This window comes from Halichoeres trimaculatus, unplaced genomic scaffold (assembly GCF_033239565.1).
Source record: "Halichoeres trimaculatus isolate MK-OKI-2021-1 unplaced genomic scaffold, fHalTri1.1 fHalTri1_scaffold_19, whole genome shotgun sequence".
Taxonomy (NCBI): domain Eukaryota; kingdom Metazoa; phylum Chordata; class Actinopteri; order Labriformes; family Labridae; genus Halichoeres; species Halichoeres trimaculatus.
The window spans coordinates 4,738,544-4,860,439 of NW_027437197.1; the positions used below are offsets into that span (position 1 = coordinate 4,738,544).

Consider the following 121,896-nt stretch of genomic DNA (forward strand, 5'->3'; position numbering starts at 1 on the left):
GCGGCGTGCGGCGGCGATGTGATGATAGCTGCAGAGACAGATGATGTGAGGGAACCTAAGGTGAGTGTTAATCTGTGGCTCTGACTGAAGGTGTTTTTGTTTTGAGGTGCAGTCCAGGCTATTACAGGACACAGGCAGACTTCAGACTGTCAAAGCCTCCTTCAGAGTGTGACATGACGTCCTCCTGCAGCTGAGGTCGTAGCAGAAAGGAAATAACACAGATTAGAGTACGGTGTGAATTTGACTACATAAACTTATTTGTATAAATACTGCACTGACACAAGGATGAGACTTTTTCTATCTCTTAAGGAAGATCTAATTGATTGTTGTCTTATATTTAATATTAAGTATTTTCTTCATTGTGTTAATTGTCACAACAAATGATACCATTTGTCTGAAAAGATTAAACTGGGCCAGAGAAGTGAGAGATGGTGACAGAGAATACCTGAAGATAAATCCCAAAAAGATCTTTTTTTTTTTTTTTTAACAAATCTAAGTGTTACTGAGAAATACAACTGACCACTTGAAGCTTCTTGTCATTTTTGCATCACTATGAAAACACAAGTCTCCCATTTATTGATCTCATTTTATTCTCTCCAAATGTGGATATTTAATTTTCAAATGCTATGAATCTGTTTCTCTCATTAGTAGTACAGTTTTTTGTTTTTTTTTTTTAATAACACAATCTGGTCTTGAACTAGTCTCTAAAGGAAGGGGGTTGTCCTATCTTTGGGCCAACATGGTGCTCCAAAATTCTAAAACAATTCTGGCCTTCATCTCAAGTCCTTTGCACACGAGACGCATATTTTTCGTGCAAGTATTTTGCATGTTATTCCAAACCTACTGTTTTCAATGCAAGCTTTCACACCAGCAATGTTCTTTAGCTGAGAAATTTCAGCTTTCATTTTTTCAGACCGAGGTCAATTTTGCCAAAGTTTCACTTGCGACGCTTGTTGTTGACAAGTCACATACCAAAACATTCAACATTGATTGTGTTCATGTCCGAGCACCCAGTTCTTAACGACAAAAGACACAAACACTACAAAGACAGCAATTACAAAGATACCGTTTGGAGGAAAATAGCTGCAGAGATTGAATACAAAGCCTCCAAATTTTTTGCAAATTTGTGCCATTTAACCACGTCACCATTGGTGTAAGAGGCACAGTCTAGAGACTGTGTCCTATAACTTCAATAAAACCCCAGAGGGGGGAATAAATTGAGCAAGAGCCACTTCTGTTTTTTTTTTAACCTTAAAAACTTAATGGCGTGGAACACATAAGAAGGAAACGGAAAGGAAAAAGGAAATGTGTAAAAGTGAGCTACTAGGGTCTCTGAAGATAAATAGTGGCACTTTGACTTGCAAGTGTCTCAACTAACAAGTTTTCCAAGATTCGAGTCATCTCCCACACTGTCATTTTGATTAGGGATGCACCAATCACATTTCTTTAAAAAGCCCGACCTGCCGATACTGATTTTTATTCCTTTTTTTTAATAACTGACAGCATATACCTTCAATGTTCCAATCTTATTTTATTGAAAATCATTGAACAATACCTGTGAAACAGTAAAATCTTTATGTTTTAACTTAAAGAACCAATAAAGTGTTCTGAGTTTTAGGTCTCAGAGCAAAAAGCAACAATAGCTGGCTGTCAGACCTTCCTGGAGGTTTACAAGATTAGTTTCATATGTAAGGATGGGCCGATCACCAATCACCCAAAATTAAGGAAATCTGCACCAATTGATCGATGCAAGACTTATTGTTATTATTTTTTTGTTGTTGTTGCTTTGAGAGCTAAAATTCAAGTTAGGAGCCAACTTAAGACACCCAGTGAGATGTATGTTTTCACTTTAAGTGGTTAGCTTAGAAACATCCTAAAGGAAGGATGAAACAGACCTCTTTGGATGAACTGTTATGGAAAACAACTGCAGATGAAAGTGAGGAGAAAGAGGCAAAAATCTGTGAACAAGATCCAGTTTTTCAGTTCTTTCTTTCACCTTCTTCTGGTCTGCTGATCTCCGAGGTAATTTCTGAGTATTATCCTGAATACAACCAGTTGATTGCAGAGCATTCTATTGTTTATTTTGTTTTTATACATTATTTGTTATTTATTAGTATATTTTTCTTTTTTAAAAATATCTAACAAAATTTTATTAGTGTTTTTTGGGGGAACCGGAGAGGATTGGCATTTCAATTCATTTCAATGGGGAAAATTGACAAATGAGTGACTCGAGTTATGAGCTCCATTACAGAACAAATTAAACTGGTCAGTCAAAGCACCATTATGTAACATTTTTTCATGTCTTTTTATAACCCAAGGGTGGTTTGTGAATGAACGAGTCAATATCCAAAAAGTAATTATTCTAAGAAATAAAAGTTTGAGTCAGAGTGATGCTAACACTGGATGGAGTTGAGCTCTGCACTTCTGGTTTTTACAATTCAGCACTGCACTTTTATTGATAAATACCGCAAATACACTTCAAATAAACTCTTAGTGCATTCTTTTAAAGTTTTCTCCTCATTATCCTGCATCAAACTGAGCATTGCTTGTGTATCAGAGAGTCATAGCAGTGCCTTTTACATCTTACAAATGTTATAAATCAGAAGCTTTGGTGAAAATAATCAAAAATAGTGCTTGTGTTTAAGACATGTAAAGGTTAACCTTTAATTACTAACAATACAGCTGAACTTAATCCAACATTCCTGTCTTAAAGCGCAATGACATACGAGCTGACACAGACACAGAAAAGTACACTTTCTATCTGCTTGAATAGGTTTTGTGTACGACCCCCATTCAAACACACTCACACCACACCCCTCCCCCTCACACATGTCCCTGTGTTAATTGAAAGATCATCTGGTTCATACTCCTCTCTGACATTTCCTCCTCTGCCGCCTGGCTGCTGCTGCTTCGCCACTATAGCTGCTGACCTGGTTCACACCATATAATATATCAGGCTGTAAAGCGAGCTGCTGAAGGAGTCCACTCTCAATTGTTATGCTAAGGAAATGAAAAGTCACCAATGAGAAGTGTTAATGCGCACAGGTACGGCATGCTGGATATTTATCAGGCAGATATTCTGGAAACTTTATTATTTGGAAAAGATGCATGAAATAAAACAAGAAACGAGTCATCAGGTGACAGTTAGGGGTGAAGCTTGGTGATGAGCCCACAGTGACCTCTGCACAAGAAAACCAATCAGAGTAGTTACACTACTTCAAGAAAAATTCAACTTTCTTTTTCGACATCGGGGTGTGTCAGTGTTAATAAAGTTGTGCAGTGAGGTCAGAAACTGACACCGCGACCTTCTGCAGCTTCTGTGTTCAATGCATCCAATGAATGAGGTCAAGACGGCAGCGACAAAACACACGACTTTCCTTCATGGTAATTTGAGATTTCACAAACCGCTGTGCTGAAACCAGAACTCCTTTCACCACAATCAGCTGACAGCAGGGGCGGCGTTATGGGTGGGCCCAGAGGTCCCAGGCCCACCCACTTTTCAACAAACCAACTCCAAAGTTTTCCTTAGATTTTTGTTTTTTTTAATCGGTTTTAAAGAAGCATTGTCAAGTTTTGTCACTTCATGTTCGTTTCTTCAGTGATAAATGCTCTGTCTTTGTGAAATGAGCCGAGTTTGGGGATGTCTTTTTTAAGCCTGTTGGGGGAAAAACGAAATAGACTAGAATAGAATAGAAGATACTTTATTTATCTCTGAGGGGAAAATCAGGAGGAGTCACAGCAGCAATCAAGAAAACACAAGTAAGAAAGTGTATAGAAAGTGCAAAAAGCTCCATAAGAAAATAGATGCTAACAGCTTGTCCATCATTGTCCAGTCAGCCAGCCTCCACCCCCACAGGGTCCAGGACTGAGCTTCTCCGTTAGCCATGTCTGTGAATAGCATGATGCTACTCTGCCTTCTGGTATTCCCTCTGTTGCTGGGTTAGCACGGCTAGCTTGTCCGTCTTATTGGCGATAGATCTTACGTTCCCAATAACGATGGATGGAAGGACAGGTCGATGTCGTCACTTCTTAGCTCACACCTGAGAACCAGCATGTCATCCTCACCTCCTTCTCCTCACCTTGTGGGGAAACATCCGGCCTTGCACCAGTTAGCATTGATATGCTACAGGCTGCCAACAGCTGATTTTACATGTAAACAATGCAGCCATGGTTACATGTAGGATCTCCAGACAAACACAGGAGAAAAAAGTAGTAAAAATATCACAGAAGACAAAACCAGTTTGGTGTCCATGACCAACAAATGAGCCATACAAAGTAATGACCCACTCCAAATACAAAAATGATGAAAATGAGATGAAAAAATTACAAGAAACAGACAAAGAAGACAGAGCTGCTATAACAGGCGCCTATCCCCCTAGAAGACAGCCTAGATAAAGTTTTTGGGAAAGACAGTAGATTGAAACTTTCATAAATACAGCTGAATACATAATTTTCTCTCGAAACATGAAATAAAAAATATATACATATATAATATATAATATATATAATACTAAACAAAAGTTTTAAAAAACTTCATACAGAAAATCAAAATAAACCTTATTTATCTGTTAACTCTGGCCTCTCCCACTCATGACGTACACGATGAACTAACATCCTCACACTCCATCACAGCAGCTCAGACATAGATCTGTATGAATCAGACTTTCCCACACTCTCACTCTCAACACACACTCATGCCGCCGTGCACCAAACTGATTTACGAGGCACTGAATGTTTCTTAGAGATGCCTGTTGCTGCCTTTGTCTTTCATGTCTTACAAACACACACACATACACACACACACACACACGTATGTACACACACTGTGACTGTTGCCCTTTCATGTGTGGAAAAGGGCAACTGCAGGGACCAGCTGTTGAGAACTGAAGCAGATATGTCGCTCCACTCTGAGCAGTTGCTTTTCTTCAGCTAGGTCTCACACACACACACACACACATAAATGTTTACACATACACACACACATTCCTGCAGCTATATAAAACGTCATTGGATTTGACGTAGTGTTGACTGCCACTTACCTTTGGGAGCCTCTGGTTGGGTGGGAAGGAGGCTCAGTGTGTCTACGGTTTCATGAAGAGTGATATCTGAAAATAAATCTGAGTATAATTCACATCAGCAGATCGCTTTGTCTCCTGCGCTCACATCCCATTTCCTCCGACTCTAACTGCTCCTAACTTATCCAACTTTAGCTGTTTCAGCTCCACACCGGGTTCACGTCTCTGAAAGTTTAACTCTCCTTCTGAACATTTGTCTCCTTCCTTCTTTCATTAATGTTTTTCTCCGATATCACCTTTTCCTCCATCTTTCTTCTCAAAGTTTATTTGCCCTTTTCCTCTTTTCTGCTTCTAAATCTGCTTTTACACTTCAAGACTTTCCACACCTTATGAAAACTTCGCTTCCTCACTCTTTTTTTTCCTCTCTTATCTTCCTGCAACACATATCTTTTGTTTCTTTTTTGTTTCCATTATTTTTTTTCCAATCCTCTCCTCCCCTCGTCTTTATTTGCATCCTATTCCTCTTCTAACCTTTCCTTTCCTATGCTTCCTATTCATATCCTCTCCTTTCCTATTGTTTATCTGCTTTCCTTCCATATGCATCCCATCCCTCTCCTTTCCTTTTCTTGCCTTTCCTTTCCTTTCCTTTCCTGTCTTATGCTTCCTATTCATATCCTGTCCTCTCCTGTTGTTTCCTTTCCTACGCTTCTGTTTCCTCTCCATTCAACTGCTTCCCTTTCCTATGGATCCATTCCCCTCCTTTTCTTTTCTTTCCTTTCCTTTCCTCTTCTCTCATTTCCTTTCCTTTCCTTTCCTTTCCCTTCTTATTCTTCCTATTCTTACCTTTCCTTTCCTGTTGTGTCCTTTCCTTTGCTTCTGTCATACCATTCAACTGCTTTCCTTCCGTATGCATCCCATCCCATTCCTTTCCTTTCCTTTCCTTTCCTCTTCTTTTCTATGTTTACCATTCATTTTCTCGTTTTTCCTCTAATTACATTTCCTTTGCTTCCTGTCCTTCTTCTTTCCTTGCCTCTCCTTTACTTTGTTTCTCCTCAGCTTCCTACCCCTCTCATTCCTTCTTCTTTCCTTTCTCATGTATCCCATTTCTTTCCTCTAGTTTCTTTCCCTATGCCGCTTCCTTTTCCAGTCCATCTTCCTATTAATGCTTCCTTATAATCTCCTTTATCATGCTTCCTAGTCCTCTCCTTCACTTTCCTCTCCTTTTCTTTCCTGTGATTCATATTCTTTTCATTTCTTCTTCTCCAACCCAGTGTTTCCCTTTCTTTACATCCTCTTGTCTCCTCTTTTTCCTTTCCTTTCCTTTCCTTTCCCATGTCTCCTCTCCTTCCTTCTCCCCCTGAGTTACACTCTTTAGTGAAGTCTGCTGCCATCACCTGCTGAATCACCTCTCCTCCTCGTCCCTCAGGTTTTGAGTTACTCCAGATGTGGACCCTGGCTGTTTGGAGAACTGATTGATTTTAAGCCCCACAGCGATCCAGCTGCTGTGTTTGTGAGCAGCAGGTAAATGAACCTTTCTGACTCAACTTTGCAGCAACTTCAGAACAGATTGTCCTAATGTTTACAAGGTGGTTCTAAAATTCTCTTAATGTGCAACTTTTCTGTGAATCTTAAAAAATTTATCAACACAGAATTTGTTCAGACAGTGACAGAAACACAGGGAGCTCTTTTCTTTATCAACTTGCGCCCTTCACTCAGTTTCTTTTTTAAAAGGAGGCTCTGAGTGGACTCTAGCCATAAGTATGACAGATCACCCCCCTGTGTGTGTGTGTGTCAGTGAGTGTGTGTGTGTGTGTGTTTGCATGTCTTCTATGTATGTATCTCCTGGGTACTGGATGTCAGAGTACTTATGTTTCTGTTTGTTAAATTTGTGCACAAGTTTCATGCTGAGTGTGTGTGTGAAGGTCAGACGTACATACTTTGCTCAAGCACACAAACATGTGCAGAGTGTTTCAGTGCACTTAGGTGAGTGCATAAGAGCAGGTGTGTATGTGTGTGCACTGCAGAACTCCAACAAGTGTGTTTTCATGACCGTGTATGAGCCAGTGCATGTGTGTGTCAGTTTTTCTGACAATGCAGGGACCAGCTGACATTAATGACACACAAGGACATTTTTGCAAAGTGAGGACATTTTGTGTTTTCGTTTTCCAAATATGTGTTAAACGGTTTAGACTTGAGTGTGAGGACTTAAAAAAAGGAAAGGTGTGAGAGTTGGATGTGTTTTGGGGGCTGGAGGCCAAGAAATCTCCACGAATCAACTTTGGGTCCTCGTAAGGATAGAAAAACAAAACGTGTGTGAAGTAAATGTGCAGGAATTCTTGTCAATGTGTGTTTCTACGACTGTGTGTTAAAACAAATGTGCACACAGCCTTACAGTCCCTCAGTGTGTGTGTGTGTGTACGCATGGCGGTCTCCCGGGCCGGGCCATAACAGTGATGGATGGGCCGTGTGTGGAGGCCGTTATTATTTGTTATGTGAGCGGGTGTGTGTGACTGGGCCGAGGGGGCCATACACCTGCTGCGCGGCCAGAGAGCCCCGGCGAGCTCAGAGAACAGCTGGACGCATTGATTTAGCGAGTCGCTCTGCAGGCTGCAGGAACAAATCAAGCAACAGCTAATAAAACCGGCCTTTATGATGGCTGCTCCATTTGCCCTCCAAAACAACTGGCTACATCATGTGTTTTTCTAACGCCCGCCGCCGCACAAAATTAAATCCAGGGCTAAGGTGTCGCTTCTGGATGCCGTGGAGCTGGAGGTTTTAATGTCTGGTTTTAATGCAGCGGGTAATCAATGCTGCATGGTGTATGTGTGTATCTGTGTGTGTTAGCATGCACGACCCTGTGCATCATTTGGATACATGTGTCTGCAAGGCAAGGGTGTGAGTGTTTTAATGCATGTTTGTCTTTACACCTGGGATTGATACCTTTCATTTTCCAGGTGATAGAAGCAGCAAGGCCAACCAGGTATGATGTGTGTGTTAAAGAAAGAGCTAGTGTGTATCCTGCAGAGCGATGGCTGCAGCTGTGCAGTGTGTCTCCGTGCTGGCAGATGCTACAGGGGCTCTACTGTGAGTCTATTGTGAAGCTTTTTATCACGCCCTGTGAGCCAGTGGATACAGAGGGACAGATTAAGTGAGCTTTTGCACTTTGTTTTGGAGATATTCTGCAACCAGAGACGTGTGTGTGTCGGACAGATGCGCTAGCAGGAAAAGGCAAATCTGATACTGGAATAATGTTTCTCTGAAGATGCACATAAACATCGCGGTATGTCGAGGAGCAGTGCTCAAGGAAATGTTGGCTGTAGGGAAAGAAGACGACATAAAACCTTACAGATTTTAAATTTATATCACGTTAGGTTGCAGTTAGCAAGACAACAAGTTGGTCCACCTTCTGGTGGGGGAATCCTCTCTAAGGGTCTTAAGTGTTTCATTCTGTTTTCAATATTTCTCAGTTTTTTCATTTCTTTAAACCAGTTTTCTGACTATTAAAGTCAACTAGCTTGTGAAATTTCTGTCATTTTTAAGTTAATGCAAGAGTTTCCATTGCAAAGACCAAAGAGCTCAGAGAGGACACACGTTAGCCTTGTTTCCACCAGGGGGTTCAGTTCTGTTCATCTCTGCATGGCATTTTACGGTGTTTCCACTAACTAATCCCAGGACAGATCCCCAAATAGCCAAGACTTTTTGGGACCCTTCCGTAACTAAGCGGATTGGATCCCAGAGGGCACAGTTGGTGGTGGAAATGCAAAAAGGACCAGGCCCAACCGAGCCAACCTGTACCAAACTGTACTGATCTGTAGTAAACACCAAAAAGAAAAGGGTACGGAGAAAAGGAAGTGATCCAAAGCCAATAGTGTTACCTCGGATTGCCAGAAAGATCGAGCGAAATGTTGACAACAATTCAAGGACTAGAACCAAGGCTCGGATGAAGAAACTAAGTGATGGGACTCTAGGAAATGGTCTCTATGGACGTTTACCAAGAAAAGCACCTCTGCTTCAAACAAAACGTGTTCAGAGAAAGACGAAGGCTTCTGGTCATCTGTTCTGTGGTCAGGTAAACAAAATTTGAGCATTTTGGGCACAAAGATGTAAAATCCATCAAGAAACCCGTGGATGGAGCTCAAGAAACAGGTGACAGCACGGACCCTTCAACCCTTCAAACTCAAGGATCTTGAAATATATGCAAAGGAGGGATGGTCCAAAACTCCTGCAGATGCTCGCTAGGCCGTGGTAAAAAAAAAAATGTTAGAGGTTTGCACTGGAAAAAAATGAAATCTTATCAAGTGTTTTTGTCTTATATTCAGTAATAAAAAATGTCTTTTTACACTTTATATGAGCCACATTTAACCTGACCAGTCCAGAAAAATGACTTCTTTTAAGTTATTTTAATACTAAATGAGGTCTAAGTTGTTTGAATCAAGTAAAAAATAAAAGCCAATGGAACAAGAAAAAAGTCGCTTGTTTTAAGACATTGTTCTAGTTTCAAGCAAATTTCTCTTGTTCCATTGGCCTTTTTTTTTTTTTTTTTACTTATTACAGCAATTCAGACCTATTTTTTGTCTTTGAATAACTTGAAACAAGACATTTTTCTGGACTGATTGAAAAACACTTGATAAAGATTTCAGTTTTTTGTAGTGTGCAATTGATTACTGAGACAGGGTATGAATAATTTTGGGCTGTGTCATTTTTAGTTTCACCCTATTAAAGACTTGTTTCACACTTTATATCTTAAATAAATCAGTTATGGCTTCAGACTTGCTCGTACGTCCCATTTATATCAAATCTGAGGTGAAAGACTGATGTGCAACCAAAAAAAAAAGAAAGAAATTTCTCATAGTAGACAGGGGTTTGAATAATTTTGGGCATAAGTATGTATCACATGTTGAAAACTTGTCATACAGTCCAGTATAGTCCAAGGCTACGATGCTGCATTAGCAAAGGCCAAGTTTAGGCCATAGATTTTCTTTCTGACTGAGACATTAAAGTGTTTCCTATACTTTGTTGCCTGCATGAGAGTATGATCCCAAAGCTGAACCAGCCATAGACTGTTTATAGAGTGGACAGCGTGGCTCCGCCATTTATATAATAATAATAATACATTTTATTTATCATTGTACGGTTTTGAAGCCAAAATACCCCCGTCACAGGCGCAGCCATTGGCATCAATTGCAGCCAGAGTCTGTGCAGTAGAGACCATGAGGGATTCTGGGAGAATCTGAGTGGAGCTGGGCGACAAAAATATATATATTTTTTTTCTTTCGAGAGTCTGAACACTTCTTGACTCTACGTCCTGACATATTTTACAATCCCCGAAAAAAAATACACAAGAAAAAGGGGACTTGGATACAAGACAGCCGAATGATATCTTCAAATCACCACAACAATCAGACGTGAGAAACATTTCCACCAGGTGAATTAATTTTTTTAAGTTTGACCACAGACCATCTGGAATGACTGGAAAGCAGAGTTTTTTAACCTATACTGCAAACAGCCACCAGGGGGAGCAGTTTTTGAGGAGACCTCACTTTAAGACGAGCAAGATGACATCCATTTTTTTTACAGTCAGTGGAACCAGGACATGCATCAAAAAGTAGAAGCGGCGTCAGAAAGTGTGCACCAACCTGACCTTCATGAGCTGTGAAAGCTAAACTGTACCATGTTGCTCTGAACCCTGAGTTATGACACTCACATAAAGTCACTGCTGAAAAACTTCAGATACTTATGAGTCGATCCAGTCATTGCCTAATCCATGATTTAAGAAAATCTTCAGAAGAGGAACGCTGTCAGCACAGGAAGGAGGAGTCGACCCTGACACACACACAGACAAACACACAAAGAGGTGACACGGTGTCACCTCAGCAGCTGTATTACATGGCTGAAGTGTGATGCTGTGGCCGATGCTGTGACATTGTTACACGGCGCGGCGGCTGGTGAGTGACACCACTTAGTGTCACCCTGGGAGGCTGATGAAAACTGACGGGCTTTATTGTGCAGCGAGCTGAGCCCGTCAGCTTGTTGTTGATGTGTGAGTCTTACTTACTCTGTTCCTCCTATAAATACATCCCAATAATAGATTTACAGGTCAACAAGCAGCAATCAGGGATCAGAGGGGGGAGGAGGAGGAACCAGGACCCTGATCTGTCACTTAACTACATTTGGGTCCGATGAGGAATATTTACAGTATTTTACACCAACATTTGTCGGCCTCAGTAATAAAATCTGATTCAATAACTGAAACAGAAAAGAAAACCTGAAAGATTACCTTTGACATTGTCGTCTTACCCACTTCGGAGCTCTGCGATATCTATTTCAGGAATCCTGCCGGCCAAGCCAAGACCGTAAAACCCAGAGCTGGACTTCAGATGTTAAAACCATCAGCTGCGTGTGTGTGTGTGTGGACATACTGTAGATGAGGTTACGTCCCTCTTTGTACCAGATGCCTGAAGTACTCGCAGTCCATAGCTAAACCGTGGAGCTTCACCCTTCCATCATCTTTATTCACCCGTGTGATAAAATCCCTGGCCAGTGTCAGAGACCGTGTGGAAAAAGATGTGATGAGCCTCTCGTCCTTCATGAGGATCTGATCTCCCAATAAAACACTCCAACTCTTACAGGGGGGAGCCTGGGACTAGTACGGGATCGGTAGGAAACTGCAGAAACATCAGCGTTGTCTGTAAAAAGAAAAAAAAGCCTCTCACTGGTGGTCTAATGTGAGATTAGATTGCAAAGGAGGTAAATTAAAAGCTCCTGTGAGGAAATTTTGGGATGTGTAGATTTTGCACACCCTGTGGACGGTTTATCTCTGCGCTAATTTCTCCCTGCACATGTGTAAAAAAGCTTGCTGAGAAAATTATCTCAGCTTTTTCAGCTTTTGGATGCTTCAGCATCAGTGTCTCAGGATGAATCCTTTCCTGCACTTTCAAATACGTGATTGGGATGTCGCACATTTCTCAATCCATTCTGAACTTGTCAAGTAACTGAATTAGTAACTGAATTACTCCTTCATAACTGTAACTAGTTATCAGGGAAAGTAGTTACTACCTTTAATTTTGCTAAAGAATTCAGTGTTTAAGCAGGTTTTGCTCTGGGACATGATGTTCACATTTATGTTTTTGCCTATTCCATCGATGACGTTGCAGTAGTGTCCGCTCAGCATTGCCAACATTCCTTATTTAGGAGTAATTCTCCCACTTTTTAACCCTGTCTCTGGCTCCACTCCCAACTTGTCATTTCTCCAGATCAGTGGCGGACTGGGACTGAAAAACAGCCCGGGACGTTGACCCTGCCCGGCCCACAACAACAATCGGCCGTCAACAGACCCGGGCCTAACCCTAACCAACATCCCCCCTCCCCTGGCAGCACCAACCGTTCTGGTATTCTCCTCGTCAAGATGACCAGTCCGCCCCTGACATGCTCTGACCACCGGCCGGTTAGGGTCTGAAATAGACCGGCGGTTCGGGAAAAGTCATGACTTTCCTGATGGCCAGCCCGCCCCTGTCCATCAGTGCAGAATACAGATCACACAATCTTCAAATCCTCCAAAAACGCTGTCTGGCCCTGCCCCCCCGTTCGAGCAGCGTGATTGACAGGCGACTCTGCCAAAGCCTGATCCTCTCACTCATGTTGCGGCAGCGACCCACCGGAAAAATCCCCGGTATCCCCATACGTCAGTCCGCTCTTGCTCCGAAATAATCCCTTATTTTTTGGTCTGGTCCTGTCATCTCTATACTTTTTCAAGTCAGCTACTCGTGCCTTACATTCAACCCTGGAAAAGCATCCACCCCTCTCCCTGGAGTTGGTTTGAACCAAAGACGCTGCATGAGATCCTCTCTGACTGAGGTTACACAGACGCACACAGGTAGCTGTGTGGTATTTGTTGATGAAAAGTTTATTTTAGCATCAGCTCTGTGTTAAAGACGTGTCAACATGATTGTTCTCATCATTACTCGCAGCTCCTCAAAGTAACACGCCTCATTTCACTGATGGCAAGGTCAAAGGTCAGAGATGTAACGTGTGGTTTTAACACCATTATCCCGACACTGTCAAATACAGCTCAGTCCCCCTGTAACAACACGAACCTTCCCGAGTCGGCGTTAAAAACACCCAAGGGGGAAACTTACAGGAAACTTCTAAACCCTGTCAACAAAGTAGAGAAAAATAATGTTAAACGAATGAAACCAATAGACTCCTGGGGTACAGTATTTAAATAACAAAAAGTTTATCATTTAATCAAAACAAATACAATAGTCTCCTGCACTCCCAGCGCGTAATGACAATCTTACATAAAAATCTGCCCAAATAATGCCCCCAAACACAGTCTTTTCTACTCATAAATAATGTAAAAATCTAAACCTAACGAAAATAAACCCGCTTGTCCCTTTTGAGTCAGTTTAAACTGTCTTTGGCACAGTTTTTGTCCATGTTGCCCACAATGGAAAACGCCGAAATCCTCCCTTTTTAATTTCGTCCTTATTTTCATTTTTTACTCCGACACAAACTCAGACATAATGACAATAGGTACCCTATCATATCTTTACATTTTTCTTACAAGGACCTTCATTTAAAAAAATAAAAATAAAAATAAAGTATGACTTATCTTATCTTATCTTATTTCATTGATTCGTTAAATTTATTCACTGTAATATTTCTCTCATTTAGTAAAATTTTCTTTTTTTGGTCACACTGTCACACCACTCATGTTTAAAATCGTCTGAAGCCTCCTCTGCTCCTCAGTAAACACGTTCCTCAGGCTCTCTGCTCGCAGCAGGTCAGGTCACTTTGTCCTCCACTGTTGCCGACCTCAGGTCAAAGTCAGACATAGCTCCTCTGATATCCACACTTTACATCTCTGACCTTTGACCCCTGGAGCTCTGAGGTCAGGCGGACCACACACCTCGAGCAGCAGGTGAGAATGAAGTGTGGAATCTTGTGACTTTTACAGGTTTGAGGCAGGTGGCGCTGAAGAGGCTGATCATCATGATGCTATTTTAACAGCAGGATTATTTAAAGCTTTGTATTAGATCAGAAACTCAGATTTAAGAACGTGAATACAGTTTCTCTAAAACTTTCTGTCCACCCAGGAGTGGAAACAGAAGGAGCCATCCAGTTAACCGTGTTTCCATGAGGACACAGAAGTTACAAAACTGCTGTTTACACACACAGCGAGACGTCGCTGATAGTTAGACTTTTATGCTCTTGAGCAAGGCTTCAGCCGGCGGTGGATGATTCATACCCAGTGCCCACTGCTCCCAAGGAACAAGCCCTAAATTATCTGAAAGGGGAAAGGGCTGCCAGACTGAAAATTAAGGAGGAAAAAACTTTTCAACGTGAATTATTCACTGGTCACGACTCGAGGGCCTCAGACGTCCCTTTACGGCCTCAGAATCCGTCTCTTTCCCCGTTCTGTTTTCCCCCTGCATCTCAGAGCCGTCTACCCTCGCTCTGCCGCTCAATCCACTCGCCTAACTTGTTTTATTATCACTCCTGAGATGTCAGCACAGACCGCTCTTTGTCACCTCCCAAAGCTGCTCTGAATTCTCGCTGCGGCTGTTTCTGTGCAGGCGTATACAAGCCCCGGATGGTGGAAATGACATTTGCTCCTTGGAGAAGTCTGGCAGAGACGGCGAGAGCTGCCATTTGGCAAAGCCATCAGGAGCACTTTACGCGTCTGACCTTCACGTGTCTACATGCAGTAAATATACCCCCCCCGGCTTTGGTGGATGAGTCCGGAGCAGCTCGGGGGAGAGGAGCGTGAGAGACGGAGGAGCTGGGAAACATTTTTGTGTAAAAGAACGAAGTCATCTTAGCATGAAGCACACAGCGGGGCTGCTCGGTGCCGTCCACGGCCGCTGAAATTAACAATATTTTCCAAATTTAAACTCTGGTGAAGCTCTCATCACTTCTGTCTCGTCTGGAAATTAATGACTTTCAGCTGACAGCTTGTGAGGCTTCTTCTGGCCTGAATTTGAAGTGAAAAAATATATTTTGGGCTCAAATGGTTCAAACATTAACTCTACACTGTAACATACAACACTGACTTTAATAAAAAGTATTAAGTGAACCCAACTTACTTTTCATCAAAATGTTATAAGCACTCATTTTAAACAAGAAATGGTAACTAAAAGTTAAAAAAGTTGACAAACTTAGTTTTTCTGAGTTGGGTCATCAAAGAAAAATAAGTTATCTGCAAGATGTTTTTATTTGATCACTTCACACATACACAAATAAGCCCTGATCTACTTGGTACTATTAAAAAAAAAATCTTGGTCCAACTTAAATAGTTTCAAATAATTGTTTTAAGCAGCACTAACAAAACTACTAGAGTAATAAAAGTCTTGTGTGACAAGTTATTTAATTCATTTCAAATCATCACCGTGTATAAATCCAACTGAAAATAGTAAAACTAGCCTAAAGTTTCTAAAACTTTTAATAAAATGTTTTCTGTAACCAAACTAAAAAAACTGCTCCTTTATATTTTGAAAAAATAATTTTAACAAAGCATTTTTTGTCTGTGACTGTGCTTTGTAACCCTGTTTGTGCTCCACATGGCGTGGACTGTTACCCTGTGCATCACTGGACTGGCTGTCTATGCACCTCGTGGTACGGCATGGCTTTCTGTGCTCCTCATGTCACAGACTGGCTGTCTATGCTCAACATTGCACATGCTGACTGTCTATGCTCCTTATGGCTTGGACCGACTGTCTATGCTCCTCATGGCATGCACTGGCTGTCTATGCTCCACATGGTATGGACTGGCTTTCTGTGCTCAACATGGTATGGGCGGCTTTCTATGCTCCTCATGGCATACACTGACTGTCTATGCTCCTCATGGCATGGACTGACTGCCTATGCTTCTCATGGCATGGACTGGCTTTCTGTGCTCCTCATGGCATGGACCGGCTGTCTTTGCTCCACACGGAATGGATGGCTTTCTGTGCTCCTCATGGCATGCACTGACTGTCTATGCTCCTCATGGCATAGACAGACTGTCTATGCTCAACATGGTATGGACTGGCTTTCTGTGCTTCTCATGGCACGGACTGACTGTTTATGCTCCTTTTGGCATAGGCTGACTGTCTATGCTCCACACGGACTGGCTGTCTCTGATTAAAATATTATGGTTTAAAGTTGACTACCAAAATACATATTCCTTTTTCACCTTATTTCTAAATTGGCCAAAACAGCAGAGTCCAGTCAAATATTTATTTTACTAATATATAAATCACTAAGCACAGACAACCAGCGCTGCCTGATGAACAATATTGATTACTGACTTTTGTTGTGATGGCGTATTGTAACCATGATTGAGGAGGGAACGCTGTGGATATGAGACCCAGTTGTACTTTAACCTTTAACATAGTCAATTAAGTTGCTAAGATCTGCTTCGTTTTTTTGTTTGTTTTTTATCTCATTTACTTAAACGTTTTTAGATTTACTCAATATTATTAAATGTAAAATGTAACACAGATTTTAGTGAGTTGAGCATATAACACAAGAAAACTGAGTTACCACGAAGCATTTCCTAAATTGTATTATTTAAAAAAATGTAAGGAAGGTTTTGCGTACTCAAACTAATCTAGTTGTATGAACTCATTTTATTAAGTAAGTAAGGTTAACCTATTAGGTTTTTCAGTGTATGTAGCGGTCAGGATCACAGCTGAAAATCATGTGATCATAATTTTTTAAAGTTTTATCAGAAAGAAAATATCAACAGTTAACAAAAGAAGCTCATTTCTTAGAGCTATACTGCACACACACACCATACCTGTCAGTCTGTACATTGCACATGCTGTGTGAGTGTGTGTTCAGAACAACGCTCAGTCTGTGCGACCCTCTTTGCCTGCAGGTTTTTAGTTTTGCTGTAGTCTGAGTTTAAGTGTCACTCGTGCCGTTGAAAAGCTCTCATCACCGTCTAAAGTTTGAGTCAGGTGTTCAGCGCGAGTGAGTTGTTCTGGAAATGAATCGATAACTTCTTTCGTACTTAAAGCTACGATGTGATGGTTTTATGTTTTTGTTGAAAATCATGAATAGCAGCGTTTTCTGTGCAGCCTCTCCCCTCCTCCTCTGCCTCCTCCTCCTCCACCTCCTCCTCCTCTTCCTGTCCCCAGGTGCCGTCGAGCTTTCACCAGCTTCAAATGATTTACATTTTCATTGACACCAGCGTTTGTTTTCTGTCAGTCTGTGTGTTTTAACGTCCATCGACACCAAGACATGCTTCCTGGGGCAAAGGTCGAAAAGTTTGAAAGCTGTTAGAGGCTGAAGCTCTGGGCCCCGAGTCCGACATGTGGGAATATTAAAAAGGAAAAACTTTTAATGACTGATATTTCCACAACTTAAACCCCTCTGGGTTTGCAGTGAAATCAAGTCAGCAAGGTTTAAAAAAAAATCCAACTCAATTATTGTGTTTTGGTGAACTTATCGTATTGTTAAAAGTTTAAGAAGTCATCACTCGACTTCTTTTATTACAGACTTAGAAGAACAGGGTTTCTGTTTCCTTTGTGTCAAACAGTGTTCAGTAGCTTCTAAATCTTCCATTTAGAGTCAGAGGTGTGTGTTTGCAGAGTGTGTGTGTGTGTGTGTGTGTGTGGTTTCGGAGCGGACAGATAGAGTTACACAGTGAATCAGTGAGTGAAGAGCTGGTGGACAGATTGCTATAAATTGACCTGCCATGCTGACATGCTCGCTCCCTCTTTGAGGTCTCCTTCTTACGGCGCAGACTCTCCATCAGTCAGCACAGACCGTTCACCCTCGATGGAGCGGATCTGCTTAATCTCTCCCCAGGCTCAGCGCCAGTTACTTCAGATCCAGTGAAAGTGGAAGTGCTCCTGTAGTTTTGGGTGAAGGTTGAGGAAGGTCATGGTTTCTGTGTTCGCTGAGTGCTGATTGTTTGACTCATTTCCTCTGCAAAGATTTCTGAAACAAACCGACAGAGAAGGAGCTAAACTTTGTTTTTTATTTATAAATCTAATGTTTTTTCACACAAATTAAACAATTAAATCTCTTAATTAGCATAAATAACTCCCTCTGTTGATGTTCCCTGTGTTGTTGATCCTTTTTCCTCTTCTGTAATCAGGCGAGGTTACTGATTGAAATCTGGATTATCTGATCAATGGTCTTTAAAAACTTTATGACTCCTCACAGTTGGAGGGCGTATCAACTCTGTGGTATCGATATTAATTAATAAATGCAACCCTGGCTGTAATTGAACTAGACCATTCGTGTCATGTAACCAGAAGTGCAGCAACTAAACTTAGCCACTTTTAGCCTGCTAGCAACAGTTCAGTCTGCAACAGCTCTTGCCCTCACTAAAGCAACACGAGCAATCGTTATGTGTTTTACTTTAAAATGTTCCTATTTATTTAATATTTAAATTCATTATCATTTGTATTATTTTTATATTTCAGTCAATATTTATGTTAATTGTTTTTTATATATGAATTTTTCTACATTTATGTCATACTTTTTTTAAAGGTCATCAAAGGTTACGCGGATGAAAGCTGTTATTAATAAACAATATTTATCATGTGAGTTATCTTTTATGCGAAATGTCTGAATTTAAAAGAAAACAAAATCCTGCTTTCACTAGATCACTTTCTCCTAAAAACAGGAAATTATTTAGTTTTGATTTTCTTAAAAATGCAGGGAAAAAAATCTGTGTTCATGCATAAACTGAGGGACTGAAAACGCCTGTAGGTGGTGCTATAACTGTCTTGTCCAGAAGCAGCTTTAGAAAAACAGTAGGTTTAAAAAAACAAAACAAAAACATGCAAAATGTTCACAACTTTTCATCTGAAAATGCTCGAATGCAGCGAATAACAGAAACGCTAAGGGACTGAAAAGGCTGTAGTAAGCATGCCAGGCCTGTAGTTGGCGATATAACTGTCTTGTTCAGAAGCAGCTTTTGGTAGATCTCCACTGAAGCAGAGTTGGGCTGATCATCTGGCGTATCGGGGGAATACTTAGTTAAAAAGTGGAGCAACAGACGCTCATTTTGTTAAAGACAGTCACAGATTCAGCAGACTGAGCAGCACAAGCTCAACACGGTAAACCACGACGATCATAACAACGGTACTGTTGGATGTGCTTGCACGAAACTCCAACTTACTGTGAATACGACAACAGTGTTGGCAGCAACAAAACTCCACTCTGAAGGCCATTTTCAAAAGTTTCCATGTAAAGAGGCTAAAATGCAGCAATACTTTTGTATTTCATCCCAAAACTGTTGTCATGTGTAAATGGCCCCTAAGTGTGGTATTGCTCAGCACTAATGCAATAGATTCTGAAGGTGACCTATTCAACAACTTGTTGAGCTAGGCCGTACGCAGCGAGAGTCTGCGATCACAGCAAGAAGTCGACCAACGGAAATTTATCCTGACTAGGGGTGGGTAAAAATATTGGTGCATCGAAATATTGCCTCACCCAATTCAATATCAACAAATTCTCTGAATCGATCCATCTCCTAGCAAATCGGGGGAGTGTGCGTGTTATTCCTGTTGTGTGCACGAGGGCCACGAGAGACCAAATAACAAAAAATGTCAGCCAAAGCAGCAGAAGAAGCATAAAGCTAGATCCCTAAGCTTTAAAGTCTGACATTTGGGTTGTTTCATTCCTCCAAAAGGTGAGGTAACATACCACATATGTTCACATGTGGCATGAAAATCGATAATTAAAGCTTTTAAATCAATATCAAATCGAATCAATATCAAATTGTAACCTTAAGAATCAAAATTGAAACAGATCGTGATGTTTTTGGCAATACCCAGCCCTAATCCTGACTGATTTTGATAATTTAAGACAAATAAGACTGACAATTTTCAGGAAAACTTTAAAAGTCTAACTCACAGATCTCCAGTTGTTTTAAAAATGTCAAAATGACAAACATCTGAGAGTGAGAGCAACACGAGCAGAGATCTATACAGGAGGGAAACACTGTGAGCTTCAAATGTGACATCTGTGAAGCTGGGATCAGATAGGAAAGCAACAAACGAAGTTTTCCTTAAGTTTAATTCAACAGAAACCACATCTTCAAGGCTCAAAACTGATCCAAACTGAAACCATTATTGGAGATAATCATGTTCAGTTTGCTTCTCCGGCTCAAATATTTGGATGTGAGGTTGTACTGACTGCCACAGTGAAGGATCTTATTATAGGAGCAGCTCCTTATGTTGTATTAGAGGTCAGGAGCAGATGACCCATGCCGTCATAAAGGATGGAAAACATGTTGCAAATCTCACATCACATGTAGACAACATTCATCTGCAAAAGATTTTCTCTCTGCTGGCACAAGAAGAGATCAGGTGGAGAGATAAAGCCCAGGGCTCGAGCAGCTTACACGCCAAAAATCTCCCAGTGACCCTTTCACCCCCACCCTTTTGTCCCCCAGCTCATTTCATCCGCACCCGGTGTCCCCCTAAATTTAGTTTGGGTATTTGGGGCAACCACTCCTCTCCATTCTTCAGCCCTCCTGACCTCCCTCTCCGCAGGCTCAATCCGTCTTTGTCAGGGATGGAGTGGTGATCTGTGCTGGCGCGGACATCTCATGGTGAGACGTAAATGTTCTGATAAGCTGTGAACAATGTCGTTACACGTTAATGATCCCGCCTGGAAACATGATGTATAAACCTGGCAAACATGTCCGCCAGCAAACGCACGGATGCAGCGACACACGTAACAAATGCTGTGGCTGCCCTGATCCCTGCGCGGAAACTGTTACAGATAACATGTGTGTGCTAAACATGATTCAGCAGCTGTGCTTCAGGTTTTTAATTATTTTATTCAACAGGATGAAATCGATCATTTAAAAAGCATCAAATCATGGGAAAATGGGGCATTGATTGCTAAGTTAGACACACTACAAATAACTTTCTCCACATTTAGCTGTAAAACATCACTTTCTATGCAGATTTTGAGAAATCTTGCAAAATATTTTTGTCAGATATTACATATAAATGTTGAATGTTTTATCTAAATGTTAAATGTTATAAATAAATGTCCTGATTTAAATATTTAGCGTCGATTTCAAGCTCTACTTCTCCCATGTCGGCCACAGAATCTTTACGAGTGCCATCACAGCACTTGGTACGTTTATTTTCTAACGGCTGATTCAGCCGACTGTGTTTGACTTTCTCAAAATTCTGCTTGGCTGGATCGCTTCCTCAAACTTTTATTTTGGTGCTTCTGGTGGGCGGGAGTCTGAATTAGCATATAAGCCAAATATTTAGAAATAGTACCTCAAAATGTAGATATCTTGACTCCAATAGTAATGCTGGGGCAATATGCTTGTCGCAGGATTCATTCTATTACAATTTTTGAGGTTCAAATTCAATTTAAATTGCGATTCTTCGATATTTACGATTTTTAGTTTGCTTTTTTTTAACACCAGACCATGTAAAAAAGTTAAATGATGATGATAGTGTCTACAGACTATATCAGGAGCCATATTTTCCCATAAAGTGTACATCACGTGTGTCAGAGAGAAAGATTTCGCCCTCTGCTGGAGGAAAAGTGGTAATGTTTTTCCAATTTAGTTTAGTTTAGTTTAGTTTAGTTTACTTTAGTTTAGTTTGTTTTGGTCACTTTGAACATAAAAACTATTCTTATTAGTTTATTATTTAGTTTATAAACAAAGACTAAAATAAGAATTTCAATTTGTTTAAAAAAAAAAAGAAAAAAAAAAGATTTTTTGACAAAAAATTCTGATTTTGATACCACCAAACAAAAAAATCCTAATACATCAATTTTTGATTTTTTTCTCCCACCCGTAAGCTTTCAAAATCTTCGCAAGTATTTATAACTCTTTGCTATTTAGAAATCATTGTAAAATATTGATATATCAAAGCTAAATATTAAGAATGAAAACTAAATGTTTATAAATGTAGCTAAATATTTAGAATCAGGACATTTATTATATATAACATTTAACACTTAGATGTAACATTCAGCGGGGGCTGCACGGTGGTGCAACAGTTAGTGCTGCAGCCTCACAGCAAGAAGGTCACTGCTTCGATTCCCAGCTTGGCCGATGGACCTTTCTGTGTGGAGTTCACATGTTCTCCCTGTGCGTGCGTGGGTTCTCTCTGGGTTCTCCAGCTTCCTCCCACAGTCCAAAAACATGCTCACCAGGTTAAATGAACACTCTAAATTGTCTGTAGGTGTGAGGGTGTGTGTGTGAATGGTTGTCTGTCTCTGTGTCAGCCCTGTGATTGACTGGCGACCAGTACTGGGTGTATCCCGCCTCTTGCCAAATGACGGCTGGGATAGGCTCCAGCCACCCGCGACCCTGAACAGGGTAGGTGGTTTGGAAAATGGATGGATGGATATAAAATTCAGCATTTATCTATAATATGTGACAAATATATTTCACAACTATTTCTCTACATCTGCATAGGCTGTGATGTTTTAGACCAATGTTTTAGACTGTGATGTTTTAGGCAAATGAAAAAAACACTCAGATTCTGGTTTACTTATATGAAAAATGCAGCAGGTGTCACATGTTCAACTCTTCCTCAACCTTAAGGCCAAAAAGTATCATTGCAATCGTGTTGAATGGATTGAGATAGGACTCACAGGGTTGAAAACAGACAAAACTTCAGATTCAGACGAATATTTGCAGAAGCAACAACTTAATCTGAGGAAAAAGGGAAAATATGCGACCATAAATGAACTTTTGTAAGCTGAAAATGCAGAAATGCATGAGCGGTGACTTTCCTTTCTGCACCTTAAAGGTTACCTCATGAGAGGTTGAAGAATGATGAATGCCCATTTATCATTTTCACTCCTCCTGGAAACTTTTCACACTCTGTGAGTCGTACTAACACCGTCTGCAGAGGCATGAGCGTACACTCTTTGCACACTTGTGTTTGGGTGCAATATGTGCGGATGAGCATGTGTGTGTATGTGTGTGTCTGGTCCAGGCTGGGTTTGTTTGGCCAGCTGTTTGGAGGGAAAGCCTGATCCCCGGTGACCTTGTGTTTCTCCAGCTGCTCCGGGATCAGAAGAGCCAGCTCTCTCTGCCAGGGGATCCACGGGACCGCCCGAACCCTGTTTACTCTGCTTCCCTGGGTCCGTTTTTAGGGACTATTATTGTGGGTGATGACAGTAATAGGTCTGGTGTAGATTATTAGCGCTTTGGAGATGAATCTGGCAACTTTACGGATGGATTTTAAATGTTAAATCACATACTGAGTGACCGTTCAGTTTGAATCCATCATTACTCATTGATCCTACGAATATTCAGAGTCCGGCTCAGATAAAAACCTCACAGAGCTGACCTCTGCAGGCCGTCCAAGAGTCTCTGTCGTCTCACTTTTAACTTGTTTCAGCTCATCACAAAGACCGCCGAGTGTTGAGCATCCTCGGTGTTGTTTATCATCGTCTTCGAGGCGACAGACTCACAGGAACTGAAGACCAGAACCCGGATTCTCCAGAGGAGAGAATCAAGCCGAGACCGTGCATCAGCGAGGTGCTGAAACCTGTCGGCTTCACACTCACCCCGTCACACACACACACACAGGGATGAACAGATACACACAAATCCCACTAAAAACCTTTCTGTAACATACACACTCACACACACACACAACACATTTCCATTCCACACACAAACACACACATTCTTGAACACACACAGACACACAGAGCCTGTTGTAATGAGGACATTATCATACATCAGCCACGTCGGCTGCTATTCACAGCAGGTATTTATAGCCTTGTTCACCACCAGTAAAGACTTTGATCCATGTGTGTACATGTGTGTGTGGAAGTGAGTGTGTGTGCATCAATTAAAATGGCAGCAGACCAATGACTGTCAACAGCCAGGTGTTGGACGTTAGGTGGAATTTGGCGCATGACCGTGACGAAGCTGAACGCTCGTCTTACAAGGTGGACGACAGAGAGCCAGAAGATTCTCCAAACGCTCGGTTTGAGCTGAAAAGAGGGTCAGAGGTCTCAAGAGGGTCACAAAGACCGAGAGAAAGACCAGTTCTCCAACTTTAACATCCTATTAAAATGACTGTTTTTTTTTTTTTTAAATTCCTAAAGTGTAAAAAAGTTTTTAACTTAAAATAAAAAACAAGATAAAATTTAAAGAATTATATTTGAATTAAAAAAATTGAAATAAAAAAATATATTTTAAAACTTTCGAACTTAAAAAAAATGAAATAAAAACTTCCTATATTTTTAGCTGATGATTTTTTTTATCTTTAATTTATTTTTAAAGTTGAAAAAATTCAACTTTAAAAATAAAAAAGAAAAAATATTTAACATTTTAAAAATTTAAAACAAAGTATTTAAATTAAACAAAAAAGTTTCAACAAATTACTTTAAAAAAATAAAACTTAAAAAAAAAATAAAACCAATCATTCATTTAAAAAAAAAATGTTAAAACAAATTATTTATAATTATTTTTAAAAAGTTGCAACAAATTATTTTAAAAATTTTAAATTTTAGAAAAATTAAAACCAATTTTAATTTTTTTTTAAAAAAATTGAAACAAATTATTTTTTATTTAAGTTCAAACAAATTATTTTAAAAATTTGATATTTTAGAAAAATTAAAACAAATTATTTTTAAAAAATGTTAAAAAGTGAAAACAAATTATATAAAAAAAAATAATTTTAAGAATTATTCAACAAATAATTAAAAAAAAATAAAAAATAAAATATGTTTTTTTATTTTTTAAAGCTTTTTTGTTTTAAAAGTCTGTTATTTAACATATTGCCTAGTTTTAGCCCATTGTTGTGCATTTTTTATAAATTTTGAAGATTTAAATATGTTTATCTAGCATTGATCATACACATATCACAGCTGTGCTCTAAGTCTCCAGTGCTCTTTTAAATTCTCTATAAATGTGTTTTATTTTACAGAAAAGTTTTGAAACCTTAAACTTATAGATGAAAATATTTAAAAGTGTTATTAAGTTGATATTTATTTCTTAAAATAAGGTGGCTAATTTCTAAGAGGAAACCAAACAAAAAAACTCAAACTTATAAAAGTGTGGTACAAGATTAAGTTGAAAATATTTAGAATTTTTTGGAATAATTAAGGATTAAGGTCTCAAAGGATTTACATATTTATTTACATTTGTGTGTGTTATATGTTAGATTTATTTAAAGATGAGCTTTAGCGTGAACTTTTTTTGCTTTTTCTGAATAATACCACAGTGTCTGTATAAATAAAGGTAATATTGGCCCAGATTGTTTGTGTGTTGTAATTGTTGTTACATGTGAGGTTAATAAACAGGTCATTTGTCAGTCAGATATTCAGCCAGTCCTCGACATTTGCTCTAATCCCTCGTCTGTTCCCGGCTCTTGTTTACAGATGTCTCTCTCTGCTGCTTCGACGCGCTGATGTTTAAAAGTGTCCGGACGGCCTTTCAGAGCTTTCAACCACCGCGCAGGCTTCAGACTCAGCTGGTCACACATGTCTGTCAGCGCCGCTATTACCATCCTGTGTATGAGTGTGTGTGTGTGTGTGTGTGTGTGTGTGTGTGGAGCAGGGAAGGTGGGTGGTGGTGGTGGTGGGATACCCGGGCCTGTGTGACCTTGAAACTAACGCTGAACATTACACTCGACACCTTCGCACATACACACAGGCACAAAAGTTGGCGGACTTATATTCTCAGCCAGAGGCTATTGACCCTTTTTCTGCCTCTACATTACCAACACATGTTCAAACCTTCACACTGGAGCTGATTTATGCAACTTTTGAATCAGATCTAGATTATATAATCTGGAAAAGGCCAGGGTTAGCTCAGCCAGGTTTCTGTTTTTTAAGACCTCAGCTTATTGGGAAGGAGTCAGGAGTTTGTCGAGGAAGTCTGAGAGGAAATCAGAGCTTCTGTCTCTTAGAATATGAAATTTTGCTTGCAGAGGCATCAACCAGCTCCACCAGTGATCCTACGCTGTGATGGATCAGGCTGACACTTTACTGTACTTAACGGCAGCATTAGTGCATTTCAAGACCCTAGTTAACGACGCACCAGTAGCTAGTAAAATAAACTAGTTAACACAAGGATATCAGGTCTCAGGTGTTCTGCACTTTCCAGAGAAGCCAAACAAACAGTTAAGGTGTCACATCCTCTCCTCTGGCTCTTCTCCTGATGTGTTTCCATCGCTGACTCTCCCAGAGAGCAGGACGCTAACCGTGTTGTGTTCAAAACCTGAGAAATATCCTTGGAAAATTCACACTTCATACTCAGAGCAGTGAAAGGTTTGAGATATGTAGATGTGTTTCCGCCCACGGGGACAAATGTTTAAGCAGAAGTGCCGCGGCGCTAAAGTGAAGAGGCTCAGCGGCCATGACAATGTGCTAATGCTACAATGGGTCTCTAACGAGTGAGAGCCAGCGCTAATTTCCCCGTTTGACAAAAGGAGTCTGTGATCCTTGGCAGTTAGCGGTTTGCTGTGCGAGCAGGTGTGTGTGGGACTGTGATTGTCACAGTGTGTGTGTGTGTGTGTGTGGGTTGAATCTGAATCAGAAGGATTAGGATTAGAGTTTAACTGAGCAAAGGTTTCCGTGTGTTGATGTTGCAGGTTATCGATTGCCGAGGTCAGAGGGTCGGCGGCAGCCTGCTGGGGGTGATTGGGCGCAGGTCACAGAGCAGACAGGTTGAGACATAGATCATTTACATTTCCCAGCATGCTCGGTGTGTTCTTGGCACAGGAAGGGACGCTGTTGCTGCCTGCTCGCGGCGAAATCTGCTGATGAAGACGAGCTGTCAGCGGACGCCCACAGCAGCAAACACTCACTGGGTTTACCAAACAAATGACCCAATCAGACAGAAAACTACTCATGTAAACACTCTGATCAGAACAAAACAAGTTTTTGGAGTTTTTATCAGAGAAAAAGTGGCATATTCCTTTAATTTTAAATTTTTGTTTCTCCATAAATACTCTCCTTCCACATGTTGTCTCTTGGCAAATGTGTCGCATCTACTCGTTCCTCATTTCTCATGACTTGAGAAGAAATAGGAAAATTTTAAAGGAATATAGAGCAGCAAAAGTTATATTTTGGATGATTTAGAAGAATTATAAATTGGGTGACAACAAAGAAACAACATGGTCAGATTCCCATCTCTTTTTTTAGCTCGTGAAACGAGACAATGAAAGCTACCGATCCACACAACAGACACCTTACCTCTTGCGCATAAAGGCAAGATCCGCTCCTCGAGCATTTATGGACCACATTAGAGCAGGTCCAACTCCAGGAAACAGACGACAAAGTTTTCAATCAGAAAGATTTTAACCAGAAAAGCAAAAAGTGGTCAAGTGCAAAACAACCTGCTGATTGAAATAAATAAAAGATCCAGCTTCAAAATCAGTTTAAATCCCTCCAAGAGTTGAAGTAGTTGAAGTAAAGTGAACGCAGGCCTCTTATGTCCTTATCAGTGAGTAACACTCTTCATCTGTTTCTCAAGACAGGTTTTTGTGTCGAACAACCTTAACTGACTTTCCATAAGGAGAAATTTACTGGTCAGGAGGATGATTCTTGAAGAAATCTCAGCTAGAGATGCTAATGACCTCGCTACAGCAGCCTGATCTGTGGCACAAAGCTTGAAATTATAAAAATGTAGCGTTTTGCAAGTTAAACTTAAACCCTTTAAACCCTCTGGTTCCCCAAATATGGGACTCTGACACATCTGAAGACACAAGTGTTCCCTTTATCACGACACCAGAATGGTTCAGATAGACCTGGAAGACACAGATTTCCTCTTTTAATTTGGGTGTTGTTTTTCCAACAGAGACCCAGAACAAGAGGCCCAGGAATGAGAGTTTAAGGGGCCAGTTTTAGGATGAAATGCAAAATAATTTTTGTGTTTAAGCCTCGAGTTTACACAAAAACAGGGTTTTAGCCGATCTTAAACCCAAAGTTTTGAAAATGGCCTCCAAAGTGGAATTTTTCCAAAACGCTGCTACCACCATTCCTGTTTAAACAGGAAGGCGGCATTTTCAGCGTAAATGCTGATGTCACGCTCTGTTTCGCAAATGCACATACAACAGTGCAACAGCAGCATTGTTACGATCATCATGGACTACCATGCTGTGCTTGTGTTGTGCAACTCTACTCTACTAAGATGCCTCTGGATAAGACAGTTATAGCGCCAACTACAGTCCTGGCATGCTTACTACAGTGTTTCCAGTCCCTCAGTGTTTCCATTTTTCACTGTCTTTCAGCATTTTCAGAAGAAATGTTGTCGAGGAAACAGGGCCTAAAGCTTTTTGCACACCAGACAAGTATTTTTCGTGTGAAATTTTCACGTTATTTCTTTTTTTTCGAACCTACTGTTTTTCAATGCAAGCTTTGACAGCAGCAGTGAAATTGCAGCTTTTATTTTTTCCAACCGAGGTCAATTTTCCCAAGTTTCGCTTGTGATGAGTACATGTCCGACCAATCAAAACGCTTGTTGTTGACAAGTCACACACCAAAATATTCAACATTGACTGTGTTTGTGTCCCAGCACCCTGTTCTTTACGAAGTTTACAGAAGACATAAAAACTTCAAAGATAATGATTATAACGATATTGTTTGGAGGAGAATCACTGTGGAGAATGAATATGATGCCTCCAAATTTTTCGTAATTTCGTTTATTTGCGTCGCCGTTGGTGTGCAAAGGCTTTTAGTGCCAGCTTCAACATCAAGCATCATCTTCGAATCCTAAAAGTAAAGTACTTAAAGCTTCATGTTTTCACACATTTTGTTGCTCCCAGGATGAGTTTTCCAAAAAAACAAGTAAAAACGGGATGAAAGGACAGGAGTTAGAAAGATTCCTCTTCATGTTTTTCTGGGTTGTTTAGACCTGACCTCGCCAAAGCAGACACAGAGGAAAGCTGCAGATACATGTTTGAAGTGTCATGTTTTTCTAATGTAAATCTCAGCAGGGAAAAGTAGAGAGAGACACCGTCCAGTGATTTAGTGTCTGGTTTGGAAAAAGGAGGATGTTTCATCATACTCATGTTCGAAACCAGTCCGTGCCTGACTGAAGAAAACCACGCTAAAAATGTCGACAGCCGTGATACTTTGAGGGAAACGGGATAAAAGTATCCACCAGGTGCCACATCTGAGAAGAGGACACATCCCTGTGAGCCAGGAGATGAAGAGGGGACGGAGGTGGTGACGGATGACCGGACAAGTGGAAGGAGTGAGACGAGGAGAGAAAACGAGACGGAGAGAGGAGGGCAGGAGGACGGTGACAACTCTGACAGCTTCAGGCTTCGTCCAGTTCCTCAGGCGCTGAGATAAATTTAAATCTGATGATTGGACGAGCTGTCCTGGAGCTGTCACTGCGATACCCCGCATTTTTGGGTCTGCATGTCGCTGAGACGACTCAGGAGCTCTGAAATGTGAGCAGGTAACATCTCTGCACTCCAAAACAGAGAGGAAGGACAAAGCTGTGTTTGGTGTTTGTGAAGTTTGGTTATTCAGCGAGGTTTCTTAGTTTCTTAGTTGGATTTACTGTGTGGTAAAAGTTTGGTGAATGTGCATAAAAAGTTGAGCATGTAAAAGCTGGTTTCTTCTTGTGTATCATTCTTTAACTTTAAAAAGCAACAGCAGGGTTTAAGTATCGACAAATCTGCAAAATTTGGTGCAAAAACTCTGCCAATAAACAGGTTTTTGACAGTCAGGGTGTGAAAGTTTACTCGCAGGTTTTGATGCACAGATTCCTCTGCAAACACTCAGACTACGAAATAAAACTTTTTCTTTACTTCCACAAATTTGAGCATCAATGCAAAAAAAGTTCAAAATTTAAATGCAAAAAAATGTTAAGTCACAGATTAAAAAGTAGATACAAGTCCGAGACATGATAAGATGTTGGGGGGGCTGCCTGCTAGTCTGATATCAAAGGGGCCTCTGCCACCTTGGCCGTCCTTTTGGACACACCCCTGTAGGTGTAGGAGGAATTCAATCCAATGTCTTTTGGCACAAATTTGGTGCTTATCAAAATCAGAATCAGAATCAGAACAGCCTTTATTCACCAAGTATCTTCAAGAATACAAGGAATTTGGTTTAAATCGTCTCTGTAAAATTATTGTACATAAACACTAAATATTACAAAAATAGAAAAAAATACAGATCTTAAGTGGTCAGAAAAATAAATAAATAGATAGATAAATAAAGAATGCAAACAGAAACTTGCATGCACATACTGTAAAAGTTTCTTCTCTTGAGGACAGATCACAGAAAACTCCTTCACTAAAAAGTCAGTTCAGTGTCCTGATTGGCCAAGTTAACGCCCAGCAGTTAGACTGGGAGTCCAGTTATTGCACCTTTGTTACAGAGTAGACACAGTACACAGTAGGAAGAGGTTGTAGTCGAAGGCCACTGGTGTTTCTTGCACCTTGTTATCAGCTTTATTTGTGACCCTCCAGGGTTGAAGCTCTAGCGTGACAACAAAAAGAGTCTTTAGCCTCGTTTCCACCAAGCAGACCAGTTCGGTTCATCTCGGTACGGTGCGCATTTTGTGGCGTTTCCACTGACTTATCCTGGGACAGATCCCCAAATAACTGAGACAAGTCGTCCCACTTTTTGGGACCCTTTCGTATGGGTGCCAGACTGAACTGATCCGCTCTCGAAAGGTAGCGCGACAACACTGCAGACCGTTGATTGGTCAAAAGAATCATCATTTACTCCGTGACAGCATTGCATTTCTCCTGGCGGCACACAGACTTCTCTGAAACAAAGCTTGATTGTTCTTTGTATCAAAGAGCTACATGCCAATCACAGAGAGGACAAAATGCTGCATGTCTCCATCTATGCTCTTTGTTTACTGTGTCACGTTTTCTTCTTTGTTGGATTTATTAGCGGGGTAAACTGTGCCACGCTGCTATGGCTTAACGGTATCATTTAACAGCTGCAGCTTTCAGCATCCAGCTTACACGCCGCCTACCACCAGAGGGCACAGTTTGCTGTGGAGACGCGAACAGGATCAGGCTTAACTGTACCAAACCGTACTGAACCGAACTGGACTGCTTGGAGGAAGCGCGGCTTTTGAGTGCAATAAGTGTCTGATTTGGTTTCACTGATGCACCAAAAATCCTGAGTAAAACTTTGCAGTCACCATCAAATAACAAAACTTAGGTCTACAGACAAACATATCAAGTTGGAGCCAGGATTTCAAGTTTGGATAGGCCAAACTTAATTTTGGCTGGGCCTCCTAAAAGTTAAAGGATCGCTAGTTAAATTAATAAAAATGACTGACCGATAACCCATTGTTACTATTTTTTGTTTCAAAGCTGATTTGGTTGCTTTTTGGACTTTTAAAATTTGATAGCTGTTTTTCTTTTTTTGTATTTGTTATTGGCTGAAAGAGCGCTGACTTCACTTATGGTTAAATAAAAGAAATAATCTCTACAATCTTTCCTCAAACCATTTTTCTAGTCTTGCCTTAAAAAACATGAGGCTGAATGTGTCATTACTCATTTTTCAAAAAAAAAAAAAAAAAAAAAAAAAAGGTTGCCAAACTTTGCTCATTTTACAAAGACAAAACTAATGTGAAAAAAAAAACAAAAAAAAAAACATAAAAACAAAACAAAACACAATGCCTCTGGGAAAAAAAAATAAAAAAATCCAATTGAAAGTTTTGGGTAGGCCTGTTAAAAAGTGGGTGGGCCAGGGACCCCAGGGCCCACCCTTAACACCACCCCTGGTTTGAGCCAAATTTATGCCTCAATCTACAAAACTCAAAAAGGGCAAAGACAAATCTGACTTTTCCTTTCATGACATGATTAATTTATGGGAACTTCAGGGTTCCTCACTGACCCTGTCCCTGATATCTTAACTCTGCCCCCTGCTGACCACACCTCAGGTCGCACATAAATCACACAGACACCACGAGGTCTCCGTCTATCAACCCTCCATGGTCGTCTGTTTGCATTTCTCCCTATCACTCCCACCCTCCTTCTGCCTTTGTACACAAACGCTAAGTGGGTGTTTGAGTGGCTTTATGATAAAGTGTTGGGCATCTCTCGAAGAACACGGATTCCTCTCTGGGCCTGTCGCTCCCTGAGCTCATTCAAGCTGAAAAAAGACCAGCCAGACATTTCAACATTTGCTTAGTAGGCTCTTGACCATGTGTTATACGCTCCTTATCATGTGTTCGCTGCTAACGCCACCTGTTCCACGAGTTATTTCCATTACAGTCACCTAGTAAGCCTGGAGCATACCGCGATGGTAACAGATGGAAACAGAGAGGGTTAAGATTTAGCTTGGCCCTGGACAGAACAAGCTGGTGAAGCGGGACACTTTGTACCTCTGGGGAGGGATCATCGCCGCGTCTGCATTAAGTTCTGCTTCCTCTTGATTCTCAAATTAGTGCTTTCACTTGCTGTTAGAGGAAAGCTCCAAACATCCATATCACATCACGCTGTTTTCATCAGTTACAGCTTTCAGGAAAGTGAGTAAGCACAACTCAGGTGGAGACTTTTAATCGACACTCATGCACAACAAGTGTGAGCAAATTGATTTGTATGTATCTTAAAACGAGTTGTCTCATTTTCACACTGCGATCGAATGACCGGCTGTGATCTGCCAGCCGCTGCTGTGGATTTGAAATTAGGCCACAGCTGTCCCACACAACCTTTTCATGCCTCCATATACATGTTTCTCCCAGAACGGGATAACCTTTCCGTCTCAGGGGATCCAAGACGGAGAGGCTGGGACCATCTGACACAGGATCACCCCGCTGGAATTTGGGGAATGGAGCCGTCCCTCCAAAGCACCCACCCTGCTGCTGAGGTGTCATCTTCGAATTGTGTTTATTTGTTGGCACCCTGTTGTGAAAACCTTCCCTTCAGCTGCGTATTAATCTTGTCTGTTAATTACTCCTCAGCTTTCTGTTGTTTTCTTCCTCCTGATTTATTTGACGGCTTTACAAACCTTCCTCTTCTCTTCATCCTCACGTTCTTTCTCCCTGATTGTGTCTTCCTTGAATCTGTCTCCCGTCCACTTAGACCTGCAGCTCCTTCATACATACACATAAACACATCTCCCAGTATGGGGTTTGGTGACATGTGGTGGTGGCGGTGGACTGCTCTAAAAAGGCTCCGGTGATGGAAAACCCGCCAGCCGTCCAGGGAAGCCTTCTTCTGTTTCACGCCGGGTAAAATTTATGGGCTCAGCACTCAGCATCTCTGCTCTCACGCTGAGACGTAAAGACTTTCAAAGAAAGATGAAGAGAAAGTTGGTGAGATAGAGCTGTAGAGGAGATGATTTGTAGATTTTAAGAAAGTGTTCAGATTTAACTTTGAGAATGAGAAAGTTTAAAGTTCGAGCAGCAATTTTAAGAGTGAGCATGTTTGAAGAGTTTAACCATAGACTGTGTAAAACATGGACGTAGTCTACGCAACGTCACCTGTCTGTTCCTGATACCATAAAATGAAGCCAATCTGTGGATGCAGCCACATTTGACATGAGCTGAGCTGTGTATCTAATTGGACAATCAATTGATCTTAATATCTTCCAAATTGCTGAGTTAGAAAAAAATTCACTCACCATTCAGTGTGTGCCGATAGTAAAATCAGTGTTTAGACCCAAGCTGTTTTTTGAACCAGGCTGTAAATATGTTTTTTATGTCGTAAAAGTCTGTTTTTATGGCTGGGTGTGTGCATAGCTTCTGGTCTTTATGCAGCCAGCCTCAAGCGGATCCTCGACAAACAGCAACTTTTAGCACATTTTCTAAACTCAATGTTGCTCCTTGAGTATAACATGAGCAACTGTAGGTTTTTGTACCCCGTTTTTGTCTTGTTAATATTACTACTTTCTTTTAAAAACTAGAAAAAGCACCGAGAGAATGCAGACCTCCACCAAGCATATTGTGATAGAATAGAATAGAATAGAAAATACTTTATTTATCCCCGAGGGGAAATTCAGGAGTCACCGCAGCATTTAAGAAAACAAAAGTAAGAAAGAGTATAGAAAGTGCAAAAATGTCCATAAGAAATTAGATGACGACATCCCGTCCACCATTCTCCAGCCCAGCCAGTCTGCACCTCCACAGGGTCCAGGACTGAGCCTCCCCAGCAGTCTGTTCAGTCTCTGTCTCCTGGATCCTGTCTGCTCACAGCAGGCGAAGCTCCTCCGATGTGTCGCGGCGTCCGATGTCAGCTCCGTCAGCCACGTCCGTGAACAGCATGATGCCGCTGGGTTAGCACAGCTAGCTCGTCCATCCCCCGGAGCTAGATCCCACGTTCCCAACAACGATGGATGGAAGGACAGGTCCACGTCGTCACCTCCCAGCTCACAACCGAGAACCAGCACGTCGTCCTCACCTCCTCCTCCTCAGCTCGAGGGAAATCATCAAGCCCTTCACCAGTTAGCATTGACATGCTACAGGCTGCTAACAGCTAATTTCGCATGTAAACAATGCAGCCATGGTTACATGTAGGATCTCTAGACAAACACAGGAGAAAAGTAGTAAAAAAATACCGCCGAAGCCACAAAAAGTTTGGTGTCCGTGACCGACAATGAACCATACAAAGTATGATCCACTCCAAATACAAAGATTACGAAAAAGAGACGAAGAAATTACAAGAAACGGACAAAGACGAGAGAGCTGCTGCAACAGGCAGCTACTTGGGTAGCGCCTAGCAACCGTTAAGTCCTACTTTAATGTTATACCTCGGGGTGCACATGACTGGTGCGCAAGTGCGCATGCGTTGTCAAAATGCATGGTGAGCGACACATCGAACGCATTGAAACGCTCTTGCGTGCCAATAACTGGGACTGCTTGAAGAGGAAGCGCTCATCAAAATGTCCAAGAAGCAATCCCCGCTAAGTAACTAGTTTGGTGTTCCACCACCACCACCTCCAAAAAGACAACAAACTGAACCCCCACCTGAGCTGTGCAAAAAAAAGAGTGTTTGTGGAAAAGTGGCTGCAGGAGGTTGGTTGGCTCCAAACCGATGATAAACGCGCCATGAACATACTAATCTGGCTGATAAAAACAGCGCCTTTTATATAGTGAGAAAGAATCAGTCATCCACCTTTTGAAAAGCAGAGAGCATGTTAACATAGTGCAAACAATTGATAACAGGAGGAGATTGGAGTCACCTTCTGGATGAAATTAATAAAGAACAGCGTCAAGCACTGTCTAATATATTGTTGTAGGCTTTTCACAGAGCCAAACATGCGTGTCCTGTGCGCTCTTTTGAAGAGGACGTTCCACTGTTACAAAGGCTTGGCGTTAATGTTGGGACTGCTTATCACTCCAGTGAGGAGGGAGGGCGAATTATGGAGACGATAGCTAAAACAATCAGCTCAGAACTGCATAAAAAATGTAAAGCATCTGAATTTTGGGGTCTGCTCTTTGATGGTTAGGAAGACAAAAATAAAACAGAGCAGGAAATTGTGTACATTGTGTCGGTGTCAAGCGACAGAGATTACTGCTCAGATTTCCTTAGATTAATTAATCTGGGGGTGCAGCGAACAGCGCAGGCTATAGTGGATGGATCTGTGCAACTTTTCCATGAATGTGGATTAATGGACGAGTGTAGGACGAAGTTGGTCTCAGTGTGCACAGCGGCGTCATTCCTTAACTACGTGAGAGGGTGGCCCTTGGCCCAATTTGGTGTTAGTTGCAGGTTTGTACGATGATTTGTTTCCCGACAGTATTGAAAATTATGACGACCCAGTTCATATTTCATATTCCAGATCTTAGTATCCAGAATATTTCCAGGATCTGGATCGTACTTTTACATCTGTCAGAAATTATGGTGACCTTGTCTTGTTTTGTTTTGCAAAGAATCCAACTGTTTATTGTGGAGTTATATACACATATGGTGAAAACGGCCCTATCTCACAGTGAATAAGAGTCCTTTAAAAAAAATCCTGGATCCAGACGGTGATCCAGATCACTTCTAAAATTCAATCACTTCTTTATTATTCTGTTTTGAACATTTCCTGAAAATTTCACCAAGATCAGTTCGTTACTTTTTGAGTTAGTCAGAAGACTTTTTACCTTTATGCTATCAGTTTGTGCTTATTATAAACACTTACATTGGTCTTGTACATTCCTCTTGGGGTTAAATTTTCCTGCACTTTTTTTTTTTTCTGAGTTACGCATATTATAATATTCTATTTTATATTTTCTCAATGTAAAGTTTACACGATACACTTTCTTGTTTGCTGCTGTAACTTTGTAAATTTCTTATCACATCTTTTCTAATGTCTATAGTATGAAAAGGAAATTCAAAAGTATTAATAAAGTTTATTCCAAGCAGCCAAATTAAATCTGGTTTTATCATCAAACTATTTTTCTTTTTTTTTTTTTTTTTTTTGTCTCTCTTGCTACTTTAAACCCTGCATAACTTCATTTCCTTTTGACTGTAAAATGGCCTTGAAATGCTCCATGTCTGAGTGCTTTGGCCCCTCAGTACTACATAAAACTGAATTTTTAACATCTAGTGAATGATTATTGCACGTTATATAGAAGGATTGGATGTGTAAAAGAATACAACAACAAAAAAAATGTTTTTTTCTTTTTAAGAGTGTAGTTTGATAGAACATTGTAAACAGCTTCTCCGCTCTCTGTTAGCGTTGGAGCTTTTTGGATTGAGCAAAAACTTGAGGAGTTGTGATATTGAAGTTAACCCTCTTGGATGATGCTGTGATGGTTTTCTGAATTGATGCCTTTCATATCGTGTTTGATTCATAAATAGAAGAAAAACTATACCATACCATAGGATATGATACGCTTCATGGCGCCCACTGTGAAATCTGTCTTTGACTTTAGAGCTGCACACATTTAGCCGCCTCCGCTGCTCTATGAATAGAAACTCAGCTCACCACAAAAGTTTAAACCATGTCAACCTCATGTTTTCCTCTGTATCTGAAGGCCTCAAGTCGTGTTTCGCCGACGCTGTCAGGCAGCCGCCGCATTATGCCTTCAAAGAAGATGGATTCACCCGAAGCGGAGGATCCAAACAACGGTAAAAATAACCTCGGCCATCAATCACGACTTTATTTACTTGGTGATGAGATCAATATTTTGTAAGAGAGCTGGAAAGTTGGATGTCCTGCCTGAGAGTGGAGCTCATGGAAAAAGCGCTGCCCTCAGCCAGGGCATATGACTGCCTGCGTTTTACGCCGGAGGTTGGCGGTCAACATTTGCAAAAATGAGCCTCACAAGCAACATCTGAGCATGTCGAGCATCAAATGAAACTTAATTAAACCCGCTCTTCAATACGTCAAAAGCTGAGCTGGGCTGCACTCCTTCAGATGAGGCTTCGAGTGTCAAAGGGTCACGCTTACGCTAATTGAAACCCCAGATGTCGGCCAAGGGCCCGGGTAACTCCAGCTCCTCAGCCGGGATCCCTGCCCATCTTCCCCTCTCGCGTCCTGCGACCATCTCAACTCCCAGCCAGAGTAAACCAGAGAAAAGCAGAGAGTATCAAGCTACAGAAATGCACAGTTTGGAGACGAGGCGGGAGGCAGGAATGCGGTAACGAGGAGTTCAGAGGGCAAAAATAACAAAGACAATGATCACGGCCGTAAATTGTGCTGCAGACGCATCAAGCTGTCCACGCACTCCTTAGGTCGAGTGTCAGCTGGTCGGGGAATGAAACACTTAACCCCAATGTGGCGTAAAAAGGTCGTAACTCACAACTCTCTTCTCCTACATGAGTTAGTGCCTCTCGTTAGGATTGGACATCCCCGTCTCTCACCTTCCCCCCCTCCTTCCTTCCTTCCCTCCCTCCTTGCTTCCTCCTGCCCTATTTGAGCAACAAGTGGATGTATCCATTGCCGGTATCTCTGGGGCCAGGAGCAGGATCCTCTTACCTAACCGAGCTAAAATGTGCCGCAAGTGAGCAGTGAGAGGAAGTAAAGCAGCGGTGGTGTCACATGCACTTTATTTTTACAATCGAGGCACGAAATACTACATGGAAAACAATTTATTAATCTCCTCGGATGTAAATATATCTTTTATTAAAGGGAAAAGAATCATGTGCAGCTGTTTTTATGGAGCGTGGAGTTGAGAAGCAAAATCTTGGGTTTAAACCTGATTAAAGCAAAGAGGAAGAAACTAAATGAAGCGTTCACCACCTGTGCAGATGTTATAAATTAAAGGGGACATATCATGCTTGTTTCTCCTTTTCACTATGCCAGACTAGGATGCCTGTAAAGCATTTCTGCCCTCAGTACAAGTCATTTAGTTCCTTCATTGCCCCACAATAGCGTTCTCAATATCCTCATTTTAGGCCATTCTGAAGATCTCATTGAAACACTCCGTTTGGAGAATGACCTCCAGTAACCTCGCAACGTCACAGCCCTTTGTGCTCTGATTGGTCAGTTCTATCAGAGGGGCGGAGGGGGTAGAGCCAGGGGGCGGTTTTTGCAGCATGGCAGTATTTACAAAATCGCCACATTGAATAGAGCAGACTGAGCGAGTTTGCTGTTTGCCAAACTTCAAGGCATTGATAGCACTAATAAAATGGCAGAGTGTAGGATACGTCCTTTTGTATTGGACCCAGAGTCAGACCCGGACGGTTCTGCAGCTCAGGAGGAAGAAAATCCACCTGGACACAGATCATCTCAGGACGCTTCAGTGTGGTGAGTCAAAGCGGTACTGTAACATGTATAGTTTATACGTGGAAATATAGGCAGACTTCACCAATAAACTATTTCTATAACAGGGATCCATCCTGCTCCTTCACTTTTCTCTGTCTGTTTTATCCATCGTGCTGAAAGTGTAGTCTAAAGATCGCCTCTACCGTCAGTTCCTCACTATGTTATTACCGCAGCATTATTGTGGTCCAGGTTCACAGTGCATGTCAGAACAAGCATGCAAATATCACAGTCTCACAAGTATTACCACGTCTGCTAAAACTACAGTGTTTTAACTGCTAATTCACCATGTAAAGCCGAGCTGCTCAGCAGAGCGGAGTCCCTGCATCCAGCATCTGAGGGGGGATACTCGGCTCTTGGTGGGTGTATCCCTCGGTGGCGGTTGTGTGACTAACTGACATCACAGAGGAGGAGCTGCTTCGTCAGATTACTCCAATAAAAAGAAAGGATCCTTGTGTCGTCACGAAGGTTGAAATCTCGCGGCCAACTGTCAATGATCTATTTTCAGAGGCATCAAATCTCGTTCTAGGATATCAGAAAAAATACTATATCTCATTTTTTGAAAATTCAGGGGGTGAAAGGTCTTGTTTTCAAGTTTATTATATTATATGTAAGTATTAAATCAGGGATCAGCATGACATGTCCCCTTTAATAGAAATGGGAAAAGAGACTAAAGCTGTTTGCATAAGGCTGCAAAAACATCCCAGACCCCAGTGGACATTTTAGGAACTGCAGCCTTTTGCACGCTTTATCCTCACTTGGATGAAATACTGATCTGAATCAACGCTGACTTAAACAGTAGTAGGATGAACGCATGATTTAACCAACCTCATAGATTTTTCTGACAGACTAAAACCAGGGCGCTGTAATCCAATCGTAGGGGGAGGTGATTTATTGCCCGTGCAGCAGCGTGATAGCCAGATAAAATATGAGTGGAGAGAAGCTGAAACCCCCTCTGAAGATGTTTAAAAACGAACACAGGACTCAGAGACGAGGTATAAAGTGACAGAGGAGGAGAACAACCGAGGTGAAAAGAGAAGCATGAATCCCCCTGGCTTCATATCCACTGATCTCTCACACATGCTGCTTATCTTATCTCCGCAGCAGCTGAAAAGCTTTCTCCCTTCTCCTCTCATAGCAGGGGGAGGACGTTCAAAGAGATTTCATCTGTTTAGCTATCCCTCCCTGACATCCGATCGGAACCACGGCAGGCTCTGGGGACACGAGGCGGTGGTGTTTACTCTGCTTTAACAGGTTATCTGCAGTTTATGAAGGTGCTAAGCAGAGATCTGTCATTGTGGAGGAGGATGGGGAGGAAAGAGCTGATGAGAGGGAGGAAGAAAGAGGAAGAGGGAGGAAGTTATGGTGCAGGAGCAGGAGAGCAGAGGTGGTGAAAGTGACAGGATGTAGAGGAGGAAGAGGAGGTGGGAAATGGAGTCGGAGGGTGAAAGTTCAGCAAAAACTTCGACTTGAATGTGGATGTTCTTATAACCGTCGAGCAGCAGATTGTCCAAAGAAAAACACTCAGAGTCAGTGTCGTGGACAGACTTTTTGAAGAGCAAGGGAGAAAAGAAAAGAAAGGACATTTCTCATTGTGAAAGATGACACATAAATGCACATTTTTGCCTCCAAGAAGGCACTTGAGTGCAAGATTTTGCCAGCCAAAAAGTACTTTAGCTCACGTAATCGCACTAAGGCCCATGTAAGCACACATTTTTGCCTCCAAGAAGGCACTTAAGTGCAAATTTTTGCTTCCCAAGGGGCCCTTTAAGCCTACTTAAGCCCTTTTTTTTGCCTCCCAAGAGATGTTTTAATGCAGGCTCTTGCCAACCAAGGTTGCACTTCAGCACAAGTTTTGTCAGCCAAGAGGGCATTTTAGCACACGTTAGTGGACTTTGGCACACTTTGACAGACATTAGCATATGCTTTTGCTACTAAGAAAGCACTTTACCGCATATTTTTGCCCCCAAAGGACCCTTAAGCGCATGTTTTTGCCTCCCAAGAGGGTATTTTAACACAAGCTCTTGCCAACCAAGAAGAAAATGTAGCACTTTTTTATGCCTCTGGAGTGGGCACCTCAGGGCAAGTTTTGACAGTCAAGAGGGCATTTTAGCACACTTTAGTGCACTTCGGCACACTTTAGTACATGTTAGCACATATTTTTTGTCACTAAAAGGCACTTTTGGGCACATTTTTGCCACCACAAGGGCTCTTAAGTGCAAGTTTTGCAACCCAAGAGGGCTCTTGAGCACACTTAAGCTCATGTTTTTGCCACCCAAGAGAGTATTTTAACACAAGCTCTTGCCAAGAAGGAACCTCAGCAGTTATATTTTGCCTCCCAAAGGGACATTGCAGTGCATGTTTTGCCAGCCAAGAGGGCATCTTAGCACACTTTAGTGCACTTTGGCACACTTAAGCACATTTTTTCACCCAAAGGGCCCTTAAGTAATAGTTTCTAAACTAGGCACTTTAGCATGAGCTCTTGCCAAACCAGAAGGAACTTTAGCGCTTTTTTCTTTTTGTCTGCCAAGGGGGCACTTCAACACAAGTTTTGGCAGCCAGAGGGCATTTTAGCACCCTGTAGTGCACTTTGCCACACTTTAGCACTCTAAAGCGCTTGTTTTTTGCCACCAGAAGAGGGCCCTAAGTGCAAGTTATTGCCACCCAATAGGGCACTTCAAGGCAATCTCTTGCCAACCAAGAAGGAACTTGTTTTTGCCTCTCAAGGGGACACTTCAGCCTAAGTTTCCAGCCAAGTGGGAATTTCAGCACAATTTGGTGCACTTTGACAGACTTTAGCATAATTTTGCAACTGAGAAAGCACTTTAGAGCACATTTTTGCCACCCAAAGAGCCCTTGAGTGCAAGTTTTTGACACCAGTGAAGGTATTTAGCACACTAAAGCACTAGTTTTTGTCAGCCAAGTGGGCATTTTAGCACAATTTAGTGCACTTTTCTGCCCCCCAAGAAGACAGTTTTATTTCTCCAACCTTTGGCTGTGTTTTTTTTCTTTTTGTTCACTCAAAAGGGCACTTTAGTGTGCATTTTGGCTCTTAAACGAGCCCCCGAGCGTGTTTATCAACAACTAGGCCATAGAGGTGAGAGGGGAGGCTGCACCCCCTGTGTACACTATTGCTCAGGGTAACTAATAATCAGGGTTTATCAGTTATGAAATAGCAGGACTGAGCAGTGTGATGGTTTGCATATGGGCTCCAGGATTGTTGGAAATTGGAAAAATTAAAAAAAAAAAAAAAGTTAGAGTTTTCTCTGACAGGAAGATGAAAAAATGAGCTTGCGCTAACTGGGACCATTATTCAAGATGGCAAAAATATATTTAACTCCAAACTATCCCTTGAAACTGTACGTTGTGTATTTTTCTCTAACCTAAACAAATATGAGAGCCAGTAAATCAAAAGCTGAGTGATGATATCTACGGATTCAAAATGAAGTTTTAGGGTAAAAGCACTATCCAGACTATCTTATAGATCTCTACAGGATATGAAATAACTTCCAGATATTGGATTGTGTATTGTTCTGCTTTAAACATTTTGGACGTTCAGCCTCAAAGATCAGATTTTAGAGACAAATCTGATTTTCTGTCCGTCAGAGTCCTCAGTATTTGGGGAAGCAGCAGAGATAAAAGAGCCGTACCTGCTTGTCTTGGCAGAACTTTTAGCCGAAGGGTAAAACCTGAACCTCAGAAAGCGAAGGTTGGACACTGACAGAGAGGAGAGGAGGCTCACATACGTATGAAAAGAAAACACAAAGAAGGGGCGACAGAGACAAAGCCAGAGAGAGCTCTGTGGACAGAGGGAGGTCTGTGTAATAGTTTTATTGAGTTAATCACACGAGTGAGACGTCAGTTAGGGCCGGGGGCGTCTGGACCGGGGGATGCCACGATCTGCTTTTTATGGCCGGTGATCCCAAGCTGCAGGAACGCCACCGCTCAGAGCCATGAAAGAATAGACCGCTCCAATTGAGTTATTGGAGAGCAGAGCGAGCTTTTAACTTAATTAAACACTAATGTGAAGCAGTCACTTCTTCTTTCAGGAGGCCTTTCATGTGTGTGTGAAGTGTGTGTGAAGTGTGTGTGCAGGTCCAGACCCCCCAGAGTCTCCAACGCGGGTCGAGTGGGAGGTGTTATTAGATGAGGATGGAGAGATTAGTGTGAGTGTGTGTGTGTTCTTGTTGCACGGTGTGTTTTCATGGCACTGGTCTGATGATTTTAAAGAAATATTTCAACAATCTGAGATTTAAACGTCTGTTTTTCTTCTGACGGTGAAATGATTCGACATGAACAGTGAACAGACTTCAGTGACTGAAGCAGCAGGTTGTGTTTGGCCTGGTTGTTGGATTGGTCGTGTGTGAGTGTGTGTGTGTGTGTGTGTGTGTGTGTTTCTGGCAGGAGGTCCAGTTATTGACAGAGGGATTACGGGGAGCTTGGGGTTCAAGCCTCTGCGCTGACAGACAGACCTGCCCCTGAGAGTGAGCACACACTCTGCACACACACACTGATGTGTGAGTGTGTTTTTATCTGGGTGATGATTGAGCAGCACTTCAGGGCTGTCATTATTTGGTTTATCAGTTTTCCTTTATTCCAGAAACTTCTCTCTAATTTGATGACAAAGCATATCAGTCTGAAAATCTTGTGTTGGTGTATCGAGGTCGACAGAAGTTTTGCTGCAGCGATCAAAACTGTTCAAACACAGGAATCAAGAATTAATGCCTTCTCTGTCTCTCGGTCTGTTTTTCTGTTGCAGTTTTCCTCTTGGTTTGTGTGTTCATAACTTTGCTCTGTTATATGTTTTTGTTGCATTTTCCCGTGTTTGCAGCACATCTCCATTTCTGCATTTGCTTCTGACATGTTTCACACCAACTTTTAATTTGCAGCCATTAATAACCTTACACAGAAGGAAGGAAACAAGTTGGGGTACCGTTTAGTCTAGAAACAATTAAAATTCTGAGTATTAAGATTTTTATGAAAAAAAAATTAAAAAAATATTAAACAATAATAATAATAATGATAATAATAATAATAATAATAATAATAATAATAATAATAATAATAATAATTGAAAAATAAATATTATTATTATTATGATTATTGTTTTAAATATAATCATTATTATTATTATTATTATTATTATTATTATTATTATTATTATTATTATTATTATTAATAATAATAATAATAATAATAATTATTATTATTATTATTATTATTATTATTATTATTTTATTTATTCATCTATTTATCTGTGTGTTTATTTATTTATTTATTTAATTATTTAAGGCTCTAAGATTTTCATCCTTAAAATTATGATCATTATTAAAATTAATATCAATAATCATAATAATAATAGTTTTATATATTTATCTATTTATCTATCTGTTTTTTTTATTTATGTAAATATTGAATTGTTTAAGGCTCGAAAAATGTAATTTTTCACCCTAAAGAATTATTATTATTATTATCATCAATATTAATAATATTTTTAATAATATATTTGATAAAAATAATAATAATAATAATAATAATAATAATAATAATAATAATAATAATAATAATTTCATGCATCTTTATCTATCAGTATATTTATTTATTTATTTAAAAAAATATATTTTAGGGCTCTAAAAATGTAGATTTTCACCCTAAACTTTACAGACCAAATTAAATCTCAAGTTTTGGTTACATGGTTTTGAATTCTGGAAGTTTTACTTTTTTTTTTAATATATTCTGCATTTTATCATCAGTTCGTACTCTTTTGCCATGTTCTGCAAGAGGTGGACTAAATTTCATTTATCAAGATTAAAAATCTCTTTGTTAAGCATATCCTGGCCAAAAAATTAGCAATGAACAGTTTCAGAAGTACATAAAAACAGTTGGACAACATAATACTAGACACGCAGTACACAGCATACACACAAGAAGCAAGAGGCAGCAGCTTTTACCAGAATTAGCCAGAATTAAAAGTCTTAGAAGTATTCGATGAGATCTGTTCATTGAATTTCAACTCTTTCTGTAAATCATTCAATCATACTGCAAAAAAAGTGAAGGATTCAAAGTTAGTTATGAACCTGAGGGCACCATGATGCACTGTGTCTAAGGTTTCATCCTTCTCCTTCATTCTGTGTTTGTTTATTTCTTTTTTTATTGTTTCTACATGCCCTATAGTTTTCTGTACATAAGCCCTGTTTTAAATAAAGGTTGTCCCTCAGTGTGTTTCCTGCAGTTGTGAAGAAATAAATGATGCAAAGACATTAGAACTTAAACGTTTTTCCTGATGTAAAGATTTGATCATGTACTGCATAAAACATGTGTAGTCAGTTTTTACCCCTGATTTTGCCGTTTAATAAAAAACAATAACAGTGATAAGATTTGTAAAATAGAGCTACAGAGAGGAACCAGCTTCATGCACAAAGAAACACTATCCAAAGTTCAGGATCTGTTGTAAGCATCCTAAATTTAAATCCAAAAGCTGAATAAAAGTTTTGTGGAGTATGAGTTTGGTGAAAGAATCTGCACTGGACTGGTTGAAAATTGAAATAAATGTAGTTTTCCTTTACAGAGAGCTTCAGAAAAGACATTAACCACCACAAAAAGTGAACCCCGCTCTGAAGGCCAGATATAAAACTCTGAGTACACCGCAGCCATATATCAGAGCCGGCTTTATAGAGCCATACTTCAGTTAGGGAAACAAAATACTGCCGTGTTTATCCCCTGAATGAGATGATTGACAGCTCAGTGTTCTGTCTGGGTGGTCTGAGGGTGGAGGTGGGGGTGGGAGTAGTGGGGGTGATGGGGTTGACAGACTCAATGTTACCCTCTCAGCTATTTTTCATCTCTCGTTTTCTCCCCCAAAAATCTTTAAAGGGAGTAACCACATTACTCAGGACATGTGTCTGCTCGGGCCCAGAGGCGACTGACACAGATCTGACTCCCTTTAAGAGACGCTCTGCTCAACGCTCTGCTCGCTGTAAAGACTTCACTCCTTCTCCACTCGGGGATGTTATGACAGATCTTAAACTTGGTTCATGTTGAGGTTACACACAAAGATCACTGTGCCAGATTAGGACAAGAAATACCAAAGAAGTATTCACGAGAGGTGATACCAAGGAAGTACAAGTGAGATCCTCCAGAGATGGCGCTGGAGAGCTCTCCTCTGATTGGTGCAGTGAGTTTGCATTGTTAGCCAATCAGACTTTCTTGGTCACAGCAGAGGAAGTATTCCACCACTTAGGGGTCTTTTCAACTAGAAGTACCAGGAACTCCAAGTTCCAGGAACTATTCTGAAGACTGTGCAAATCAGGCCAGTGACACGTGGAGAAACCATAAAAGAAATTGCACTACACTTCTGGACCAATAGGGGGCAGTAAGAAAGAGACAAATCCATTAAGCAAGGATGACGCTGATTATGGTGACGGATAAGCCGGCATCGTCATGTGACACCGCAATTAGCCTGTTGGCATGGAGGAGATTCAACATGAACCCTTTTTTTTTACGTGCTTTCTTGCGTTTAGAAACAAATTTGTTGAATTAGCACTTGAAAGGTGACAAGTGCTAGTTGCAAAAGTGATTTCGGTGCACCTGAAATACTCAGTATACAAAAAAAAATCATGAAATCAAACCCTATGGGTACCCTAGCCATCAGAAACATTGCAAGTTGTGCCCCCTAAGGTTCTGGAGGACATAGTTCCTTTAACACGACGTGATGACCCAATATGAAGTGATTTTTTTAAAAAAAATTTCATTATACTTAACTGTATTTATTCATTTTTCTTTTTTAATTTCTGTGACTTTATCTGAACTATTCTTGTTTTTGTTGATCTTCCTTTGTTTTGTCAACAAAACCATGAAAACAGTTAAATTAATGAATAAATAAATCACCCCCTCCCAAAAAAAATAAATAAAAACAACAGCAAAAAAAACAGTTTGATAAATAAATGAATAAATAAATAAATAAATAAAAAAAACAAGAAAAAAAGAAAAAATTAATCAAAAATCCCCCACCCCCCCAATATAAAATAAAAAAAAACAGGAAAATAAATGAATAAATAAATCAAAAAAACAAAAAAACAAAACTAAAAACAGTTTGATTAAATGAGGAAATAAAAAAACAGTAAAATCGATGAACAAATAAATAAAAAAAAAAAACAGAAAATAAATGAATTAAAAAAAATCAAAAATCTCCCCAGAAAAAAACAAAAACAAAAAACAAAAAACAAACAAAAAAAACCCAGTAAAATAAATGAATACATAAATTTAAAAAAAACTAGTACAAAAATGAATAAAAAAAAATAAAAAACAGTAAAAATCAATGAGTAAATAAATAAATAAATGAGTAAATAAATAAAACAGAAAATAAATGAATAAATAAAATCAATAATCCCCCAAGTAAAAAACAAACAAAAAAAACAGTAAAATAAATGAATAAACAAAAAAGTTTTGGGGGGCTTTCAATGGGATAGGTAGCAACCCAGGAACTGAAATTTGATCCTGGTTCCTGTTGTTTTAATGCCCCTTTACATAACTTAGATACAATTTAATCCTTACAGACAAAAACTACAAAAATGACATCCAAGCTTTTCATCTATTTCATCTTCTAAGTAGATGTTATCATCCTGGTGAAGGAAAAACTCTGGAAAATGTAAGAAAACAAAAAGTATTTGTATTTTTTCCTAAACGCTAACATCTTTAAACCTCCACACGAGATGTTTCTGCTCAGCGACGGCTGAGCTGAACCCTCCTCCCATCTTTTATAACTTCATTTTGAGTTTAACTGGCATCAGCCCCACTGAGAGCTCCCCTCATGCTCCGGGCTAATAACCGTATCCTCGCTAAAGGCTTAAAACAGTCATTGACCTTCTCCCCTCTCAGTGTCAGACCTCATCCAGATGTTGGGCTTTACCACCGACCAGACTTCACAGGCATTCTTCAGATGGCTCCTCACTCTGTCTGATTAGTCCTTGTTTCCTCCACAGTAGTTTTGACACCTTGATCTAATGCTAGACCAAACAAAGGGCCTGGGACACGGCTGCAGGGATGGACGACTAATCTGGTCCGCCTTTAAGGCCCGGAGGATGTTTGGGTCAGCAGAGTGAAAGGACGTCCTCATTTAGAGCAGTAATTGGCTGAGTGTTTGGGTTTGAGCTGGACCACAACACTGAGGAACAAAGAGTGACGCAGGATTGTTGTGGACAGCTGGATTATTAAAAACAAGAGGAGGAATTATTCACTCGTTTGGCAAAAAGCAGCACAGATGCTCCGGTTTTAACCAAGACGAGGAGAAAAGACAAACTAGACTCAGAAATCTCACTTTCCTGAGCGGATGATTAACGATCCTGTCAGTGTTTGGATGCAACACTTGAGTTTTGTTGAATATTTATGACGTGTGCCTCCAGATCTGTAGGATAATGTAAAAAAGTTGGCTTTACGGGCCAACTGTGCTGTTGGTGTTTATGGATTTTCACAGGAAACACGCTAAAAGCAAACAGCGAGAGGTTTTTCTTTGGAAAATATGAGCTGAAACTCTCGAGCTCTGACAGTCTGAACCGTCTCGTCTGGCGGCTTTCTGCCAGCGGTAAGACTATTATTCATGAACAAATAGTTTCTGTCTTTGCTGTATGGATTAAGTTAGTGTTTTCTCACACAGGAAATTGCATGTCTGTCAGGAGGATTGTGGGTCAGCGTCCTGCTCGTAAATCACGGCTCTTAACGGTGACCACGCGGTAACTTCATGTTACATAAAATGGATCTGCCGCCTGCGATTTGTTGCTTTACAAACTGTGATTTTTCAGCAAAGTGTGCCACGTTTGATTTAAAAAGTCTCAAACGAATCCCCAAGGCTGACCTTGGTTTGCTTCAGCACATTTGCTCCTTGTTTTTCTGAGAGTTTCAGAGTTTTCAGCTCAAAGTTTCTGGCCTCACTTCCCATTGTTCCAAACTAAACCCTATAATTTAAAGCCCGATCGCAAACAGCTCCTCTAGGATTTTCTAATTTCAGTCAATCTGTGTTTTGCTTTGCTAATCCACACTCATGCCATAACATAATAACACAGATTTAAGCCTCCAGCAAACATCCAGCTCCATCTCAGCTTCTCCTCCAGCCAACGCCGGCACCCTGTAAATCCCACGACCGAGCGCGTTGTTAAAGTGTTTCTGGAGCAGAACAAGTCAGCTCCATTTTTCTATTTATTTTCTGTGTTTAATTGGACAAATGAATAGCATTCCAGCCCGGGAGCATAGTGGCATTATTGTTCAGCGAGAATAAACACAGAAGGGTCCTGCGTGGACTATAAAACCCCAGAATAAACAGCTCTCTCAAAGCCCCGTATTGAATGTCTGTTTATGACTTGTAATATGAAGTGCAGAGCTCTAAAATCACTAATTACATCAGCTGTGTGGATTTCAGGGCCCAGCTCTTAAAAGGGGGTACCAGGGGCACGAGTGTGTGTGCGTGTGTGTGTGTTTGTGCAGACTATACAAAAGCTAATACGGCTAATGTGTTTGTGCCTTTCTGACCGTCTCATTCCTCCAACCATCTTAATTTCCAAACTTGCAAGGTCTGAACTTTTTAAGCCCGTGTGTGTGTGTGTGTGTGTGTGTGAGTGAGTGTGTGTGTGTGGCTCCATAAAGGCCCACAGAGAGCTGACCTCGCAGGAAAAAAATGGTTTCCTCTCCCCTGATCTCCGCAGACTCTGGTTATTAAAACATGTTTGGCTCTTCCGCTGAGATGAGAAGAGGTGAGCGGACGACTCCTTCAGCCAAAAAACGACTTCTTACTGATCGACTTGATAGATTTTTATCAAACCCAAGGAAATCCTCCAAACACGATTCTACAAAATGATCATTTTAAAAACCTTTAACTGATCAAATTATTCAAAGCAGTTCAAAGTGAGCATCAGAATGGGGAAGAAAGGTGATTTAAGGGACTTTGAACATGGCATGGTTGTTGGTCTGAGTATTTCAGAAACTGATGATCTACTGGGATTTTAACCCACAACTAGGCCTGTCATGTTAATCAATAAATCAATTAAACGAGCGATAAATGAAAACGTCCTCGGTAAGTTTGCCAGCCTCGATGACACGTGCATGCATGTTTGTTTCCTCCTCTCTTTCAACCAAAGAGGCTGAATGAGAAGATGGCTCACTACGTCTATCTTTCCTAACATCAGGGTGCTTAGGTTCTATAGCGGATTTAGCGGATTTATAGCGGAGTGAGCATCTGTCAAAAATGCGATCTTTGGGGTGAAGACGGGGCTGCTCCTGTGTACACACGTAGAGAGAGCTGAAGCGAGCGTCCTGAGGGGTAAGGAGGAAACACACGCTAATATGAGTGATGGCACCAAAGATACGGTTCTTAAGCCGCCTGCCACAGTCCCAGTGTGGGAATATTTTGTTTTTTATCAGAATGAACAAAGTGTGAGCTCATGAACACCAACAAGCTGATATGTCGCATTTGTTTGAAAATAGAGGCGACGAAGAAGAAGAAGAAGGGGAGGTGCAGCGGAGCCTTGTTCTTTGACAATCCGCTCTTACTGAGGCTTTTGGTCGGCAAAGTAAATAGAAATAAAAGCACCAAATGGTGGCGCTCAAAGACAGATACATTGCCAAAGAAATGCAGCCCTTCAATACCGTTGAAAGCCAGAAATGTTAAAAATGTTTGACAGACAGTACGGATTGACTGGGAAAAAGTACATGTTACAAACAATTCAGGAACTGTATAAACTCCCTTTTATTTAGGCTAAAGTTTTTATTGTTTTTTTTTTGGGAGTTTTGTTTTTTCTTTAGAGACAGGGTCTATGTTTTGTTGTTTTTGATTAGTATTAATTATTTTCATTGACATGTATTTTTTTCTAAAAGAGAGTTCATTTCATTTTCATTGTAATTTTTTTATCTTTCTTGTTTGTTAAATTTATTATATTTTTTGTTTAATTTATTTTATTTAAAAGATCCTGACCTTTTAATTACAGTTAAATACTCTTAAGAAATTAAAGTTTCTTGCTTTTGATATGGTGTACTCACTTTATTATCCCATTTATCATAATTACATCAATGAAAAAATGAAAAAAAAAAAATCAAAATAATACTGACAATAATATCGTTTATCAGCAATAATATTTTGGAAAATTATTGTCTAGCAAAATTTGTTATCGTGACAGGCCTACCCACAACCATCTCTAGGGTTTACAGAGAATGGTCCCAAACAGAGAAAATATCCAGTGAGCAGCAGTTCTGTGGGACAAAATGCCTTGTTGATGCCAGAGGTCAGAGGAGAATGGACAGACTGGTTGGAGCTGATAGAAAGGCAACAGTAACTCAAATAACCACTGGTTACAACCGAGGTCTGCAGAAGAGCATCTCTGAACACACAACACGTCCAACCTTGAGGCAGATGGGCTACAGCAGCAGAAGACCACACCGGGTGACCCTCCTGTCAGCTAAGAACAGGAAACTGAGGCTACAATTCACACAGCAACACCAAAACTGGACAATAGAAGATTGGAGAAACGTTGCCTGGTCTGATGAGTCTGGATTTCTGCTCCACATTCAGATGGTAGGGTCAGAATTTGGCGTCAACAACATGAAAGCATGGATCCATCCTGCCTTGTACCAACGGTTCAGGCTGCTGCTGGTGTAATGGTGTGGGGGATATTTTCTTGGCTCACTTTGGGCCCCTTAGTACCAACTGAGCATGGTTTAAAGTCCACAGCCTACCTGAGTATTGTTGCTGACCATGTCCCTCCCTTTATGAGCACAGTGTACCCATCTTCTGATGGCTACTTCCAGCAGGATAACGCTCCATGTCATAAAGCTGGAATCATCTCAGACTGCTTTCTTCAACATGACAATGAGTTCCCTGTACTCAAATGTCCTCCACAGTCCCCAGATCTCAATCCAATAGAGCACCTTTGGGATGTGGTGGAACGGGAGATTCTCATCATGGATGTTCAGCCGACAAATCTGCAGCAACTGTGTGATGCTATCATGTCAATATGGACCAAACTTTCTGAGGAATGTTTCCAGGTAAGTGTATTTCCCTAAGTGCTTCAGATATTGGGGCAAATGGTTGACAAACGGATGACAAAAGTTCAAATTTGCAAGACTCAATAACGGCAAATCAAGAAATGAGAACAGCCAGGAGGAAGTTGAAGAAAAACTTGTGACAAAACTTTGAAACTGGGTGAAAAAGTGTCTCATATTTGAAGCTAAGTTAAAAATAAGTGTTTTAATTTCTTATAAATTAGTTTGAGATTAGTTTGAGTCTGATATTCAAAAGCAGTTTCTTTTTGCCTCCATGTTTATGAAAGTCTCTGTGAATAAAAAATAAAATCAGCAGCGCGAGAAGCGTGAGGAGCGACGCACACAAACATGAAGGAATGAAAAGTCTGAGGACAGCTGAGGGGTGGAAAGCAGCAGAGAAAGGAAACATTCATGGCCGTATGTGTGCGCTTCAGTCAGCGTTCAGTCAGCCCTGTTGGCCCGCTCTGCGTGCACCATCACCTCATCACTCAGCGGCCTCCACCCTCCGCCCCCCCCTCGACCTGCAGCCACACCGCGCCTGCATCAGACCGAGCTGCCACCTCATATCTCAGCGCGGCTTCGGCCTCATTCATGAGTGCTGGACACAGATTTAACACGCGGGCCGTCGCGGGGATGACTGGTGGCCTGGCAGGCTGATGGACGGCCTGTCTGTCTGCTGAAGCCGCTCCGCCGTCTGACTGCACACGTTTCACCGGGCTGAGGTCATGGCAGACAAACGTGCTGCTGGGAAATATTCCTGGACACTGGGGGCTGTTTTGATGAGTTGGTTGGCTGCTTTGGTTTAATAAACTTTAAAGGTTTGAAGAAAAACATTACCGCTGTCACGTACAAAGACAAATCACATGAGATAGAATGAAAATAAGACGGATCACAGCAAACTTGGAGCTGGTGCAGCTACAGACTGATTATTCACATGAGCGGTGTGGAAAAAAAACTACAACTCCAAACTTTTGTCTTCATTTATCAAACATCTTTGGTGATCATCTTTAGTTTTTGGTGCCACAGATTCAACACTTTCTTATAAATAATGTTAGTTTTTGGAGGTTATCACGGCTGTGTGTCAGTGGAGAGTGAAGATGTCTTTTTCAGTTCCTTCTTGTTGCTTTTTTTAAACTGGACGGCTGAGGAGAGACGGGGATGACACGCAGTGAGGGATCGTGGCCGGATGTTGGACCAGAGACCGCTGTGACATGGACTAAAGCCTCCGTGGAGTAAACCGCTGAGCTAAACCAGCGACCCGATGAAGATATCTTTCCTCTAAGTCAAAAAATACAAGAAAACTGCACAATCAAAAACATGTTATTTAGTTTCTGAAGTGTTTGTGACCCTTTGGCTCTGTCTGAGGCGGTTTTCCTTTCTAAAATGAAGATTTCACACTGGAAAAACTGAATGCAAAAAAATTCTGACATAATTCCAGTTTCAAGCAAATATTCTAGCAAATTTTTCTTGCTCTATTGTTAGATTTTTTACTAGTTTCAAAAAATTCAGAACTTATTTTTTCATTAAATGACTTGGAAAAAAAAGACATTTTTCTGGTCTGATCAGTTGAATTTGGCTTATTTTGAGTATAACAAGACATCCATCCATTTTCTATACTGCTTATCCTGTTACAGGGTCGCGGGTGGCTGGAGCCTATCCCAGCAATCATTGGGCGAGAGGCAGGGTACACCCTGGACTGGTCGCCAGTCAATCGCAGGGCTGACACATAGACAGACAACCATGCACGCACACACTCACACCTAGGGACAATTTGGCGTGACCAATTAACCTGGTAAGCATGTTTTTGGACTGTGGGAGGAAGCCGGAGTACCCGGAGAGAACCCACGCATGCACGGGGAGAACATGCAAACTCCACACAGAAAGACCCACCGGCCGAGGTGGGGATTTGAACCGGTGACCTTCTTGCTGTGAGGCTGCAGCGCTAACCGTTGCACCACCGTGCAGCCCTAGTATAACAAGACAATTTTTGCTTAAAATGAGACAAAAACACTTGATAAGATTTCAGTTTTTGCAGTGCAAGAATCAGGGATCACAGATTATTTTAATGTTTGAGTCACTAAATTACGTTTTATTGTTTAATTTTTTGTAGTTTCGTTGATAAACAGTTCATCCAGCACAGGATAAGTTAACAACACTGTGATTTTAAAATGATGCAAACTTCTGTTGCGCATTTGATTATTTGTTTTGTTTTTGGGCATTTGTTTGTGTACTTGTCCTTTTCAGTTTGATATCTAGATGAGGTTTCTTTTGTTTTCTTTCTTTCTCTTTTTTTTTTTATTTGTTTGTTTGTTTGCCTGCTCACAAAGCAAACAAAGTTGAAGTCTGAGTTTTGAGTTTGACCTTAGGAGACAGAAGTGGCTCCTGAATTTCTTTATATGAAAGAGTGAAAAACTGCCAGCTAGAAAAGAAAACTATTTAAGTTTTTTTCTTGTGTTAAGACGTCATTGTTATTGTAAAAAAACTTGACAAGAAAAGTTTTCAAAGCCCATTTGCAATTTTTTAAATACTCTTCTTACTCATTTTTTCCGGACTTGGCAGATGAATGTGGCTCATATTAAGTCCAAAAAAACGATTTCTACTAAAATCAAAACATAAACATAAACTCGCCTTTATTGTTCAACTTATACATGGATGATCTGTCTAGACAGTTAAATTCAATTAAAACTGGCTGCTTGGTGGGAATATACTTATTAATCACATGATCTATGCTGAGGATTCAGTGGTACTGTCTCCATACAAGTTGTTCGATATAAATTTTAACTCTAAAAAGAGTGTGGTCATGATTTCCAGAGCCAAAGATGATCGGAAGCTCACATTTCCCTCCTTCTTCTTGGCAGGAGATGTCTTAAATATTGTCAATAAGTTTAAGATAAGATAAGAAACCACTGTCATAAAATAGGAGGTGATCTGTGTGACGATGACAATGTTCAACGCCAGTGTCGTATGCTTTATGGGCAAGCCAATATGCTGGCACGTTAACTCCACACGTGTTAAAATGACTCTCTTTAAAGCTTATTGCACACCTTTGTACACATCCCACCTGCAGTGTTACAGTAAGAAAAAAAAATGAGAAAGCTTAAGAGTTTTCATTTTTTGCATGTTTGGTAAAAACTAGAATAAAAGAAGCTGATCTAAACACACACAAGGGTTTTAAAATGAGGAAAACATGTTTTAGTCAGGGACTATTTTCAGCCGTGGATTTGTACATGGAGGTCTTGTAGGTCAATTAGCTTAGCAGTAATTAGCATTTTTAAAATACAGCTCAAAAAGTTTTCTGTAATTTATTAATTTTTTTCTCAAAGTGTATTAAATGTTATGCTTCAAAAACAGTCTGGTTAATAATAACTGCATAAAGTGATATTAAACACTTTAACAGACTCTGCTCCTCCAAACATCTCCTCAGCAGAGAGGAGTCTCCATAATCCACCATCTTTCTGCAGCATGGGTCACACACACATTTATAGCTCGTATCACATTCAGCAGCTACACACACACACACACACACACACCACCAAACCAAGCCGGCAGCTCGGAGCAGATCGTATCCTGCAGTATATAACGACATGCAGACCATACGATGACAGACTATAGCAGAGGAGACCACATACAGTAACACGACCTCCTGTCCGTCAACATGTGATGCAAAGACCGGCTGTAAAATCACACGTTGTGGAGGGAACGGAGGAGACGCTGCGTCTACGGGCGCGAACACTCGCTGCCTGTTTGCTCCTCCACCATCACACAGGAAGTGAGGCGTTACTAGTCAATTTTTTAGGTCATCATGGCAACAAGTGAAGAAAGGAGAGCAACAAACAAAGATCAGAAATGAGTGAGACGTCCTGGGACTTCTTTCAGGGAGAAGGCTCTGGAGTTTTTTATGGTTTATGTGACCTTCTTCCTGATTCATTGAGTACGGTGGCCTGTGGGTGTCAGCAATTTACATAAGCTACAACACGAATGCAAACGCCACAACACAGTGGAAGTTAAACGAGATTACTTATCCAAACAGACACAGAAAAGTTGTGAAAGTGATTAAATTATTTTCTTTTTTAACCACATCTATGATAAACAAAGCTTCGTAGGGGTGTTACTTTGTGATATCCTTCATAGAACTTAAATTTCTTTATTTATGTTAGCATCAGAGCTATATTTATCAAAGCTTAAGTTATAAAAGAAAACAATCACAAACTTACTTTCACAACTTTTCTGTGTCTGTTAGGAAAACTGTCCTCTTAACTTCCATTTTGTTGTGAGTTTTGCAAAGCGGCTGACACCTGTGGGCCACCGTAGATGAGAGCTCAGAGCATGTAGTGAATATCAAATCTATTAAATGTGTTTATGGTGAGTGCTGGTGAAAATCTCAAAAGAAAAACTATCACACTGTGAAGTTTTTTGATACATGACGAGAAAAGTTATAAAGTGGGAGGAGCCGAGTTAATATTTTAGCTTTAGCTCATGTTTCAGGTTGTTTTTACACATTTTATTACCAACAGTTAGAGACGATGTCATCATGCTTGATCAAAAATATAAAACCAAGTAGAATCAGGTGTTTATTTTTTCCTGATTAGCTGAGAAGCTAGTAAGAAAAAACTCCTGTTACTCTTGGTAGAAAGATGGATTTGGATTTCAAGTACAGGTGAATCATTGAAAAAAAATCTTTCATGACATTATCCTCTCTCTGACTTTAGGCCTGCAGGGCTGCAGCTCTGGCCTTTATCTGCTTGCGGACTCCCAGCAGCTGAGCTCTGCAGCAGGTGGCAGGACGCCTGTGAGCTCTGAACATGGAGCAGGATGTGAGTCTGAACAGCTGAGGGGAAATCTGTGAGGAGTTTAAGAAAAGACAAGACTGCCATCTAGTGTCAGAGAGGCAGAACGACACGATGATGATGATGATGATGTGTGAAAAATCACTCATCTGTATTTGTCTTTATTATTAACTCCTTAAAACTAACTCAAGGTACTGTAAGAGATTTGTTCTTTGTTTTACTCATACTTTAACTTGCACTTAAAGAGGCTGTGAGGAGTTTGAAAGTGATCTTGAAAAAGTCTCCCTTCTAGATATATGCCCGATCCTAATCCACACTTTAACATGAGATTATCAGCGCCGATATTGCTGGTTACAGGTTATTTTTAATTGCTACTTCTTTGCTTCCAGTTTGGGTCGTCCAGGACCAGATGGATCTAAGGGTCTCTATAGCCGCGTTTCCACCAAGCAGACCTGCTCAGTTCGTTTCGGTACAACGCGCATTTTGTGGCGTTTCCACTGACTTATCCCGGGACAGATCCCCATATAACCGAGAGGAGCTGTCCCACTTTTTGGGACCCTTTCGTATGGGTGCCAGACTGAACCGATCCGCTCTCAGAAGGTGGAGCTACAACACTGCAGACCGTTGATTGGTCAAAAGAATCGTCACTTCCTGTGTGACAGCAGCTGCATTTCTCCTGGTGGCACACAGACTTCTCTGAAACAAAGCTTGATTGTTCTTTGTATCAAAGAGCTACATGCCACTCACAGAGAGGACGAAATGCTGCATGTCTCCATCTGTGCTCTTTGTTTACTGTGTCGCTTTTTTCTTCTTTGTTGGATTTATTAGCGGGGTAAACTGTGTCGCGCTGCTACGACATCACGCTATTGTTTAACAGCTGTGGCTTTTAGCATCCAGCTTACACGCTGCCTACCACGAGAGGGCACAGTTTGCTGTGGAAACACAAACAGGATCAGGCTTAACTGTACCAAACCGTGCCAAACCACACTGAACCGGACTGCTTGGTGGAAATGACAACACCACGCCAGCTGACAAAGTTTAGAAGTGAGAGGACAGATCTGTGTTTTATCTCTGCTAAAAATGATTTCTGTGATTAATTTTGTAGTGATGGTGGACACTGGAGCCTAACTGTCAGACAGAAAATGGACAGAAGAGCAGAAGAAAGATAAACAGGAGAGAGATAGAGCACGAGCTAAAGGCTAAAAGGGCTAAACTATATGTGGTTAAGTTGACTCCAACCCACAGTCAGCAGTTATTCTGCAGTGGTCTGTTCAAACTTGAGAGTCTATCAATAAAATGAAGAGTGAGGTTACGTTAGCTCTGATTGGTAGATGACTGGCAGGACATGATCAGGATTTACTAACGTTACACATTACAGACATGTCTTAGAGCACTGAGCTATTAGCTGGGCTAAATATAAATATATACTAAACTACTTTCTAACTGACAGTGTTTACTTGTCATCATGTTAGCCTACTGCTACGTCAGAGCACTGGACTGCCGATAGCGCTACATATAGCCGAACACCTGCTTGATGTCACGTTTCAAACCGTAGCGCTACGTAACTGTACTGATAAATACCTTACCTTGGTGTGTTGTATCCAGTAAAAAGTTGTCTTGAAAACAAACACACGCCTCACTAAAAGTAATTTACAACAGTGTGCAGAGACTCCGGGCCACAAGATGGCGAGGGAGTGCAATTACAGGGTTCCTTCAGCTCAAAGCAAGTTAAATTTAAGACTTTTTAAGACTTTTTTAATGACGTTAGATATCAAATTTAAAAACAGGTCAACAACGAACACAATTGAAACAAACAAAACTAACAAAAACACCACATGAATTGCCTGGGTTAGAGGCAATTTTAACCCTTTGTTTATTTCACATAAAACATCACTTTTTACCTTTTTTTCACCCCATTTTTACAACTTTATGCCTATTTTGCCCCTATTCATCTTTTTTGGCCACTGTCACAACCATTTTTGTAATTTTTTGCATGGTTTTTGAAATTTTATTTCAAATTTATTTCTCAGTTTTGCTGCCATGATCAGTTTTCCTAAGCCACTTTTGGATTTTTTTCCTCATTTTTTTGCTTTCTCCAGGCACCCTAGGTAGAACCAAGACATGCGTCTGCTTTTAAAAGTTCCTGGTGCAACCACATCCCCGTTTTGTTAGTTCCGCTATTGTGATTACGCGATGTTGCTACGAGAGTAAATCAGGAAATTATTTAGAAAAATAGACAAATGTTACTCAATATTTTTTTTACTTCAAACTAACATAAATCTTACCAATGAGTTCAAGTTTTTAAGACTTTTGAAATTTGGATTTAAGACATTTTAATGCCAATTCAGGCCTTATTTTTAGAATTATGAATTCAATGCCTTCTAAGACTTTTCAAGGATCCGCAGGAACCCTGAATCAAAACAGATCCTCTTTATAACATCTCTAACAAGCCTTTTTTTTTCTTTTAACCCAACAGGATTCTACAAAATCATTTCAAAAACCTTTAAAACACCGAGCACTTACAGCGTTTACGTGTTGTCATGTTAGCCTACAGATACATTGGAGCACCAGGCTGCCGATAGCACTACATAACTGTATCGCCATGTAACTGTACTGATGAGTCCCTTACCTCAGCGCGTTGTCTCCAGTAAAAAGTTGATTTGAACAAAAAAAAATTGTTTGGATCCGATCTCCATTTAATTCCAAAACGAACACACACCTCGCTAAAGGTAATTTACGACAGTGTGCAGAGACTCCGGGCCACAAGGTGGCGAGGGAGTGCAATCAAAACAGATCCTCCTCATGGCATCAAAGAGGGGAATTGTGCTTTTTTCAGTCTTAATACTACACCTCTGATACCCCTGTAGTAGTTTTAAATGATTTTTCAGTAAAAGCTAAATAAAATCTCTATTTTCCCTACACTGATGTTTTAGAAAAACCTTATTCCAGCTGAAATAGCCACTATCTCTTCACACTTCATCTTTCTGTGTATCTTATATGGTATGTACAGTTAACTAACTTTTACACGTCTGGCACAGCTGAAGGTGAAACACACTCCTCGTTTCAGATCAGCAGCACATTTTTCACGTCTTAAACAGTTTGTAACTCAGTGTGATGATTAATCCAAACCTCTGTTGGGTGATAATTCTGTAAAGTGTTGTGTGAAAGTGTGTGAGAGCGCGTTCTGGGATTTTCCTGAAGAATTTTTAATTTTGGTAGGTGTGACATTTACAGCCTGGAGCCTGATCCCAGCCCCGTAAAGAGCTCCTGGTCCCCCTCCGTTGTTTTTAACAAGCCTGTAAATACAGAGTTAATTTGTTTTTCGTCCACACTGAGATTAAAACACGAGCAGTGAGCACGTTTTTTTTTTTTTTAAAGGCTTCATTTCATTATTCCACAGCGCTCCGAGGTCAGGAAATAAACACACGTGTGGAAAATGAAGTGTGTGATGTGGGTGTGATGATTCTGTTAAGGTCGGGTTTAGGGGGCCACGCACTCCAAATCTCTCACTGTTCACAACACGGATCTGAAAAGTGAGATTTTCTCCCTCTGCGATGAAATATGTTCACCACATTTACCAGGCCGTGGGGTTATAAATTCAGGAGAAGTTACAGGGCTGTAAAGTCAAACCACATCTCCCTGGATTCAGCGGTGGAGGGCTGGAGAGGCCCACAGGGATCTGTAGGGGAGGGGGTTTCTGTGCAGGAGCCTCGAGGCTCTGTGTGTGGGACATCTTGGTCCCATCGTGGTGGTCTCAGGTCAGCTGAGGGGTTTGAAACTCCTGACAGTCGCTGCAACAAGTCAACTCAAAAAAGTTAGATATTGGTTTCTATCTGAAACGCTAAATCGCCAAAATCACAAACACATTTCATGTCACGTCGACGTTTCAAGAGGCTGGCTCCAGACCTGAATCTCTCCCTGTGGGCCTGTGGACGGACACCGTCTTAAATCATCCCTGTCCTGTGTGTGTGTGTGTGTGTGTGTGTGTGACCATGAAGGCGTTCTGCTTCAGTTGTGAAATGTTTGCATTAAACGCTCTGCGATATAAAGGTGTTTTATAGAGACGTCCAGCTCTGCCTTTCTGGATTTATCTGTTTGGAAAGTCTCAAATAAAACCTGAAGAGCTGTGAGAAAAGTCCGACACCGTTTATTCTGGAAATGGAGCATGACGCTGAAAAACGCAGTTACATCTGATCAGGATTTTAAAAAGAAAAAACGTTGTGAACCCTCCGGTACCTCTGGATCCAGCCGGGTTGAGGTGAAGGATGTTTTTGAGAAATCAGTCCATAATGATTCAAGCGATGGTCAGGATGGCTCGCTCCCGTTTCCTCCTCCTCTTCTTCTTCTCCTTCAGCTGACCTGTAGCCTCGGCGAAGAACATGACGTCCTCTTTGCTTTCGATCTCCCGCTGGAGGAACTGCAGCGCGGCGCTGTTGAAGCCCATCACATCCTGAGACACGAGGAGGAAAGATGAGGCATTGAGGGGATGAAAACAGGACGACGTGAAAAGAAACGGTCGATGATACTCACTCTGATCTCCCCCACTTTGGAGAGGGTGTAGGTCCGTAACTCGTCGATGACTGAGAGCAGCATCTGGTTACTGGAGATCTGACCGAAGTGGATCCTGAAGCAGAGGTCAAACATTTTAGATCAGCAGCAGATAAATTCACTTTTTCTTCAAGAGCCTGCAGATCAATTTTGATGTTCTCACCGACACAATCTGCCCATTTTCCCCGGGAATGAAAAGTCTCAATTTTCTATTCACAGATATTTTCATGTGGTAAAAAATAATGAGGGCTGGGACTATTTGCTTTTCTCCAAAATCAATTCTTTAACGATTTTTGGGTTGCTGATTTGTTTTAAATTGCAATTCTTCAATACTTCCAAATTTGTGATTTCTAGTTTGCTTTTTTTTTTTTTTTTAACACCAGAGTAAGTGAAAAAGTTGAATGATGATGATGGTATTTACAGACTACATCAGGAGCCATATTTTCCCCAATGCACATCACAGGTGAGTCAGTTTTTTAGGATTTATTCAGGAGATCTGAAACCTCAACTTTTTTCAACCCAGCTTATAAACAAACACCAGACTTAAATTTGGGAAAAAAAAAATATATATATTTTTCAATTATTTAAAAAATAAAAAATAATAAGAAAAATTGAAATTAAATTAAAACTAAGTAAATAAGATAAATATATATATATATATAATATATATAATTGTTAAAAAAAATTCCATACACCATTGTTTTTCCTTCCAACCTTAAAAAAAAAATATATTTTTCTTGTTTTGTGACACTCACTTTCAGCTGAAAACTACCAGATCTTTATTTTTTTCAAAAATATATAATGATAAATAATAAATAAAAAAAATTATAATTTTATAAAAATTAAAAAAATAAAATAAATATAATTGTTGAAAAAGAAATCCCAATACTTTGATGCAAGATTTTTCTCTTCAACCCTTAAAAAAATATATTTTTTACTGTTTTCTGACTCTCACTTTCAGCTGAAATCTACCAGATCTTCATTTTTTTTTTCAAAAAGATATAATAATAAAGTAATTTCACATTAAAATATAATAAATAAATTTATAAAAAAAAAATAATAAAATGATATATAATCATTGAAAAAAAATCCCAATACTTTGATACATCAATTTTTTTTTATTCCACCCCTAAAAAAAATAAGTTTTTCCTGTCCACCCCTAAAAAAAATAAGTTTTTCCTGTTTTCTGACACACACTTTCAGCTGAAAGCTCCTGGATCTTTTATTATTTTTTCTTAAAAACATAAAACAACAAAATTATATTAAATCAAATTATAAATAAATAAATAAATAAATTAATTAATCAATAAGATAAAATAAAATATAATTGTTAAAGAAAAATCCCAAAACTTTGATATGTCAATTTTTTCTCCCACCCCTAAAAATAATCACTTTTTTTTCCTGTTTTCTGACGTTCATTTTCATCCAGCTATCAGATCTTTAAATCTTCAGGGTAGTTTATTTACCTGAGCAGGAAGAAGAGGCATCGGCACACCAGCTCCACCTCCAGGCCATCTTTGATGTAGCTGTTAAAGAGTCTCAGCAGCTCGGGGATGTAAGGGAACGGTAACACCAGAAGAGACACCTCCAGCTCGCTGTGATTGAAACACAGAGAGGAGACGTTGACGTGTCTGTAAAGTTTGAATGAAACATTTATTCAACCTTAAATTAAATCTTACCTGGATCTGACTTTCCTGATGACGTCTAACACGTAACGTGAAGGCTGAAAAACAAAAAAACAGCTGTAGTCAACAATCACAAACACTTTTCAGAGCTGACAGTGACACTTTTAAATTCTTTTTTACTTACTGTGACATTTCCGAAGGCAACGAGAATGGGATTGGGTTTAGGAGGAGGCAGCTGCAAAACAACATCAGATTTTTGTTAAGTAAAGCAAACAAAAAGCCAACACTACATCAACATTTCCTGCAAAATACAGAAGAGATTCCTGAACAACAACTGGATCTACCTCTTTGCCTGCTCTCTCACAGGCATATTTGTGCTCCTCCATCTTTCTGCCTTCCTCTTTGAAGAGTTCGAGAGCCTCCATGATTCGTTCAGCCTGCAAAGAAATCAAGAAATGGCGAAAACATCAACAAAGGAAACTAAATCTGACAAATGTAGAGCTTTGACCACCTCAGGGAGATGACAGCAGCTTGAGTATGAATTTAAATGATTTTCTTGCTGAAAATGTGACGTCAACTCACAGCTTTGACAGTTTCAACCGTTTTCTTTCCAGCTGGAGCCGCCTCTCCTTCAGTTTCTCCAGGTACCTGAAGATAAAGTCCGTTCATGAGTAAATAACATCAATCCAACACAACAGGAAACCTTGAGATTTATGTTATATCAACCGGCACTCACCACAGGCATGTCTCCTTTAGCCATGCTCTCTTCAAACTCTGCTTCTCGCTCCTGCGACAAAGAAATCAAAGAGATGAGCCACAAAAACAAAGACTGAGTGAGTTTCAAACCCTCCTCCTCCTCCTCACCATCTCCCGCTCTTCCTCCAGGATGATGGGCTCCCTCGTCCTCTCCCACAGCCGCAGGGATTTGTCATGAGATGATGACACCATGTGGTCGCCGTTTGGGCTGATGGCCAGACACCAAACCTCCCGATGATGACCCTGAGAGGCAGAGAGTAGATGGTCAACGCTTGACCTGTGGACTTGACCCTTTCATACTCAAGTTTCTGGACATCAAATGTGCAAGAAGCGTCACCTCGAGAGTCTGGATGTGCTCAAACTTGTCGGCGTCCCATTGTTTGATCTTCTTGTCTTTCCCCGCCGTGAAGAAGAGATGAGTCTTGGGAACAAACTGGAGGAACATGACGCTGCAAAGAGGAGAACAATCAGAAAAAAACAGCAAAGACGGAGAGGAAAAGAAATATCAAACGTGTTTGATTAGAGGACGTCTCGTTCCTAGGTTCCTGGGTGTTACCTGTCATCGTGAGCAAACATGGAGCGGTGACAGTCGCCGAAGTCCAAACCCCAGATTTTCACGTTTCTGTCAGCAGAGCCCGTAGCGATGAGAGTGCTGTCCTGGAGGAAGGAAAGCAGGCATCAGAGTCTAACATCTGAGCGGTTTAACCAACTGTCAGGATTATTACTGTGGCCGTTTTTGATCCTTACATGTGAGATGTCTAAACACAGCACGGGCAGCTTGTGTCCGTACAGAGACAAGAAGAACTGAAGCAGAGCGAAGAAGAAATGTTCAGATGTGATGTTAGAAGGATTTATTACACTATTAAAAAGCAGTTTCACTCAAAATCTATTTTCTTCTACCTTCAGTGTGTCGGTGTAGAAGACCTTCACCGTGCAGTCCAACAGAGACGCAGCCAGCAGTCTGTGGTCGGGAGAAAACTTCACACACAAAACGTCGTCCTCCAGCTGCAGAGTGCGAGTGTGTTTCAGCGTCAGCCTCCTACAACAAACACACACTATTTCAGCACGAGTCTGATCTAAAACATGTTTCTGGAGATGATTTTTAAAAAAAATGTTGCTGAAATATTCAAAAAACTGAGATTGAAGCTGATCGACTCACTTCTGGGTGGCTCCTTCGTCCTTTGTCAGCTCAAACTCCCAGAACTTCACCGTTTTATCGGCACCACCTGTGACGATCCCTCTCTGCAGGTAGAAAACACAAATATAAGCACAGGTGCTACAAAGAGTTACTGGAGATTGAAAAAAAAAATCAAGACAGTAGGGGTGGGAAGGAAAAATTGTGAAGATATATCAAAAAGCTGTAAAAAAATTTTTTTACAAATTGAAATTTTTCATTTCAGTCTTTGTTTATAAACTGGATTGGAAAAAAGTTACCACTTTTCTCCAGCAGAGGGCAAATTTTTTCTCTCTGACTCACGTGATGTGCATATGTGTACATATAATTATTTAACATTTATGTTACACTTTAATAATTCATTTATTTATTTAGATTTAATTTAATTTAATTTAATTAAACGATTATTTAATTTTTGAAATAATAATAATAATAATTATATATATATATATATATATATATATATATATATATATATATATATATATATATATATATATATATATATATATAAAATTAATTTATTCATTTTTTTCTAAATTTAAGTCTGGTCTTTGTTTATAAGCTGGGTAGGAAAAAGTTGAGGTTTCAGATCCCCTGAATAAATCTTAAAAACTGACTCACACTACGTGCATTTTATGGGAAAATATGGCTCCTGATATAGTCTGTAGATATCATCATCATTTAACTTTTTTTACATTGTCTTGTTTTTAAAAAGAAAATGAAAAATCGTAAATATAGAAGAAACACAATTTAAATCTAATCACAGTAATAGCATATTGTCTCAGCCCTATAAGACAAGTGTGACTAAGTGTAGTCGTATCTACCTGATCTGGGGCCAGACAAAGGGACCACAGAGCTCCATGATGAGCGTCCACGGTCTCCAGGAGACTTCCTGAGGCCAGCTCAAAGATCTGCAGCTGCCCACTCTGAAAAAGAAGAAGAAGGATGAAGCAGCTTCAAAAGGTGCTTTTCAACCACAGGAACAAGGAACTTTTTGAAGAACTATGAGTTTTTTTTAACTTGACTTTTAACTGCTGGGTTCACACAACACTAAAAAACAGCTAGTTTCCAGAGCAGTGAAAAAGGCTGGGTGACGTCAGGGTATGAAAATTGGTTTGTGATCGCTCGCACAAAACTCCAAACAAAGCAAAAAGACTGAAATAATCCCTCCTTAAAGAGAGGTAGGGTGTATATTTAAAAAAGCTGTCAGGCGATCAAAAAAATAATTAATTAAAGGATTTGTAATTAATTAATCTAATTAATCGCATTTTCTGCTTAAGGTCCTCAGATAAAGAATTTAAATTCTAAGACATTACAAAATTTTAGAGTGTGACTAATCAAATGAACACAGGAAGAAGAGAAGATTTGTACATCCAAATCTTTTTATTTAATCATAACCGTTTACTGTGGATGCAGATGTAAATAATGTTTTTTCAGCAGGGGGAGGCAGGGTCTGGCGGAGCTTGTCAATCAAAATCCTGCTCGTAAACTACTGTGGGTGAGAGCAGTGCGCTCTTTGGATGAGAGCTCAGCGTGGATATGAGGAGAAGATGTGAGATGACAGAGACATAACGAGACACTGCAAGTCAGAAAAGTTCAGGCAGCTCACGCTCCAACTGAGGATGTGTCGCCATAGTTAAGAGAGAAAGAGCGGCGCCATCGTGAGAAAAGATGACGGAGATCATGGAGAGAATCAAAGGATGGAGCGCCCGAGACGAATACAGTCAAAAAAAGTATGTTTTGCAAATTTTTTGGATCAAAAACAGGAAGAGAGACATAAAAGAAGAGAGTCCACTCTTCCAAGGTAGTTTTGGTGTTTATATAGTCAGAGAAAACAAAATTAGACAGCCAATGAGTTAATCTTGCGTTAATTGTTATAACACGTTAATTTGTGGAGTAATTAATGAATCTACTTGACATGTTAAAGTGACAGCCCTAATATCTACATATGTGTTCACGTACCTTGGTTCCCAGAATGATCTGTCTGTCTCCGGGCACAAAGAGCGAGCACAGCGCGTATTGACAGGCCATGGTGCGAACCACCTGCAGAGTCGACCTGCACAGACGTCAGAAATCAGACAGCGTGTAATGATGATATAATCGATCCAAACCACCTGAGAGATTCCTCCTGATCCAAACAAAAATCTCACCTGTTCCAAACTTTGACCGTGTCTCCTGAGGCAGAGAGGATGGCCAGGTTGTCGGAGCTGAACGCCATTGTGCGAGCGTCTGTGCGATGGCCGCCGAGTGTGAGGCGAGCCGTCTTGTTGGCTGTGGGGGTTTTGTCTGCGGTCTTCAGGCTGTACGCTTCAATGGTGTTGTTCTGCAGGAGCAGCGCCACCTTGAGCTCGCCGCCTACACATGAGAGGCAGTCCACCCACCTGAAGAGGACGGAGAAGATTTGGTTCATGTGCTTATTCGTCACGTTGAACAAAAGTCTGACTTCACTCCACACTCACCTGATCTTTGAGGACGCCTTGATGTTGGTCAGTCTGATGATCTCGTCCTTCAGCATCCGCTCCACCACCGGCTCTGCTGCCTCCTCGCCTGCATCTTCCTGAGCTCTACAGCAGGGGGCAGCAACACAGTAAACATTGACATACCAGCCTCCAAACCTTTGACGCGCTGAATGCACAGTATTCCCAGGACAGATGAACATGACACTTTCTGTTCTTACTTTGCTGCCTTCTTTTTAGCTTTCTTCAACTTTTTTGTCATCATCTTCTGCACCTCTGATTCAGACAGCACAGTGAAGAGCTCCAAGACAGAGTCATTGCCCTGAAGGGAAGACAAGAGTGGTTTTATTTTGTTTTTTTAATTGAATAATGAAGAAGTTCTGCAGACGTTAAACCCTGTTTCACACACTCACATGGCAGGCGATGACTCTCCCTTTGGCGTCTGCCGTCAGGGAAACGACTCGGTCTCTGGCCTCCCTCAGGATGGAGCCAGCTTTCTTACAACTCACGATCCGCTGTGAAACAGAAAGACTCAAGAATCTCAGAAATCAATCTTTCCATCACTATAATCTTTATTAAAACTTTTAGGCTTCTTTCGTACCTCTCCAGGAGTTTCATCCACCTCGTCCTCATTGTCTCCATCGTCATTGTCGTCATCCAGGAGAGTTTTCACCTTTTTCCCCTCGGGCTCACCTTCAGCTTTCTCCTGCGCAGGAAGCAGAAATAGAGATTTTATTTGACATTTCACTGATCTAAACCCAGTCAAAGAAAAGCTGTGTTTTTCCTCACCTCCTGCAGGTAGTTTATGTCCCAGGCTCGGAGCTCACTGTCTGCTGAGCTTGTCAACAATCGGCCCTCCTGGTTCAACAGCAACATGCCCCACACCTAACAGACACACACACATAAATACAGAGGATAACACACAATAAGAAAGATTTATCAAGGTTGGAAATGTAGAATAAAAGGTAACATAACACCAAGAAAACAAGCAAAAAAAAACGACATGATGAAGTAATGCTGTGATGTCACCAGCAGCTAAAAGAAAGCGGAGCAGGAAGTCTCGCTGGCAACAATGAGTTTACAGTTCTCAAAGAGCAGTCACATTCATCTACTTACCAGACTTAATTAAGTAATCAGTGTTGTCTGCTTTTCTTCAAGTTAGCAAACATCTCATACAATCCAATTACCCCCAGACAAAACTTTAGAGACTCAAACTACATCAGCTGTGTGTCACAAAGCGTGGGAAACAATATTATCAAACTTATTAGTCTGATCTGGAAATAAGTATCTTCTGCGAACACAGGAAGAGGCTTCTCACCTCGCTGCGATGGCCCACCATGGTCTTAAAGCAGTGCTGAGTGTCCAGGTCCCACCACTTCACAAAACTGTCCTTAGAGCTGATGAGAAAGAAAAGACAGATCAGCAGACTGTACATGCTGAAGTTCATCCCATACTTTTATCTCTGACAGGTGTGTTACCTTGTAACCAGCAGGTTCTTGTCTTTGAGGAACAAAGCCTGTGTGATGACGTCTTTGTGTCCTCTGAGCCTGTACAGCCCACACTCGTTGATGATATCCCACACGATCACGTCTGTGTCCTGAATAGTGAAGAAAGGGGTTAAAAACATCTTCAACACGTTTTCTTAAAGACAGAGAAAGCAGCAGATGGAGAAATCATCCAGTGGCTGACCTTTGACCCAGTGACGAGGCGAGCTCCGAGCGTGTCGTAGTGAATAACGCTGACAGCAGACTTGTGCCCGTTGAAGGAGACGTTGCTCTCTCCGTTCATCAGGCTGAAGATTTTCACAGCACCGTCCTCGTAGCCCACAGCGATGTGGATCCCATCAGGGGAGGGGCAGAGGTAGGTCACCTCATGTTTCTGTCCCTGCAGGATCAGAACCTGGACACAAAGACAGATCCTACATCACATCTGATACCCACCTGAGTCTGAAGGACATTCTGCAGTCAGATATCTCAATCTTACCTTCTCTCCTTTTCTGACATCCCAGATGAACACCTGTTCACATGCAGCCACAGCAACGTAGCGCCCCTTCTCTCCACCTCTGAGGGTCACATACGCAATGTTTGCTTTCTGACTGCCGATAACTCCAAACACTGCACTGGGAGCGTAGCGCAGGTACTGCTTGGTCAAGCCCATGACCTGCAGCCTGTTGTGGTGTTAAATCCTGTTTCACAAACAAGGGAAAAGATCAAATCCGGGGTTAAAGTGACAAATTGCTGGTGAAGACAGAGTTAATGGCTAATGCAGTGCTTTAGTTGTGGTAATGATGGTTTTGCAATGAATGATTACAATTCTCCACCTGAGAAAATATCATATCACTTTATTTGCCCCTTTTTTTTCTTTCTTTTTTTTTTTTTTTTTTTTACCTTAATCTAAATGTAAGTCCACAAAAATGTTCAATCAAACCATAAGAGGTATGTCAAGGTATGCACTTAAACATTTGTGTAATCCCAGATGAGCACTTAAAACCAAACTGAACTTTATTTGTTGGTTGGTTTGTGGAGCTGTGAATCAACAAATCTGTGGCATGTGAGTTTAAAACTTGTTAATAATGTTTTTTAACTAAACTCAATAAAGCAGAAAACACCCATGTATCCTTGTCTGCACTCACGGATTGTGAAAATACAGCGTGACAAGGTTTTCATAAAAAAATGCGTCGGTGAATATTTTATTAAAAGCAAATGCTCCAGCATTTAACCTCAATTCATAATATGACTGAACATAATTTACTCATAGGGACGAATTATTTAACCAAGGGGCTCTAAATTTTGGCACAAATAAGCAGTTGGAGTATTTTTCACCTCTAACCATCAGAAAAATAGTGTGAGATTCAAATAATAAAACAATTTCGCCTCATTTTCGTACATTTGAAGCTAAGTTTAGCACGCTAGTCTTGAAACGCGTTTGTTTTATCGCACACAATTCCCCGCGCGGCCGGTGTTAACGCTTTGGTTCACCGAACTAACTCAGCCACACTAAGCCCCGTCCGCCCAGCAAGCACTACGGAACTAATCGAGTGAACCCAAGCACGAACACTGACTGCTCATGAGCCCACGTGGGGAATTTTTAGTGCAAACGCGGAAATCTTAACACGACTTCTTCGTATTTCTATATCTACGTGTTAAGAATCAAGTTCACATTTCGTAAAAAATGTAAAATTATTCAGTTTCTAGGTTGTTTTCTGTACTTACCTCTAAAAATGTGGATAACTGGCTTGTGTTGTGTTTCCCACTGCTTCTGTTCCAGACTGAATCAGCCGATCACAGATAGCTAATCATATTAAAAAGAGGTCTCCTTACCGGGAAAAGAAAAGGATTTCATATCCGCATAAACACCAGTTATAGGAAAATTTACACCTATCAGTAATACTTATTAAAGCATAAAGACGTAAAAATCAAATTTTTATGGTGCCCTTTTTATTTTATTCTTTTTATTTTAAACTCGATCGTCTGCTTTCTGTTGCTTCCGTCTGCGCTGCCAGGGGAAGGCACGTAAGAGACGTGCCACAGCTTTTACTTTTAAAGGAAAAACATATCCCTTAATAAATCAGATTTTAAAGTATTTACTTGATATTGCAAGAGGATAAACGCATCTGGTTTCAAGCCAGGGGTAAATACAGCTGAATTAATGTTACTTTAAACAGAGTCTTTAATGGTCAGAGCGGAAGTGTTTTTTACTCTTAGTCAGCTGATTCAGTCGTGATTGTGAAACTCAAGTTAAACAACACACACAGCACAGGAAGTGTAGTTAATTGACGCCTGGAAAATAAAACACGTTTTTTTTTCTTTATATGTCATGTTGCCTTTAAACGGAGAGATTAGAAAAGTAGATGGAAAATACTTTATTGAAAACACATAAGACAACACACATCAGCTTATCAAAGTGCCCTACAACATTTTATTTATTTTATTTGTTTATTTGACAGGGACGATACATACCACATTGCCACAATGGGAAAATGTGACCATATATAAGACGTCTAGCTTCAACTAATTTGCAGTCCTTGTCCTTGGTCAGGATTTACAATACAATTAGTTATACAGAATACAGATACAATTTTACAAATCGAGTAAAACAGTGAATACAGTCAATAAATACCATAAATAGACACAGTTGTAGTGAATTAGGGCTAAAACACAGGTTACATTTAACATCAAAGATTATTAAAATAGTTTACTGTTTACTGTAATAGTTTACATAACACGTTATTCATTAAAACAGATGCTTATAAATAATCAAACATCACAAATCGTTAGGGTAAAGTGTAGTAATAAGATGTCAAATTTTACTAGAAATAGAGGCCAATGGAGATGTTTTTTTTTTTTTTTTTTTTTTAGTAGTGACTAATAATTTTCTTGTGGTTTTAGCAGCTTTGATATTGGCAGTTTTCAGGGAATAGGCAGCAATAAAGAAAACATCACTTTATAGTTTTGAGCACTGATTTTGAAGATCCGGTAGATTTTGTAGGCTTAAAAATCCCTATCTTAAGTCAAACGAATAGGATAAGCACTTGAACTTGAATTCCCTTTTGTGTATGCAGAAGTTTTATTTTGAAAATCCCTGCCTCATATCGTCGTATTAGCTGTGGTTAGCTTGACCTCGCATCCATGGGCGCCTAGCTTACAGGCTAAATGTGTAAACCTGGTAATTGGCGTTTTTAACTCTATTTTGCCTGTTTTTTCAACTCCTTTCATCACCAGTATGGAAATCAAGAGAAACGACAACACGTCCTGAGACCATTTACAGCTTTATTTGGTTGTAAATCATCATTTTTCCCCTTTTTGACGTGGACATCACCTCTGTTTGGAGGAAATACTACAGGATAGGTAGGTAAGTGCTGATTAAGGGGTTGTGATATTGCACTATCATCAATCCAAACATTTAATATTCCTTATTTGGAGTGTTTTATCTGATATAAAACAGATAAATATGTGAATTTATCAGCTGGTAGTTTATTTTTTGACAGGATCGCGACTTTTCTTTGGACCGACGTCTGACTCTAACAGTTACACCTTGTGTTTTGATTAATTATTATGATATACGACTGCTATTTCAAACTGTGTCGCAGTGTTAAAATACGTAAATTAATCCTGATATTATGGATAACTATTGATGTAGGTTTTGGAAGCACTTCAAACGTGTTTTTACTTTCTTTAGGCTATAATTGCTGTTACTGTCATAATAAAACTTCGTTTGTTTTTTCAAAATAAAATGACTTCTGCAGAATTGGGGATTGGTCATATTTTTTTTCCTTTTTTTTTTTTTTTTTTTTTTAAATTTTAACCTTTATATTACCACTAAAGTTCACTTCTTTCCCAGAGGAGCAACATCAGACTACAAAGCAACAAATATTAACCCAAGAAATCAAAGCAACACTTGACTCGCTTAGTTTCCTTTGTGGTGGATCAAGTGACTCAAAGTCCCAAATCCACATAGAGGTGATAAGAGGTGCAGGACTGGGCTATTTGATCCGTAGAATTGATTATTAAAGTGTCACTTGAGGTAATGTTTATCAAATCAACGGTACAGAACAGACAGGGATGATCAGAGTCGCATGTAGGCTGAATATATTTTGGTTAAAAGCATCGTACAGCTTTATTTTGTTGAACCCTTTTTGGAAAATTGCCCCCTTCCCCCTGAAACCTCACAGAGAAACAGATGCGTTATTAATGTCTTTGTCATATCCTGATTTTTTGTTATCAAGTGTGAATCTTATTTTGACAACAAAAGCACACCCCTCCTTCAGGGTGTGGATCCTACATTGGGAACCAAAATTTATTTGCAAACCATGGATAGATTTCCCAAAAGTGGCTGATCCATTATCTTTCAAACCACTTATCAGTTAATTGACTAATAGCTTCTGCTGGTATACAGAGTTTATTTCAGGCCAAATCATTAAACAGAGAGAGCTTCTGTTGTTCTTCTGTTTAACGAGACATGGAGCTCATATCCTCTGACTGCTGATACAAAGATTACATCCAGACTACCCTAGATTATTGAATCACTGCAGGTTAAAGTGGCTGCGTCTGGATGGTGGTGGGCTTGTGATTTTTATTACTGATTTTTATTACAAAACAAATTCACACAATATGAGAAACAAGCACCAGCAGCTTTTATTGGCGTTTTTAGCTCCAGGAATGACTCGAAAGATTAATGGATTGAATTGTAAATCTTAAAAGTGTTTGCTGCTCAGCCGATTAGTCAGCCAGTGGAATTTAATCGTCCCCTGGCAACACATAAAACGAAGAATTTTAAGACGTTTTTCGCCCCAGTCTACAAATTTGTTTGGGTAAACAACTGATAACTGATAAGCCACTAACAGATTAATTGATGGATAAAGAACAACTCTGTGTTTTAATCCACCTTCCCTTCTCCTGCTTCCAGTGTGGCTGTCCTGAGATCCAGAGGGGGATGGATCCTCTGGGTGCTCGCTCCCAGTTTGTGGACATCCAGACTCTCTCCACCTGGCAGCAGCAGCTGGGTGAGGATGGCGAGGAGACACCGAAGCTGGACCAGAGCGACAGCCTGCTAAGTCAGCAGAGCTTCCCCTCGCCGTTCCCTTTCAGAGCGGACATCAACCGCAAGATCATCCTCTTGTGAGTCACGACGGTTTCATCACTTTGTTGCTTTTAACAGGTTCTCATGCAAACATTCACCAAATGCTTTAGTGTCTTCAGGAGAGACTTGCATCAATTTTGCATTTGCACTTTTTCAAATTTAGCAACATGGTGATATTTCTGCTAACTTAAGACCTGTTGCAAGTTAGTCTCAAGAAAACCAGTTTTAGAGTCAGAGTTAAGATTTGCTCCCATTAAAAGCTGACTTCAGCCAAAGAAGCCATAACCCAAACATTCGGCGTCATTAGACAAGGTTTTTGTAGAAAGTTTGGGTGTAACTTTTATATTGTTTCAGATTCCCTCCAAATACGTCTTCGCCATAACTTTGTAACTTTGGCAACCTTGATGAAACAGTTTGCTCTGATGCAATTGTCCCCAAACGTTCATCACTAACCTACTTAACACACACAGCCATTAGGTCATCATCATTTCCCATTCACCAATCACTAATCACAATTTAAATCGAATCAGCACCCCAAAAATCGTAGCCCAAGAAGGTAAAATATTTCTGCTCCTGTCAGGGAAGGGTCCATTCTTCTCATTGGACATGTACCAAAATGTTGTGACATCTGATGTCATCCTCCAATAGCATTAGTTTAAAGAGGGGCTATTGTGCTTTTTTTGAGGCTCTCTGAAGCCACATAATATACAGCTCTACAAAAAAAAAAATCCCCATGTGTTTTAGAAAACCTTTTATTCAACCCATGATGGAAACACTTTGTTCGGCACACCATTAAAGTGATACTCCGGGATGGAACAAGTTGGGTCCTATCACAAGGTTTAGGGCAGAAATTACCCCTACAGCGGTGTTTTTGTGCAGCAGAAGCCCAGGGCGCTCGCACCAAACACCCCCTCCCTGCTCCTCTACCAGTTTCCTCTGCACTCAGACGGGGCCAATTTTTACTTGACCAAAAACACAAATAAACGGACTCCCACCGAAAAAATCTGATATGGGTCTGCATTCACGCTTTATTTAGAGAATTTTCAGCGTGTTACTTTCACACAAAAACACCGCTATATAAGGCTAGTTCTCATCGTGTCTCTTCGTCCTGGCAGACTACCTGCGTTTGTTTATATCTGGCACGCCGCGCGCGGACTGATACACCAAGCGGCGAGCGCCTCGTAGCCAGCTGTGGCTCTGCAGCGTAGGTAGCGCCGTTTTACGACAAGATGAGATCTAGAGCCTTATTTAGCGGTGTTTTTGTGTGAAAGTAACGCACTGAAAATTCTCTAAATAAAGCGTGAATGCAGACCGATATCAGACTTTTTCGGTGGGAGTCCGTTTATTTGTGTTTTTGGTAAAGTAAAATGTGGCCCCGTCTGAGTGCAGAGGAAACCGGCAGAGGAGCAGGGAGGGGGTGTTTGGTGCGAGCGCTCTGGGCCTCTGCTGCACAAAAACACTGCTGTAGGGGTAATTTCTGCCCTAAACCTTGTGATAGGACCCAACTTGTTCCATCCCGGAGTATCACTTTAACCTGCATCTAAAAGAACAGAGTTTGGAGTAAAGTGCTGCTGGAGCTGAATCTTTAACAACACATCAAGTTTTAAAAGCTCTATTTGAAGCCCTAAAACCAAATTTCCCAAAATTTACTACCCATGAGGCCCCGTTTACACGACAACGTTTCATATGAAAACGCTAAAAAGCAGTGAAAAAAATCTGCGTTTACACGGAAACGCCAAGAAAACGCTGTAGTAAGCATGCCAGGCCTGTAGGTGGTGCTATAACAGTCATGTCCAGAAGCAGCTTTTGGGAGATCTCCACCGAAGTAGAGTGGAGCCGATCATCTGGTCTATGGGGGGAATACTTAGTTAAAAAGTGGAGCAAAAGTTGCTCATTTTGTTAAAGACAGTCAGCAGATTCAGCAGATTGAGCAGCACAGGCTCAACACGGTAGTTCGTGACGATCGTAACAACGGAACCGTTGGACTGTTGCATGCACGCGCGCAAGGCGGAGTGTGACGTCAGCGTTTCCAACGGCCGGCTTACTGTTTACTCGGCAACGGTGTCGGCAGCGTTTCAGGAAAATCCCACTCAGGAGGCCGTTTTCAAAAGTTTGCGTGTTAGGTCGGCTGAAACGTCGTTTCTGTGTAAACGTGAGGCTGAAACGCAAAAGTTTCGTTGCGTTTAACCGTTGTCGTGTAAACGCCCCCTGAGTGTCAACACAACTTCAGTGAACTCTCATTTTATCACATTCATCCTGATCTCTGCCCATGATATGTTGCTTTATGGTCTCAGCACAGTGAGTTCCTTCAACAAATCAATGCTTTGTGTTGTGAGATCTGCATCATGTGGCTCCACAGAGCCGAGCTCACTGTTTGGAGAAGATTAATTCACTCTGTTATAGAGTTATTTAGATCGGACGTTGTTATTTGTAGCTAAAGGCTGCTGGAGCTTGTCTGCTGTTAACAAAGTTTTGATGAATTTAGAGGAGCATGCATCAGCACATTCATGATGTTTACGCCTCTACATCTAATTAAGTGTTAATGTCTTATTTTTAGTAGAAAATGCTGTTTTAGACTCAATATGAGCCACATTCATCTGACCAGTCCAGAAAAATCTCGTGTTTCAAGCTATTTAAAGACAAAATTAAGCTCTGAATTGCTGTAACAAGTGAAAATAGTCTGCAAATGGAACACAGGAAAAGTTTCTTGTATTAAGACATTATTCTAGTTTCAAGAAAATTTGTCTTGTTTCATTGGCAGATTTTTTTCATGTTATGAGACATTTTTCTTGACTGATGCGTTAAATGTGGCTTAAATCGAGTGTTACAAGACAAAAACACTTGATAAGATTTCTTCTTTTTTTTTTTTGTTTTGCAGTGTGCCAGAGGCTTTTTGTTTATCAGTTACTGTCTGTCCCAGTCCTGGACTCCTGAATCTGATTACATTTTGTCCCAGTATGTCAAAGCCTCTGGGTAGTTTTTGGCCTTTCCCAAAGAATTAATGTGCTTATTATGGCGCTATTTATCTGAAAAATGAATTTAATACCAGAGACACCTGGACGGTTTTTCACTGCAGCTGGGACACAAACTTTTGCTCTGTGGTGATCATATTTACACACTCGTTGCACTCTTCAGTTTATGCCCTCTGTGTTTCGAATAATCATCCTTAGACTGCCAGCTCAGATACAACCTGCATAGAAGATTAATTCCACCACAGGATGTGTAACACAAACTCGTTAGGTATTTTTAGCTGCAGTTCTGACTTTTGAGTGTGAACACTAACTGTGTTTCTCCACGTGGACCAGTTCAGCGTCCAGATCACCTCATAAATCCTCTTTGTGGAGTAACACATGACCATCCGGTGCCCGACTTGGCAGACTTTGTGTGTACGAGCCTTGTTGTTGCTCAGTCATCGGCAGCAGGCACATTCCTGCTGCACGAATGTGACCACCAGACCTCCAGGAACTGCGGACCCTCGAGCTGCTCCTGCGTGTGACACTTCGTCACAGGGTGCAGAGGAGCGTGAGTGCAGAGCAGAGCAGAGCCACCATGACTACAACTAAACAACCTGGCAGTTACAGTCTCTACACCTTGATGACAAAACCCGAGTTCCTCTCGGTTATGCAACAAAGTCTTGCACGACAGAGCTTACAGCAACTTCACCTCCACTTCACTCACAGGATTTATACTTTTACACGCTCATATAACCGAACATTTCCGTCACCCAGCAGAGAAATCAGCCTGTAAACGAACTTTTGAGGAATGATTGAGCTCTTTAAACCTTGTGATTGACTGATGTACCAGACAGTCCTTCAGTCTGACCTTATTAAACATGTCACCCTGTATCTCAGGGCTATAAACCTCAACAGAAAGTGTCGCTGCATCACGTGTTTCTCTGTGTTAAGGATATGGTACTTGCCTAACTTAGCAAACATTTTGTTGTGGTGGTTTAAAGCTGATTGTCTGGCTGTTTAGTTATCTTAATCATAACTATTTAAACAATGTTTTCATCTCAGGATCTTCACTTTCAGAGATAAGGATTTTGAATCATTAAATTGAATAAAGCGGAAAGTTAGAGGCACCTGAAGCTGACCTCATCTTGTGACTGAAAGCTTTCAACACACGCTGGAGTCGTTCCTCATTACACTTTCCAAACTACCTCCAGAAAACAGTTTAATTCTCACTTTTATTGCTGCAGTAAACAACTTTGATTCAACATCTAAAGGTGAATGGGAGGTCAGAAAATCTCCAAGATGTGAAATATTACCTTCAGTAAAATTTGAAAACAGCCAGTTAACCTGAAATCCTGTTTATTTCACCTGGAGTATTTAATCTGTTTCTTCATCTGCCCTCACCAGCACCGGAGATGTCGCCCTGTTGAACTGCACCTCCATCGTCAACACAAGTAATGAATTACTCAACGACAAGAACCCGGTGTCCGACAGCATCCATCAGTACGCCGGGCCCGAGCTGCGAGAGGAGCTGCTCAGATTCAAAGGTCAGTCTGAGGGGAAATATGCAAAGAGAGGAGCTCTAACTTTTAACTGAGGTAGATTTCCTGTGATGCTTCAGGCTCAGAGAGTGTGGTTAGGCATGCAGGTCTGATAACCTCTGCAAGAAGAGCGCATGTAGGCGTGGATTAAACCGTTAACCCAACTAGCATCCAAGCTACAACCATCTCCAAAATCAAATCCTTTTTTGTCACAAGCCGACCTGGTAACAATAATAATAATAATAATAATGATAATAATAATAATAAATCAATTTATTTTTTATTTTATATTTTATATTTATAGATTGCACTAGTAGATTTTGGTTTATGTATGTGTGTATAGAGGTGTACACGCATGATTTTTATTTTTGTGATTTTTTTAAACATTTTTTATTATCTTATTTATTCCTGTTTAATTATTTTATTCTGTTTTCTGTATAATATCTCACCTCCCTCAGCCTGATGTTCTTTTCTCTGATGCTGTGCCAAGTTTTTTATGTGTCAAAGCTCTTTTTAAAGGATTTTTTTTTAAAGGTGCTTCATAATTTTTTTTAATATTATTCTTATTATTTATTTATTTAATTTTTATTGTTTTTTATTTTGTATTTTATTTTGTTTTATGGTTTTTCACTTTTTATAACAATATATTTCGACTCTAGTTTTTCTTCTAATTGTGACCTGGTTTCCTCTTTGTGGTTGTGTCCAGGATGTCGGACAGGGGAGGCGAAGCTGACCAAAGGCTTCAACCTGGCAGCGAGGTTCATCATCCACACGGTGGGACCCAAATACAAAGCCAAGTACAGAACAGCTGCAGAGAGCTCGCTCTACAGCTGCTACAGAAACATCATGCAGCTGGCCGTGTAAGAAACAGAAAATCTTTTTCATCCCATCAGTCAGTCACTTGTACAAACTGTCTATACCAGCAGTCTGCAACCTTTACTTTCATAGGAGCCATTTTTCCTCAGCTCACCTGAATTGAAGTCATCCCAGAGCCACAAAATCTACCTTATCTTCACATTTAAGACTTTAAAGTGGATAAAATTTCTATACATAGTTGAAATGTAGTAAATAATCATCTATCTAAACGAGTATGTTTTTAATTTTTGGAATTGTATATGTGATGTCTTGTTTTTTATTTGCAATAAATTTGCAAAAAATTGAATTATATGCTAAAATTGCAAAAAAATAAATAAATAAATAAATTAAGTTATAAATATTGTCAAAAATTTGTGAAAATTAAAAATAAAAATATAAAAAAATTGAAATGTTATACATTTGCGAAAATTGTAAAAAATGTGTGAAAATTCAATTATTTGTAAAAATTAAATAAAATTGAAATGTAATGAATTTGCAAAAATTTCAAACAATTTTGAAATTCAGAAAATTTGCAAAAATCTCAAAAACTCCTGAGAGAATGTTCAAATTTAAAAATATATGGATAATATTGCCTAACTCTATTTTTTTGATTAAAATCTCTGTAACCCTCTGTAAAAAAAAAAATGATAATAAGTTTTCAAAGCTATGAGGAGCCACTACAAAGGAGTCAAAGAGCGACATGAGGCTCCAGAGCAGCAGGTTGCAGACCCTTGGTCCATACCCTCTTCCTGAAATATGAGTGTGGGGTTGATGGTAAAACCTGAAACCTACCTAAAATCATCAATGCATGAACTTTGTCACATCATTAAAGCAGTTGAGCAGGTGAGGAATATTGAGTTCCTTTCTAAGACTGTACTATAACAGCTACAGAAGTGTGTGAGGAAACCACGCGACCAGTCTGGGTGTGTGAAGTGTTGATGCGGCGAACCATGTGTGAGACTCTGCTTCTTGTCACCTCAGGGAGAAGTCCATGACGTCTGTGGGCATCAGTGTGGTGAGCACGACCAAGAGAGGTTACCCACTGGAGGATGCTACACACATGGCCTTCAGTAAGACACACACACACACACACACACAAACAGAGACACACAGCTTTTTATCAGGGAGGTTCAGACGTGCTCAGCCTTTGGTAAATACTGTTATCTTTCTCTTTTGTGCACACTTTAAGTACAAGATAATTTTCCTTTCAGACTAAATAACACAGCACATTATTCACACAAACACAAAGACTCATGATTATATTTATATCAATAGACTCAACAAATTACACAGGCAGACGCTCTAATTTAGTTACAGCGCACAGTCTGATCTGTGTTTGGGACGGCACTTATCATCAATGAGGTATTTACCCAAACACACATAATGATGGTAGTGTCATAATATGATGAAAACAAAAACATCCTGTCATTTTGAGACACACCCAACACATTACAGACCTGATGACTGAGTCCCTGAGGCCTCATAAACGCCACATTTAGCCGACGAGAGATTTCTGTATTTGTGTGGATACAGCTCGCATTGTAATCCAATAACACAACACAGAGAGATACAGTTCAGACACAAAAGCAGAGTTTATTTCTAACAAAAATGATGACGGTAAATGTTAAAAATCCCTTTTTTTCCCCTATTAACAAAAACTTGGACTATTGTACGATTCTGGTTTGGTGATGGGATGATGAGACAAGTTCATGAGATGTTTGAAAGTTTTTATCAACTCCATCCTTAGAGATTTCCCTGTCACTTCATGCACATTTGCACTGCAAGAAACGGAAATCTTATCAAGTGTTTTTTTCTTATTATAAGTAAAAATTTGAAGCCAAAATTCCCCCGTCACAGGCGCAGCCATTGGCAGCAGTTGTGCAGCCAGTCTGCGCAGTAGAGACTGTGAGGGATTCTGGGAGACTCTGAGTGGAGCTGGTTGACAAAATTTTTTTTTTTTTTTCTTTCGAGAGTCTAATCACTTCTTGACTCTACCTCCCAACATATTTTACAATCCCCGAAAAAAATACACAAGAATCTCAGTTGTCAATCATTGTTGAATGTGACTTAAAGCCTCGTTTTTAACCTCGTATAACTAATAAAAACGAAACTTTTCAGAATAAAGAGGACTTGAATACAAGACAGCCAAATGATTTCTTCAAATCACCACAACAATCAGACGTGAGAAACATTTCTACGAGGAGTATTCATTTTTTTAAGTTTGACCACAGCCCATCTGGAATGACTGGGGAGATGGGTTTTTTTGACCTATACTGCAGCCAGCCACCAGGGGGAGCAGTTTTCGTGGCAACCTCTTGTCTTGTTTTAAGTTATTTAACGACAATATTCAATATTATATTGAATATATGTAATGTTTAATAGAAGTAGCTTTTCTCTTGTTCCATTGGTAGTTTTTGTTTACTTGTTACAAGCCATTCAGACCTCATTTTGTCTTTAATTAACGTGAAATAAAACATTTTCCTGGACTAGTCAGGTGAATGTGGCTCCTATTAAGTCTAAGAAGACATTTTCTACTAAAAATAAGACAAAAACACTTGATCAGATTTCAGTTTTTTGCAGTGTATGGAGTGATGCAGAGTTGTACTCAAGTCCTTTCATTTGAAGTCAAAGAAATGACATAAATGAAATGCTGAAAATATTCATGTGTTCTTGTGTTCACAGGAACTGTGCGCAGGTTCCTGGAGAATCATGGGAACAGCCTGGAGGCCGTGGTGTTTGCCGTGTCGGAGACAGAGGAGGTTTGTGTTACTTCAGTCGTATAAGTTTGTATAAAGTCATTTTCAAAGGAGTATTGTGTTTGTGAAACTGAGATTAAAAGAGGAAAATTTCAACCAGGATGTACTCAGAGAATCTCGTAACAACAGATTTCAGACTCAAGTAATGAGACACATCCAGGAAGTCAAAATCTAGGCCTCATAAAAGACCAAAACCAGCACATACTTCTTGAGTAAAGTCTTCCTTGTCTTACCTTTCCTTCTTTTAAAGCAGGGTGTTTGATTTATGTGTTTGTTTCTGTAGCTGGTTTACAAGAAGCTACTGCCGCTGTACTTCCCTCGCTCTGATGAAGAGGAGCGGGCCTCCCTTCCTCTCATCCCCGCTGACATCGGAAACTCTGAGGGTGAACCCGTCGTCCCCGAGCGACAGATCCGCATCGCGGAGAAACCGGGCACGCTGGAAGGTACACTGCTGAAACCAAACATGATGAGCTGATGTTTCCCAGCGATAGAAAACACACGTCACATTTTAGAAATGTAACTTCAGGGAAGACGTTTTATTTTTTCAAGTGTTTTTCGTTTAACCTTGGAGTCGGATTTGTCCGTCATGCCAGTAGAAATAGATCAGTCAGTCGATATGACTTTACGGCTGGAAGATTCAGTAAAATAAACTCACACTGGACCGTTCTCACATTGGGGAACATTTTCCTTTTATTCCCTTCAAGCCTTATCCTGACCTTTGGCTTTAAACAGACCCTTTCAGGCTGTTTGTTGCTTTATGTGTGTAAAATCTGATTGAAGTTCCCTTGATCAGCTCAAACTACAAACGTTCTCATATGTTAGACCAGTTTTTAACCCTTTGATTTCCAGATACTTCATAAGAGACTCACTCTGGTACCTTTGTTAATGTTAATTTGGCTCTGGGATGCAGATGTTTTGACTCTTAAAAGCTTCAGTTTGAAGATGTTAAAATAATCCTGTTGCCTCCTTTGACCTCTCGTCTGATATCTGCTGAAACATCCCGCCAAAGAAGCGAAAAGTGGCTTTGGGGTGTGGATCCAAAGCAAGCAGGACTGCCTGTGATTGCATCCCAACAACAAAAGGCTGATTTATACACACTGACACACACATGCCCTTCTGGTTGCAGATGAGATGCACGGTCATTCATGTGTTCAAACAAGAAACAGACTTGATGATGAGCCTTATTCCTGTCATCCCAGTTCATGACCTTACTGGCAGCTTTAGATGAACACACACAAATAGTTTCACGCTTTCAGATAAGTTTGGATCAGGGGAATTCAATCAGATTGAAAAGAAAGCTTAAGAAGCACAAAGTAATCCTGTCATGGTAAAAAAAATGGATGTTAAAGCAGAGGGCGCAGGTTTAGCTCGCCAGCAGAGCTGCTGCCTCATCAAAGAGGGGGTAACTCAGTGTCCACAATCTGTTTGTTTGTGATTCAGATGATTCTGAAGAGGAGAGTCTGGAGTCAGACCTGGGTCAGGTGGGGACTCATGCCTTTGCTCGGATGGAGGGCGACGTGGACAAGCAGAGGAAACAGATCCTGCAGGGCCAGATGTCGGAGGCAGCGATTCAGAAACAACACCAGAGAAAGTAAGAATCAAAGAAGAGGCTTAAAGGTCCCATATTATGCTCCTTTTCTGCAGGATGGTTGGTAATGCGCCTGGATTCAGGACCAGTCTATTCGCTAGCCCTCTGTTGGACTGTCCAAAGTTGGAAAAGCAGTCGGCCGCACACACATGCACAGTTTTACTGAGTGTAGCTGGAATATTTCCTTGATAAAAGTCTGTCTTCTTCTGAGATGGGAAGCTTGTGCATGATGGAACTATGTGGCTGTTTACAGCCAAAAACAGAGCAGTGATGGCTCTTCAACTTTGGCATTCTCCTCCCCACTGCTGGAGAGATTTCTCTCCAGCAGCGGGGAGGGTATTAAGTGGTATCTGCTCCTTTGGACCAATCAGGTCAGACTTGCTCCTGATTGGTCAAAAAAGGGAATAGCTGACATCTGCAAATCCTTAAAATCCAAACGGCTCGTTTTAGGTCAGGATTTTATATTCACAAGCTGTACTAAGTGCAGGTTTTGTCATTAAATATCACATTTTGTGGGCTGTGAGGAAAGACAAAGACCCACAAATTTCACTAAAAGACTTAATAAAGTGATTTATGCATAATATGGGACCTTTAAAGTGTGCAACAGCGAGGCGGGATGTGGGTGCACATTCACACTGTCGACCACTAAACCATAAAGACGCCTTCACTCACGAGATTTCGAGTTAAGAATAAAACAGATAAGGCTACAAAAGAGTCTCAAGTCATAACCAGCACTGGAAAAAGGTGAAATCTTATCAAGTGTTTTTGTCTTATTTTCAGTAGAAAATGCTTTTTTAGACATGATACCAGCTGTATTCACCTGACCAGTCCAGAAAAATATTGTTATTTCAAGATAATTAAAGACAAAATGAGGTCTGAATCGCTTATAACAAGTAAAAAAAAACTCTCAATGGAACAAGAGAAAAGATACTTGTATTAAGACACTACTCTAGTTTAAAGAAAATTTTTGAACAAATTTTACTTGCTCCATTTGGAGATTTTTTTTTTTACTTGTTACAGCAATTCAGACCTATTTTTTGTCCTTGAATAACTTAAAAGAAGAAATTTTTCTGGACTGATCAGTTACATGTGGCTCATATCGAGTGTAACCAGACAATTTTTACTTAAAATGTGATAAAACACTTGATGAGATCTTAGTTTTTGCAGTGCGAGTATTTGCAGATCAGAGAACGTCTTTCCATGCATTTCTGCAAAAATTCACAGAAATGAGACTTCCTGTCCTCAAACATGTCATTGCGCATCACTTTTCGAGCAGCTGTTCTGTATTTTATGCTGCAATCTTTGTTTTTTAATCAAATATCAAAACAACTTTTCTTTCTCTCCTGCAGCTACAACCGCTGGCTGTGTCGGGCGCGAGCAGAGGATCTGTCAGACATCGCTGCACTGAAGGCTTTATACCAGACTGGTACGTGTTACTATGAGCATGAGGCAGGGACAGAGAGGAGTCATAGGTTTGGTTCTTGCATATTTAGGTATGAATCTTTCACTCTCAGGAGCCGGTTCAGCCTCATCACCAGGAGGGGGCGTTGTAGCACAGTTTAATGTGATTACAGGAGCGACAGCTGGATCAGCTCCTGACTCCAGATTTAAAATCATAACTGAAAACTTTCTCGGCTGTTTGACAAAAACAACGCGTGCAACTTGAGAAATCTTTAGACCCATGTGAACTCACTGACTTCTGCTTCTCCTGATTTCAAAAGAATCAATGATTTCATTCATTTTTCTGAGTTTTAATGCAAATACAAAGAGTATATCAAGTAAGATATCGAAGTGTTTCTGCAGCAAAGAGAGCTCCTTTGATGGCGGTAGTTTAAGATTTCCAGAATTAAGAGATTCATTAAGAGTTCTAAGTTTGTATCAAAGTTAAATTTGAAATAAAAAGCATTAAAAAACTAATTAAAACAAATTATTTGTTTGAAAAAGATAACAAGGACTAGAAGCCTCTGTCTTTCATGTGCTGTATTTAATTTATGACCTCGCTTTGCAAAGAAAAGCCTGAATGTGAGGCAAAAAAATGAGTGCTTTACTTGTTTTTTGCTTCAGAAGAAACCGTCTTACTAGAAATGAATGCAGCCATGTGTTTTTCAAAGACAAGGATTAAAGAACAGACAGAAATGTACAGAAGACAAAAGCGAAAACATTGTGAGTGTCTGGCTCTAGGAGGACCTCGGTGGAATAAAAGACCCGAGTGTGTTCAAGGAAAGCGCAGAATAACGACTGTGAAAAAGCTTCAGGATGAAATGTTTCTTTTCTCTCCTGCAGAAGGACGAATTCAGGTTTAAAAATCTGCAACTGGGGAACACTGAGCTCAGAACAAACATGAAAATGGCTTAAACAAAACACAGCCCTCCGAAGAATTTCACATGCACCACAGAATACAAACACAAAATCAAGAACATCAACAGACGCACATGTGATGCTGCTTTTCAAAAAAAGAAATGTCACTTCCTGTGCAGGGACAGGTTTTGATTTGCGAGGGGGAGGCTGAGTTGGCTTTGGGCTGCCGAGCTTTTTGCTGAAGTTGAATTCTGGGTAGTCAAGTTCGCTTAAACGTAGAAAGACAAATAAGATCCCTGAGATCAGGAGAGACGTGCAGCATGTGGGGTTGGGTATGATGCAATATGTGCTGCTTTACTCTCTGGCAATCAGAAGCAGCGTCTGTACTTGGAAAATGTGTGTGTGTGTGTGTCTCCTCAGGTTTGGATATGTGTGGCAGGACGGTGATGGTTGTTGTTGGACGAAACATCCCAGTGACCCTGATCGACCTGGAAAAGGTAGCAAAATGAGATGCTAATCTGGAAATAAAATACTTTTGATGTTGTCAGTAATAAAACAGCGTCTTCTTCTTGCTCATTTGTTTTGTATCATTTATTTGCAGCAGATTGTGCTTGTTGAATGCCACATTCACTCATGACTGACTATGAAATGTAAATATTTATTATGCTTGTGTGCAGATGTGTTTGTTCGAAACACCTGTCGCATACAAAACTCAAGAACGATTTTAAATTATTAATCTGGGAGGTAAACACCGCTCACAACCAAATGAAATAAGATATAAGCTGAGAATCAGATCATCCTCAGTCAAACAAAGAGTTGGAAATGTGTCCCTGTGCTGATCCAGTTTGTGTTTGTGTCCTCAGGCCCTGCTCTACTTCATCCACGTCATGGACCACATCACCGTGAAGGAGTACGTGATGGTTTATTTCCACACGCTGACCGGCGAGCACAACCACCTGGACCCCCACTTCCTGAAAAACCTCTACGACATTGTGGACGCCAAGTCAGTTTGATATTTAACACGAATGCATGTTTCAGAATAATGCTCTGCGTGACTTTTTACACAAACATTTCCTGTCCTTGGCTTTCTCATTGTTGCTGATGTTGTTCCTCGAAGCTCCCGCCCACTGACCGTGAGGCTAAACGGTTCTGCTTAATCAAGATCTGCAATTATTGGCTGACTCCTTCGGTCTGTTTTCTTACTCATTTGTCAGCATTAGCCGGGTCGTTGAGATCCAGATCCTTTCAAAACAAAAGCATAAGAAGTTTTTCTTGTAAGAAATGAAGCAAAAAGTTTGTGTATTGTAAAAAAAACCCAAAGATATAGCAACAAAGTGCATCATAAGCAAAATATTGGGGAAAATAAGTATTGAATGCGTCATCTTTTTCTCATCACATTTATTTCCAAAGATGCAATTCAAACAAAATTTCTACCAGACATTGGTATTAACTCAAATAATCCACACATGAAAAGAAATCACAACGTTCAGGTCCATAAATAATGATTATGTGGAATTAAGTACAATAACACAGGAAAAAAGTATTGAACACACTGAGACTTTGCCGTGTGCTTTGGATGGTTGTCCTGCTGGAAGGTCCAGCCACGTCTCATCTTCATCATCCTGGTGGATGGCAGCAGATTCAGATCAAGAATTTCCCCATACATGGCTCCATTCATTGCTCCGTCAGTTATATGAAGTTTGCCAACACCATGAGATGAGAAACAACCCCATGCCATGATGCTTCCACCTCCAAACTTCACTGTTGGTGTAGTGTTTTTTTGGCTGATGTGCAGAGCCATTTCTCCTCCAAACATGTTATGTAGTGTGACAGCCCAAAAGTTCAGTTTTGGTCTCATCTGACCAGACAACATTCTCCCAGTATTCTACAGGCTTGTCAAGATGCTGTTTAGCAAACTTTAAACCAGCTTCAACATGCCTTTTCTTGAGGAATGGAGTCTTGCGGGCTGAGCGTCCATAGAGGCCATGGCGGTGGAGTGCATTGCCTTTTGTTTTCTCTGTAACAATTGTACCTGCTGCCTCCAAGTCTTTCTGGCGCACTCTCAGGGTGGTCCTTGGCTGGTTGAGTACTCTTCTGACTATCTTTCTGACTCCCTGGTCAGAAATCTTCAAGGAGCTCCTGTGCGTGGCCTGTTGATGGTAAGGTGGTGCTTCTTCCACTTGTGAATAATGGCCCCAACGGTGCTGACTGGAATATTCAGGTGCTTTGATATAAGTCTGTAACCAGTTCCATTCTGATGCTGAGCAACAATCAGGTTGTGAATGTCTTCAGAGAGCTCTTTGCCTTTACCCATCATGAGGTGTGTGGTATTTAACTGCTTGGTGAAAAAAACACCTTTTTTATAGGACCATCAATTTGCTCTAGCCCAGCTGATGTTGGTTTGCACTAATTGGAAGTTCAGGTAATAATTACTGACAGATTTCAGGTGGTATGGTGCATTTCCTTGCCAAAGTATACAGCCTTTCCATGGTGTGTTCAATACTTTTTTCCTGGGTTATTGTACTTAATTCACCATAATCATTATTTATGGACCTGAACGTTGTGATTTCTTTTCATGTGTGGATTATTTTCGATTAATTTCATTTGAATCGCAGCTTTGGAAATAAATGTAATGAGAAAAAAGTTGACGCGTTCAATACTTATTTTCCCCACTGTATCTCTTGTCCGAACTGTATTTCTGGATCTGATCAAATCCAGATCCAAAAATGCTGTGTCCTTCTTCAAGCCTGGTTTGGCCTTCTTTTATCTTGGCCCTGTCGACTGCGCTGACTTCTGCAGCTGCATCAAAGTTCAGATACATCGCTCATGCTACACAGCGACACCGCCAAGCCTGCAGTGTTTTGACTCCTTTGGAAAAGCAGAACGAGCTGTGAAACGCTTCACCGTGGGTTTTTTAGGGGGGAAATCTGGCGGGCGTATTTGGATCAGGGAGGACAAACTTGGAGTGAGCGCTCTGGGTTGATGTATTGGCTGCAACTCAGCTTTAATCAGAGGGTTTGAAGATTCAAAGGAGGATCTTTATGCTGAAATAACTCGGACAGGGCTCTTCAGAGATATTATGAAGGCTTGATATAATTTTTGTCCGTGAAAACCTTTCAGTTAAACATTTGGCCTTCAGTAGCTGCTGAAAAATGTAGAAATTAAAGAAGGGGGGAGCATGTTCTCTTCACTTTCCTGCATATCGAATATAATCTGAATCATATACAGACTTTTTCTTGTGACATTTTTATTTACAAGCTTAAAAATATTGCTAAACATTTTGAGATCAACATGTGGATGTTTAGTTACCCTGCAGATGCGACCCTGATTGTAATCTTTAACAATGCACTGCAAAAACTAAAATCTTATCAGGTGTCTTTGTCTTATTTTCAGTTGAAAATGTCTTTTTTAGATGTAATATGAGCCACATTCACCTGAGCAGATTTTTTTTTTACACAGGAAGCAATTCAGACCTCTTTTTGGTCTTGAAACAACTTAAAATAAGACATTTTTCTGGACTACTCAGGTGAATGTGGCTCATATCGAATATAATAAGACATTTTTTCTTAAGATAAGACAAAAACACTTGATAAGATTTTGATTTTTGCAGTGTGATTCTACAGAGAAATCTCAAACTAGGGCTGCAACTAACTATTATTTTTAATGTTGACAAATCTATTGTTTATTCCTTGATTAGTCGATTAATCACGATTATTTTGTGTTTGACCTAATTTGGCCTTTAAAATGTGCAGACCTTTAAAATTCGACCTGTGTTTTGCATTTTCACTGTACAGTGAGGTTCTCACCTCTGAATGGTCAGTGCTGTGTCATGTTTGTTTGTCGTTATATCATTCATGATGACATAAAAATATAAGAACAATACAAAAAAACAAAATAAATCTCAAAATGAATGAAGCAGGTAACAAGGAAATTATGTTGTTGTTCCAAGTGTTGGTTGGTAAGACCGCTAATTAGTGACTTTGGGTTATTTTCTAACGTTTATTTGCTTGTTGGGGCTTGTTTTGCTCTCTGTATGATCCCGCCTGACTCTCTCCAAGCTCTCCATGACAACACGTTAAGTTTCGTTTCTGTGCACGTGCTACTTCCACTTCGCTCATGCTCACTCTGCCCCTCCTCCTCCCCGCTGAGTGTTACCGATGCAGTGTGAGCTTGAGAGTGAGAGCTCCTTCGGATAAATTTCCTCGCTTTTAAAAAGTTAGGGGAGTTTTAACACTTGTTTATGACTCAGACCCTTAGAAATGTTTAAAAAGGAGAGCGAAGAAGACTCTCTAAATCATGTTATCAGACGCTAAACACCGGGAGATGTCAGGCTGTCCAAACTGGAGATGCAGAGCCTTCGTCAGCGTGCATCGCCGTTGGGGCACGAGAATTTTTCCTTATCAATATTCCTCATGTATGAACTTAATTATCTTTTTTCATAATAGTATCTGTTAACATAGAGCATCATGCAGTGAACTGAAGTCACAGATGAGCATTACCCTCTGGTATTTGATTTCACGATACAATGAAATGAAATGAAGCAATGAAAACAATAATACGACACGTTGATTATGTCGACTATTCATTGCAGCCTTATCTCAAACGTCACATTTTTCAGGACTCTCGTTTCTAAAAAGCTAAAAGTGAGCCACCACGTCCTCCCAAAGAAAACCAGACCTGTTCAGGACTCCAGCCTGCAGAGTCGACCCAACAGCTCTGTGTTATCTAATGACAGGTGATACTCTTGACCTTAACAGGATCTCTGATGGAGCCACTGTTTGAACCTCCTTTGGGTTCAAGGACCAAAGCAGACAGCTGATTTAAGAAACCTCTGTTTAAAATGAGATTATTCTCATTTGATATCACATCAAAGAATGTGAAGACAATAGGGTAAATCCAGTTGTGTTTCATGGTTTGCTAAAGGAAATTTGTCAGGGTTAGATGAGGTAACACTCGTCTTTAGTTTGGCTCTTTCTAGTTTCTAGTAACCACAACCAAGTGAACTTCCTGTGTCAGTGGGGAACTCCGTTCAGTCATTATACACCTTTCAGCCTCCCCGCTCGCCCTCAGAGACTGGTCATTCTGGGAGTTTCACCACACCTTTCTCATCTGGAAACTTTAGTCAGTCCTTCACGCCATCCCTGACGGTTCCGCTTAATTTCACAGGAGACATTCGTCACCTAAACTTTGTGTTACAGCAGGCAGGAAATTTCTGAGGGTTTAAAAAGGAAAAGGGAAACTGGATGAAATGTTTCATTCATATAATCTACATTTAACATGAATGAAGACACCTTCATTCAGTTTCCTCTTTCGCTGGAACAGGGGAACCCCGTTCAGTCACCGACGACGGCCTCCACCGCCTCAGTACACTTTGCTGATTCATCGTGGAATACGAGGCTCATTTAAATGTCAGGTTCATTAAAAATTCCAGTCTCTACAAACTCTGGCTCGAGATACCTTATAATTAAAAGATGTACTGCAGACACTACAATTAGGAACGGTTCATCTGTCAGCAAACAGCTGACTGCGATGTTTGAGAGATGAGGCTTTTGTTTACTCGCACAGATTTCGTCTGACTGTTGGAAAAAGGAGTTGGAGGAGCAGAGATTGTGTTTCTACTCCGAGGTTTTGACATTCAAAGTGATCAGGCCTCAGCGTGTCCTTTTTTTAATTAGGGACCAAACATCCTCTCCTCCTTACAAAGTTTAAAAGTTTTAATGTTAATTTTATGTGAAACGCAAACACTGGAGACAAATAGAGTCAACTCCACACTGCAAAAACAGAAATCTAACAAAGTGTTTGTTTTATTCTTGGTAAAAAAGGTCTTATGAGACTTACTATGAGCCACATTCACTGGAAAAGTCCTGAAAAACTTATTCAAGATACCAAAGACAAACTGAAGCCTGGTAAAGGGTTAAAAATCTGCCAACAGGGAAACTGAACGATTATATTTTCCCCATTGGTAGATTTCTTTTACTCTTTTCAGGCGTCAGGTGTCTTTTTTGTCTTTTAATGTCTAGAAATAAGATATTTATTCCAGTCATACTAAGAATTAGACAAAATGTGCTTGAATTTAAGGGTTTTTTTGTAGTGTGAAGATTTGTAAGGCCTTTACTCTGCTGTTTCTACTACAATTCTATTTGTACATTCATGACAACTTTGCTGGTAAAAATAGTTTTGTAAATCACACGTTCAGACAATTGTACCTTCATAAAGTTGATATAATCAATGGTAAAGTTGCTATTAGGGCTTAGCGATAGCCCAGACTACTTTTGATGTGGCATATAGAGCTCATGGAGCAGGGATCATCATTTTAGTTAGAATACTGCAAAGGCTCAAATCTTGTCAAGAATGTCTTATTCCTGGTTAAAATGTCTGTTATCTTGTAAAATCGCATTGAGCTTAAAATATATCACCTCAAGTTTTCATTTAAAAAATAATTACTCTCAACTAAACAAAAAATTGTTTTATCCGATTACCCGATTACTCGATTACTCGATTACTCGATTACTCGATTGAATTTTCAGTTGACTGTATATAGAGTGGACAGCATGGCTCCACCATTTTCCATTGTTCAGTTTTGAAGCCAAAATTCTCCCGTTTCTTTTGAGAGTCTAATCACTTCTTGTCTCTACGTCTTGACATATTTTACAATCCCCGGAAAAAAATACAGAAGAAGGTCAGCTGTCAATCACCGTTAAACACCGTTAATTTTTAACCTCTTATAGCTAATGAAATGAAACTTTTCAGAAAAAAGAGGACCTGGATACGAGGCAGCCAAATGATATCTTTAAATCACCACAACAATCAGATGTGAGAAACATTTCTACGAGGAGTATCAATTTTTTAAAGTTTGACCACAGCCCATCTGGAATGACTGGGGAGACAGATCTTTTGACCTGTACTGCAGCCAGCCACCAGGGGGAGCAGTTTTTGTGGTGATCTCACTTGGAGCCGAGCAAGATGACATCCATTTTTTTTTACAGTCTATGTTTCACAAGTATCCTGAAATTCGCAGAAATATAAGACCAATCAGAGAAATTTATTTAGAAATGGGATGGGTATTTTAGAAGCCTCAACTTATTAGTAAGCAACCAAGATGGCAGCCTCCGGTCCAGAGGTGTCTGTTGAATTTTGTAACAAGTTTCAAATAAACTGGATGATATAAAATATTAAAACAAGAACAGAAAACAAAGCCTACAGCATTCAAACATGAGATAAATGTGTTTTCTGCACTTCTGCATCGGCCCTTTGCTCAGTGACTTTGTCTTATGGAAAAAGGAAATGAACTGAGCTGACTGAAAATAACTTCACTCCTCTTTAAGTTTTTTCCTGCTATTTTTGGGCCACTGAACTTTTACCCAAACTCCGATTTGGGTCCAAAAATAAGAAATGAACAAGACAGGAACTGACATAAAACTGAACTTGAACGTGGATCCGTCCATCCTGCAGATTTCATCTTCTACTTGCTGAGCTGTGTCTCTCAGGCTGGTCTCGTTTTTGTGCTCTCCTCTGCTTCTCGCTGCTTCGTATTATGACTACACTTCTAATTGTGAAACAATCTGTCTTAGTTTCACCTCACAGTTATTACTGGATTTTGGCTTGGCACTGTAATGTTGATCTTCTCAGGCAATGAAACCACTAACCTTGACCTGGCATGTCCAGCGTTTTCAACCAATCGAGTCATTGATTTGCTGCAGATGCATTTTGGCTCCAGACGGCTTCACCAGCAGACGAAAGCCAAATTCGACCACAAAGTTTCCAAAACGGTCTGACTGAGCGGGGGATATGATGACTTACTCCTTGAGGCAACAGATGAGTCTTTGATCCTTTAGTCCCCAGGAGGTCCAGCGCTGGACCAGAGGAGGGTTCCCACGTCATTGTTTGCTATCCCTGATGCTTTTCTGATTTCGTCTGTCAAGTGAAGGATTAAATTCCTCCCTCTCTTGGCGTGTTGTTTTGTGTAAGGTTACAGATGATTCTTATCTGAGGCAGACCACCCTTATGTGTGTTTGGCTCGGCGGTGAAAAGTGTTGCAAGTGTGGCTGATTATCGTCAATTGAGTGCCATGAGATGAACGGCCAGTACTCCATCATCATTACCGCTGAGTGAATCATCGATGGTTAGTCAGTTTTGGGATTTTCGAACAGTTTCTTCTGTTGCTTTTCTGATCGCACCTGATGGTTTTTAATGTTTAAGTCCTACTCTGAGGGTCTGCTGGTCTTGGACTTGCCGTTGTCTCAATGTTGATGGAAACAGCATCTGAACTGGTTACTGGCCTCGGATTAGCTCCTCTGCTCTAAGCTAATGGTTTTCTTGCTCCAGTGGATCGTGACCACTTGCACTGGGCTGGTTTGCAGCTGAGGATGAATTGTTTGGAGTTCAGGGTGCTTTGGGTGACGGTCTGCAAAATCCCAGCTCCAGATAGAGGGTTTCATAGCAGCAGGCCTGTGTGTGGGACTGGGTTGATGCTAACCAGAGACCAAGTCAAACACGGTCTGATTGATGTCTTATTTAGAATCTTTGAAGAAAAAATTCAGTCCATGGCAGAGTTTTTCTTCTTTTTTTTTTTTACTTTTCAAACATCAGATGTTTTTATTTGATCGGTGTACAGGAAAAATAAAGTTGTACAGAGGATGTTCTTTGATTTTGACTGTTTAGTTTGGAGTTTAAAATCTTGTTTGTTGACATCAGCTGCAAAACTGTTGAGAAAGAGTTAATGTACAATAAAGTGCACAGAGTTCAGACTGAGTCACACACTGCACAGGTATGAAGGGGAGGCAGATGTTTGTGTGTAAGATGACTGATGTCCTGGTGCTGATTTTTCAGTTGTTTTTTTTGTTGCGTTGCTCATTTTTCACCAGCTGTCTTTTGTTGTTGTTGCAGGTTCAAAAAGAATTTAAAGGCCTTCTACTTTGTACATCCAACGTTTCGTTCCAAGGTAAGACTTTATTTCTTATCCTCATAAAACGAACAGTACTTGTCGATTTAGTTATTTTATTTATTGATTTCAACTTCCTGGAGCTGTTTGGACGTTTTTATCCCTTCCCTGATTGAATCATTTTATCACTGTGTGTTTTGGCTTCATGCTGCATGATAAACCCTGTGAAAATGTTTCACCTCTTTTACTAAGTTTCATTCTAATTTCAGTAGAAATCTAAAAATATATTTTAAAGGGGCTGTGAGGAGTTTAAAAGTGATCTTGAAAAAGTCACCCTTCTAAATATATTCCTGATTATAATCCACACTTTAAAATGTGATCATCAGCACCAATATTGCTGGTTACAGGTTATTTTAAATTGCTACTTCCTAGCTTCCAGTTCGGTTCGTCCAGGACAGGATTGATCTTCGGCATGTCTAGGTCTCTATGACAACACAACTCCAGCTGATGAAGTTTAGTAGAGAGAAGAGAGATCTGTGTTTTTCTCTGCTGAAAATGATTTCTGTGATTAATTTTGTAGTGATGGTGGACACAGGAGCCTAACTGTCAGACAGAAAAAGGACAGAAGAGCAGAAGAAAGAAAAACAGGAGAGAGATAGAGCACGAGCTAAAGGCTAAAAAACTTAATCTGTTTGTGCTAATGTTCATTCCAACCCACAGTCAGCACTTATTCTGCAGTGGTCTGTTCAAACTTGAGAGTCTATCAATAAAATGAAGAGTGAGGTTACGTTAGCTCTGATTGGTAGATAACTGGCAGGACATAACCAGGATTCACTAACGTTACACATTACAGACAGCTACTAAACTACTGTCATGTTAGCCTACAGATTCCTCAGCGTTTCAGGGTGACGATAGCACTACATCCAGCCAGGTACTAAAAGGCTTGCTTGTTGACACGTTTCAAACCGTAGCATTACGTAACTGTACTGATAAATACCTTACCTCAGGGTATTGTTTCTGGTAAAAAGTTGTCTTGAACAAAGAAAATTTGTTTCCATCTGATCTTCTTTTAATTCCAAAACAAACACACCTCACTAAAAGTCATTACGACAGTGTAATTCAGACTCCAGGCCAGAAGGTGGCGAGTCAATCCAGTTAAATAAAACAGATCCTCCTCATAGCATCTTTAATGATTTTAAACAGACGGTACATTTTGATAGTTTTGTTTTGGTTCTTCATCTCAACTTCCTGAAGCTGTTTGGACGTTTTCATTCCTTCCTTGATTGAACTATTTTGTCTTCTGGCTTCATGCTGCGCGTTAAACCCTGTGAAAACTTTTCCCCTCTTTTACTAAATTTCATTCTAATTTGAGTAGAAATATGGAAAAAGTTTAAGAGTCAAAAGAGCATTTTTTTGATAATTTTTACCACACTTTACTTGGAATTTTGCTTTGAGCATCGACAGTTTGGCTGTAAAGACGATCTTATCAAACACACTAATTGTTATTTTGCTGCTTCATTTAGTTTTGTCCCTTGGCAATGCTGAAACATTTCTGAAATTTGTGACAGACGGCCAAATTAATTGTCCAAACAGCGTCTTTCTCATGATCCTGATGTGAAATGAGACTCACACTTTTTTTTTCATTTTTGTTTTTCAATGAACAGATTTAAAGAATCTGACTTGGTTTTCAAACTTCAATTAAAGAGCTTTCCTCTTTCTCTGTTGTTGGTTACTGGAATTGCAGAGCTCTGTTTTCTATCACCAAACTTTCCCTGTGGGATCATTAAAGTTGCATCAGACCTAACCTCCCTCTGCTGTGTTTGTGTAGGTAACGTAACATCAAACAGCATCAATCACTGATGAAGTGCTGGTTTTATTCCAGGTCTCCACGTGGTTCTTCACCACCTTCAGTGTTTCTGCGATCAAGGACAGAGTTCGCTACCTGGACAACCTGCAGCAGCTCTTCACCTGCATCAAACCAGAGCAGATCGACATCCCGCCGTTCGTTCTGGAGTATGACGCACGGGTAAGAAGCACAACACCTTAAAACTCTTTTCACAGGTGGAGCAGACGCTATGACCTGATCTAGTGCATTCCCCAGTCTCTCTAAGAAGCTGCCTAAAGAAATCACCTAAAAACAATCTCAAAAATGCTCGATGGTGCAGCGAGTGGTTATCAATAAAGCACATCGGACCAAGACTTCCTTTTCTATGCTTGACCAAATTAAAAGTCTGATTAGCAACATGAGACATTTCAGTGCAGATGGTTCGCTGCAGATTTTTGTTTTAGACTTGAAAAGTAGCCGAATCCAAAGCAGCTCAGGTCTGGTTTGGATTACATGGGTTGTGTTCTGCTTCTTTAGCTCTTCAGCCCTCCTCATGCAAATAAAATCTGAAATCCTATTGGTCTCTACCACTTGGACTAAAAGAAAACTTCTGATACCAAAATCTTGAAGAACAGATTCTGCAGTTTTGTGGAAGTCCTCTAAAGTCTGCCTCAACTCAACTCTATAAAGTACATTAAAAAATGCAGCTGAAACCAAGTATGGTAAGGCAAGTTTATTTGTAGAGCACAATTCATACACAAGGCAATTCAAAGTGCTTCACAGCTAAAATAAAATAAAATCACAACAGGCAAAATAATATCATTGCATAAAATCATACCGTAAAACATTAAAAATGATTAATTAAATTAAAAGAGGAGAGTACAGATAAAATACTTGTTGTATGCTTTGCTAAACAGAACTGTTTTCGGTCAGGATTTGAACATTGTCACAGTTGAGTGTGGTACATTAACAGACAAACTAATGCAGGCAAAGATTAAAAAAATGTTTAAAGTACTAAAATAATTGTTTCATTGGTCTCAAAAAACAATTTAAAGATGCTATGAGGAGGATCTGTTTGAATTAGACTGCAGCGCCACCTTCCAGCCAGGAGTCTTACACACACTGTTGCAAAGATGTGACACTTAAAGGGGGATGTGTTTGTTCAGGAACTAATTTTCTTTGTTTTCGACAACTTTTTACTGCATACAACTAGGGATTGGTACCAAATTAGGTACTTTTATAGGTACTGATTCACAAAAATCAAATGGTACCATGCTTAGGTACCTAAACGCATCTTTGTGACTGTGACAGAGTGGAAGAGTAGGAGATTTTCCATCCTGGACATGAACTCGGCATTGCAAGGTTATATGTTGAAGAATAAATTTGCTAAATTGAAAAAAAAAGTACTTTGTTATTAAACAAGTTGATATTTGTTACCATATGAGCACAAAAAAGTACCAATAATTGGTATTATTGAGTACCGGTACCAATTGCCGGGTACCGGGCATCGGTACGGTATCGTTTCAAATGTGAAAGGTACCTTTCCCTAGATACATCAGTACAGTTACGTAGCAATACATTTTGAAACGTGACATCAAGCAAACGTTGTAGTAGCTGGCTCCATGTAGCGCTAACGAAAGCCCAGTGCTCTGACGTATATCCGTAGGCTAACGTGACAACAAATAAACACTGACAGTTTGAAAGTAGTTTAGTAGCTGTCCATACATAGCGCTGACAGCCCGGTGCTCAAAGACATGTCTGTCATCTACCAATCAGAGCGAACTTAACCTCACTCTTCATTTTATTGATAGACTCTCAATTTTGAACAGACCACTGCAGAATAACTGCTGACTGTGGGTTGGAGTCAACATTAGCACAAACAGATTAGCTCCTGTGTTAGCCTTTGGCTCGTGCTCTATCTCTCTCCTATTTCTCTTTCTTCTGCTCTTCTGTCCTTTTTCTGTCTGACAGTTAGGCTCCAGTGTCCACCATCACTACAAAATTGTGTTGTTGTCAACACAATTTTGGTGTTGTCATAGAGTTGACATAGAGACTCCAGTTTTGCTCGACGTGATCGGGAAGCTACAAAGAAGCTAAGAAGTAACATTTCAAAACAACCTACATTGGCGCTGATAATATCATTTTAAAGTGTGGATTACTAAAACCTAAAAACAACCATCAAACGCTAAAACAGGAACAAAGTTTCAAGCTGGGTTAAAAGTCAAGGAATAAAAACAAGATTTAAGACAAGTGTTAAAAACCGACAGTAAGGATGCTTGTCTAATGTAGGAAAGAAGCTTGTTCCTTAATTTCAGAGCAGCAAAAGAAAAAGCCGTACTGCTGAAGGAGCTCAGAGAAGTAAGAGGTAAATCTAAATTTGCATGATGCAAACATGAGGATAAATACAAACTGCGATTCTGGAGCATCTAATAAACCTTAGTACATTCATATAATGATAAATCACTGATTGACTTAAGGTTTAAAATATTTATAAAAAAATTACTTTAAGTCTTTAAGTCATCGAGTCATTTCAAGAATGTGTTTCTCTTAAAGCGTTTACATCTGAAGTATTTAAAGTATGCGTGGTGCCTGCACATGTTCCTCTGTGAAACCAAACGTGTGTGTTTGCGTGTAGCATAAACACATCTGCGTGCCGCTCTAAGAATCTGTGATTGATGTCCTGATATTCATTCAAACAGTCATTCATTCATGAAGCTTCCTGTTGTTAATTCTTTACAGTCTACTGTAAAAGCCTCTCACGCTCCCTCAGCTTCACTTTTATTATCAACATCTCTCCTCCTGATGAGTGTCCTCACATATCATATCTGAACCCTGAACACGTCTGTGCTCGTGTGAGATTTATTTTAACAACTTTTTATGAAGTTCGAGAAGACCGAGGAGCAGAGACGGAGTAAGAAGAGAAGTCTTTGTTCGTTGATGTTTTTACTCTCACTGATGTAAACCAGAGAGGCAGAAACAGAGAACCAATCAGCTAATGACGCTCTCATTGAGCATCTGTGCTTAATTTTAGAAACGACATTAATTTATCAGTTTGCAACAAACCCCATTAGGGTGATACCGTCCAGGTTCTGCTGAAACTTTAGACCTAACCTGAGAGAAAGAGTTAAATCAAGTGACTTTGCAAACTCAACAAAGACCTAATGCTTGCACTAAAAATCAGATCCAGTCGTCATGTTTCTCTCGCTCATGATCCGTGATTGGCTCGTTTCCCGTTCAGTATTTTGACTCTGTGGTTTGTGAGGTTTGTGTTGGCTGAAATTTTCTTAAACAGACTTTTTTTTTTTTCCTTTTGTTTCTTGGACTTAGGATGAGAGCTGGGACACGAGAGGCGATCTTTCAGCTCGTTTTGTTTTATCGAGGTTTTTCTGTCAGAGTTTGCGAAAGGTTTGATGAAAAGGATGATGTGATTCTGCTCAAGAAACAATATGTCAGCGCATGATTTATCTTCAGGGGCTTTAATTGAATATCGATGACTGTTCAAAAGCTATTAAAACCACATGCAGCATGGAGGAGAGTTAATCCATATCTTTGATCCTCTCTGTGCTGATAATGACCTGAGAGGAAGAGCTTGAATGTCTGGGAAAGTTTTTGCAAAAAGACAAACTTAAAGGTTTAACTTCCTGCTTGATGCTCTCTCAGGATGCGCTGTGGCTTTTTTTCAGGTTAACCTCAGCCTCATACTGAGAATTTACCCGTCAGTAAGTGAACACAATCCTCTGGCTTCCTGGACTTCGCTGCGTTTCTCCCTCCCTGGCCTTACATCCAGGCGATGAAGCAGGCAATAACTCTCGTATCAACACGTGTCGGTTGCTGTTACCCAGAAATACTTTGCTCTGCTGGGCTGAATTACGAGGCCGGTGGAGCCAGTCCAGGAAATAATGATTCCTTTTGTTCGCTAAAATGAAGCCCACTTTGGAGAAAATACAACACACACACACACACAGCATCAGATAAGGGCTGAAGATTGGGGAGTAAATCTGAGGAGTTAACCCGTCCAGATGATTTTATCTACCAAAAGCAGCTTAAAAACACATTTTCTCTAATAAAAATGATACCCAGCTGTAAGAAGCATTATATTGAGATTAAATCGTGCAGCTTGGATTGTGTAACTTTCTGTTTTTGTTCACTCAGACCCTCCCATGGTGATGCTTTGGCGCCAAACGGCCGCCAGACACGGTTAGCAACTCGCCAGTGCAGAATCGGACTTTTAAAGAGCCAGAAGCCTCCCTCAGGAGGCGTCAGGGGCCAAAAACTGAGCTAATAGAGAAGGAATATCAAACTTACGAACTCTAGATAATGATCTCTGCGAAAGCTGTGAGTTACTGTCTGCTACGGTAAGCAGAAGACAGAAGAAGAGTCAGTGTTTGACAGGTTTGTTTGTTTGTTTTTGGATGATTCCTCCGTAATCTCCTTTGTGTAACCTTTAAACGAGCCTTATTCTCTGTTTCCTGCTGATGTAAACCAGAGGAGGGGGATGAGGTAACGTCAGTTAATGACGAGCTGCTCCGTCCATGTGAGCATGTTTCAAGAAATGACATCAATTAATCAGTACACTGTGACCTGGACCTCTCTGCAGGATTTGAGATTTTCTTTATCCTCCAAAAGTATTTCAGCAGCCGGGCTGCGTGCAAAAAATCAGTCAATGCCCAAAAAAGATCAGGACGAAATCCAAACTGATGCAATGAGCAAACCATTCTCAATCATGTAACCATGATGCTTTCGATTCGGTTAATTCTTTTAAAGAGATATTGACGTGCACGTCTCCACCTCTTTCATTTTTCAGCCGTTACTCTTCTTTTTTTTTATCTGAGCAGTCACTCCCCACATTAACACTACAAAAACTGAAATTTTATTAAGTTTTTTTGTCTTATTTTCAGTAGAAAATGTCTTTTGACCAAATAAAAGCCACATTCACCTGACCAGTCAAAAAAAATGTCTGATTTCAAGTTATTTAAAGACTACATTGAGGTCTGAATTGCTTGTAACAAGTGAAAAAAAAATCTGCCAATGGAACAAGAAAAAAGCTAATTTTTGAGAACATTTTCTTGTTCTATTGGCAGTTGTTTTTACTTGTTACAACAACTCAGACCTCATTTTTCCTTTTAAATCTTTTTAGGCAAGGCAAGTTTATCCTTATTGCTCATTTCAGCAAGGCAATTCAAAGTGCTTTACAGAGAAAACATATTAAAAGAAAACAATTAAAATTCAGTTAACAAGCAGATTAAGAATAATAAGATACAATTAAACAAAATAAAATTAAAAGAAAAAAAGTAAAAATAGATTTTAAGCTAAGTGTTGCAGTGCAGAGTTGCAAAATTGTGCAATTAAAAAAAAATATTAAAACTAATTGTTAAAATGCTCTAATAAAGGAGGCAAAAGGCATTTAAAGAAGCGGAGCGTTTCAGCAGACCTGATATTTTCTGGCAGTTTGTTCCAGATATTTGGAGCATAGAAGCTGAATGCTGCCTCCTCATGTTTGGTTCTGATTTGTTTCTTTTGGTGTTTTGGTTCTGTTATTGATTTTCTTTGGCCAGCAAAAGATAAAACAAAAGGTCAGTTGATACATAACATGGAAAGTGGTTACACAGGAATAGAAAAAAACTAAAAATCTTAACAAGTATTTTTGTCTTATATTGAGTAAAAACTGTCTAATTATACTTAATATGAGCCACATTCACCTCATCAGTACAGAAAAAAATGTCTTGTTTTACATTATTCAAAGACAAAAATGAGGTCTGAATAGCTTGAAACAAGAAAAAAAACTGCCAATGCTACAAGAAAAATTTGCTCAAAAATTTGCTGGAAACTAGAATAATGTCTTAAAACAAGAAACTTTTTTCTTGTTCCATTGTCAGATTTTTTTTTTCTTCTTACAAGCAATTCAGACCTCATTTTAGTCTTTAAATAACTTAAAACAAGACATGCTTCTGGACTGATCAGGTGAATGTGGCTCATATTTAGTCTAAAAAGACATTTTCTACTGAAAATAAGACAAAACACAGTTTTTTCCAGTGTACATCTTTAAAATGTGATAAAGCACCTGTAACACGACCCTACACAACCCATTTATACACACACATACACTCAAACGCACACACACATCAACCCCTACTTAAGCCCTCCTCTTGCCCTCACCACACAATGGTCACAATTTACAAAGATAAAAAAAAAATAGAAATGAAAAAGTAAAAAGAGTACAAATATTGAAAAGTTGGATAAATCAGGGGAAACATGATAAATGACAAGACAACAACAAAAAAATGGACCTAAAAAGAAAAAAATGGGGGACTAGATGTTTAGAAAACTAGATATTTTAGAAAATATCTCATCTTCTTTAGTTTGTTAAGCCAACCTAAGATCTCCTGTATCTATTTGATATGTGATGGAGGGGAACGTGTTTCCACAGACCTCATTTTTGTCTTTAAACAACTCGAAACAAGACATTTTTCTGGACTGAGCAGTTGACTGTGGCTCATATCAAGTATAATGAGACAATTTTTACTCAAATAAGACAAAAACGTGATAAGATTTCAGATTTTTCTGGTGTACTCCAGTTTCTCATCATTAATCTTCAGATTTTACCTTTCACCATCTCCAGCTCTAGTGTTAAACTTTCTTCCTCCTCTGTTGCAGATCAATGGACCCCAGAACCCCTCCCAGTCTTCAGGTCTGTGACAGGACACCGTCGGACCCCCTCCTGCAGGGTTTGGTGAGGCGGTGTCAGTCTGCCAAAAGGAGGCAGTTTATGGACCTGGTGTTTCCAGTGTGGTCTGAACTCCTAACCTCCTCTCAAACCTCTGAACCGTACTGAGGGGAACTCTCCTTTTGTTCTGCCTCTGCCAAAAGGACCAAATCAACAGCCTCAGCCCACATTTAGCAGCGTGAGGCCAGGCCAGCGGTCATCCTCTCCCACCACAGACTATTTAGGGATCTGGTTTGGTTTCTGGATTATGCCTTACACTGATGCTTCTTATTCAGCAGTTTCCTCAAAAATCCCTAAATATGAAGCGTAATGTCACGTCTGACGGCCTTTTCCACCGTGCGGTCGTATCAGACGTCTTCGCCCGGGGCTCAGAATACTGTCAGACTTTTCGAACGCTGGAGGTCGATGACGTCTGTCTGGATTCCCGTCTCGTTCTGGACCACAACACGCAGGATGGCAGAAAACGCTGGATGGAGGGAGGACTGAACCTGAATGCTGCTTGTGCTGGAAGCTGGACTTTCCCACCTGGTGATTCATTTTAACAACCTCTGCTTCCTGCTGCAGTCACAATCAGAAAACCCCAGAGAGAAGAGTGAAGCCCCAGAAAAACAGCAACTTCAGCCAGCTTCGTAACATCAAACTTCCACAGGTAGATTTTAAAGTGAGGTTTTGATCGATATCACGTGTATTACTCTCTGAATACGCAGGTTAGCTCGGCCCATTTATTAAGAAACATTTTGTTTCATTTCTCTGGGAAAAAAAGTTAATTTTCCTGCTGTGCCCCTTTTATCAAGGAAGTTTCTCCACTTTTTCTTCCGGTACGTTGAGTCTCAATCGCCCTCTGTAAACCCCACACTGCAAAAAACTGAAATCTTATCCAGTGTATTTGTCTTATTTTCAGTCAAAAATGTCTTATTAGACTAAATATGAGCCACATTCACCTGAACAGTCCAGAAAAATGACTCGTTTCAAGTCATTTACAGACAAAAATGAGGTCTGAATTGCTTGTAACAAGTAAAAAAATCTGCAAACCAAACAAGAGAAAAATTACTTGTGCTATGAAATTATTCCAGTTTCAAGCAAATTTTTCTTCTTCCAGTGGCAGATTTTTTTCACTTGTAACTAGCGATTCAGACCTCATTTTTGTCTATAAATATCTTAAAACAAGACATTTTTCTGGACTGATAAGCTGAATGTGGCTCATATCAAGTGTAGTAAGACAATTTTTACTTGAAATGAGACAAAAACACTTGATAAGATTTCATTTTTTGCAGTGCAATTTGAATTAGATATCACTGTCGCTGTCAGAAACACATATTTATCAGCCAGACGCTCCCTGCTACATGCTTAAAAAGATGCAACACAGCCTTACAAAATGGCTTTTAGACATCAACATTTGGTTTATCTTTCTCAAAACTGGCTGATTTATCTGGTTCAATTTGTCCCACCTGTAAGGGTTGATAGTGGAGCTCTCGTGCCAGATCACGGCCTGATTTCTCAACAAAGAGGCCGAGAGCTGACCTGGATCCTCTGAGGGTAAAACAAAGTGAACTATCCCTTTAACCTTTCAACTTAGGGAGTTAAAACCCAAGAAGGTAGATGCCACATCTGTGTAAGTCCTCCCCATGTAGACAAACTTCTTGTTGTTTCACTTCTCTGGGAAAAAAAGTGAATTTTCCTGCTGTGCTCCTGTCATTAAGGAAGTTTCTCCACTTTTTCTTTCGTTATGTTGAGTCTCCATCGCCCTCTGTAAACTCCAGTTCAAATGTCAGAAACACGTATTTATCAGGCAGACACTTGCTGCTGCATGCTTTTAAGGACACAACTTAGCCTAACTAAATGGCTTTTGGACGATAAAGTAAAATAAGGGGAATTTTCTCAATTTAGCGTCCACTGATATCAAATTTGGTTTGTTTTTCTCAAAACTGGCTGATTTATCTGGTACAATTTCTCCGTCATGCCAGATCACAGCCTGTTTTCTCATCAAAGAGGCCGAGCTCACCTGGATCCTCTGTTGGTAAAACACACTGATCTATACCTTTAACCTTTTAAGCCACTTTAAGCCACAAGGAATAGTTTGACACTTAAGGAGTTAAAACACAAGAAGGTAGATGCCACATCCTTGTAAGTCTGTCCCATGTAGACAAACGTCTTCTTGTTTCACTTCTCTGGGAAAAAAAGTAAATTTTCCTGCTGTGCTCCTGTCATCAAAGAAGTTTCTCCACTTTTTCTTTCTGTACATCGAGTCCCCATTGCCCTCTGTAAACTCTGGTTTAAATGTCAGAAACGCGTATTTATCAGGCAGACACTTGCTGCCACATGCTTTTAGAGATGGCTGACGGCCCAATTTCTAAACAAAGAGGCTGAGCTGACCTGGATCCTCTGAGGGTAAAACTCACTGAACTATCCCTTTAACCTTTCAAGCCACTTAAAGAAATAGTATGACACTTAAGGAGTAAAAACACAAAAAACAGAAGGTAGATGCCACTTTTAAAGTTTCATAAAAGTCATGAAGATGTAGCGACACTTTCTTTATAAATCCTGGTGTTTTAAGGTGGATTTAATTCAATAATCGAGACATGTAAGCAGAAAACAGTCACAAAGTAATACTCTATCTCTCTAAAAGAAGAGCTGCTGATCTTGTTGAGTCTGATTTCTTACTGGATGGAAGCACAGGATGAAATTTTGAGCCAAAATTGAGAAGAAAAAAAAAAAACAATGAAATGATTCACTAATCAAACTTCTGCTACATTCACCTCGTTGGTTTCAGTTTGTGAAATCTGGAAACTTGCTGCTCCTCTTCTTTAAAGTTAGTGTTAGTAAGAAAAGTACACGTAGGATGTCACCTGGGGCTTTTTTGGCATTATGGGCATTTTTTTATTTCTTTAAACTTTATAGTTCAAACTAGAAACTGATCTATTTAAAGAGAAATCAACGCTGCCTTAATCAGAGCGCCGTCAGCTGGAAAGTCCCCTCTCTGTGGTTTTTAACCCGGCCTTGTTTTTAAGCTGAGGGTCTTTTTTCGCTCACAGTTTGATGTTCTCATGATGTAAAAAATGATTATTAATATTCAAACTGCACTAATTTATGGTCTGTTTGTCTTTGTCTCACGTTAGAGTTCGTGAAATGTTTGCTTCATGCTGCTTCGTTTACCGACACCACCGTTAAAAACTGTTTCACTCATTTTTCACCCTCACAGGCATCACAAGCTAATCCACCAACATTTCTAGCTCCAGGGTCTAAAATCTTAAAATTAACAACTTTTATTTGTTTAATTGGTGTTAATCTTTATCAGGGAAATCAAAGAAGCTGAAACAAACCTGCTGTTACATTCCTGTCTCTGCCGAGGCGTTAAAACCTGATTTAAAGAGAAGTTAGACCATCACAGGAAGTTCGTACGTTCTGAAGATGCACAGAAACACGGTTTCACAGTCGGGTGTCACACTGCATGAAAAAAAAGTTGAAAACTTCTTCACGATTTGTACTTGATGTTTTATTTTGTCGGGTTAATCAGCCGGGAGACTTGAGGTGCCAGTTGCTCAGAGACATTTCAGTGATTGCTGTATTTAATTCATAAATAATCAATCGACATGTGCAGAAAGTTCAGTCCAACTGTCTTAAAATCATATTTTTCTTTTCTACTTAACCTGAATTTTCTTTCTCCGCTCACAAACATCTTCATGCCTTTTTAAAAATGAACGTTTAAAGACTCAGAATCGGATGTAACTGAGCTCCTGTGTTTCCCTCCTCACGTAAATATTATCGTCTGAACTAGAATGTACATAACTGATGAGCCAAATACTGAAGTCCTGGAAATGTATATTATTATTATTTGTCTTTTTGTATGATTTAAAGTGATGAATGAGAGGTTGGCTAACACCAGCCTCTGTGATTTACAGGAAGTGACGTTGTTTATGTTCACGCTGCAGTTTTTTTGTTCTCAATAAACACTGATTAAAATGATTTCCTCCTGTTAAAGTCACTGTTTTTACTCATTCATGATTTATTTTAATGAGGAGAGTGTCAAAACTGAAGTCTAATGCAGATTCTACTCTGAGATTTATTTTGGATTTAATTTCCACAGATAGAGAAATCTGTGCTCAGTTTAAAGGTTAAATCTCTTCCTGATCATTTGCAGCCGTGACACCAATCTGCAATCGTTTACATCTGTGTGTCTGGAGCCCTGTCCACGCTAACTATGCTGAGCCTCATCCATCTGCAGAGGCAAAATGAAATCCATCACTCCCAGCTGAGAGGTGATGATCGGGGGAAAAGCGATAAAATATTTCTGATGAATATTGAGCTGAAGAGATGCAGCAGAGTCAGCTGACACGTGTTGGAGAGCTTTTAACGCGAGCTGCAGACCACTTTACATGAGAGGAGTGTGGTTGCACAGCTGAAAACTGAAATCTTGTAAGTGTTTTTGTCTTATTTTTTTGTAGAAAATGTCTTGTTATACTCAATATAAGTCACATTCACCTGAGGAGTCCAGAAAAATATCTTCTTTCAAGTTATCTAACGACAAAAATGAGGTCTGAATTGCTGTAACGAGTAAAAAAAAATGGATGCTGATGGAACAATAGAAAGTTAGTTTTCAAACAAATTTTTCTTGTTCCATTTGCAAATTTTTATTTTTTTTTGACTTGTTACAGCAATTCAAACTTCATTTTTCTCTTTAAATAACTTGAAACAAAACATTTTTCTGGACTGTTCAGGTGAATGTGGCTCATATCAAGAATAATCAGACAATTTTTACATCAAATAAGACAAAAACACTTGATGGGATTTCCCTTTTTGTTAACACCACTCACACACAATAATATGATCTTAAAAACTACCAACTACTCCTATATAAATAATACTTAATAGCTGTTTTGTAAATGACATGATAATGAATTCATAACTGCTGTTTTTATCATTTATAAAGAATAAAAATAAAAACATTTCGCAAGTTATAGAGTCATAACTGTATGGTGAAACATTTATAGCCATGTTAATAAACTAAATACCAATAAGTAATAATGTAGAAAAATGCTTCATAAATGAAGAATTTAGGATTTTAAAATCTTTTACTTATATGCTTCTTGATGATGAGTAAAATGTTTGTATCTGTATTTATGAACTACTTATTAATGATTGTTTATGTCGGACAAATTCATAAATTATGAATCAATATTTATTTATGCTCAACTGATGCTTAATAGTGTGTAGTTTTTATAAAGTGTTACCCAGTTTTTGCAGTGTGTTTCCAGGAAGAGGACTCCAAGCTAAAAGGGATAACGTGTTTTTATCTCATCATTGTCTTTTAGAAAGTTTCTAACCTGGTTTTAAAGAGTTGAACTGAACCATTGTTGGTCAATGGTGAGGGTCTGCTTGCCTCTGGTATTGAGCTGGTTAACTGGTTTGGAGCCAAGGCCACAAACCTCTTTAGACCAGTGCCATGAAGTATAGCTAGTTTTACAAAAGCCCAACACAAACACTTCTTTCAATCAAAGTGTTGTCATGTTTTGCCGACAGAAAGATGATTTGCTATTCACAGATGCAAAGAGTGCTCCCTTCACTTGCAGCCGTTAGTGTCTCTCTGAAAGCGGCAAAACATCTCAAGATAGAAAAATACATGAACGCAGTCTCCATGAAATCACCCATTCACTTCTTAGGCAGAGATTTGAAGTTTCACCTTACTCAGTCGAGTCAGCCATACCCTTAAGTACAAAACACCTGTAAGTTAAAAATCGTTCAAATAGAAACAGAAATATAATATCAATGATATCAGAAATAAAATTAATTAAAAAAAACAACCTCCTGCACTGTGGCCAAAAAGAACAGAATAGATGTAGATGTTTATTGCCATTTGCACAGGCACAGGGTAGTACAGGTGATTTCTCTGCATTTCTCACTCAGTCAGTTCTACAAAAATGTTAAAAGTTTATATTAAAATGAAATCAGATAGAGATAAAAGGAGGGAATATGGGGTAAAATGTAAAAGGTCATTGAAGATATTGCACATTTCTTTTCTTATTATATGGTTGAACTGAAAATGAGTTACTTAGACCAAACTGTTTTCTGAACCAGGCTCCAAACACATTAGATCGGACTTTGTTGAATGGGTGTGTATGTGTTCTCTGGTGCTCCTACAGCCAGCCCCAAGTGGTCGCTCAAGGAACTGCAGTTTTAAACACTTCTGCAGAGTATGCAGCCTAGCTCTGCCCACACATGAGTTGTTGTTGCTGTTAACTTTGTCTCCAAATTAGGCAATATTTATTTAACAGGCAGTGGAAATATAAAAGTAGCATTTCCTCCAACAAAACAAAACCCATATACAATCAGAAATCAACTTTGTCACGCTTATAGTTCTCTTGTAAATTCTGATATGGTTTGAGATTGTCTGGGCCATAGACTGTATATAGAGGGGACAGTGTGGCTCCGCCATTTACCATTGTACGGTTTAAAAACCAAAATCCACCCTTACAGGCGCAGCCATTGGCAGACACTGGCAGCTGGAGTCTGGGCAGTTGAGGCTATGAGAAATTCTGAGTGGAGCCTGGTGACAAAAATAAGTATTGTTTGTTTCTTTAGAGAGTCTAATCACTTCCTGACTCAACCTCCTGACATATTTTACAATGCCCGAAAAAAATACACAAGAACGGCAGCTGTCAATCATCATCAAACGTGATGTGAAACCTCGTTTTTAACCTCGTATAACTAATGAAAACGAAACTTTTCCGAAAAAAAAGGACTTGAATACAAGACAGCCAAATGATATCTTCAAATCACCACAACAATCGGACGTGAGAAACATTTCTACCAGGTATTTTAATTTTAGTTAAACTAGAATGACTGGGGAGATGGATTTTTTTTTTTTTTCAACATTCTTTTAAATTGAATTTTTGGCACAAGGTTAGTAGAAATTTACAATTTGTTACAATGAATATGCAAATACCCCCCCCCCCCCCCCCCCCACACACACACACACACACACACACAAAAAGGCCAAATCTGCATCAGGTTTTTCAGAATAAAAGACAAAAAAGAAAAATAAATAAATAAATAAAATAAGATAAGATAAAAAAATAATAATGAAAAAATGAAAGAAAATAATTCAATAAAATATTTAAAATATTTAGAAAAAAAGGAAAAAAATAATAAGTTATATACACATACATACATATACAAAGTAACAGTAATAACAATAATAACCAGAAAATAAATTAATAACAAAATACCGTTATAAGAATTAGAAGAGTTAAGTGAAACAATGACAGTTAAAAAAAAAATAAAGTAAATAATAATAATAATAATAATAATAATAATAATAATAATAATGGGGAGACGGATTTTTTAACCTATACTGCAGCCAGCTACCAGTTTTACAGTCTACGTTCTGAGGCAGTAGCCCAAAGCAGGGGTCTTTGGATATTGACGTGAAAATCTGATAGTAATTTGCATATTTACAGATTAAACCACACAAATTAAAAATGTGTGACCACCTTTCAGCTGTCCTTTGTTGCCACATCATCCTGAGCTGACCCCGACTGAGGGACAAAAGCATCAACTTACAGCAGCACCGGAGACGTGTGCACACAGGTTACATCATTTTCTAGAGTTAATCTTAGAGTTATCTAAGACTTACGTCAGTCGGTGCAGTCAAGATATAGTCTTCTGGTGTAATCACACAATAATCCCAAAGGACTAGGGCTGTGCTCCTTATTTTGTAATTCATACTCATGACATACATGTAAGCCTGTTCTCACTGATGTGTTCAGTTTATGATGTAACTAGTGTTAAAGATAAGGTGGGTATGGGATCCAGAGGCCTTTTGTGTGCGTTCCCCTCAGACCTCAGGAAGGATGGAGACACATAAGTGGCTGAATGAGGAGATAAACAGCAGGTGTTGCACTCAGAGTGTTTTTCTCCCACCTGTCTCACCTTCCCCACACAGAAAACAGCATCATGTTCCAGGAAGTGAAGAAGAGGCCCCATGCTGATTAAAAACCTCCAACCTGCACGTCTGCCCTCATCTGTCCTCGACACCTCCCGTCTGCTCACCTGCCCACATCCTGCTGACCGCTGAGACGCTCTTTCATCACGTCCCATCTTCAGCTTTATAATCTCTCTGTTCGTTCACGCAGGATTAAAGCGTCGAGCAGGAGATGAGGATGGAAAAGCTGCTGCTGTCTCTTTTGTAAATGAAAAGCTGGAGGTGAGCGGAGGAGCAAATCCATCTTTTATGGACCTCCTGCTGTGACAGGCGGGGATTAGCTGGTGGCAGCGACGAGAGGGACGGAGCAGGAAAACAAGGGATATCATCAGAAGACTTTGAGCCAGGACTCAGTGACACCCTGACAGGTCAAAGGAGTTATCTCTAATGTCACAGCCTCTCAGAGCAACAAAGAAATAAAGCTTCAGCTTCATGATCACATGACCAGGTCAAAGGTTACTTCACAGATGCTTCACCACAGACTGAAAACAGCTGAAGCCAGGATGGAGTTATCCACCGTTATGCATCTGATCTACTTCTACGGTTGAGTCGAGAAGGTCATGTTTTCAATCCACTCTTCAGAATAAAAGAAAAGCTGCTGACCTGGTTTTCATTTCACCAGGGGGAAGGGTGTGGTCTGCAGGAGTTCAGATCCTGTACCATCACAGAGGATCAGGATCTGACCCACAAACTCAGTAGTTATGTCATTAAATACAAACATATACACTGGTCTGGCCCTCTCAGCAAAATGTGTTTATGGAGAATGAAAAGATGGATGGCACAGCAGCTCCCTAAAAGTGAAACCAAAAATATTTAAAGCACCAGGCTGCGTTTTAGACCATGAAAGCCCATTCTCTCAATACTAACAGATAAAACAGAGTCCAGTTTTACCTGTCACTAAAGTTCCTTTTTTATCAGGTTGAGTTATATCAGGAAGTTAATAAGTTAAGTTTTGAAACAGGAAACAAGTTATGAATTTTCTCCTTTGGAAATATGAACCATCAGTTACAGGAGATGGGAAATTTTCACATTTGAAACTGAATGTTGTCAATTTTTGGTCCTTTTGTGTGTTTATGTGGTAATAAATTTTATTTTATTTTTTTTTAAAAATAGAAGTTTTTTCAATGTAACATATTTATTTCTCATTATATAAACTTTCAATGCTGCGTTCATGTCCAGCATGGAAAATCTCCTACTCTTCCACTCCCTCACAGTCACAAGGATGCATTTAGGTACCTAAACATGGTACTTTTTGATTTTATATGAATCGGTACTTGGTGCTACAGGTGGAATTTGGTTAGTACACTGGAAAAACCTCAAATCTTATCAAGTGTTTTTGTCTTATTTTCTGTAGAAAAAGTCTTTTTTGTACTTAATATGAGCCACATTCAACTGACCAGTGCAGAAAAAAATGTCTTATTTCAAGTTATTTAAAGACTAAAATGAGGTCTGAATTGCTTGTAGCAAATATAAAAAATCTTGTGTTAAGACATTATTCTAGTTTCAAGTAAATTATTGGGCAAATTTTTCTTGGTCCATTGGCAGATTTTTTTTTTCTAGAGACAGTTTTTACTTAATATAAGACAAAAACACTTGGTAAGATTTAAGTGTTTTGCTGTATACCTATAAAAGTATCTATTTGATACCCATCCCTATCAGTTACTAACTAGAGAGCATCTTTTCTGAGGTTATTTTGCTGAAAGTAGGATCACCCTGCTCTAAACTGCTAATCCTGAAAAAGTTGAGAAATACAAGTGCTATCTCACACTCATCAATAAAAACCCTTAAACTTGTACCTGGTCTGACATCATCAAGGTGAACTGATCTGGTTTGATATAGGTCCCTCTATCAGGGAGCAGCAGAAGATAAAAATGGAGAAACAAACCGCTCCACACAGAATTGCAGAATTTGAGAATTGCACAGATCCACATTGCACCTTGTATCCTCTTTCTTTCACATTATTATTATTTTGTTGTTCTAAAAATATTCTTTACTTATATTTTATTTCATTTTTCTATTTTTTTTTGTATATTTGTATATTCTTTATCTTAACTTTCTCTGTGTACTATTCTATTTTACAGAATGTACAGAAAGAAATTCTGTAATATTTTCTTTTTAACTGTTGCACCAACACACCAAGTAAAATTCCTTGTATGTTCAAATGTACTTGGCAATGAAACTTGATTCTGTTCCAGTTTCAGTTTCAGTTTTCTGATTCTGAAAAACATCATACAATTTGTTTTTAACAACCAACATGGTAGATTCAGCGGTCAGGAGGTGTTATATTTAGCTCAGTCACCACCAAGCAGTTCGGTTCGGTTTGTCTTGGTACAGCTCGCATTTCACGGCACTTCCCTTGACTAAAACCTGAGCAGGTCCCCAAACTACAGACCTGTACCATCCCTCTTTTTTGGTTCCCTTCTGTTGGGGTGCCAGACATACAGATCTGACTTCAGAAGGTGGTGCTAGCAACTTTGCAGTCTGTTGATTGGTCAAAAAATTTGTCACTTCCCATGCGGCAGCGGTAATGGAGAAAACTCATAACCCTGCCATGTTTAAATCTGAAGATAACTGTCTTTTTGTTCGGAAAATGGCGTCATGAAACAGTGCAAAACTGCTGTTGAAACAAAACTGTGCCACATTTTTCTTCTTCATTGGATTTATTAGCGGGGTTTGTTGTGTCGGGCTGCTATGCTGTCATGCTATTGTGCAGCTATCAGCATCTGGTTTACATGCCACCTACCAAGACGGGTTGGTTGTAGAAACGCAAACAGGATCAGGCTTTACTGATGCGACCCTGTACTGATAAAACCAACTTTTTTCCAAATAAAGGAGTATGATTGGTCCAGAATATATCTGACATAAGCAGGAAAAGAGTTGCAAAAAGTATAAACGTATGGTCCTGGTGATCAACAGCATCATATTGATTGAACCGACAGTTTTACACAGAACATATGGAAGCTGTAAACAGTTTTACACGCTGAGTATTAACATGCTCATAAAAGTAATCAATCCATGAGGCAGAGTGCTCGCTGCACAGGCCGCCAGCCTCCATGGATTCAGAGTCAGATAAAGCAATACTTAGACTACTACACAGAGATCTGCTGCAACAAGAGGATTGAACAGAAAGACACTTCAGACTCTCAGAGTCCAGTTTTACTCCTACGTGTTCCGAGAGAAAGAATCATGTCCATATGTTCGGGTGTGAGCTGGGAAAAACTGAGGTCAAAACTAGTCCAGGAGTATGTTGATGTTCTGCAGAGACACTGAGGTCTTTGTAAGGGATAAAAAGTTTTTAGTTATGGACGTGCCTGGTTTTGGTGTAGTTTTAGAAGTTTGAGATAAAGTCAGTGGAGTAAAACCTCAAAGAAAACACGTGGAGCTCTCTCTGCGTCAAACAAACGGAGCTGATGAAGGTCAAACCGAGCTCCAGCAGAAAATCATGACTCATCACCGCTCCAAGAACAGAATCGCCGACTGTTGTGCAGCTGTTTCACATGATAATGTTTCCTTTTATTCAGAGTAACATAACACCAACATGCACACCTGTAGGGAGTTTGGCTGAAAGGGAAAGGATGTGATTCATCTGCAGCTCTCTTGTTCAACAGAAGGTTCACACATTTGCACATTTCTGCAGCTGAACTGATAACAAATTAGTTCAACATCACTCAGAAAGAGACGGCAGACGACCAAACCGAAGGGGAAAATAAACTTTAAAGTGTGGATGTGATTAGTTTTCATGACTGACCTGAACTTGCAGCCAGCATCGCTCATGCTGCCTTTGAAGCTCAGATTGTGTGACTCCTTGATCAGAGAATCTGAATCTGATCTCCAGATGATTAAAATTAGAAACTGACCACTCGAGTGATTAGTCGCAGCGCTCGAAACAAGCAGGGAATGATTAAGCGCATGTGGAAGTGTGACGCCGTGACCTGCTTGTCGAGTGCTTGCTCAGGGAAGTTTACTCGTTAAAGTGTGTGGGTGGACTAATGAGACCTCCTACTGTCGAGTGGCGCTCTAATTTCCAATGTCATTACCTTTGACTGCGCCGTTTCTCCTCCCAACACAAACACAGCTCCTTTAAAACCAGCGCCATTCTCGGGTTGTGCATTTTATTTACTGTCGCGTATCCAACGTGGCGGTTTGTCCCTTTAACCGCAGGTAACCACACTCCAAATGTTTGTTACCCAAAGTTAAGTCTAGATTGGTCTAAGAGGTCTGCTCCTCCATATAATGAAAGGGAGGGTGAATTCAGAGAGCTTGAAAATGAAAGCTGGATGTCTGTGAGTCAAATAGCATAAAACCAGAGGAAAATCTGATGCACGCTGAGGTTACGCCGAGCACAAAGGGGTCTCTCCTCTCGCTTGTTTTTACTTCAGCTTGTTTAATCTACTGAAACTTCTATTATCATGAATCTATTGTGTTTTAAATTTCCAGGATGTCTTAAAAACACCTCCATAATCCTCATAAATCATCCATCATCTACTGCTCTGCTCACCTCTACTGAGAACTGTGGGCAGTCCATCTCTCACTCCATGAAACACAGATTACATATGGAAAAGCAGCAAACACAGATGGTGTACGAGGCCATATTTCATCACAGACATTAATTTACAGAACATGTGCGTTGGGAATCGTTATCTCGACGTGCTCATGTGACCTGGGTCAACAGCGTGGTCCGGTGCGCTTTATATCACTGCGCAGAAATGTGGCAGAGTTTCAGCTCAGCATGTGTTCGCTTGATTAAAGGGAAGACCCGCACTGTTTAAATACTGCGTGATTATGAGCGGGCAGGAAGAGGTCGAAATGTAAATCATGTGACCACTAACAGGACTGGACAGGCCGCAGATGTAAAGGGTCAAAGAGGAATGAGGAATTTTATTTTAATGTAAACAAAGCGCGATTTAACCCTTGAACATTTCAACTGGATACGGCCTATCAGATCAAAACTAATGTGCAAAGACAACAGACAACACTTGCAGTGGTGATTGCTCTAAGACTGCAAGGGAAGCTCAGCGTCCCCTACAATGTCCCCAAAAAAAGTGTTGATATGTTCGGATGTGTGAACATTTCATTGACAAAATCTGAGCTAGAATTCCTTCATCTTTAGTTCAGAATCAGCTCCTATAAAAGGTAACTGGCTCCACCTCCTTCTCATTCATCCCCGCAGTGTCTCAGCGCTTTAACACAGTCGGATGCTGAGCATCTTCTGACTTCAGCGGGGAAGTGTAGAGTGGGTTGTTCCACTGTGGAAACTGGACGGTCATTGGATAAACGCTGGGCTTTGTCCCGCCCATCGGACACTCGGCGTCTCTGGGGGTCTATGAGGCAGTGGGCTGGCCTGGACGCTGGGCTTCTGCATGATGATTGGATGATCTGTCTGAGGCTGAATCCCTTTTTGATTGACAGTGAAATGAGCCAGTCAGCGATCTTGAAGTATAACCCTCCAACAGAGCATCTTCTGAGTTATACATTTACTTGTTCTGGACTGATCCAGAGGCTTTATCGATCCCCAGTGAGTTTCTTAAAAACGATGAGCGTTGTGTTTAAAGAGGACATATCATGCTGATCCCTGATTTAATACTTACATATAATGTACAAATTTGAAAACAAGACCTTTCACCCCCTGAATTTTCAAAAAATGAGATATTGTATTTTTTCTAATATCCTAGAACGAGATTTGATGCCTCTGAAAATAGGTCATTGTCAGTTGGCCGTGAGATTTCGACCGTTGTGACAACACGAGGATCCTTTCTTTTTATTGGAGTAATCTGATAAATCAGCTCCTCCTCTGTGATGTCAGTTAGTCACACAACCGCCGCCGAGGGATACACCCACCAAGAGCTGAGTATAAACGTATAAACTATACATGTTACAGTACCGGTTTGACTCACCACACTGAAGCGTCCTGAGATGATCTGTGTCCAGGTGGATTTTCTTCCTCCTGAGCTGCAGAACCGTCCGGGTCTGACTCGGGTCCAAAAATGTCCAGATTCGGTTTCAGATTAGGTTTGAACCTGACATGCTGATTAGATTGGAACCCGATTTATGGAAAAGGTTCAGATTGGGTCTGGATAAGGTATGGATAAGGTTTGAACTGGACGCCCAGAAAAGGATCAGATTAGGTTCAGTCTGGATGTTTGGAAAAGGATCCTTTAAGGTTTAAACCAAACATCTGGAAAAGGTTTGTTAGATTTGGTCTTGACTGGTCTTTTGGATTAGGTTCAGATAAGGTCTGAACCAGATGTTTCAGTTAAATTTGGATTAGGATGTCCAGATCAGGTTTCGGATTAGGTTCAAATTAAGTTCAGTTTAGGTTTGAACCAGACATCTGGATAAGGCTCAACCTGATGTATGGGAAAGGTTTGGCTTTGGTTTGAACTGGAGACCAGAAAAGGTTCAGATTTAATCCAGATAAAGTAGGGATTTGGTTTAAACTGGGCATGTGGATTAGCTTTTAAAAGGAGGTTTGGAAAAGGTTCAGATAAGGTTCGGATAAGGTTGGAATCTGACATCTGGATAAGGTCACGATCAGGCTCGAACTCGATGTGCGGGTCAGGTTTCGATTAGGTTTGAACTGGACACCCGGAAAAGGTTCTGATTAGGTTCAGACTGGATGTTTGGAAAAGGATCGAATAAGGTTCAAACCAAATATTTGGGAAATGCTTGGATTTGGTCTGGAATAGACTTTTGGATTGGGTTCAGATCAAGGTTATAATAGTTAACTAAAACAAAACTAAAAACAAAAACTAAAATTTAAAAAACATTGCAGTTAACTTAAACTAATAAAAACTATCAAAGAAAACAAAAACGATAAGTAAACTACAACTGTATCTTGTGTTCATAAAACAAACTGAAACTAACTAAAATGAAAGACAAAATTCCCTTAGTTATAGTTTTTGACAATATTAATAACCTTTAGGATATAAATTGTTTTTTTTCTTTATAATTTATGTTAATATTATTTATTATGTAATTTATGTCAACATTATTTTATATAATTTAGGCTTATATTTTTTATACTAAGTTTATATTATTTTTATGTAATTTAGGTTAACATTATTTTTTTTATAATTTGTGTTTATATTATTTATATTAAGTTTATATTATCTTCATGTGTTGAAGGCAGCAGCCAACAGTTCAGTATCAGCATTGACTGAGCAGTGAGCACTATGTTGGACTTGAAAATAAACAGTATTACAAAATATTTACTCTGACCTTTTTGAATCCTGCACCTGGTTAATAAGGTATGAAAAACTAAAACTAAACTAAAACTAAACTTAAACTAAGCCTTGTTGCAAAAATCAAAACTAAATAAAAACTAGAATGCCCGCTCTAAAACTAATTAAAACTAAACTATAATGACAAATCCCAAACTATTATAACCTTGGTTCAGATTAGGTTTGAACCGGACATTTGGATAAGGTTCGGAAATTTAGATTAGGTTTGGATTAGGTTTGGATTAGGTTTGAACGGGATGTCCAGATTTGCTTCGAAATAAAGGCTGGTACATGTTACAGGATTCTCCAAACTTCACACATTCAGAGAGCACACACTTGATGATAACAAAAGACAGATCGCACAAGATTTCTCTCTCTGATCTTACAGTGTGTGGTCTGAACTCCAAGGACACCACACACGAACAGATTCTTCAGCAGAGCTTCAGCTTCTTCATGGTCAATATTCCAAATCTCGTGTAGAAAAACGTGACTTTGGTGTTAACAAACATGACGGATGTACGGGAATAAGCAAAGATGTTTGTTTTCGGACTCTAGAATTTCGAAAAAAAAACACACAAAAAAAAGGATTGTGGTAAAGGTTGTTGGATGGCGGGGATGTGGGCTGTATGAATAACAATGCGAGTTGTTGGTGAGTTAAGTCGTTTTAAGTATCACAGATAGATTTCTTTCTTCCTCTTCAGTCAGTCAGCAGAGTCAGCTCGCGTCTTGATTCGCTTTCCTCGGGTACATGTGACATTACACGCTGTACCTGCTGGGCTTCTGGGCGGCTCCGACCTGAAGAAATCACTCTTAACACACCCCACAACACAGGACAATCACACGTCATCAGACGATCAGGCCTTTGCTGGCTTTGATCATAAGGGGAAGATCAGGACAAAAATCAGCCTGATGATCCTGTAGCGTGTACCCGCTTTAAGGAAACTGTGGATCTTTTTCCAGTGGTGCATCACTGCTTTGACTTCCTCCATGCAGGGACAGGTGCTGCTGAAGACTTAATGCACATTTTGTCTTGAGCAGTTTTAATTTTTTAAAGCAGATAAAGCAAAGATATCCTGATGGTTCAGAGCAGTCATTACCTCATCTGACCTCCTTCCTCCTATCAGTGTGAGAGATGTGCTGTTTGACAGGGAGGGCAGACAAACGTCCATTTTCGTACTCCGACTGGAGGAGGATCAGACACAACGCGGGCGCGGGATCTATATGAAATGGATCTAATGAGAACAGCATGTGAGAGCACAGTTAAAGTGCAGAGACAAGCTGTCGGCCAGCGGGTGCTCCCACAGTTTGAAGGCAGCAGACTCAAATGCAATGAGACTGATGCTGAGAATCTTCAGAGTCCACAGCCAAACAGATCTTGGCCTGGCCTCATTCAGAGGGAAATATGCTGAATGTACAGCCTGCACATTTTATATCCCATGAATCAGGTGGTAAATCATCAGGACGAGGAGCTGCAGCAGGATCTGTCAGACGCTGGAGGCGGAGTTTGTGTGCTGAAGGCGTTGATTGTATTTCTTTCTGGGAAACAGCTCATTGGTGCGTGGAAACAACAAGCTGAAGACTTTCTGTCTCTTTTTTCTTTCTCTGTTTCAGCCACAGCTCCGTCACCCTCCACACACCACCCATCACCTGTTTCCCGGGGCCTCGCTGTCCTCCTGTCGCTGTCCTCCTGTATCTGGCTCTCCTCTGGGGGTGGGAGTGGGTGTTGATGTTTGCACAGCTTGCTCGGTTCCTGAGCTGAGAGGACAGTTTACTCCAGCTGCTTAAATTCTCACACTTTGGCTTTTTTTGGGGGCTTGTTTGTTTCCGTCGCAGGTCGAAGTCCAGACAGTGGCACATGGAGAGGAAGTGTGAGGCTCTGATGGAGCTTTGGGCGGTGATGTGTCTTTTTACGCCTGCAAGTTCTGAACGATTCAAAATGTTCAAAAGCTTAACCCCAAAACCTTAAAAGAACTCAGACATTTTCAATCTACTCTGATTTTCTGGAAGTTTAAAGCACATCCAACCAGAGTCAAACTTGGTGATCTTGATGAAAAGTCGTTGACTAAGAAAAGTTTTAAAAAAGCAGGCCCAGACCACATCATGTTTCAGTTTCAGGCATTAAAACTCACAGCACAGAAATCGTACATAAAGATGCTTCTGTGTTAGTTTTACTCTGTTGTCCAACCAGGTGAAAACTCCTTACAAGAGCTTTGATGCATCTACAAAACCAAACCGGAACCAGATTCAGGTTCACTGCTCATACTGTTTACACCATGGAGAGTTTCACATACAGAGAGTCAAAGAAAGAATAAAAAGCAGGGAGAAAGTCAGCACAACTTTTGCTGTACTCTTCCTAAAATAAAACTTATTGCAGAGACTTTTAAGGCTTTGGTTTTCTCTAAAACCTGGATATAAAGAAACAACGCTGGATGTTCATATGAAAATGCAGATTTTCAAACCTCTATTGTAGAAATCCCTGAATCTGTCTACAAACTCATCTTTTTTTTTTCAAATAAAAAAACTAATAGGGGATCTTCACAAGATCTTTAAAAAAGCAACCTGCCTACACTGACGATTTCTGCGAGAATCTCCCACTTTTTAATCTGTTCTCTAATTGTACCTGATTTTTATTTTTTTATTTTTATTGTGTTTTTATTTGGTATGGACAGATTAAAACAAAACTATTGCACCATTGTTGCCGGTAAAATCAAGTTCCTACAAATTTTTTTTGAGTCCAGAACAGGAAAATGCAATTTCATTTATTCTAACATGAGTTAGAAGAGGTAGAATCACTGTCCCTTGGTCTGATTTTGGAGATATACTACTGAATGTCAACTCCTCTGGGATATTTAAAATTTCAACCAAATGTTAAGAAAAAGTAAATAAAATTAAAAAAAATAAGAAACCATGTATGTATACGAACCGTGAAAGCGGGGCCTCATGATCCTTGTCTATGCTAACTGGTGCAAGGCCAGATGTTTCCCACAAGGTGAGGAGAAGGAGGTGAGGACGATGTGCTGGTTCTCAGGTGTGAGCTAAGAAGTGACGACATGGACCTGTCCTTCCATCCATCGTTATTGGGAACGTAAGATCTATCTCCATTAAGATGGACGAGCTAGCTGTGCTAACCCAGCAACAGAGGGAATACCAGAAGGCAGAGTAGCATCATGCTATTCACAGACATGGCTAACAGAGCTAACACCGAAATGAAATTTTATACTGGATACTTTCTGACTTTGTAAGTATAGAAATATCAGTTTACACTGGATTAACTCTGTCAGATAAAGCTCAGAGGCTTGATTGAGGTTTACATGGAACTATAAACAGAGAACTAGGGTGGTTCCCTGCTGATGTTTTTGTAGAAAAAAAGAAGAATTAACACAAATTAAGCAAAAGTGAAATGATTGTATCACAAAATAAGATTACGAGTGAGACTGATTTGTAATTTCTTCTGATTTATCATGTTGATACCATCAAAGGCTCGTTCATAAGTGCTGTTTAGGGTACCTGTCATTAGACCTGGCAACCCAACTGTGCAGCAACAAACATGCTACATGTCTTCACTGAAGCAGCTCTACCCAGCATCACTCTAACAAGGTTGCCAAATAGGTCTGAACAAGAGCCAAAGAAGAAGAGACATGCCTCTTAATTCAGTTCAACCGCAAGTTTCCTTTTCTTGCTCCGTAGATGTTAAAATTTGTAGATTTTGCGTAGAACACAGAGGTAATAATTACGCTAGGCTA

The 121,896-nt window shown here is 40.0% G+C and overlaps 2 protein-coding genes across 3 annotated transcripts; one reads left to right on the forward strand and one right to left on the reverse strand.

Annotated features, from left to right (window-relative positions):
• Positions 1-60,606: 60,606 nt before the first annotated feature.
• Positions 60,607-70,271, reverse strand: wdr3 (WD repeat domain 3). The gene is made up of 27 exons (XM_074695531.1): positions 70,170-70,271; positions 68,941-69,142; positions 68,647-68,856; positions 68,436-68,554; positions 68,276-68,354; positions 67,747-67,842; positions 67,559-67,663; positions 67,371-67,472; positions 67,179-67,279; positions 66,961-67,065; positions 66,652-66,882; positions 66,464-66,557; positions 65,326-65,427; positions 64,484-64,566; positions 64,225-64,363; positions 64,072-64,128; positions 63,881-63,981; positions 63,662-63,773; positions 63,433-63,567; positions 63,305-63,355; positions 63,151-63,216; positions 62,913-63,005; positions 62,753-62,803; positions 62,623-62,666; positions 62,410-62,538; positions 60,926-61,019; positions 60,607-60,845 (listed from the first exon to the last, which is right to left on the reverse strand). The coding sequence occupies exons 2-27, from the start codon at positions 69,112-69,114 to the stop codon at positions 60,690-60,692; spliced, it is 2,829 nt and encodes a 942-aa protein (XP_074551632.1). The 5' UTR covers positions 69,115-69,142; positions 70,170-70,271; the 3' UTR covers positions 60,607-60,689.
• A 1,300-nt stretch (positions 70,272-71,571) lies between these two features.
• On the forward strand, positions 71,572-103,918 carry gdap2 (ganglioside induced differentiation associated protein 2). 2 transcript variants are annotated; one of them, XM_074694853.1, is made up of 14 exons: positions 71,572-71,808; positions 73,363-73,574; positions 77,895-78,034; positions 78,735-78,888; positions 79,865-79,953; positions 81,566-81,642; positions 81,923-82,082; positions 83,080-83,230; positions 84,577-84,653; positions 85,946-86,022; positions 86,389-86,528; positions 94,412-94,466; positions 96,289-96,432; positions 102,886-103,918. In XM_074694853.1, the coding sequence occupies exons 2-14, from the start codon at positions 73,390-73,392 to the stop codon at positions 102,925-102,927; spliced, it is 1,491 nt and encodes a 496-aa protein (XP_074550954.1). In that variant the 5' UTR covers positions 71,572-71,808; positions 73,363-73,389; the 3' UTR covers positions 102,928-103,918. The 2 variants fall into 2 exon arrangements, with proteins under 2 accessions (XP_074550954.1, XP_074550955.1); XM_074694854.1 differs by having other exon boundaries at positions 71,572-71,804.
• Positions 103,919-121,896: the final 17,978 nt, after the last annotated feature.

Coding starts and splice junctions, on each gene's coding strand:
- wdr3 (XM_074695531.1), bottom strand. CDS start 69,114: ATGGGCTTGACCAAGCAGTACCTGCGCTACGCTCCCAGTGCAGTGTTT. Junction 64,129..64,224: donor TCTACACCGACACACTGAAG/GTAGAAGAAAAT, acceptor GCTCTGCTTCAG/TTCTTCTTGTCTCTGTACGG. Junction 63,568..63,661: donor AGCACATCCAGACTCTCGAG/GTGACGCTTCTT, acceptor TCTGCCTCTCAG/GGTCATCATCGGGAGGTTTG.
- gdap2 (XM_074694853.1), top strand. CDS start 73,390: ATGGATCCTCTGGGTGCTCGCTCCCAGTTTGTGGACATCCAGACTCTC. Junction 79,954..81,565: donor TGCTACACACATGGCCTTCA/GTAAGACACACA, acceptor TTGTGTTCACAG/GAACTGTGCGCAGGTTCCTG. Junction 96,433..102,885: donor TTCTGGAGTATGACGCACGG/GTAAGAAGCACA, acceptor CCTCTGTTGCAG/ATCAATGGACCCCAGAACCC.